Here is a 113,973-nt window from a genome sequence, read left to right as displayed (position 1 = left end):
TCTCTGGAGATATCAAATGAGTGACTGGGAAATTAGCAAATCAGAGATTTTTTGAATGTGACAAGTTCAGGTTTTTATAATTCTTTATTCATTTTTTCATCTTACATCAAGTGTATAAATAATAAAACATTTGAAATTGAATAAATCACTTGAATTTCTTTCTATTATAACATTCAATACATAAAGTTTACTCCCTTCCCTCCCACCCATCCCTTAACTAAATCAATCAAAAATATCATATAAATATAAATATTCTTTTCTATTGATCTAGAGACATTTAATAAAATATATAACCCCCCCCCTCCCTACATTTGCAATTGTACTTATAATGGAAAAATGGTATCTATTCATTGCAATAATTTGTCAATAGCCCCCAGATCTTTTTAAAATTTATTATATATCCCTTTTTGTATAGCAATTGCTCCTTCCATTTTATAAATGTGACACAACGGATTCCACCAGAAATTATAACTGAGTCTACTGCAAAACAAAACAAAACGCTTAGAAACCATTAGGTCCGAAGCAGACGGTGTAATGTAAAGTACAAACAAATCCCGCGTCTTTTCAGGCGCCAAAGAGCATGCGCGATAAAAGTGACCGCGAAAACGGAAAGCAGAGGCCACTGGTTGATAGTCTGTGACGTAGACATTCTGGTGCGCAAGCGTAGAAGAGAGTCCAGGGTTTTGTTTTTGGTTGTTTTTTTTTTTTCTTGCTTTTCCGGTAGTAGCCGTAGTAGAACTGAGGAGGTGTGTGTCTCGCTGTCAACTGCTGTCATATTAAAAAAAAAAGAAAAAAAAGAAAAGGGACGTTAGCTAGCTACGAAAGCCATTCACTTGGCAACGCTTCTGTGTCCTCGCCTATATTTGATAGTTTCTCGTCGCGGGTTGTAAGTTTAGCGCTGGAGCTCGTCAGTTCTTTGGTGGACCAGCGCTGTGGGGAGCCGCGGAAAAGTCGGTGGGGCTTGGACCCGGGCGGCTCCCCCACCTCCTTCCCCGACGCCTATGTCAGGACTTGGAGAAGAGTTGCCTCGGTGCTGTCATGGATAAACCGGTCAAGGAGGGGCAGCTGCATGTGCAGCACCAGAAGTTTGGCAAGGTAAGTGCAGGGTTGCAATTTCCGCTTTCTTAGGACCTCCATAAAGTAATCTGACGACTGGACCCGACCCTGGCTCCGACTCCGACTCTTTATCCCCGAAAAGTGTCTAGGCACGCTCACCTTATTTGGCAGTCTGATTCCTAAAAGCGAAGTGGGGATTTTTTAGGCAACTACTTCCTTTGGATGAGTTGGGGGGCAGGGCAGTGACTTTTTTTTTTTTTTTTTTTTACTATGGGAACCCTTAAAATATATATATATATTTTTCCAAATATCGAGGATACTCTCAGTTATATGAACATACATTCTACAATCTGATTTTTTGAGAAATATCTGAAGAGAGTTCGAGGAACACTAGGAATTAATGGCAGGAGCATGGGTGGGTTAGGGGTGTTCATTATTACAGAATACCGGGGATCACCTTAGTTATGTGCCGGAATTTGCACTTGGATTCTCTTGATGTACTGTAAATCCTTGTTCCCATAGTTGGGCTCTTTTTCCCATAGAGTGTTCTTTATAGAATGCCGTTCAATGCTGATTTTTCTTTCAGTGATGAATTTTAAGCGTCATTTACTGAATATAGCCCCATATGCAAAGCCAACAAATCAACCTGCTCATAACAAGACAGTATAATAAATATGTAAATAAATAATACATTTTTAAAAAATTCAGTCGTCTTGGTGTTTCTATGACTCTAGGCCAGGACAAAACTGGAGGTTGTATCAAAGAGTGTAATAATGAGCATGTTGATAGAATAAAAAGAACTTAAGCAAGAACATGTTTGCAGAAGTAGCACTGCTGTATTATAAACGCTGAATTTCCTGCAGTTACGTTTTAGCTCTTCAGTTTGTTTTTTTGGGGGGGTTAAATATTTTTAAGTCTTTATTGAATAAATTGTAGTAACAAGCACTAAATGAAATGCAAAAAAAAGACAGTGATCAGTGACAAAAGAGCTTGATATACAGCAACATAAATACAAATATAGACTCAAAGCACCACTAAGAGCAAACATAAACAATACCAACTTTAAATTGAATGTTACTATTGCAAATTGTACTGTAGCAAATAACTTCACAAAAGTGCATGTCATGTGAAAAATAGTGCATATGTCTTTTGCAAGTTTCCAGGTATTGGGTGCTATATTTCACATGACATGCAATTTTGTGAAGTCATTATGCTCTTCAGAACAGGTCCATAGAAGTTTTTGTACAGAAGTCTAATGTCTGTGCATTAGTTATCAGTTTGTGTAAGTTCATTGAGAATGAACAGTACTTGGTATCAGAGGGAAAGAATGTAGTGAGAATAACATCGGCATTGAGCAATCTGGTTATTATACTATAGGTATATGTGTATGTGGTTTACCTAAAGTCAGATTTAATAAAACATTTCCCTATAAATACAAAATGGGGCAAACCCTTTCATTATATCTGGCCCTAGTGCAGGGCTCCCCAAAAAACAACTGGGAAAATGTTACTTAGGTGCTTGCCAGAAAAGATTAAATCCAGAAAAAAACAAAACATATAGCGCACTTCAGTGTAAATAACAATTAGAGGCTTCTTATAAAAACAGCGCTCAGAAATTTGTCCACTAGATCAAAGCCGGGCAAACCTGGAATTATGCGTCTATATGATCTTCTTCAATCATCACTCTTCAATGCCCCAATAAAGGGCACTGCACTTGATTAAATTATCCATATTAGTCAAACTGAAAAGTTATATCTAAATAGCTTCAGGGTTCTTCTTGGGTTCTAACGCGTTTTGCCTAGGGCTACCTCAGAGAATTTAATCAAGTTCAGTAACTCCTTTATTGGGGCATTGAAGTGTGATGATTGAAGAAGATCATATAGATGGTCAAATTTCTGAGCGTTGTTTTCATAAGAAGCCTCTAATTGTTATTTACATTGAAGTGCGCTAGATGTTTTGTTTTTTTCCTAGTGTAGGGCTTCCAGAATCTGTTATAAGGACACTACAGGTATCATATTGTATAATCACAAAATCAGTAGGTTATTTTTCTCCTATATATTCATTATGGCTACCATGAAAAGCCAGCTGGATGTAAAAACCCCAGAATAGGTTTGATTACCCCTGCTGTAGTACCGGTATTGTAGGTATCTTTTTAATAAACTGTGGTATAAAGAGGTCTTAGTGGGTGTTTCCTGTGTACTAAAGCTATTTTTATCACAGCCATAAAATGGTCAGTATTGCTTTTTTTTTCATTAATGGCTATATGCTAATGTCAAAAAACAAAACAAAAACTGCAGACTATGTACAGGATGCAGGCATTGTTTATTATACCGTCAATGAAATACAGTAAATATACAATCTTATTACCAACCAAGGGACCCGACACGGTCTGTGTTTTGGATAACACGCCTTCATCAGAGGTCCATGGTGGATAAGGTATTGAAACAAACCGCAATAAAAAGGTATCAAACAAGTGCCTGCGTGAATCCGATGCTAGAACTGAATGTGCCTCGCCCCTGATGAAGGCGTGTTATCCGAAACACAGACCGTGTCGGGTCCCTTGGTTGGTAATAAGGTTGTATATTTACTGTATTTCATTGACGGTATAATAAATAATGTCTGTACATAGTCTGCAGTTTTTGTTTTGTTTTTTGCTTTGCTGCTTGGTTCACTGCAGATTTGGTTGGATTTTTTCTTTTTTATATGCTAATGTTACCATTAGTGTGCAGCCATTAAAAAAACCCAACACTTATTTTGTAGGCGCTAAGGGCTCAGATGGCAATCCTGTGCTAATTAGTTAAGCCAGTGGTTCCCAACCCTCTCTTGGAGGACCACCAGGCTAGTCGGGTTTTCAGGATAGCCCTAATTAATATGCATGAGAGAGATCTGCATATAATGGAGGTGCCAGGCATGCAAATCTGCTCCATGCATATTCATTAGGGCTATCCTGAAAATCCGACTGGCCTGGTGGTCCTCCAGGACAGGGTTGAGAACCACTGAGTTAAGCTATATTACTTTGCAGTAACTAATTAGCACAGAAACACCTATTTCCCCCCTCATCCCATTCATGCAAAAATGAAAAAATATTTAGTGTGCTGCACACCAATTTGTAGCTTAGTAAAAGGACCCCTTAGAGCTGTGGTCCCCCAACTCTGTCTTGGAATACCACTAGGCCAATCGGGTTTTCAGGCTCGCCTTAATGAATATGCATGGAGCAGATTTGCATATAATGGAAGTGACAGACATGCAAATCTGCTCCATGCATATTCATTAGGATGAGCCTGAAAACCCAATTGGCCTGGTGGTCCTCCAGGACAGGGTTGGGGACCACTGCCTTAGAGAATATTTTTCTTAGGAACCTCAAAGTATCTTGTGCTTGCTCAGCCGTAGTTCTGTGCATTGCTATGCAGAGAAGCTGGGCTTTATCTCCCCTGAAGTAGTGAATCTTGATCACTTGTGCAGTTGCTACACCTGCTGACCCTCCAGAGCAGTGGTCTCAAACTCCAACCCTTTGCGGGCCACATTTTGGATTTGTAGGTACTTGGAGGGCCACAGAAAAAATAATTAATGTCTTATTAAAGAAATGACAACTTTGCATGAGGTAAAACTCTTTAGAGTTTATAAATCTTTCCTTTAACAGTTAAAGGAAAGATTTATAAACTCTTAAAAAGTTTTACCTTATGCAAAATTGTCATTAACTATTTTTTCTGCAGCCCTCGCATTTAAAGTTTAATATCTTTCCTTTCTCAAAACTGACACATTTCAATCACTATATTGAAAATAAAATCATTTTCCCTACCTTTGTTGGTTGGTGACTTTATTTTTCTGTGCTTTTAACTATGTTTCCAGGGCCTTCTTGTCTTTTGACTATTTTTCTCTCTGTCTTCACTTTCTGCCTTGCATCCATCTTTGGCATTAACTTAATATTAAATTTTTCTGCTTTCTTTTCAAAATCTATGTTTCCATGTCTTGCCTTCCCTTCTATCTCTCTCTTCTTCTGTCCCTATTTCCATGGTCTGACATCTTTCTTTCCTTTCTCTTCCTCCCTCCCTCCTTCCTTCCTTCCTTCCTTTCCTCTGGTCTGGCATCTGTCTCCTTCCCTCCCCAAACTTTTTATTTCTTTCACCCTGCCCCCTTCTTTCTTTCTCTCTCTCCATGCCCCCTTTCTTTCTATATGTCTGTCTTTCTCTCTCTCTCCGTGCCCCCTTTCTTTCTGTCTTCCTCTCTCCATGCCCCTTTCTGTTTCCCGTCTCCCTTCTTTCTTTCTGTCTCCCTATCCCCCCCTTTCTTTCTTTATTTCTCCTTGCCCTCCTCCAAGCCACCACCATTGGGGAACATGCCGCCATTGCCGCAATCGGGGAACAGGCCAGGTCTTAGCTCTCCCTGCTTATCTTCTCCAGCACGGGGTCGACCAATTCTCGCCACCCAATGTCAATTCTAACATCGGAGAGGAAGTTCCGGGCCAGCCAGGCAGCGATTGGCTGGCGTGGAACTTCCTCCCCGACGTTAGAATTGATGTTGGGTGGCGAGAATTGGTCGGCTCCGAGCTGGGGAAGATAAGCAGGGAGAGCTAAAACCTCGGCACTGGCCTGTTCCCCGATTGCGGTGGCTTAGGGGAGGGCAATGAGACAGGAAGGGAAGCAGATTGGGGACCCCTGCCTTAGGCGAGCCGCGAGCCATTGGCCAATTACAGCAGTCGTGGTCTGTATGTGATTGTCCTCTCCACAATTGGAAAACTTGTGAAGTGGAGAGGACAGATCGTGGGCCGCAAAATAGTCCCTGGGGGGCTGCTGCTCCAGAGGGAGCTGTAGTTTGTGGCCCATGGCTTAGGGCTGGTGCTTTGATGGGCTGTGTTGAGTTAGGCAGAGGGCTACATGCAATAACAGAAAAATCCATGATATGATAGGTAGCTTTTCCCCTGGGCGTGCTTGCTCAGTAGTAGTACTGTGCATTGCTATGCAGAGAAGCTGGGCTTTATCTCCCCTGAAGTAGTGAGTCTTGATCACTTGTGCAGATGCTACACTTTCTGACCTACAGTAGCCAGGTTCCAGAGGGAGTTGTAGTTTGTGGCCCATGGCTTAGGGCTGGCACTTTTATGGGCTGTGTTGAGTCAGGCAGAGGGCTACACGCAATAACAGAAAAATCCATGATATGATAGGTAACTTTTCCCCTGGGCAACTAATGGACTATCTCCCTGTTCCCACAAAAAGTCTGTTATTTTGTCATTTTCTTGCCATTTAATTGTCTTTTTGTCATGCTTTCTCCCTTAAGATGGAGGGCCATTTAGTGCCTTGTTGGAGGTTTCTTGAATCTATGGTTTTGGTTTATATGACTTTTTGCTCTCACAAGTTTTTAATTTTCACCATATGCTTGCTTCCTATGTACAAAACTTGAAACTAAATTTGAGTTTCTGATGTTGACAAAGCAGAGTAGAAAGGAAGGCTTCTAAAAAGAAAACTGATTCTTCATTGTTCTTGCTAACTGTTGCAGAGCAAGTTGGTTTATTAGCAGTGTAATTGTTCTGGGGACTAGGTGAAAAAAGATTAAAGAGGAGTCTGATTACATCTTAAGGTAGTTCTTGAGTCTAGAACAACTATTTAGTTACAAGTAAGAACTGTTACAGAATACCTGTTAATCCTACAGCAACAAGTTGTGAGTACTTGTTTTATGCATGTTCAGGAAATGTGCTCGGTTCACCTGGCGTCATATTTCCTTCTGAGTTCAATGAAGACAAATCTAAAGACTTCACTGGGAGAATTATTGTGCAGAAACATTTTCTTATGACTTACTCAGTAGAGCAGTGTAGTCTGAATTTGTCTGCATCAGAAAATTTCTCTTGATACACAGTGTGTCTACATTTAAGTTTTAAGATATATGGGTGTAAATATGTGAATTACGTTCTCTTTCTTATTAATGCAATCTTGTCCATGTTATTGCTTTTTTTGCCAGTTACATAATCTACTTCTATACTTGACATTTGATCTCTTCCTCTTTATAGGCATTATAATCTCTACACATGTGGAATTTACTATATTGTTTAATCACATGGTCTGTTTATTTCTTGAAAGCTGCCTTTGCAAAAAGATGAGTCGCTTTATGCTCAAAACAGAGGCCAGGCATCTGGAACATGTGGCTTTAATCTTGTGTGTCTCTTTATGATCATGTGGGGGGTTGAAATGACTTGCAGCGAAGCTCTAAGAGTGGGCAACACAGGCTTGAGTCAGGAACAGCAAAACTACTCCGAACTGAGCAAGCTTTCATTAAAACTACAATTAGGTCTCAATCAGACCCTACTTAAACCTCTGTTTACCTGCCCCATTTTCCCATACTACCCTCCTCTCAGATCAAAGGCCTGGGGGAAACTGCAAGGACTGATTTTTGCATGTGTTAGCAGCTGCATGTGAGTGTGCATTGATTTATTCCTTGTATTCGCTTGCAACTTGCTGCCATACTTAGGATCAGCTCTTATAGTTAGAGCAGTAGACTGGAAATCAGGGAAGCTTAGTTCAAATTCCACCGTAGCTCCTTGCAATTTTGGAAATTAATTTAACCCTCCACATCCTCAGGTATAAATTTGAATTGCAAGCTCTTCAGGGCAGAAAAATTATCTATTGTACTTGAAAGTTAGTTACAACTGAAAAAGCTCTTAGTTAAATCCTTTCTCTATTTAGGTTGTATTTTATTTTTATTTGATATATCTCTGTAAGGGAGTCTATAGCACAGTTCTTCAACCGCCGGTCCGCGGACCGGTACCGGTCCGCAGGAAATTTTTGCCGGTCCGCGCAGGACCGGCAAGATTGACTCATTTGAACTTCCTGCCGGTCCGCGCAGGACCGGCAAGATCAGCATCGGAAGCGTGCGCTGGGCCGGAGAGATCTTGGGGAGCCTCCGACAGTGGCTTTCTCCCCTCTCTGCAGCTCTCCTTTACTTCCCAGCGCAGCGATTCACGAAGGCAGCCTCGGGGCTTTTGCTGAGTCGCGGCTGCCTCTGATGATGCAACTTCCTCTTTCCTCAGAGGTGGCGCGACCCAACAAAGGACCCGAGGCTGCCTTCGTGAATCGCTGCGTTGGGAAGTAAGAAGAGCTGCTGGGAGGGGAGAAAACCACTATCAGTCTGGGAAGCTGCTGGGCAGGGGAAAAAAGGGACAGCTGCTACTGGAAAGGGAGAAGGAGAGATGCTTCTGGGAGGGGAGGAGGGAAAGGAATCTGGGAAGCTGCTGGGCTAGGAAAAAAAGGGACAGCTGCTACTGGAGAGGGAGAAGGAGAAGGAGAGATGCATCTGGGAGGGGAGGAGGGAAAGGAATCTGGGAAGCTGCTGGGCCAGGAAAAAAAAGGACAGCTGCTACTGGAGAGGGAGAAGAAGGAGAGATGCTTCTGGGAGGGGAGGAGGGAAAGGAATCTGGGAAGCTGCTGGGCAAGATAAAAAAAGGGACAGCTGCTACTGGACAGGGAGAAGAAGAAGGAGAGATGCTTCTGGGAGGGGAGGAGGGAAAGGAATCTGGGAAGCTGCTGGGCTAGGAAAAAAAGGGACAGCTGCTACTGGAGAGGGAGAAGGAGACTGAGAGATGCTTCTGGGAGGGGAGGAGGGAAAGGAATCTGGGAAGCTGCTGGGCAAGATTAAAAAATGGACAACTGCTACTGGAGAGGGAGAAGAAGGAGAGATGCTTCTGGGAGGGGAGGAGGGAAAGGAATCTGGGAAGCTGCTGGGCAAGGAAAAAAAAGGGACAGCTGTTACTGGAGAGGGAGACGGAGAGATGCTGCTGGGAGGGGAGGAAGGGAAGAGAGTTACTGCTGGACAGGAGGAGGAGGGAAGGGAGAATGAAAAAAGGAAGGAAACAGCTGGCAGAGAGATTAGAGGAGGGGAAGGGGAGACCCAGGCATGAGAAAGTAGAGAGATTGATGATAGGAAGGGGTCAGCAGAAAAATAAGCAGAGGGACAACGATGATAGATCTGGTGTAGGAGAGATAAAAATGAAGAGAGCAGTGAAGCTGGAATGAATCATGTAAATAGGAGAGAGGGGCACAATCTGGATGGAAAGGGGAGAGGGACATAGAAAGAAGACAGATACCATATGGAAGGGGGAGAGGACAGATAGTGGATGGAAGGGGCAGATGCTGGATTGAAGAGACAGAGAGGGCATACGCTGAGAGGAAGAGAGTGAAAAAAAGATTGAAAGCAGAAACCAGAGACGACAAAAGGTAGAAAAAAATAATTTTATTTCTATTTTGTGATTAGAATATATCAGATTTGAAATATATATCCTGCTAGAGCTGGTGTTAGACATAACTGGGGACTGCAAAACCCAGGCAGTGCTTCTTTAGCTTTCAGCTGGCTCAGGGCGCTCTCTGACCAGGGGGCAGTTGCCCTAGTTGCACTCCCCTAAAACTATTCCTGTCATGTGTTACTTCAGTATTCTGTTAGCATGATATTTCTGTGTAGCATTCTGTAATAATTTGGCTTGTTCAGTTTTCTTGATAGTAGAGGGGATATATGTGAAGGGGAGGGGAGACAGGGGTTTTGTTGATCCTTGCTCTGAATTATTTGTATTTATAAAATGACAATTCTACAGAATATTGTTTCTTTTTATACTTTAATAAAATACATTCAATATAAAATCATAACTGAGGCTTGTGTGGATGGGATCAGATGATTTGTGGGGACCGAGCTCGCGGAGATGGGGCGGAAACGGGATTTTTAAATTTTAGTCCTAGTAGTTTGCCGGTCCACAAAATAATTATTTTTTTTCTGCCGGTCCACGGGTGTAAAAAGGTTGAAGAACACTGGTCTATAGGACACTACCATTTCCCCCTGCTGAATACCACCTTACATTGTCAGAACTACCGTAACATACAGTAGGTAGCTCCTCCTTAGGGAGAAGTGACATGGCAAGGAGCCAGGGAAGCAGCTGCCAAGAAGTATATAAGGCAGGGTCAGAACCAGTGTTCCCTCTAAGCGGGCGGGTGTTGTGAGCAAACTTTTTTCACCGTGAGCCAAAAATATCGGGCGCCAGCAAGTTATGAGCCAACTCGCCCGATTCTCCTCTCGCCGCCCTGCCATCTGCCGTACGCCTCTTCCGATCGTGCGCTGTGACGAGAAACGTGTGCGCTGCGATGTAATATTTTGTGCGCCAGCGCACACCAGCGCAGCTTAGCGGGAACACTGGTTCAAATGGTTTTATTTATTTCCCCAAATTTATTTTTGTTATACGCATTGAAAATATTTGATATTGCGTTTAAATCAAAATCTCAATAAACTTGAAACGAGTGCCCGTGAGATTGTGGGAGGGTTAAATACTCAAAACTTAGAAGTTTTTGCTACGCCAGCTTTCTGGTATCTTTACATACAGTGGCGTACCTAGCATATGTAACATCCGGGGCCCATCATTTTTTGGCACCCCCCCCCATCTGTAAGAAAAACATGATTTTTAGTAACAAACCACACGTCACACATGAGTACCTAGGAAAAGGCAGCATCTTACATATTGCAGTGAGCAGTACATCAATACACCCATTGTAAAACTAAACAAGCCAGACCAGCACAGATCAATCCTACACCGTCAATCCTAACAGAAAACCATGTCTTTCGAACACACAGAACACAGAAAACACCTTCGCCTAGTAAGGAATATGTAATCACAAACTAACCCCTCCCTCTTTTACAAAACTGTAGTGTGGATTTTAGCTACGGAGGTAACAGCTCTGATGCTCATAAAATTCTGAGCATCAGAGCTGCTACCACCAAGGCTGGTGCTAAAAACGCTTCACAGTTTTGTAAAAGGGGGGATAAAATAAAAATACATAGACAAAGGTTAAATTGAACCAGCAAGAAGCTGGACTCTGCATACAATGCTTCACAGAAACAGTGACACATGTCTCCTAAAGCAATAAATAAATAGAAATTTTTTTCTACCTTTGTCTTCTGTGGTTTCTCCTTTCCTCATCTTCTTGTAACTCTCTTCCTTCCATCCACTGTCTGCCGTCTCTCTTCCCCTATATGGCATCTTCTCTCCTTCTATGCCCCTTCCAGAAACTGTATGCCTCCCCCTTCCATCTCTCCTTTCACCCCATTGGTCTGGCATCTCTCTCCTCGCCTTCCCTCTCCCACACCTCTCCTCATAGTCTGGTATCTCCCCTTCCCTGATTCTCTGGCATCTCTCTCCTTTCCTTTTCTTCCATCTTTCGCTCCCCCTCCATGCTCTCACATCTCCCCCTTCCTTTTCCCTTAGACTGGCATACCTTCCTCCTACGCTCCAAGCCCTGGCATCTCCTTTAATTCCCTCCCTCATCTTCCTTCTCCCTCCAGCTGGGTACCGCAACACTCTTCCCTGCAGCTCTGCACTTCCCCACAATTGCCATGCTTCGGTTCCTCTTCTTCCTTCCTTCCTCCCCCCCCCCCGCGGGACCCTGCGGCACCATCAACTCTTACTCCCTCTAATGTCGGCCCTGCAGCTCCAGACTTCCTCGCACCTTCTCCCCTACCCCTTTGGATCGCTATTATTTTAAATGTTATAGCCGCGGAGCTGTATCCATCAGTGGAGATGTCTAACCTCGGCCTGCCCCGGAACTCTTACTGCAGCAGACGCCCGTCTAGGCAGGAACAGGAAGTCACTGTTGCAGTAAGAGTTCCGGGGCAGGCCGAGGTTAGACATCTCCACTGATGGATACAGCTCCGCGGCTATAACATTTAAAATAATAGCGATCCAAAGGGGGAGGGGAGAAGGTGCGAGGAAGTCTGGAGCTGCAGGGCCGACATTAGAGGGAGTAAGAGTTGATGGTGCCGCAGGGTCCCGCGGGGGGGGGGGGGAGGAAGGAAGGAAGAAGAGGAACCGAAGCATGGCAATTGTGGGGAAGTGCAATCCCCCCAATGCGTCCCCTTACCTTACCGACGCGTGTGTGCGCTGTGAAGAGAAACTTTGCGCTGCGATGTAATATTTTGTGCGCGAGCGCAGGCCAACGCAGCTTAGCGGGAACACTGGTTCAGAACTAAGTGAAGAAGTCCCAGAGGAAAAAGTGGCCCCAGCATACTCCTTAACTACAACCACTAGACATTCTACTTGGCTGAGGTCAGCCAAAACCTTTCTTGCTGAATATTTGGGAACCTGACTCTTGGTCTAGTTAGGACTAGAACTTGTTACCTGGCTGAACAAAGATTGTGTTTGGGGTGTGGCTGTTACAAACCACAGTCCAGGTCTTTGGTCCTGTCAGCCACAGGCTTACCTATGGACTTTTGAAACAAATGACTGCTCATTAAATGCCTGGACCAATGTGTGGCAGCAGCCAAAAAAGCAAACAAGATGCTCGGAATTATTAGAAAAGAGACTAAAGAAAACAAGACTTAAGAATTTTACAGTGCCTCTGAATTGCTCCATGGTGTGACCTCGCCTTTAGTATTGTGTTCAATTCTGGTCACCTTATCTCAAAAAAGATATAGCGGAATTAAAAAAGATTCAAAGAACAACTAAGATGATAAATGGAATGGAACTCCTCTCATATGAGGAAAGACTAAAATGGTAGGGCTTTTCAACTTGGAAAAGAGAAGGCTATGATTGAAGTATACCAAATCCTGAGTAGTGTAGAACAGGTATAAGTGGATCATTAAAAAAATGTTTTGTTTTGTTTTTTCCTCCTTCAAAAATTACAAAGACTAGGGGCACTTGTTGAAGTTACATGGAGATTCTTTTAAAACCAATAAGAGGAAATATTTTTTTCACTCAGAGAATAGTTAAGCTCTGTAACACATTGCCAGAGGATGTTGTAAGAGTGGTTAACATAGCTGGTTTTAAAAAATGGTTGGACAAGTTTCTGGAGGAAAAGTCCATAATTGCTATTGAGACAGATGTGGGGGAAGCCACTGCTTGCCCTGGATTGGTAGCATGGAATGTTGCTGCTATTTGGGATTTTGCTAGGTACTTGCGACCTGGATTGGCCACCATGAAGACGGGATACTGGGCTAGACGGACCATTTGCCTGACTCTGTAAGGCTATTCTTATGTTCTTGTGACATAATGGGGTACAGGTTTTCCCTTTTTGAGTTAATAAAAAAATTTTCTTTTACCTTCTCTGTTTGTGGCTGGCTGTTTGTATACTGCCCAGATCCCACCCCGCTCATGCTGTTACAACTGACCATTAAATTTGAATTATCTAAGCCAGGGGCCCAAAAGGTCGATTGCGATTGACCAGTAGATTGCAAAGGCAATGCGAGTCGATCACAGAACCCATCCCAGGCTACGCTCGCGTTGCCTTTGCGTTCTGTTCTCCCTGCTTCCCCGACACCAGGCCAGGCATGCACAAGCACCGGGCCCACAGCCTCCCCACCCCCACCATCAATTCTGACATCGGAGAAGAAGTTCCGGGCCAGGTGCCTAGCTGGTCCAGAACTTCCTCTCCGATGTCATAATTGACATGGGGGTGGGCAGGCTTGTGGGCCCGGCGCTTGAATGCACCTGGCCTGGTGTCAGGGAAACAGGTAGAAATCAGCAATGGTAGTTTTTGTTGGGGGGAAGCAGGGAGAAATCATCAACGGTGGCTGGGGTGGGGAGAGACAGAAAGAAAGAGAGAAAGAGAGAAAGAAAGGAGGTAGGGAGCGAAAAAGACAGACAAAGAGAAAGAAGGGGGTAGGGAGAGAAAAAGACAGACAGAAAGAGAAAGGGGGAATAGGGAGAGAGAAAGACAGACAGAAAGAGACAGAAAGGGGGGTAGGGAGAGAGAAAGAGACAGAAAGAGAAAGAAGGGGGTAGGGAGAGAGAAAAAAAGGCAGACAGAAAGGGGAGGCAGGGAGAAAGAAAGGGGGGTGGGCAGGGAGAGAGGAATAAAGAGTTGGACTCATGGAGGAACAGAGAGAGATGTTGATTGGGGAATAGAATGAGGTCTGGAGGAGAGGAAGCATGCAGGAGGCAGAAAGAAAGAAATATTGGCTTTACAGTCAGAAGAAGGAAGTGCAACCAGAAACTCATGAAATTACCAGACAGCAAAGGTGGGAAAAATTTTATTTTAAATTTAGTGATCAAAATCGGTCCGTTTTGAGAATTTATATCTTCTGTCTATATTTTGCAGCATGGCCCCCTTTTACTAAACCGCAATAACGATTTTTAGCGCAGGGAGCCTATGAGCGTCAGGAGCAGTGCAAGGCATTCAGTGCAGCTCCCTGCGCTAAAAACCGCTATTACAGTTTAGTAAAACGGGGGTGGGGGGTATTTGTCTATTTTTGTAAAGTTGTTAATGAGGTGACATTGCATATTTTAAGGTCATCTGCCTTGAACTCTTTAAAAAAAAAACTCAAATATAAATGATAATTAACATTTTCTCTGTGTACAGTGTGCTTTGTGGGTTTTTTTTATTTTATTGTTAGTAGATCATTTTGACATTGTCATTGACAAGTAGCTCGCAAGCCGAAAAAGTGTGGCCACCTCTGGTCTAAGCGGTTTACAATGGAACTAAATGGAACAAGAACAAAGTAAGAGACACAAGGAGGCTATATAAGGAGGACCAGATTACCAAGTTAATGTAATCAATGTCTAAAAAGTAAAATGACATCTAAGACACTAAAAGATAGAAATGAGAAATCATAAATAAAAAAAGACATGTGATCTACAGCAAAAGCGGCCAACAAAGTTATATTAAAATAAAACAGAAGAAAATGTTAAGGTATAGTATATTTTTATTTAAAGCATGCTTAAATGCATTTAAGGACTTTCCATTATGAGTATTAATTGATAATTCTATATTATCCCAGGACAAGCATATGGGTGACGTCGTCCATGGAGCCCCGAAGCGAACAGCTTCACAAGCAATCTTGCTTGAAGAACTTCAGAAAGTTTGCCACTGCCGCACCGTGCATGCGTGAGTGCCTTCCCACCCGACGTAGGGTGCGGGTCTTCTCAGCATCTCCTCAATTCTAGTTTTCCACAGAGCTGAGAAATCCCTACTTCGAACTCTCTGCGTTTAAATTAGTGCCTTCCAGCCGCAACTTGTCTTTTTTTCGTCGAGTGTGTGCTTTGTGTCATTCTTTTTCTATAACACTAAAAAAAATAATCAATTATATTTTCTTTCTTTTCATCTCCGTTTTTGACGGTGGGGCCTACTCCATGGCCTCAGCCTTCAGGCTTCGATTTGGCTGAGGCCATTTTTCCCTCCATGTCCGGTCCGATAACTGGATTCAAAAAGTATTGCTGGTGTCAGCGTGCAATTTCGATAACTGACCCGCACAACTGGTGTATGCAGTGTCTGGGCCCAGACCGCTGTCTCGGGTCTTATGTGCACTGCACACGCTACAGAAACGATTTCTGAAGAACCGTCGAGTTCAGCAGGAAAAAATCTTCGACATCAATGAAGCCTGTCTTGATCAAGTCATCGTCCTCAGGGAAGGCTGCACCATCAAAGATATCGACATTGAAGTCATCCTTGTCACCCGATGTATCAATGTCTACATCAATGTCACCGACTCAGGTAAGCTAGCTAAGAAGCCACCAGCTTCCCAATTGGAGTCTCAGGCCATTCAGGCAGCGAGTCTAGTCATGCTGGCCGTTCAGAGACCACTTAGAATCTGATTCTAAATACACTAACAGCCTCTTTTACAAAGCCGCACTAGCGACCCCGAAGCCCATAGAGATTTAAAGGGCTTTGAGGCTGTTGCCTCGCGGCAGCCGCTAGCGCAGCTTTGTAAAAGAGGCTGTAAGGAGTTGGAGCTGTCTCATCCTCCTAAAGAGTCTCTTAAGCTGCCCATGAATGGTATACTTAAACATACTTTTCAGCAGAATCTAGATACTCCTTACTCAGTTCCAGCAATGCCAGCCAAACTGAATTCTCGTTACAAGGTGGTTCAGTGTAAAGGATTTGAAAAACCTCAACTTTCACACCAATCTTTGGTGATTGAATCTTCTTTGAAAAAATCCAACCCTTCTAAGGTGTATGCTGCAGTTTCCCCTGGATGTGAAGATAGAACAATGGACAAATTTGGTCGTAGAATTCCATGATGACCAATAGAATTCTGAATTATAATTTTGTTTTCACCTCATATTTGAAATTTTGTATTAAAACCATGCCTTCATGTTTCAAATATTTGCCTTCTCGTCGTATATCTGAATTTAAACATATGCATCATATTCTCACACAACTCCGAGTGCACATGGTACAGGCAGCATATGATGCCTTTGAGATTTCTTCAAGAGTCGCAGCATTCTCAGTGGTTATACGACGGTTGGCATGGTTAAGGCTGGTAGACATGGAACCTAATCTCCAGGACAGATTAGCAAACATCCCCTGTCTTGGAGAAGAACTTTTGGGGAATCCATTCAGGATGCTACTAAGCATTTGTCTAAGCATGAAAAATCCTTTGCCTCCTTACTCAGACCAAAACCTAAACTTCGGCTTCCACAGGATTTAAGCCTTCCTCCTCTTATCAGAGGCGCTATCCCCCTAAATCTGCACCGTATTCCAGGCCAAAGAATCAGACTCGACAACAGCAACAACGTCAGCGGAAGCCTCAGACACCGGCTGCAGCCAAGCCTGCACAGCCTTTTTGACCATCTCAGCCGGAGCATAATATCAATCTCTCTGCCTCTGTCTCCTCCTCTTCCCGTAAGAGGTCGTCTACACCATTTTTATTAATGATGGGAATTGATCACTTCTGACTTCTGGGTGCTTTCCATCATCAAGGAGGGTTATTCTCTTCATTTTCTTCAGATTCCATCAGACCACCCTCCAGGAGAGTTTCCTTCCAATTCGTCACAGACCCCCCTTTCTTCTCCAGGAAGTACAAGCTCTGCTAGCTCTCAATGCCATTGAGGGAATTCCTCTGGAACAGCAGAACATGAGGTTTTACTCCCGTTACTTCCTTATTCCGAAGAAGACAGGAGGTCTTCAACCAATATTGGATCTCAGAGCTCTCAACAACTTTTTTGTCAAAGAAAAGTTTTGTATGCTTTCTCTGGCATCCTTGTAACCCCTTCTGGATCACAACGATTGGTTATGCTCTCTGGATCTCAAGGAGGCTTATACTTACATCCCCATTCATCCAGCCTCTCACAAGTTCCTCAGATTTTGGGTGGGAAATCAGCATTATCAGTACAGAGTGATACCTTTCAGCCTGGCATCATCTCCCAGAGTTTTCACCAAGTGCCTGGTGGTGATAGCAGCAACCTTACGAAGTCATGGACTACAGGTTTTCCCATATCTGGACGGCTGGCTCATAAAAGACCCTACATCTCGGGGGGTTACTGTAGCGACACAACGGATATTTGGTTCCTGCAAAAATTAGGATTCGAGGTCGATTTTCCAAAATCCCAACTGCAGCCCACCCAGTCTCTGCAGTTCATTGGAGTTATACTGGACACTGCAACTCAGAGCATTCCTTCCCCAGCAATATCAGGATGCAATCATTCAACTTTGCCAACAAGTGTCTACCCTCACTTCACTCTCAGCGAGACACATGATGGTTCTCCTAGGCCACATGGCCTCTACTGTTCACGTGACTCCTTTTGCCAGACTTCACCTCAGAGTTCCTTAGTGGTCCCGGGCTTCTCAGTGGTTGCAGGCTTTCGACCCGCTCTCACAGAACATTACAGTGACTTCTGCTCTACGGCAATCTCTTCAACAGTGGATGCTCTTGTCCAATCTTTCCAGTGGTTTGCTATTCCAGATGCCCCCTTACCAGAAGGTCCTCATAACAGATTCCTCGACCTATGCTTGGAGGGCTAATCTCAATAGTCTCTATACTCAAGGACATTGGTCCGCCACAGACTGTCGAAATCACATAAATCTATTGGAACTCAGAGTGATCTTCAATGCTCTCAAAGCTTTTCAGCATCTTTTTCATGATCAAGTAGTCCTCATTTGTACAGACAGTCAAGTAGCCATGTACTATGTGAACAAGCAGGGAGGGACAGGATCTCTCCTCCTTTGCAAGGAAGCTCAGAAGGTTTGGAATTGGGGCAATTCTTCACAATGTTTTTCTGAGAGTGTCGACATTCAAGGAGAGAAAAACTCACTGGCAGACAAATTGAGCCGTCTCCTACAATCTCACGAATGGACATTCAATTCGCCATCTCTCCATCACATTTTTTTCTCAGTGGGGGACTCCTCAGATCTTTTTGCATCTCCCCACGACAACAAATTGCCTCAGTTTTGCTCTAGAATTTACTCTCCTCACCTTCTGGAGGCAGATGCTTTTCTTCTGGAATGGACGGACAGATTCTTGTATGCGTTTCCTCCATTCCCTCTCATTCTCAAGACACTTGCCAAACTCAAACACGACCATGCCACCATTCTTCTGATAGCTCCTCGGTGGCCCAGACAACCTTTGTTCTCCCTTCTACTTCAATTCAGCAGCAGGGAACCAATCCTTCTACCAGTTTTTCCATCTCTGCTTACTCAGAGTCAAGGTTCTCTTTTTCATCCCAACCTGCAGTCTCTACATCTGACAGCTTGGTACCTCTCAACATAACTTCAAACCTGTAGTTTTCTCAATCTGTCAGAGACATCTTAGATGCTTCCAGAAAACCTGCCACCAGACAATGTTACAACCAGAAGTGGCCTAATTTTACTGCTTGGTGTGATCTTCATCACAAGGAGCCTCAGTCTACCTCCTTGTCTTCAGTTCTGGATTATCTATTTAATTTATCTCAATCTGGCCTCAAACCAATCTACATTAGAGTCCATCTCAGTACAATTGCGACTTTTTATCAACCACTAGAGGGGAAACCTCTTTCTGTTCATCCTGTGGTTTCCAGATTTATGAAAAGACTTTTCAATGTCAAACCACCTTTCAAACCACCTCCAGTAGTTTGGGTTCTCAATGTTGTTCTTGCTAAATTGATAAAGCCTTCATTTGAACCAATGCCTACAGCTCATCTGAAATATCTCACTTGGAAAGTTGTTTTTCTCATCACTCTCACTTCTGCTCGCAGAGTTAGTGAGCTACAGGCTTTAGTAGCGGACCCACCATTCACAGTATTCCATCATGACAAGTTGGTACTCTGCACTCATCCTAAATTCTTATCCAAAGTTGTTACAGAATTTCATCTCAATCAATCAGTTGTACTTCCAGTATTTTTTCCCAAGCCTCATTCTCATCCTGGTGAAGCGGCTCTTCATACTCTGGTTTACAAGCGTGCTTTGGCCTTCTATTTGCAAAGGACTAAGCCACATAGATCTTCTCCTCAACTGTTTGTCTCCTTTGATCCAAACAAGTTGGGACATCCAGTTTCCGAGAGATCAATCTCCAATTGGTTGGCTGCTTGCATCTCATTTTGCTGTGCTCAGGCTGGTCTGCACCTAGAGGGTCAAGTCACAGCCCACAAAGTTAGAGCCATGGTGCCTTCTATAGCTTTCCTTAGATCTACTCCTATTGAGGAAATCTGCAAGGCTGCCACTTGGTCCTTGGTTCATACATTCACCTCACATTACTGTCTGGATCTTTTTCCAGATGGGTTGCCCATTTTGGCCAAACAGTATTACTAAATTTATTCTCCTAAATGCCAACACTCCTCCCATCCCATTCTGATTAGTTTGGAGGTCACCTATATGTGAGAATATGCTGCCTGCTTGTCCTGGGATAAAACACAGTTACTTACTGTAATAGGTGTTATTCAGGGACAGCAGGCAGATATTCTTAACAAACCACCTACCTCCCCTGGTTGGCTTCTTAGCTAGCTATCTGAACTGAGGAGACGCTAGCCCTACGTCGGGCAGGAAGACACTCGTGTATGCGCAGTGCAGCAGTTGCGAACTTTCTGAAGTTCTTCAAGCGAGATTGCTTGTGAAGCTGTCCGCTTCGAGGCTCCGTGGATGACATCACCCATATGTAAGAATATCTGCCTGCTGTCCCTGGATAACACCTGTTAGGGTAAGTAACTGTGCTAAACGGGGACCTAAACACTATAGAATGGCAGATGACGACTGTAATCTAAAAATACAACTTAAGGTGGTGGAAACATTTCAAGATTGTGCTGAGGGGATCTCGATGAATAGGTTTGTAAGGGAGTACAAAATTATAAAGGGTTTAGCCAGAGTAATAAACCTGGTGTATAATAGTCAGTTTTAAAAGGGATGCTGTAGGAGACTGGTAACCAGTAGTCAGTCAATAACAACAATGTAACTTTTAACAAGTTTCTTGGCATTGTGCAGTAATTTCACTGATGTATTTTGAATCATTTGCAGCCTCCAGAGTTTCCTTGACTGCTCTGGAGAGAGGACTTTGGAGAAGGGTGTGAGAATACCAATTATATCACAATTTCTTTTAATTTATTGTGTTGTTCATTTATTACATGCACAAAAGGGAGAAAGAAAATCCAACGTAGTCTGCAGTAAACAACAGCAACCAGAAAACAACAAACAGACTGCATTGTGTAAGACTTGCTTGACCCCATTTGATCGTGATTGGCGTGTGTTTGTTATCTTTTACGCAGTTTGCTTTATACCTTAACCACCATGGACCCCTGAGGAAGGCGTGTTATCGGAAACACGGACCGTGTCGGGTCCCTTGGTTGGCTATAAGGTTGTATATGTTACTGCATTCACTAATAAACAACGCCTGCATCTTGTACATTGTCTGCAGTCTGTTTGTTGTTTTCTGGTTCATTTATTACATAACATGTTAAATTATAGAAAAAAAATATAATACACACAAGAAAAACAATTATTCCAAGCAACATTTCAATAAATCTAGACCACTTTATCGGGACTGCCTCAAGAAAGAGAAAACCCCCCAAGAAACCAAAATCTAATAAGAAATTATTTCAAAGCTCTTCAGTATCTCCCATAGATAGGCAAAATAAAAACTTGTTTACTCACCCAATATCACAAATTTTAAATATATTTTTGCCAGCCATTCACTGTTTGGCAATACTGCACCAGTCCTCAGTAAAGTCAGTATCCCATAGTTGTGAGAAGCTTATTATCCTCAGGTGGGAGACCTGATAGGTTTTTAGATCCCCTCTTGATTTTTGGCTATAGGCACATTGTCTGGTTTGCCTCTGCATAGAGAATGACATGGGGACAAATTTTCTCCATCCCTTCAGGATCTCTCTATCCCCATCCCATCCCATTCTGTCACTGTCCCTGCCCCATTTCTGCAAGCTCTGTTCTCATCTACACAAGCCTTGAACACTTTTAAATCATAAGTGTTTGAGGCTTGTGCAGTTAAGGCAGAGCTTGCAGGAATGGGACAGGGACAGAAATCATGGGGACAGGTACATTGAGATCCTGCGGGGATGGGGGCAAATTTGTCCCCTGTCATGCTGCATTAATCCTATCCTACCAAGAAAACGGACAGTTGTTACCCACATGGACATCTACTTATAAATGTTAAGAGTAGAAGCTGTGTGCCATATTGGGAGCTACCATCTCTATTTTTGGAAGGAATTGTGGCCTACAGTTTTAAATAAAATCATCTGTAATCTATTCTAAACAACTTAGCCTAAAATCCCTCTGGCTTTGGTCATCCAAGCTAATTTTAAATAATCAGCTTTGATCACCCCCTGTTCCCTCTCCTGCTTAATGAAATTGATGCCTTGCCATCACCATGTGCATAATTGCTGACATTTTAAAATGACTGTATACAATACAAATTGCTCCTCCCTGGATGTGATGAAGGAGCTTGCTGAATATTGGGGCTGCCCAGCACCCACTGGCACTCACAGCCCTGGCTCCTATGACAATGTGCAGAACCTAAAATGTATAGCTGTGTAGTTATTTTGTAGTACATCTTTATAAATGTTTCTTTTTGTGATTTAAGGACATGGAATACAAGATTTCAAATTAATAACAGTAAATAGGATATAAAATTTTATATAAAATGTATAACACTTTCACTTCTTTACATAAAGGATTTTTACTTAGCCTTCCCATTATGATGGTTGTTTTATGTAGCCAAAAACAACCCTGATGTCTGAAAAACTTTTTACCACCCTGAATTGAGTTGTGATGATTGCTGGACTTAAAAAGCTTCAAATCATCTACAACAGAGATCCCCAAACATTATGAACAAAAGGCCACATTGGACATGCTAATTATTTTAAAAGCCAGGAACTTTACTGAGCTAGGGGAAGGGAATTTTAAAACCTGGAACAATAAATAACTTTAAAATGATATACAGTTCAGTGACAGGTCTTGGTGTTTTTTTCTGTTTATTTTTGTGTTCTTCAGGAGTCCTTTTATTAATTGTATTAAGTAGTTAGCATGAGTTTTTACCATGCGTTAAACATTTATGTATACCCAGGTTATTATTTAAATGCACTGTTAAAACAGCCAGCATATGGTAGGAGTGATGCTAGGTCATGACAGGGGTGGAACAGAGGAGTGGCTGGCAGTGACAGCTAGTGCACAGGTCATTATTGTATGTTAGCTAGTGTGATGGCTGATAATGCAGCTATACCTACCACCAAGTGCAGCTATGTTATCCGATAGTATAGTCACTGTAAAAGAACTGTCACTGTGGCACTCATCCTGCCCCTCCAGAGGGCTCCTCCCCCCCCCCCCCCCCCCGATCTCTCTGGGAGGTCTCTGTTGTGGTGTAGTGGTATATGGCAGGAGTGGTCCCACTCTGCTCCTGCCTAGGCCTGCACCAAGATCCAAAATGATATTGATAACCTGTAGCAGTAGTCTCATGGCACTGCTGCAAGGGTCATTCTTCCATGTTGTGGATAACTCCTTCCTGTAGCCTTAGTGTTATTATTAGGGGCATCCTTCTATGAAAAGATTCTCCCTAGCAGCAGTGCTATGAGACTGTTGTTAGGGGGTCATCAGTGCCATTTTGGATCTTGATACAGACCAAAAGGCAAAGCTGGAAATAGTAGCCCAGGATACAATACAATACAATCTTTATTTATATACCACAATACCTCATGAAAGTTCACAGCGGCTTATATAAAATAAATGATGTAATACAACTTTATGAATTGGTTAACGTAAAGTTATATCTTTTTAAGTACAAATTCATGAAACAGGTCTCTTTTGAAACTTTTAAAGTTATTTTGTTGATTAATCTTTTTTTTTCTCTTTAATTCTTTATTTGATTATTCATTACAATAACAAATATTCACGAATATCCACTAAATTCTGTATATAAAATACAATTTAACATATAAAGGAAATTAATCACCCACATTATAATGGTCACCAGTATCAATTAGAAATTCAAATCCATCTATCTTTTAACATCACAGGCAGTGATTGGCCAATCTATATAAATCATACACCCTCCTCCAATATATAAAAAGTTATTAATAATAGAAATTAAGCTTTCAGCAAAGGTTTTCCTTTAATAAAGTCTTCTAACTGGACTGGTTTAAAAAAAATATACTTATCACTTCCATACGAGACTAAGCACTTGCATGAGAATTTCAGAAAGAAGGTCGCTCCAGTTGCCACCACCTTAGGGGCTGGAGGAATTGCTTCCTTTTAAGCTTAGAGACATCTGGAAACATTGTCACACGTTGGCCACAAAACAGGTCTTGTTTTTTCAAGAAATATAATTTCAGAATAGCCTGTTTTTCCAACTCTGTTTTGAAGACCACTATTAAAGTTGCTTGTTTATCAATTATGTCCTTAGAGGATTCAAGGAACTGTGATACATTCAAACTATCAGGTGAAACAAGTTTATCCGTTTCACCATCTTCAAGTATTTCTTTAGACACTCTTGGAATGTAATAGAGGTTATCTAATTCAAGAGTATCCACTTTAGTATATTGTAATATATCCCTCAAGTACATTTTCAAGAGTTCTAAGGAAGACAAATAATGTGTTACAGGAAAAATTAATAAACGGAGGTTTTTAGCCCTTATAGAATTCTCTAGTTTTTCTAATTTAGCATGAGTCAACATACCATCTTTAATATTGGAAACAGCAGTAACTTGTAAAGTATTAACAACTTGATCTATTTTTTTCTAACTTTTTTGCTGTTTCACCCTGTTTAACATCATAGTCATTAATTTTCACTGTTACATTTGAAGAAAACTGACATAATTTCAAAAGTTTTTTGTAATGATGACTCTATTCTGTTAATACTTAGCCATACATTGTTTAGAATGATATCTTTATCTTTAGGGAGAACTTCAGAGCCTTGCCCTATGGCCATCTGCACTGGGGTCAGCACTTTAGGTCGCTCCAAGGATTGTACTATAAGTTCTCTAGTCCAGAAGGTAAAGATGTTTGTGGGGAAGAAGATGTTCCCTCCAACGCTGGGTGGGACTCTTCCAACCCTGGAGAATATGGTGGTTGAGGAGATGGTGTAGGTTCCCCAGAGGACAGAAAAGCAGTTAAAGTTAAGTTTACTTGCTCTTTCACTTGCTAAGTTTACTTGCTCTTTCACTTGTGACAACACAGGAGATTCTCGGCGAGAGGGAGAATGCTCAAGGCCCGGCAGAGGCAGGAAGATCTTCAAGCGGCACCGGCACGTCCTGTGGGCTGCGTTCCGGTGCCAGACGGGGGTGGGGGGGAGGAGGGAAGTTCAAGTTCGGGTGCGGAGGGGCCTTTGCGAGCAGGGAGGGGGAGCAGCGCCGCTGGCCTCGGGAGGGGGATGGGAACGTATCAAAGCGAGTTTCCATTATTTCCTATGGGGAAACTTGCTTTGATATATGAGTATTTTGGTTTACGAGCATGCTTCTGAAACGAATTATGCTCGTAAACCAAGGTTCCACTGTACTGATTTCTAAATAGAAATAGAACATATTAATGCAGTCTTTATTAAAATTCTTTCCATATTTTTTTTTTAAATATCCTATTGTATTTCTGATTCTCTTTATGTGCCATTTGAGATTGTCTGTAGCAATTTTAATAAGAAAAATATTTGGATGTACATTTCTTTCTGTATTACAATGCTGATAATAAAACAGTAGAAATAGAGGCAGGAACAGACCTCCAAAAGGCTTTGTAGACCACTTTGAAACATTTTTGACTAACCTACTGTTAGTTACTTATGTTGTTGTTTAAATCTCACTGGAGAACTTATTTTCCTGCACTAGTTGACTGGCCTTACAATTAAAATGGTTTTCTTTGTCTAACTCAGATCTTCCCTGCTGAAGTTTAAGCCTGTCGCTTCTTGTCCTGTCCCCCATTTTGTTTAGGTAGAGAATCAGGTAATGGAGTCTTGCCCACTCTAGGCATAGTTAGTTATTGTCAGGCAGAAATTTGGCAACCCTCCCATCTCATTCAGATTCTGCACCATAGCTGCCTTTATTTCATACTCCTCCTTTTTTAAGCATTCTGTTTTGTTTTCTCATATGACCTTCCCCCCCCCCTTGTCTTGTGCCCTCTGTTTTTGTCTGTCTTCCTCATACTTACTCCCTTCCCCCATGCAGCTTGTCATAGTCTTGTCTTTGTCACTGTTTCCATTACTCTTGCTCAGTCTTGCATGCAGCAACAGTGGGGAAGCATCTTGTGTCGCCTCTTTCTTGAAGTCCTTGTACTGCTCAAATCTCATTCAGAAAAAACAAGCCTTCCTTCAGTCCCCTCTATCACTTATAATTTAAAGTGTAGAGAGAAGGTGTGCACAACTGATGTGCTGTGATCCTTTTGGCAACTGCAGCTAGATTTTTCTTCTGTTTTAATTTTTTTGTAAAGTTCCTAGCAACCTAAATACTTTAGCCATTATATTAGCATTAAATGCTTGCTTCCCTTTCAGACCCTTCCACAAATACAGGCATTTTCTGCTTTCATCTGCATGGGGATGAAAAAAAGGACAGGAGGCTTAAAATATTGATATCAAATACAATGATTAAGAGCCTACTTCTTGTGATTTTTAGTTACTTGTTTCCAGAAGATAAGGGTATGAATGCTCCCATTAGAAAGGATCAAAGGTACTCATTAATTTTTTTTTAATTTAGGGGATAGGAAATATAAACATATAGGATACGATGGATATCTTCTCAGTCTTTCAAACTTAATGCTAGAGAATGATTAGAGCACTGTACACTTCTCCCTCTGTATTAACGGTTTCAGCATTCACAGTTTCGATTTTTCACGTTTTTTTATCTTGCTGGCTCCTCCCCCCAAATTACATCAGCTTGCATAGAGAAATTGCTGATTCCAAGCATTTACTGAGAAAAATTGCTGATTCCTAGCACTTTCTTCACCGTGTTTTGCCTCTCCTTCAGGAACAGGCCAGGTCTCCCACCATGTTATTCGCGGTTTTGCCACATTCACAATGGTTTTAAATAGAAAACTGCAAATAACATATGAAAAAGTTATTCGCGGTTTTTCTGTATTTGTGGTTCTGTTATTCCCTATCACAGCGAATACAGAGGGAGAAGTGTATTAGAACTTGCTGTCCTGTCATTTTTGCATTTCTTTAACAATTACTGTATTTTCTCGCATATAACGCTCGCGTTATACGTGGTTTTTACAAACCGCGCATACCCTTGCGCATTATACGCGTGAGCGCGTTGTACAAAATTTTTTTTACATAGTTCCCCCCGCCCCGATGCCCGATTCATCACCCGGAAGGAGCGTTCGTACCCCCACCTGAAGGACCGCTCGCACCCCCACCCGAAGGACCGCTCGCACCCCCACAGCCTCCCCCCCTCCCCCATGGAGAAGCTGTCTACCTTGTTTCCTGATGCCAGCCCAGCTGCTTCCTCTGCCGGCGGTCCTGCCCCTTCTCAGAGCCCTGTGCTGCGCTGCTTCCTCTTCAGGCGGTCCCGCTCTTTCTCTGACATCAGAGAAAGGGCGGGACCGCCAGAAGAAAAAGCAGCGCAGCAGGGCTCAGAGAAGGGGCGGGACCGCCGGCAGAGGAAACAGCTGGGCTCGCTGGCATCCGGAAACAAGGTAGACAGCTTCTCCATGGGGGAGGGGGGGGAGGCTGTGGGGGTGCGAGCGGTCCTTCGGGTGGGGGTGCGAGCGGTCCTTCGGGTGGGGGTGCGAGCGGTCCTTCGGGGTGGGAGTGTGAGCGCTCCTTCGGGGTGGGAGTGCGAGCGGTCCTTCAGGGTGGGGGTGCGGGTGCGTGCGAGCGGTCCTTCGGGGTGAGGGTGCGAGCGGTCCTGCGGGGGGGTGAATCGGACGTCGGGGGGGGGCATCAGGCTTTCAGGGTAGGGACAGGACTTCAAGGGGGAAAGGAGAGTCGGGGCGGGCAAAAAGAGAGTCGGGGTCTCCAGAGGAGAGTCGGGGCGGGCGAAAGGAGAGTCGGGCAGCATGCGCGGTATACGGGTGTGCGCGGTATATAAAAATTTCTGTACATAAATTTGTGTTTTTTGCGCGCTATACCCGTGTGCACGTTTTACACGGGTGCGCGTTATCTATGTGAAAATACGGTACATACACTGTTCACTGCAGAATTTCTGGTTGATGGTGATAGTTGGATTCCTAGAGGGTTACTGAATTTCCCTTGTGAAATACAGTACCTCATGGATGTGCTTTGTCTCAAATAGCCTGCATTTGGGAAACATAACCGTGCAAGACCACATATCTTGCCAAGCTCTGCAAAGCTCTTTCTTTGCTGTGATACATTGAGCTGTGGCCCATTATGCTTAGAGGCTTAAATGTTCCTCCATCATAAATGGAGAGAGAGTTCAAGTATGTACTCATGCCAATAAAAAAGTACTTCAAGACTATCAAAGGTGCCATTTTTGTAGAAGTGTGTTGGGAGAGAATGAAGAGAGAGCAATAAGAAGCTGGTATGAACACAAAACAATTTATTTATTTTTAAAAATTTCTATACCGTTTTAAACCAAAATGGTTTTGTTACGTACATAAAATTTTACAGCAAATAAAACAAATGAACACAGATGGTCAAAACCTTCGGAAAATCAGCAAACAGGGAAAATCACTATTTAAAGAAACTTGTGTTTTAAGTAGTTTTCTGAACGTGCCCCTATCACCATATTTCCATATTTGCCCAAAAAGAGAGTTCCACAATCTTACTCCCGTACAACAAAAGGTCATTATGCTGGTTTCTACATATTTTGGATTAACATTCACCTTCAGCAGTGCAGAATTTTCTTGTTCTTAAAGAATTCAGGGATTGTACCGTATAACAATTGATGACAAATCATTACTGCTTTATACTGAATTCTAAATGCAACTGGCAGCCAGTGTAACTGTCAAAGATAAAGTGTAATATGTTCATATCTCAACGTTCCCGTTATCAATCTGACCACTGCATTTTGTACCACTTGCAATGCCCTTGGTTATTCCAAGGTATGGGACATTGCAGTAGTCAAGCTCGACAAGACCATCGCCTGCACAACAGTACAAAAGTCAAAAGATGACAGCATTGGTTTCACTCGATACAATAAATGCATCTGTGCAAAGCATGCTTGTACTGTCGTAGCCACTTGACAGATTTTCCCCGGCCCTGCATTTTTCCGGCCCGGCAAGTTCTTTCCCTGCCCCATTCCTGCAAGCTCTGTCCTCATCTGCACAAGCCTCAAACACTTTAAAATCATAAGTGTTCGAGGCTTGTGCGGTTAAGGCAGAGCTTATAGGAATGTGGCAGGGATAGGGACAGTGACAAAACTCGCGGGGATGGGATGGGGAAATTGAGTTTCTGCGGGAATGAGAACAAATGTGTTCCTGTATCATTCTCTACACAAAACACTGTGCTTACTAGTGCTGCCCAATTCACAATTTGAATCGATTCACCAATTCACTTCGGGTGAATCGATTTGAATCGATTTAAAAACAACAAAAATTGGCCTCCCAATTCAGTGACTGACCCTCCCCCCTCGCCTCCTAAAGCAGGAGTGGCAGCACTGCCTCTTGCTGGCCTGCTACTGCCGCTACTGCTTTAGAAGGCAAGGGGGGGAAGGGTCAGTTGGAAAGTGCTATGGTGTCCAGCTTCCCCTCTGGCCTCCCGCACATCCATTTACCTAATTCCAGCAGCTGAGCAGCCTGCAGAGAGGATCGCCAGTGCTTTAGCGATCCTTGCAGGCTGCCATCGGCCTCCGGAGCTGTTGTTTCCTCTGCTGCGATCCTGCCTCTCATTGGCATAAAAAACTCACACCCACAAAATGAATAGATCTGACAGGGATATTAACCCATGCACGGTGAGATGAGGGAAGTAATAATGTTCTGAGAATCCCTGAAACAGGCGGACACCGGTGGAACAAGGCCTTGTCTGAGGGAGAAACCTATAATCGCGTTTGGTTTTGCTTCAGCTCTGCGCGCCAATGAAGAGATGAAAGCAGACAGCATTAATGGTGCAACTGCAGCGTTTTGTACCATGCATATCAGCTATGTGAAGATTTTCCTTCTAAGCTCCTAATTATACTTTAGTGCACAGTAGTGGGATAATACCACTAGCAACTTCCACTTCCCAATACCTTCCCAATTCCCCAAAGCAATCCCATCTACTCTTTATCTCCTCTAGAAATTACCGTATATTTTCTTCTTGTAATACGTTTTTTGTAATCCACCTTAAACCTCAAGGCAATGGCAGAATTGAAATCTCTAATGTAATGTAATATCCCTGTAAGATCTATTAATTTTGTGGGTGTGAGTTTTTTGTGCCAATGAGAAGAATGATGCCAGCTTAAAATCATTTTTGATTGCTGCATGAAAAGTTTAACTTGAGGCTTTTTCTCCACCCTATTTGTTAAATGTGGATCTTAAGGGCATAAAACCTATTTCTGATAACATTTTTTGAAATTACTGATTTAAACATGTCTATCGTATCTCCTCTCTCCCTCCTTTCCTTCAAAGTATACATATTGAGATCTTTAAGTCTATCCCCATGTGCCTTATGACGAAGACCATTGACCACTCCATCCTGTTTATATCTTTTTGAAGGTGCAGTCTCCAGAATCATGCACAATTTTCTAAATAAGGTCTCGCTAGAGTCATTTACAGGAGCATCAATACCTCCTTTTTCCTACTGGCCATACATGTCTCTATGCACCCTAGCCTCCTCCTAGCTTTTGCCGTCATCTTTTTGACCTGTTTGGTCACCTTAAGATCATCACATAACTAACACTCCCAAGTCCCACTCCTCTTTCGTGCATAAAAATTTTTCACCCCTAAATCTTACTGTTTCTTCGGGGTTTTGCAGCCAAGATGTATAACCTTTCATTTCTTAGCATTAAATAGTTGCCAAATTTCAGATCATTCTTCAAGCTTCGCTAGGTCCTTCCTCATGTTATTCACACCATCAGGTATGTCTACTCGATTGCAGATTTGGTATCATCCGCAAAGAGGCAAATCTTACCTGACAGCCCTTCAGCAATATCGCTTACAAAAATGGTAAAAAGAAAGTAAAGAACCTTGAGGTATATCTCTGGTAATATCCCTTTCCTCAGAGAGATTTCCATTGACCAATACCCTTTGTTGCCTTCTACTCAACTACTTCCTAAGTCTGTCACTTTGAGGCACATCCCGAGGACATCCAGTTTATTTATTAGATGCCTGGGTGGAACACTGTCAAAGGCTTTGCTAAAATCTAAATACACCACAACTAGTGCTCTCCCTCTATCCAATTCTCTGGTCACCCAGTCAAAGAAATTGATCAGATTTGTCTGACAAGACCTGCCTCTAGTTACTCCATGTTGCCTTGGGTCTTGTAAACCATTGGATTCCAGAAACATTGCTATTCTCTGTTTTACAAGTGTTTCCATTAATTTACATACCATAGAAGTCAGACTTAACCAGCCTGTAGTTCCCTACTTCTTATTTACTTCCACTTTTGTGAAGAGGGAGCACATACACCCTTCTTCAGTCCTTCGGTACCACTCCCGATTCTAGAGAATCATTGAAAAGGTCAGCCAGTGGAGCCGCCAGAACTTCTTTAAGTTCCTTCAGTACCCTTGGATGTACACCATCCAGACCCATTGCTTAGTCCACCTTCAGTTTAGCTAGCTCCTCACAAACACAATCCTCTAAAAATCGATCAGGGTCTAACGCACCTCTATCACTATTTGTGTTTTGTCTCCTGAGGTCCTACTCCCGGCGCTTCAGCTGTGAACAAACAGAAATATTTGTTAAGCAATTCAGCCTTATCGTTATCAGCTTCTACATATTTCTCCCCTTCACCTTTTAGTCTCACAATGCCACTTTTGCTTTTCTTCCTATCACTAATATGCCTAAAAAAGTCTTATCCCCCTGCGTTACCGTGTTGGCTATTTTTTTTCTTCCATTTGTATCTTTGCTTTCCTGACAACCCGACCAGCTTCTCTTAATTATTTCAAGATATTTTTAGCCCAGGGGTGCCCAAAAGGTCGATCGCGATTGACCAGTAGATTGCAAAGGCAAAGCGAGTCGATCGTGGAGCCCATCCTGGGGCGCTTGTACACACCAGGCCTGGCATTGGGGGAAGCAGGTAGAAAATGGCGACGGTGGCTTGGCTGGGGGGGGGGGCAAGGATAGAGAAGGAAAGGGGGGCAGGGAGAGAGAAAGAAAGAAAGAAAGAAAGAAAGAAAGAAAGGGGAGGGGGCAGGGAGAGAGGAAGAAAAAGTTGGATTCGTGGAAGGACAGAGAGAGATGTTGGTTGGGGGATAGAATGAGGTCTGGAGGAGAGGAAGCATGCAGGAGGCAGAAAGAAAGAAAGAAATATTGGATTTACAGTCAGAAGAAGGAAGTGCAACCAGAAACTCATGAAATCACCAGACAGCAAAGGTAGGAAAAATGATTTTATTTTAAATTTAGTGATCAAAATGTGTTCGAATTTATAAAGGGAGCTCTAGTACGCTCTCTCTTGGGCCAGAAAGATCATTGGTGTTCCACTGAGCAGAAGCATATTTTCTGTCTTTCTCGGCAGACTTACTCAGCCAAAAGTTCCTGGACCCAGGAGCATAGTTCCTCTCGCAGGAGGCATATTCCATATGATCATACAGAGTTGGGGTTAGCCCCAGAGGGAGTTGGCTTAGGCAGAAAACTCAAAGGCCGGGTGCTTTTCGGTCAATAAACCGTGAGGAAGCTAGGACCGGATGCTTTGGTTTGGCCCTGTCTGGTTCACGAGTTCTTGTATGATGTTTCCTCTGTGGCCTCTGGTTGGTCGGGTCATCCACTGGAGAGCGACGCATCCTGGCCTGGTGTTTCTATTGGCTCCAGATTGGCCTCGCCGCCCGTGGTGTGCAGATCTCGTACAAGAAGCTCCGGCTCCCTCTTCATCAATATCTTCAGTCAGGGACCGGTACCCATGGAGAACCTGGAGCGTTTTGGTCTTACAGCATGGCTCTTGAGCGCTTAGCCTTGATGAAGCATGGTTATTCGGAGATAGTTATCTCAACTCTTTTGCGCTTGAAGAAACCCTCTACTATGGCTTTTTATGCCAAAGTCTGGATGGCTTTCCAACAATGGTGTGCTAGAAATCAGGTGGAGCCTGAGAAAGCTACCATTTTGGTAGTCCTGGCTTTCCTTCAGGAGGGTTTAGACAAAGGTCTGGCAGTGGCCTCTCTGAAAGTTCAGGTTGTAGGCCTTTCATGTTTTCAAGTGTGCAAGGTGCTAGTTCGCTTACTGTTCATCCAGATGTGACCAGGTTTATAATGGGGGTAGGGGGGTGCTTTGTGTGTTTTAAGAGTTTGTCTCCTTTCATATTTATGGTTGCTTTCATAGTCCAATTGCTATTCACTGCTATGCATATTGAGAGCTGGTTATATGTGTATACCTGCTATGTTATAAGCATATATTAATAGTAAGAAGAAGAGTAAAAAATAAGAAATACATGAAAGTAAAAATTTTGGTTAAAAAAAGCAATCTATAATAATAAAATGCTAAGCACGCATGCGCACTCATAAGCCGTGTTCCCTGATCCCTGATCTGTCGGGATTTGGCCGGCAGAGCGCATGCGCGCCAGACAAGCATCAGGCTTACCACCATCTCTCTCTTCCAGCGAGCTACCAGGCATCTCTCTCTCCCAGCGGGCTACCAGGCCCGGGCTGCTCGGTCCATGTGTCCGGCTGACTCTCCCACCAAAGCCCCCCATGGTGGCGGCTCCTCCCGCATCCGGCTACCCTTCCGTTCAAAGCCGCGGTGGCAGCCCCCCCCCCCAAGAGCCGCACCAGCGTCGGAAACCCCTCCGACGTCACAACGTCAGAGACAAGGCTTCCAACGCCGGTGCGCCTCTGGAGAGAAGCCGCCGCCGCGGCGCCAAACAGCAAGGCAACATTTTTATGGGAGCCAGCCCTCAGAGAAGCCCAAGAGGAGCCGCCATCGCGAAAAGCTCCAGTAAGTGGGGATTGGGTGAGGAGCCGCCGCTGCCTGCCACTTTGAAATTTGGCAAGGGAGCTGGCCAGAAAATAAAATAAATGCTGCTGCCCTGGGGACTTCAAAGATAAGGGAAGGGTTCAGCTGGCACCCTCAACTGCATTGAGTGGGACCAGAGTTAAAAAATAAATAAAGTCAAGGTGAATAGGGCAAAGGCTGGGGTTGGGTTTAATCCTGGTAGGCTGGGGAGGTATTCCACTATGACCATTCAGTCTCTCAATCAATTCAGCTCCAAGAATTTCTTTCCCACATCAGGCTTTATAAAACCAGCCCAACTTTACTAATAAAGCAGCACCATCTATTCACACAGGATCACACAGTAGGGAAGTTCATTATTCTGATGTCTACTGGGTCCACCCCCTCCTGCACCCTGGAATTCCTTCCTTCTCTTCCGGTCTGTCTTCTGCAGCTAAACCCATGGAGAAACTATTGATAAGAGGAAGTGATGAGAGAGTTTCCCTCGTTGATTAAGGGAATAATGGAGCAGGCCAGAACGCGGGAAGAGAAGGGGGTGGGTGGGGGGAAATGCTGCTGCTGCTGCACAGGGGGCAGGGAAAGAGACAGAAACACAGACAAAGAAAGGGGGCCAGGGAGAGAGAAAGACAGAGAGAGAGAGACAGAAAGAAAGAAAGACAGACAGACATATATTCTAGCACCCGTTAATGTAACGGGCTAAAAGACTAGTATTAACATAAATGCATAAAAGCAATATTAGTGATAAGAAACACATGACACACAATTAGATAATTTATTTAAGTATTGCACTTTTACACATTAGGTTGGTGTTTCTGTATTTATGAGAGGGTTTTTCAGGGTCCATGATTGAAATCTGAAACTAAGGGCTGGCTTCTTCTGATTTCAGAGTTGATGGCTTATAGGACGGATGCCAGCCTGTTGGGTTGCGGCCTCACTGCAATCTGGAGTGCAGTGTATAGGCCTCTATAACTTGTGAATTTTTGGAAGGAAGCAAATGAAATAACTAGCAGGAGAGTGACTAAGTGGCTGGCTATCTAGCTGGGGGTGAATGAGGATGACATCAAGAGTGTGGCTTGCACTGTGGATAGGGGATGTAGGAGGTAGAGAAAATTTGTATTGTGATTTTTTGTTGTTGTTGTTGTTGTTGTTGTTGTTTGAAAGTTCTTTCTTTTTTTTTTTTTTTTAAATAAATCTTTATTGATTTTCATACCTTCAACAATGCAATACAACAAAAGCAACGTACAATGATACAATAAAAGCACATTGTAACATGCTCATAATCAACCTTTTTCCCCACCCACCCTTCCGTCCACCCACTCAATAATCATTCAATAGAACATAAATACATATATTACCACAAAAACTTTACCCTATTTTAGATAATGATATCTTCCCACCCACCTCAAATATAAAAACTCAAAAATCAGATTATGATAAAAATATCCCTCCCCCACCCTAACCTAGATATGTACCAAAATAAACAAAAACCTGAATCAGAGTATTCACTTACTTATTATCAACTAAAATGAGGTAACATAAGATGTCATTGGGCCCCATATCAATTTTTGTATATTACCATCACCAGACAAAAAGGTAGGAAAAATGATTTTATTTTCAATTTAGTGATCAAAATGTGTCTGTTTTGAGAATTTATATCTGCTGTCTATATTTTGCACTATGGCCCCCTTTTACTAAACCGCGATACTGTTTTTTAGCGCAGGGAGCCTATGAGCGTCGGGAGCTGCGAGGGGCATTCAGCGCACCTCCCTGCGCTAAAAACCGCTACGGCGGTTTAGTAAAAGGGGAGGGGGTATATTTGTCTATTTTTGTATAGTTGTTACTGAGGTGGCATTGCATATATTAAAGTCATCTGCCTTGACCTCTGAAAAAAACCCCGAATACAAATGATAATTAACATTTTCTCTGCGTACAGTGTGCTTTGTGCTTTTTTAAATTTTAGTGTTGGTAGATCATTTTGATTTGGTCATTTTAAAAGTAGCTTGCATGCCAAAAAAGTGTGGGCATCCCTGGTCTACTTCCTTCTTCCTACTAGCCCTTCCTCTCTCTCCCTGTGCACCCAAGCATAAGCAAATGATGAAGTTTTAAGGCTTAGAAACTACTTCGCTTTTTGCCTTCTATTTCTCAATCAAGTGCTTTCCAATTTGGACTTCTCTTTAAAAGAATGAATGTTTACAAAATGTTTTATGTAGGTTTCATCAGTTAGTTTTCCAGAGGCAACTATTATACACCCAAAAGAGATTTGTGCTCAGCTGGAGAGTTTAATGAGTGCCAACCAAATGAGTTAGTGTGATAATGAAAAAGGAGTAGAAGGGAACTAGTGGGGTTTAAAGCTACCAACATGCTCTCCATCTTGCCTCCACAGACATGCCGGGATGCTCTTGTGCAGATTAGGTCAACAGTTCTTCAAAGCACTTTTGGCTATGTTTAAAATAAGTAGTGAATAGATGGAAAAAGAGGTAAAGGGTTATGTTAGCTTTTAGAAGTTCTGACTTAGCAAGAAGCTCTGGAACAAGGTGGCCTGAATGGATAAAAGGAAAAAATCCTGCACAATAAATGAAAAAAAAAATTACACCTTGCATGATTTGGAGGGAGACTTTTTTTTCAGCTGGTGGGCTATATGCCTCCCATAAGCCCAATCAACCAATTTGGGAACGTGCAGTGTGCTGAGCCAGCTGATTATTGTATGAGAGTGCTGCTGCAAGGTGAGAAGTTCTGTGGTTGAGGCTTTTTGATCTTTATGATGAAGCCTGCCGTGGCTTCTTTTGGGCTGCTAAAGTAGTGAGACAAATCGCTCAAGATTTTGACTTCTGACCTATGATTGTCATAGTTTATGAGATTCAGAATGATAGGGGAAGTACTTTTTTAATCATTTGCTATTTATAGCCCTGGAGTGAGAGCGGAATTGGGAAGCTATTTTTTTGGTTTTGCTCTTCATTTTACATCACAGAATATAAATTCCTCTGTGGCCTTAGAGAGCACAGTGCTTTAATTTACTACTGGTTTCTTTTGGTCAACTAGTAACCAGGGCTGTGGAGTCGGAGTCGAGGAGTCGGAGTTGGAGGAAATTTCAGGTACCTGGAGTTGGAGTCAGAAGTACAAAAAACTGAGGAGTCGGAGTTGGAACATTTATCTACCGACTCCACAGCCCTGCTAGTAACCAAGAAAGAGGTTGCATAGCGTATGGAGAATGCAAGAGCTCCTTCTTTATACCCATTAGTTTCGGGAAACTTCCCTTATAGATGTAATATTGCTATAAATTTACAAATACTAATTGGTACAAGAGAAACCATGTATGATGATTTTCCTATAAGAGAGAAGAGAGGCAGAATGAAGTAGCGCTGGCAATGAAGGATCCTGAAAACATCTAAATAGGAAAAGAGCAAGGCTTCCATGATGATTTCTGGTAAAATCTGAAAGGCAAAGGAGAGGTTCAGAGAAGGATAAGCGGTATATGATTCTCCTGTATGGAGCATTATAATCATTCTTCTGTGTATTCACAATGAATGAGTTACTCATATTGTGTGCATTTTGGAGACCGCACCTTCAAAAAGATATAAATAGGGTGAAGTCGGTCCAGAGGGCTGCTACAAAATTGATAGTGGTCTTTGTCATAAATCATATGGGGAATAAACTTAGAGACCTTATTAATATGCATACTCTGGAGGAAAGACAGAAGAGAGGGGATATGATAGAAACGTTTAAATATCTCTGTGGTGTTAATGTACAAGAGGTGAGTCTTTTACAAATGAAGGAAAACGCTAGAAGGAGAAGGCATAGAATGAAGTTAAGGGATGATAGGCTCAGGAGTAATGTAAGAAAATACTTTAGAGAAAGGATTGTAGGTGCATGGAATAGTCTCCCGATGGAGGTGGTGAAGATGAAGACTGTACCTGAATTCAAGATAGCATGGGAGCAACATGTGGGATCTCTTAGGGAGAGGAGGAGATAGTGGATGTTGTAGATGGGCAGACTGGATGGGCCATTCAGCCTTTATCTGTCATCATGTTTGTTTCTTACTGCTCAGTACAGAAGAGAGAACCTGGCATGCATTTTCTTATGGCTGAAGAGGTTATCAATTTTTAGAGTTTAAGGTGGACCACTATTTGATGGAAACACTTCAAATATGGGTGTAGTGTTTCAGAATAATCTTTACCGAATAAATACCTTTTGAGCAAAGCACCAATTGCCCAGTTTTGCCCAGCAAAACAAAATAGAGGTTACATTCTTTCCTATCTCAATAGATAATGGAAAGTAATGTGTATTGTATATATAAGGGGTCAGTAATGTCTGTCTGGGATCAAAATAACTCTCTGAAATGTTAACAAAATGGGATCAAATTTGGCTTGGAGAAAACAGTTAAGACACATCAAGTTCAAAGATAAGTCAGATTGGATGGGTGTAAAAACGGGGAGGAAGAGAGAGAGAGGAAATGTGAACATAGAGAAATAAGCGATTCACGTGAATTTGTGGGAGCCAGTCAAGAAGCCACTCCTGCTCGGTGCTGCTCCGCAGCTGAAGAAAGCAGAACTCGCGGCAGCCACCGACCGACTGGGTTAGCAGCGGGGCAGGAGCACGGAAAGCTTGCTCCTGCCCGCTACACCTCTGGACCACCAGGGATTGGCAGAGGAGGTATGACGGATGGACAGGACAAGGCAGGGAGCAGAGCCACTGCCAATTTTGGGAGAGGCTACGGCCCCTGTGCCACCCCCCCCCCCTTTCCAACGCCTATGTGTTAATGTACTTCACTGATAATGTTCAGTTTATACTTTATGTACACCGCATTGCACTGCAAGGTAATTGTGATTATAGAAATACATTTTTATGTTGTGTCCTTTATCCTTCCTACTGTACTGCTATAATAGTATCAACTTGCTGAGATTTGCTATAGATAAGCAATGGGGCCACCATGTAAAGGTTGAGGGAGTTACATATTCTCTTCCCCCCCCCCCTCCCCTCTCTCATAGATACATAGCAACTAGCCAGCTTTGCTTCTGAACTTCATTCTTTGTGCTCTGTTTACCCTTCTATATATCTTTGAAGGAAACTTTGTTGTAGCCTTTCAACAAAAATATCTGTGGAATAAGAACAAGTGATATTTCACTAATGTCTCGCATAGGAAGCTCAGTGTTGCTTCACTTCCTTTCAAAACCTAAGGCAGAAATAATATGCACTGCCTGCAGATCTGATTTGATATTGAGACACACAGGCAACCATAATTTGGAACTTCTTAATGTTGAGCAGCTAAAAACACATATGCAAAGATCATAGATTGTGATCTATGTTTATATGAGCATTTAGAAAAATGCTAGACTTTAATAATACCTCTATTTGCTAAATGATAATGAAAAATGAACTTAGAAAGCTCATTAGTATAGTAATATATAATTTATATATCTTTAAAACTGAGCATGGTACCAGAAGCCTAGATGGTGGTCAATGTAATGCCAGTTTTTAAAAAGGAGTCCAGAGGTGATCGGGAAATTATAGATCAGTGAGCCTGACGTCAGTACTGAGCAAAAAGGTAGAGATTATTATAAAGAAGAAAATTACAGAGCATATAGGATGGCATGGATTAATGAGACAAAGCCAACATGGATTTACTCAAGGGAAATCTTGCCTCAATCTACTATATTTCTCTGAAGGGGTGGATAAACGTGGATAAAGGTGAGATGGTCAATATTGTTTATCCAGATTTTCAAAAGGTATTTGGCAAACTACCTGAACAACTCCTGAGGAAATAGAAAGTCATGTGATAGGAGGCAGTATCCGATTGTGGATGAAAAACTGGTTAAAAGATAGAAACATACTGAAACATGTGCACTCCCCTATACACCCCCAAAACCCTTTTGTAGTGGCATATAAGTGGCTCCTGCAGCCATAAGGGCTATTAAGGTGGTAGATAAGTGGGTCTAGGGGATTCTGGAGGTGGTTTGGGGGGCTCACCGTGACCTATATGGGAGCTATAGTGAGATGACATGGCACCCTTTTTGTGAAGTTCACAGCAGTGCCCTGTAAGGTACCCCACTATTTAGGTGCCATGTCTGGATGTTCAGTCCATCACTTTGCAGACCCCTCCCACTTCCAACAAGGCTTGTTCTAGGCATTTTTGACTTGGATGAAAAGTTGGACAAAAATGTGGTATAAAGATGGACAATTTAGCGACTTGGATGATCAGATCATCAGGATGTATACTTAGACGATTTTCGAAAGGGAAAAATTTTGAACGTATTTTTCGAAAATGTTTCCTAAGCTGTTTTTTACTTTGGACGACTTGCGACTTAGACTAAAACGGACTTAGACGTTCCTTTCGATTATGCCCCTCCAAGGGTTTTTGTAGCCAAACTGAAAATGCCTAAATTATCAAGAGGTATACATTTTCCTGATCTATTTCTGTATCACAAGTCCTTTTTATTAAGGCAAGGTTTGGAATGGCTACCCTCAACTATCTACCCAAATCCTAGATGGATGCACATTGAACAACTTTATATGAGTCCAGTTCCTCTATCTCACTTAGTTGGAATGACTTTGAACAACCAAGGTAAAAACTAACCCCATCATAAACCATACTCACAAATTACTTCAGTTATTAGACTCCTCCTTGGACATCCCTATATCAAATTAATTTGATATCCCATTTGGAATAATCCATTAATATTAATCAATAAAAAACAAGTGTCCTGGACTTCCTGGCAAAAGAATAATATTTGGAATATCAGTTTCTTTGTTGACCCAATAACTATAAATTGGAGAACCTTTTCAAAAGCTCAAAAGTTATATAATTTGAAGGATACCCAATTTTTTAATGGCTCCAATTACGTTCAGCATTCTGAAATAGTAAAATATCTGTAAATAACGAGCATGTTATAGAAACATAGAAACATAAAAGATGACGGCAGAAAAGGGCTACAGCCTATCAAGTCTGCCCACTCTGCTTACCCACCCCCTGTCTATGCCCTAATGACCCAATTTTCTTATCTTGACCCTCGTAGGGATCCCACATGGGTATCCCATTTATTCTTGAAGTTACTCCCAGATTTTTTAAATTTGGCTATTAAAATTTCATCCTAGAATCATACTGCATTGCAGCTATATAATTTTTTAAAAATATATACTTTCCCCTAATACTACTTCTCTTCGTAAAGTATGGGAGGAAGATATACAGCAATTAATTTCCAAAGCGGATTGGGAAAAATTATGCTATTTTACATTTAAATGATCTAAATCAGGGTTGTCAAATGTCAGTCCTCGAGGGCCGCAATCCAGTCAGGTTTTCAGGATTTCCCTAATGAAAATTCATGAGATCTATTAGCATAAAATAAAAGCAGTGCATGCAAATAGATCTCATTCATATTCATTGGGGAAATCCTGAAAACCCGACTGGATTATGGCCCTCGATGACCGACATTTGACACCCCTGATCTAAATCTACATTACTCTACAGTCAATGTATTTTCTTACCATAGATCGCTTTGGACCCCTCTGATATCTCATATGATTAACTCCTCATTTTCCAAACAGTGTTGGTCCAGTAGTCTGACTATAAATATAATAAAACATTTTTTGTTTGATTGTTCATATGTTCAAACTTTTGGGGTTAAAGTATGGTCTACCATTAGTGACATATTCCATGTATCTACTCCATTTCATTATAAAAATAGTCTTGTTTAAAGGATTATATTTCAAGACATCTTTGTTTTACCATTGTTTACTGATAGATGTATTATTAATGATATAATTGAAAATCATTTATACTTCTTAGAAAGATCTTTCCAAAATATATTATGATAAATAGTTTTTTAGCCCGTTACATTAACGGGTGCTAGAAGCCCTTCTCTCTTACTTTTACCTCCTCCCTGTCCAGCAGCACCCCCCCCCCCCAATTCCCTGCTCCCCCTGTCCAGCAGTAGCCCTTCTCCCTTACTTGTACCTTCCCCACTGTCCATTAGGAATCCTTCTCCCTTACCTGCAAACCATCCAGCTTTGGGGCTTTTGGTAGGCCGGGCCACCTTACATTTTAGAAGTCCCCCACCCCATTCCCTGTGCAGCAGGGCAGCAGCATTTATTTTCTTTTCTGGCCGGCTCCCTTGCCAAATTTCAAAGCCACGGGCAGCAGCGGCTCCTCGACCGATCCGCGCTTACAACAGCCCCACACTCGCGGTCTGGCTGGCTCCCTTACTAAAGCTTTTCACGGTGGCAGCTCCTCTTGCATCCGGCCCTGTGTCCAAAGCTTCTCCGAAGGCTGGCTCCCATGAAAATGTTATTTTTCTGTTTAAAGCAGCGGCGGCAAGATCTTTCAAGAGGCGCACCAGCGTCGGAAGCCTTGTCTCTGACGTCAGAGAGGTTTCCGACGCTGGTGCGACTCTTGAGAGAAGCTGCCGCCATGGCTTTAAATAGAAAAATAACATTTTCATGGGAGCCCGCCTTCGGAGAAGCTTTGGACACAGGGCCAGATGCAAGAGGAGCCGCCACCGCGAAAAACTTTAGTAAGGGAGCCAGCCAGACCATGAATGCGGGGCCGTTGTAAGCTCGCATATGCACTCTTGCCAGCCACGGACCTACTTATCACAGATCAGAGATCACGGAACGCGCAGGTAAGAGTGCTCATGCACGGCTGGGGTTTTATTATAGTAGATGGTGAGAAATTTGATTTGTCTTACTTATAGATACGAACGATACCTTGCTAAGAAAAACAATGTTGGAGTTTTCAACAAATGTGGCCTGTTCTTAAGGATTATTTAGCATCTCATTCTTAATATCTGATTGCAATATTTCTTTGTTTATTGTTATATGTTTCTGAAACTGTTCTTTAAATAAACACTAAAAAAAAACAAATAAAAGAAGCAATATGAAATCGGAGATCCATTATTTATTTCAGAAGATTTTAGTATTGTAGAGATTTGAATTATTTGTATTCAAATGTAAATCACTATTTGGCCAAATATGAATAATGTATTTGGGGCACTATTCGGAGCTAAATTTAATACAAATATTCAGTATAGCCCTATAGATAGTGGATCAGCATTAATGAAGAGATCTAATAGAACCGAATTGTGAAGTTTAACTAATTTTTGGTCTTTGATACATTCTTAGAAGTGTGCAGTCCATACATATTGTACATACATTCTTAGAAGTGTGCAGTCCATACATATTGTACTTCCATGTAAAGTGTAACATTGAATGCCTGTGATGCAAGGGGAATCAAAATTAGGGTTTTAAGGTTATGGTTTTTGTAGTAATCCTTCTAATTAATGCAGAATGTGTCATTGAACAAGGCCTAGATTGCAGCTTTTGAAGATAGAATGTTAATGCTCTGACTCCGTAAAATAAGGGAGGATCGAGGTGGTAAAAATATGGCATTTTAGAATGCATGATTCATTGTTTTGTGATAATATACTAATTAATGTTGATAGAGAACCATGGAACTTCAGTGTGTTTGGGACTGGCAAATAATAAAACAGTAAATTTAGGGGAGAATCCTTGGGTAACTGCGAATAAGAGCTCAAGGCACAAGATTCTAGTTTCTTAAAACTAGGATCTCAGTTGCAAAGAGAATTTTACATGCATAGTATATACGTCTATTTTGGGGTCCACTAGTTTGCGTTTAACTTGTGCCTTTTCAGTAGTACTGTCACTCGAGGTAAACTGAATCAAGGTATAATACAGGGGTGCCCATATTTTTTGGGCTTGCAAGCTTCTTTTAAAATGACCAAGTCAAAATGATCTACCAACAATAAAATAAAAAAAAACCACAAAGCACATTGCGCATAGAAAATGTTAATTATCGTTCCTATTCCGGGATTTTTTTCAAAGAGGTCAAAGCAGATGACTCTATGCACTGTCACCTCAGTAACAACCATATAAAAATAGACAAATAACCCCCGTCCCTTTTTACTAAACCACAATAGCAGTTTTTAGCGCAGGGAGTTGCGCTGAATGCCCAGCGCTGTTCTCGAAGCTCATAGGCTCCCTGCGCTAAAAAACGCTATTGCGGTTTAGTAAAAGGGGACCATAGTGTAAAATATAGACAGCAGATATAAATTCAGACACATTTTAATCACTAAATTTAAAACAAAATCATTTTTTCTACCTTTGTTGTCTGGTGATTTCATGAGTCTCTGGTTGCACTTTCTTCTTCTGACTGTGCATCCAGACCTCATTCCCTCCCCCAACTTTTTCTTCCTCTCTCCCTGCCTCCCTTTCTCTTTTTTTTCTTCATGCCCCCTTCCTTTTTTTTCTGTTTCTGCCCTCTTTATTTCTTTCTCCCTGCCCTCCCCCAAGCCACTGCCATCGGGGAACAGGCCCCTAAGCTGCCTCCATCCAATAACAGGCCCCAAAGCTGCCGCTGCCCCAAGCTCTCCCTGCTTCCCTGCGTCGGGCTGACCAGCATTCCTCTCCCCGACGTCAATTCTGCCGTCGGAGAGGAAGTTCCGGCCCAGCCAGGCAGTGATTGGCTGGCCAGAACTTCCTCTTCAATGGCAGAATTGACGTCGGGAAGAGGAAGGCTAATCGGCCTGGTAGATTGCCAAGACAAAGTGAGTCTATCACGGAGCCCGGGATGGGCTCCGCGATCGACTCACTTTGCCTTGGCGATCTACCAGTCAATCGCAATCGACCTATTGGGCATCCCTGGTATAATATGTATTTTCTTGACTTCAGAGGGCTTACAGTGTACATTTTATTTATCACAAGCCTTATAGTATATGTGTATCAGTAACTTAGTGAGCTGGCCACAGAATTCTGATTTCAGCAGGAATACTAAACAGAATTGACAGAGGCCACAAAATATCAACTAACTTCTTTATTCTCCCCTATTATTTCCCTGACTTTTTCATTCGTTTCTCTATCTCTCTCCCACTCTCTCACTTACTTACTTGGATTCCAGTAGTTTTCTCTCTCTTTCTCTCTCCTGTTATTGACAGCTCCCTCAACAACACACAGATTATTAGCTGTCTCATTTCCGCCGGTAATTTTTTTATTTTATTTTTCCCTAGTGTCTGATGATTTAGAGAAGTTTGGTGCTGTACAAACAGGAAATCAGCAAGGACAGATGTGTTTCTGTCCACTTCCTGTTTGTCAGAGCTATCGACATGTTTTGTGTAGACACAACTTTTCTCTTGCTCTGCCTCATTCCTAAAACAGCCCTCCATTGGCCATCTGCACTTGATGCAGACTAAAATGTTATTTATTGTCACTTACCAGTGCTCTACTATCCTCTCTTGTTCTGCTGGTTTCCCCTGGTCATTTACTGTCTTCTGACATTTCATACTGCAACCTATCATTTGCAAAACTGGAATATGCCTGGAATACGTACAAAAGAACTTGAACAATAACAAGAAGGAGCAAGAGCAGGCAGAGAAGGGATGACAGATTTAGAGAAAAGAATAAGGGGACAGGGAGAGAGTGCAGGTGCAGCATTTGAGGTTTGCCAGCATTTTTCTATGATAGCCCTCATGATTAGTGCTGCCCGATTCACGATTCGAATCGGTTCACCGATTCACTTCGGGTGAATCAATTCAAATCAATTTAAAACAAACAAAAAAACCGGCCTCCCGAGTCGGTAACTGACCCTCCCCCCTCATCCCCTAAAGCAGGAGCGGCAGCATTGCCTCTTGCTGGCCGGCCGCTGCCGCACCTGCTTTAGAGGGCAAGGGGGGAGGGTCAATCGGGAAGTGCTAGTGTCTGACTTCCCCCTGGCCTCCTGAGTACCATTTACCTAATATCAGCAGCCTGCAGAGAAGATCGCCGGTGCTAGCGATCTTTGCAAGCTGCCCTAGGTCTTCGGAGCTGTTTCCTCTGCTGCAGTCCCATCCTCCTCTGACGTCAGAGGCAGGATTGCAGCAGAGGAAATGGCTCCGAAGACCTATGGTAGCTTGCAAAGATTGCTAGCACCGACGATCTTCTCTGCAGGCTGCTGATATTAGGTAAATGGTGCACGGGAGGCCAGGGGGAACACGCAGGCCTTCCAGGGGGGGTGCACAGTCCTTTGGTGGGGGTGGTACAGGCCTTCAGAGGGGACAGGCAGGTCTTAAGGGGTGGAGGCACAGGCCTTCAGGGGTGGTGGCACAGGCCTTCATGGTGGACAGGCCTTCGGGGGGGGGGGGGAACAGGCCTTCAGGAATGGTGGCACAGGCCTTCAGGGGGGACAGGCCTTCTGGGGGGGTGCAGGCCTTCAAAGGGGGGGACAGGTCTTTAAGGGGGGAGACAGGCCTTCAGGGGTGGTATCACAGGCCTTCTGGGGGGACAGGCAGGCCTTCAGGGATGGGATGCAGGCCTTCGGGGGGGAATAGGCCTTCAGGGGTGGTGGCACAGGCCTTCAGGAATGGTGGCACAGGCCTTCAGGGGGGACAAGCCTTTGGGGGTGACAGGCATTTAAGGGGGCAGGCCTTCAGGGATGGTGGCACAGGCCTTCAGGGGGGACAGGCAGGCCTTCAGGAGTGGGGTGCAGGTCTTCAGGGGGGGGACAGACCTTCAGGGGAGGAGGGTCCTGGTGTAGAAGTACATGGAGGGAGGGAAAGGGGGGTTCAAAGAGACATGCATATGCCAGACTTTGTGGCGGAATAAATAATGGGTCTAAAAACAGAGGAGATAGAGAGAGAGATGGTGGACAATGGGATTTAGGGAGGGAAGGAGCAGAAAGAGAGAGAAGTTGGACACAAGGGATGGTATGGAGGGGGGATATAGATACTGGATGGGAGGGTAGTTGGGAAAAGAAAGGGAGATATGGTGGACCTTGGGGTGGTGGGGAAGGAGGGAAAGATGCGGAATGAAAGGGTAGTTAAGAAAAGGTGGATCTGTGGAGAGAGATGAAAAAAGGAAAGATGCCAGACCTCCGGGGGAGGGAAGCGAAATGGAAGGGGAGGACAGAGATGGCAGATGGATGGTTAGAATGGGAAATAAGAAAGAAGGAGACCCTGGCAAGCAAGTTATCAGAAGACAATCAGAGCCTGGGACCAACAAGATTTGAATAATGACCAGACAACAAAAGGTAGAAAAACAATCATTTTATTTTCTGTTTTATGATTACAATATGTCAGATTTGAAATGTATCCTGCCAGAGCTTTTGTTAGACCACAAACGTGAGCTAGGATTTAACAGAGAGAGGAAAAGTCTTTTTTTGTTTGTTTGTTTATTTTATTTACACCACAGCGCCAGTGTGAGTAGGAGAAGGCAAAGGGGGTGAAGAGGCTATAAAATAAACCCACCAGGATATTTGAAAAAAAACACCCAATTGGGCAAGAAAATCGAATCGAAAAATCGATTCAATAGGCTGAATCGAATCAAAATTATTTTTCCTGAATCGGGCAGCACTACTCATGATTAAGCTGTTATAAAGCATGCTAGTAGCACCATGCAGTGCTTCTTCACATGATGCCAATTGGGCTGCAGAGCCATGTACAGCCTTTCAGCCCACAGTCTCCTCAGCCATGACCTTCTCATTCATAGACAAAGCAGTCTTTACTGTTGTGTACTTTGATATTCGATTGTGGATCCTAACAATCCTATTGGCTGAAAGGAGATGCATTTCCTAGAATTACTATTTTTATTCTCAGAACTACAAAATTAAAATAAACTAACCTCCCTTTGCTGTTCCCCCCCACCCCCCCCAAAAAAAAAATGACTTGCTTAAGACATCTATCTCCTCGTTCGGAGGATCGTTTCTTCAATCATTTTTGTTCCCATATTACTTACTCTCTTACCTGATGCCTAAACGGAGGGGTCGAAGTGCCACTTGTGCCTTGGAACCCCCACAGCCGGCAACATTGAAGAGCTCCTGAGACGGATGCAAGGAGCAGTTTTGGCGTCGGAGAGAAGTCCGCAGAGGACCCACGGAATGAGCGATACTGCGGTAGTGCCTCAGGGACTGGAAACAACATTAAGTCCTGATGTCAGGGCACCGCCCCCGCGGCCTCAAACCAGCAGCTCTCCAAGGGGTATGGAAACCCCGGAAGTCGGGGCTTTACCTTCCCCGGAGGCAAGCAGTCCTTCGGAGAGCCTGCTACTAGGAACTCATATTAACATGAGCCCTGTTGAAGAATCTGGAAGGAATTCAACTATGGAGAGACGAGTTAGTCTACAGGGTTAGCGACTAGAAATACAACAGAATGGTGAGCACTATGACATTACTGTTTCATTAATTTCTTTGGAAAAACATTCAGAGGTAACCCTGGACTTGCTATGGGATCTTATAGCCGGCCTAGTGAAGACCATAAGCCCAAAACTCCAGTTAATTGATGGAAAATTGCTTCAACATACTACTGAACTTAAAGAATTGAAAAATGAAATGACTGCCTCTAATTCTTCTGTTCAGAAGCTTGAACAGGAAATAAAATCATCTAGACAACTACAGGAAACTTTAATGAAAGATAACATCAGTTTTAGGAGAAAGATGGAAAACAACTCCAGATACAATAATTTAAGGTTAATTAATTTCCCTATGTTAACATTGGTAACACCTAGGTAGGGAAATGTTTAAGAGATATCTCCTTGAAGTATTGGGGGTCTCGAAAGATTCAATACCCCTTTATCACGAGTCTATTATTTACCTAATAAGAATCAATCTCTAAAAAGGTCTTCAGACCAAGGATTATTGAATGTATTGGAGTTATTGGAGAAATCTGATAAAGAGGCAGCAGAACCAAGTACTTTGATTATATCAGTAGCTTTCTCTATTGATAAAGTTTGATTGTTAAAACTATTCTTTAAAAATAGGCAGAAAGAATTTATGGGCTTCAGAATACAGATATTCCCTGATTTATCACGGGAGATCCAAAAGCGCCGCCGTGAATTTCTTATGTTGAAGCCAGGTGTTATATCTTTAGGTGCTACTTTTTACTTGCGACATCCTTGTAAGTTCATCACCGTACAGTTAAATATGTTTTCTTTGAGCCTATTCAATTAACTTCTTTCTTGGCGCTTTCCCGTTTGCAGGCAGAAAAAACTTAGGCCCTGAGATTATAGATTAATCCCTGCAACCAGCCCTATAGCCTTTTTATGTATAAGAATGTATCCAATTCTTTTCTTTTTGTTCTCGCTAAGAAGTACCTTGGATTGCACAATTTGAGGACTTGAGCATATTAGATATAAATTATTTCAATGTTATTGTATTAAGTTCTTGTTGTATCGTTTATTCTTGTTAGTTTGATTTGAAAATCAATAAATATATTAAATATTAAAAAAAGACATTATCTCCTGTAGTAAATGCTCCACGCTGTTCCTTTCCAGCATTTCTGTACTAATGTGCTTTTTCCTCTTAAATTCCAGAAATGGAAGAAAAATTGGATTGTTTTGTACCCAGCAAGTCAGTTTGGGGTTGCCCGACTGGAATTCTTTGACAACAAGGACTCCAGCACCCTGGCTGAGAAGCTGAATTCCAAGCGGCTGGATAAAAAGATTGTACGTTTGGCAGATTGCATCAGTATCCTGCCGGCACTGACTGAAAGCTGCCCAAAAGAAAATATGCTGGCTTTTTGCATTGAGACGAGTGAGAAAAACTATTTGTTTGCCACAGAGAAGCAGGCCAGTTTCGAATGGATTGATAAACTCTGTGAAATTGCCTTCCCGGTAAGGGAATTTATCTTGTATTTAAAATATTTTAAGAATCCAGCTTTTTATACCGTTACGTTTAACTAGAAATGAGATTACTGTCTTGGCAAATGATCAGCCCTTTGATTGCATGCTGGCTAAATTTGAAGTCTCTTTAATTTTTATATTGAAAGAAATTTGAATGGTAAAGGTCTTCTAATTTGTAGATATGCAGAGGTAGTATGTTTTTGCTATGAGCAGTGTCCGAATCCAAATAATTTAAAAGCCACCTTTTAACAACAGTACACACTTACATAGGCACATTTCATGCAGTTCCCTTGTCAGCATTATAGGCGACACATCGCGAAGGGGGCAGAGGCTTGTCTGTCCCGGGACACTGGTTGAGAACCACCAATCTAAGACATGTGGCTGCATTCTTGCATGCTATTGTAACGTTCCAAATATTTTATATCCTTAATAAGGAACTGGTATCTGAAGTCACACTTTTAGAATTAACAAGTTTCAAGTTTTATTAGTGCTTGATAAATCGCTTATTGAATATCTAAGCGATGTACAATTCAAATAAAATAGAAAGACAAATACAATGACTTTGAATAACAACATACTGGGTTAACATACATGAATCGTGAGGAGTGGGGGGGAAAGTTACAATATGTTTGTAGAAGAAAAAATACATTAAAGGGAAAATAACTCAAAGAAGGGGGGGGAAAAAAAAATTGTAGGATGTCGAGTCTAGGGACCAAAAATTCTAAGTCTGGGGATCATATATTAAAAGCATCCTTAAAAAGATGAACTTCTTAATGAAAAGTTTTGTTTATTTTTTAAACTGGCACACTAACCTATAGTAATAGTTAAGTAAATGCCAGGTTGGTTTTTTTTGGAAAAAATCATGTCTGAATTAATTCTGCTTTTCACAGTGCACCACCTTATTCAATGAAGTCTCAGATTAGAGAGCTGCACGGGAACGGGGACGACGGGAATCCCGCTGGTTCCCCCTTTGGGTCACGGGGATCCCATGGGGACACCCCCTAGGGTCACGGGGATCCCGTGGGGACGCCCCTCGTGCTCTCGGGGATCCCACGGGGTTCAATGCCGTTCCTACCTGCCCTGCTGCGAGGCCTCGTCTTCCATTTTTTTCCTGCCCTGCTGCAGCACACATAGCCAATCGGAAGTCTTCCCCAATGTTAGCGCTGACGTTGGAGGGAGGGCTTAAGCAAAGCCCTCCCTTCCTCCAACGTCAGCACTGACATCGTGAAGACTTCCGGTCGGCTGTGTGCGGCAGGGCAGGTAGGGAGAAGGCAGTGGCTTCCAAAGTGGGGGGCAGTCCACCCCGGGTGCAGCCATGGGGTGGGAGGGGTGGGGGGGAGTGAGTGTGCACAGCCGGTCAGGTCCCCCGATCGACCGACAACAGGCCCGGCCAACAAACCTCCCTGCCCTGTAGCCGCGAATCTAAATTACCTTCTTACAGCAGCTTCAATACTCCAGCTGCTGTAAGAAGGTAATTTAGATCCGCGGCTACAGGGCAGGGAGGTTTGTCCGACCAGGCCTGTTCTGTTGTCGGTCAGGTGGGGAAGCACCACAAAGGTAAGGGGCAGAGAGGAAGAAAGGAAGGAAAGGTGGAGTGGAGAAGAAAAGACGCTTAAGGGAAATGGGTAAAACTGAGGGGGGAGAAGGACGCTGAAAGCACTGGGGAAGACAAAGGGGTGGAGAAGGACGCTGAAAGGACATGGGGAGGACGGGAGGGGGGGGAGAAGGACTCTGAAAGGACATGGGGGGAAAGACAGGGTTGGAGAAGGATGCTGAAAGGACATGGGGAGGACGGGAGGGGGGGAGAAGGACGCTGAAAGCACATGGGAAAGGCAGAGGGAGGAGAAGGACGCCGAAAGGACATGGGGAAGACAGAGGGGGGAGAAGGACGCTGAAAGGACATGGGGAATACAAAGGGGTGGAGAAGGATGCTGAAAGGACATGGGGAGGACAGGAGGGGGGTAGAAGGACACTGAAAGCACATGTGGAAGACAGAGGGGGGAGAAGGATGCTGACAGAAAATGGGGAAGAGAGAGTGGGGAGAAGACGCTGGCAGGGAAGAAGACAGAGATGCCAGACTATGGGGAGAGCGGAGGGAAGAAGATGGGTGCCAAACCAATTTGGAAGGGGGGAGAAAGGGAGAGGCACAGTAACAGAGCAAATGGAAGACGCAAGAGAAGAGAGACAGTGGATGGAAGGAATTGAATGAGAACATGAGGAAAGCAGAAACCAGGCAACAAAGGTAGGAAAAAAAATTCTTTTTTGTTTTTGCTTCAGGATAAAGTAGTATATTAGTTGTGTTGATAAAAATTTATAAACATTAGAGGCTCTGGTAGAAACCCGTTTACAAAGTATGTATTCTTCCCAATTAATATTTCCAAATTAATAAAGTCTTTTTGCTTATTTTTAAATGGGTTTCTACCAGAGCCTTTAATTCAGTAGCATAATTAACTGAAATAACTATTTCTGAAGTTTATAGGGACGGGCGGACACGTAGGGGATTCCTCGCGGGGACGGGTGGGATGGAGGGATTTCTCGTGGGGACGGGTGGGAGTCCTCACGGGGACGGGTGGGACTTTGGCGGGGACGGGTGGGATTTCTGTCCCCACGCAACTCTCTATCTCAGACCCTGGCTTGTTTTCTTTTATCTTGGATAAAATGTGTAGATGTGACAAGCATGAAGTTAAGACTTGGGATGCAGAGTGGTACTTGTTCTACTTCCATAAAGATATAGTTTATTAAATTTGATTTCTGTTACATAAACATAGGAGTCTGCACTCTACAGTAAGTGAATATCCTCTGGTCACAAACTGTTGCAGAAGGATATTAATCACATCTTTCAGCTCCTCCTCCATCACCCAGTTTTTCCTTCTACAAGAGAACTGAGGTGTGTTCTGATCTGCTTTGTTCGGTTTTATTATTTGGGGGGGAGGGGGTTATCCATTTCAACGTGTCTAAAGGTCCCCAATTTAAGAGCTACTCTGCTTGGGAAAAGACACAGATTCTACACAGGCGGTGTGCAGCTTGCAGGGTAACCCCCAGGTGTACCTGCTTGAGCCAGCCTGCTCTGTGCATTTTGGAAGCTCAGGGGTCTGTTTTCCTGGGAGCTAGCTCACCTTCTGATTTATCAGAGGCTTGAGCTCAGGCTGTGGGGCCCCTGTGTTCAGTCCCTTTGGGTTTTAGGGAGCCTGCTGCATTTCTTACTCCCCCCTCATTGCGGTGCAAGGATCCATGGGGGTTGAACAATTGATACTGGTTGACTGGCAGTTTTGGATGTGGATCTGGATCTGTTTGATCTCCAGTTTAGTATCACTTTTGACTGTAATCAAGGCAGAAAATCTTTTCCATACAGTCAGGCTGCAGAAAAAAAATGGCACAGGCAGGCACTAGCAAAACACAATGAGTACAGTCCATTATTCCATATGGGAAAAATGGGGAGGTCTGAATATTTAATCTTTAAAGGTTTATAGGGCCAGAGATAGGGTCCCCTACCTCCAAAACTCCTTTTCCTAACTTTTTGAACTTCAGGAGAGTCCCCCCCCCCCCCCAGGGTAGCCATCTTGAATATATTTTTTTTTCTAAAGCCTCCATCTGTGTCAAACCCCATGATTTGATTCAAAATCAATTGGGATGGATTCCTCAGCCTGTTCTGCCCCCATATCATGTCAGTTTTGTGCTGGATGGCTGACCAAAGAGCATCCGTGTACCATGTGCTACTGAGCACGCGAGAGAGGGATTAGAGCCTTAGACTTAGCCTCCTCTGAGTCCTCTAAGGCTGGGGAACTGCAGGAGATCTAGATGGCTGGGAAGAAATCCCTCCTGGAGACCCCAAAAAGTGATTTACGGGAAACGTGGAAGTGGTGGAGCCCAAGAGAAACTAGTCTGAGGTCCTACAGGGATCTATGGGGCTTCCTGTTCAGGAATTCATGAATCTTCTGTGGAAGGCTTATTTGAAGGGTCTGGAATGCCCTGCGCTGCCTGCAGTCATTGGATCAAGGAGAGATTCCTCCACAGGAGACCTCCATGCCACTAAGGAATCCGACCCCCACCCTGAGTGACCATGCGGATTAGGACTGGGAGGATTGGAGATTGAACTTCATGCCTTTACTTTCCCAGAGTGCAATTTCTTGCCTAGAGGACTCTGGTTCTCTTTCAGGGACTGGAAATCAGGAGATGATAATCCCACTTGACCATGGAGAGGATCCTTCCATGCAGCAGCTTTTCAGGTCAGTTACAGTAGCTCATGTTATTACGGATGCACTGAGGGAATTGAAGCTGAAACCTCAACAGCTATCAACCTCACAGTGTATGGTCATGAGCGGCACTATTGTTCAGACTACATTTTTTCCTGTATACCTGGACATCACCTTGCTGATCACTGAACAGTGGTAATCTCTGGAAAGTTCCTTAAGGTAGCCAAGACTGTGTCCAAGCTGTACCGTATGGCTCCAGGATTTCACCAGCTGTTTACTCAGATGAAAGTGGATTCCAGGTGGTTCCCCCCCCCCCCCCCAACATCATTCCCTCCAGATGCAGCTTCCCTGATCCATGCAAATGAGAAATAGCTCACTTTGGCTCAGAGTAGACACGCTTCAGCTTCTCACCCAGGGCTCCAATGTCCCTAGGTATGTTCTCCAAGAACACCTCGAAGAACATACCTAGGGACTTTGGAGCCCTGGGTGAGAAGCTGAAGCGTGCCGGAGCTCAGGTGGTCTTCTCCTCGATCCTCCCAGTCAGAGGCAAGGGAAGAACCAGGGATGAGCGTATCCAGAGGACAACGAGTGGCTACGCAGCTGGTGCAGGGAGATGAATTTTGGATTCCTAAACCACGGAGAGTCACTTCAGGGGCCAGACGGACTCCATCTAACCAGCAGAGGTAAGAACGTCTTCGGACACCGATTGGCTCGACTGCTACACAGGGCTTTAAACTAGGTAAGTTGGGGGAGGGTACCAGTATAGTAAGTAACTATCCAGAGGAGGGGAGACACTACATACCTTGGGTGTGGAATTGGAGTAGTCACCTTGCAAACAATTCTTTAGGTACCACATCAGTTCAGTTGGGAAACTCCCCTTGGGAGCCTAGCAATCACAGGGTATGGAAGGCTTTGTATGTTAATGCACACAGTCTAGGCAACAAAATTCTGGAATTAGAGACTGAAATAATGTCTGCTGACCTGGATGTGGTAGCAATTTCTGAGACTTGGTTCACGGACTCTCATGGGTGGGATATGGCTATACCGGGTTAACCGGGTTACAACTTGCTTTGTCAAGACAGAGAGGGTAAGGTAGGGGGAAGGGTGGCACTATACACCAGAGAAGGCATCAAACCTACGAGAATCACGGATGTCAAGTACACCGGGGAATCCCTCTGGGTTAACCTAGCCAGAGGCAACGAAAAATCCCTATACCTTGGTGTAATATACAGACCTCCAAGACAGCTGGAAGACAAAGACACAGAACTAATCAAGGACATTGAGAATATCACTTTACGGGGGGATACGATACTACTAGGGGACTTCAATATGCCCGATGCAGACTGGAACACACTTTCAGCATCTACCAGCGGAAGTAAAAGGCTATTGTCCTCCATAAGGGGAGCACAACTCAAACAATTGGTGTTGGAGCCTACTATGGCCCAGGCGATACTGGATCTGGTACTCACCAATGGAGGAAGTGTCTCGGAGGTATCAGTGGGCGACAAGCTAGCGTCCAGCGACCAGAACATGATATGGTTCAACCTCAAAAAAGGTTTCACTAGATCTAACACGACAACAAAAGTTCTCAGCTTTCGAGGCACTGACTTTAACCCTTTCAGGACCATAAGGATCGTAGGCCAATTTTTGTGGTTTTAACGACATTTTTATGGTAAAAAGGGCTTGCAGATGCCAAAAAATTGATTTTTTTTGTGAAATATCATTATTTTTATTTAAAAAAATCACACTTCTGGCTTATGGACAGTGTGGCAAGTGAATCTTCTCGTCAATCTGGCAACGACGCTAATGAATGAATGTCGGAACCAGTTTGTTTACATAAAGGCAGTATCATATGGAATCCGTACATATCAAATTTAGAACTGTAGACTATCCCAATCAAAATGTATAGGATTTTAAAGTTATGGGACAAATATGTCCCTTGGTCCTGAAAGGGTTAAAGGCATGGGAGATTTTGTCCATCAGGCACTGCGACACAAAGCGGTGACTAACGATGTGGAGGCTATGTGGTCAACCTTGAAATCAACCCTACACGCAGCAACAAACCGTTACATAAAATCCGTGAGTAAACGGCGAAGAAAAAACAGACCTCAATGGTTCACCACAGAGATATCAGACCTCGTTAAAGACAAGAAAAGAGCATTCATTCACTACAAACGCTCGAAGGGTAAAGAGGCTAAAATAAAATATATGACTAAGTCTTCAGCTGTCAAACTGGCAGTCAAAGAAGCCAAGCTCCGAGTAGAAGAAAACTTAGCGAAAAACATTAAAAAGGGGGACAAATCTTTCTTCAGGTATATTAGTGATAGAAAAAGAAACACAGATGGAATAGTATGCCTCAGAAAACCTGACGGAAATTATGCAGAATCGAACACAGATAAAGCCGAACTACTAAATGAGTACTTCTGCTCAGTCTTCACCTGCGAAGCGCCAGGGTCAGGTCCAAAGTTAAAGGTGAAGCATAACTCGGGAGACCCGTTTCAGAACCACGAGTTTACACCCAGTGACGTATACGACGAACTATCGAAACTCAAGGTGAACAAAGCCATGGGACCGGACAATCTGCACCCAAGGGTGCTCAGAGAGCTGTGTGACGTCTTAGCGGAACCGTTAGCCGTACTCTTCAATCTCTCTCTAAGTACGGGAAAAGTCCCTTTGGACTGGAAAACAGCTAACGTCGTTCCTCTGCACAAAAAGGGTTGCAAGGCAGAAGCTGCAAATTACAGACCGGTGAGTCTCACTTTGATTGTGAGTAAGCTCATGGAAACACTAATCAAACGCAAACTAGACACGATCCTTGACGAGGAGAACCTACGCAACCCCCACCAACACGGTTTCACCAAGAGTAGGTCATGCCAATCCAGTCTTATCAGCTTCTTTGACTGGGTAACTAGGAGGCTGGACCTGGGAGAGTCCCTAGACGTCGTGTACTTGGACTTCAGTAAAGCTTTTGATAGCGTCCCCCACCGTAGATTACTGAGCAAGATGAAATCAATGGGATTAGGTGAAACACTAACTGCATGGGTCAGCGACTGGCTAAGTGGGAGACTTCAGAGGGTGTTGGTTAACGGTACCCTCTCTAAAACATCGAGGGTGACCAGTGGAGTGCCGCAGGGATCAGTCTTGGGCCCGATCCTTTTCAACATATTTATAGGAGACATGACTCAGGGGCTTCAAGGTAAAATAGCATTATTCGCCGACGATGCCAAATTATGTAACACTGTGAGTGACACTGCAAGTAAAAATGATTTGTCTGACAGCATGAAGCAAGACCTGCTTTTACTGGAACATTGGTCCACAACCTGGCAGCTGGGCTTTAATGCGAAAAAATGCAAGGTCATGCACCTTTGTAACAATAATCCGTGTAGGACATACACAGTGAATGGTGAAACCTTGTCCAGGACTACAGCAGAGCGGGATTTGGGGGTGATCATTAGTGGAGACATGAAATCAGCCAATCAAGTGGAGAAGGCTTCATCCAAGGCTAGACAAATGCTGGGATGTATCCGTAGAAGCTTTGTTAGCCGGAAGCCAGAGGTCATTATGCCATTGTACAGAAGCATGGTGAGACCTCATCTGGAGTACTGTGTGCAATTCTGGAGGCCGCACTACCGTACGGATGTGCTGAGAGTTGAGTCGGTTGAGCGAATGGCCACCAGGATGATCCTGGGGCTCAAGGATTTCTCGTATGAAGACAGGCTGCACAAGTTGCGGCTATACTCTCTCGAAGAACGTAGGGAGAGGGGAGATATGATAGAGACATTTAAGTACATCACTGGTTGCATAGAGGTGGAAGACGATGTTTTCCTTCTAAAAGGACCTTCGTCCACAAGGGGACATCCGCTGAAAATCAGGGGGGGGGAAAATTTCATGGGGATACCAGGAAGTACTTCTTCACTGAAAGAGTGGTGGACCATTGGAACGAGCTCCCGGAGCAGGTGATCGTAGCCAGCAGCATACAAGATTTTAAGAATAAATGGGATGCCCACGTCGAATCCCTATGAGGGTAGCATAGAGAAGGGCAGCTTGGGGACAATTGATTGGGGGAGGGTTGTTGGAGTGGGCAGACTTGATGGGTTATGGCCCTTTTCTGCCGTCATTTTCTATGTTTCTTATCAAGGTGCGTCCCACTCCGATTCCCCTCATGGATGATCCTAACAACCGATTCCTGCCTGTCAGGCTGGGGGGCCCATTGCGGTAGGGGTCCAGTATAGGGCCAATGGTTTCTTCATCAGAGAAAATGGTCGATAAATCATCTGGAACTGTAAGTCATTCAGCTAGCCTTAAGGTCATTGGAGAAAGATCTGGAAGGCAAAGTAGTCAGAGTGTTCTTGGTCAGTGCCACGCTAATAGCATGTGAACAGGCAAGGAGGCACCAAGAGTGCTTTGTTACATCTGGAGGCTTAGATGTTATTCAGATGGCTGGAAGCTCATCTTCAGGCGCTCTCCGCAGTCCATGTAGCAGGAGTGGAAAACATGCAGACTGACTTTCTCAGCAAGCACACATTAGACCCAGGAGAATGGTCACTGTCTTGAAGAGCGTTCAATCTTATTGTTCAACACCAGGGAAGTCCAGCAATGAACTGGATGGCTTCAGCCAAAAACACAAAGGCAATTTGCTTCTACAACCGAAGAGACGAACCAGGAAGTGCAGGGTTGGATGTTGTTTCAGCCCTGACTGGAAGACAGGCTGCTTTGTGTTTCCACCGTGGCCCAGATTAGCTTTGCTGGCCATGAAATACAGATCTAGTATGGCTCCAGCGGGACAGATGCATCAAGCTACCAGTTCATATGGAGCTAATCAGGGTCCAATTCACATGGAGAACCCAGATCGCTTTGATCAGACAGCATGGCTATTGAGCGCTCTACCTTAATACGCAGAGGATATTAGGAGGTAGCCATATCTACTCTCCTCCAAGCTAAAAAGCCTTTGACTTCGCCGTACATGAAGAAGGACATGGTACTACTCGAGAGGGTCCAGAGAAGATCAACCAAGATGGTTAAGGTGTTGGAGGAGCTGCCGTACAACGAAAGATTGGAGAAACTGGGCCTCTTCTCCCTCGAACAGAGGAGATTGAGAGGGGACATGATCGAAACATTCAAGGTACTGAAGGGGATAGACTTAGTAGATAAGAACAGGCTGTTCACCCTCTCCAAGGTAGGGAGAACAAGAGGGCACTCTCTAAAGTTGAAAGGGGATAGATTCCGGATGAACGTAAGGAAGTTCTTCACCCAGAGAGTGGTGGAAAACTGGAATGCTCTTCCAGAGTCTGTCGTAGGGGAGAGCACCCTCCAGGGATTCAAGATAGGGTTGAACAGGTTCCTGCTGAACAAGAAGTGCACTGGTAGGGCTAGTCTCAGTTAGGGTACTGGTCTTTGACCTGGGGCTGCCGCGTGAGTGGACTGCTGGGCACGATAGACCACTGGTCTGACCCAGCAGCGGCAATTCTTATGTTCTTATGACTGTTGCAGCCTGCATTAAGATCTGGAAGGCTTTTCAGCTCTGGTGCACCAAAGAAGATGTGGTGTCTTTCAAGGCTCCAATTCTGGTGATTCTTCACTTTCTGCAGGCTGGACTAGAGATAGGCCTGGCAATGGTACATTTGATAAGCCTCTCGTGCTTTCAAGCCTGAATGGGAAAAGTTTCATTGGCATCTCATTCAGATGTGACCATATTTTTGAAGGGGGCACTCAGATTGTGGCCTCTGTTACTCCAGCATTTTCTGCTGTGGAATCTTAACATCGTCCTGAAGGGACTTTATAAGCCTTTGTTCAAGCCCATTCAAGAGGCGTGTCTGCTAGATCTCATAGTGAAGACAGTGCTTCTAGAGGCAATTGTCTCATTGAGAAGGTTCTCGGAATTATAGGCACACTTGTGCAGAGAAACATACCTCTGTCACAGAGGCAGGAATTGTCCTATGCACGGTACCTTCCTTTCTACAAAAGTTGTTTTGGCCTTTCACATCAACCAAGAAGTACATCTACTCACATTTCAGTTTATGGGTTTGACCAATCAGGATAAAATATTGCAAAGACTGGATATATACGGAGAATTTTGTGCCACTGTTTGGAACGAACCATGACTTTCCTCTGTCCGACCGACTTTTTACTCTAACCAGTCAGTGAAGATGAGTCAGTTCAGCTTCCAAGGCATCTTTTGCCAGATGGATTCATATGGCAATCTTGTTGACATATGTTGCCTGTAGCAAACAACTGCCTATTTCTCTCAGAGACCAGGGCAATGCCGCCCAAAGAGATCTGTAGAGCAGCTACTTGGTCTATGTTCCATACCTTTTTACCAGATTCTACAAAGTGAACATGACGGATCAGGAGGATGCCATTTTTGTGTCCTCGGTCTTGTTGGCAAGCTCATCTGTCCCATCCTCTGCCACTGCTTTGGTATGTCACCTAGAGTAAAGACTCCTCTGTTTTTGTAACAGAATGAAAGATTAGGTTCTTAATCTGGTAATTTTCTTTCTGTTAATACACATAGGAGTCTGTACAGCCTGCCTTGTCAGTTTTCAAAGATTCTTTCTGCCTCAGATAAATTTATAGTCCAGAACTGGAGTTTTTCTCCTATAAGTTGGAAGTACAGTAAAACCTTGGATTGCAAGTAACTTGGTTTGCAAGTGTTTTGCAAGCCAAGCAAAACATTTTATTAAATTTTAACTTGCTATACAAGCAATGTATTACAATACAAGTACATACAGTATGCACACATCACAACTGAGTCGATGGTTCTTCTCTCTCTGACGCTGCAAGAGTGTAGTGGCTGTTCTAAATAAGCAAAGTCTTGCAATATGAGTACATACAGTATATACGCATCGCATCAGAACTGAGCCGATAGTTCTTTTCTCTCTGACGCTGCAGGAGTGTAGTCACTGTTCTAAATGAGCGAGGTCTTGCAATACAAGTACATATAGTATTTTGAATTAAAGTTTTTGGGTTGTGGAATGAATCATCTGAGTTTCCATTATTTCTATGGGGAAATTCGCTTTGATATGAGTGCTTTGGATTACAAGCATGCTTCTAGAATGAATTATGCTCGCAAACCAAGGTTTTACTGTACATGTAATCGTATATGACTTATAAAGCAATAAGTTTGTTGAGTTCCTGAACTCCATATGTGTTTGTTGCACACAGTAGGGTAGTCCATTGATACACCTATGTTGTTCTTTTTCATGAGTTACAGAGCAGAACAGAAATGTACTATTATTTCAGGGTAGTTTCCCATGCCCCTCTCCTGCTTTCATCGTTATAGTGGATATTGTTTGCTTTGGTACAAACTGAAGAGGACACTGTTCTCCACTGGTGAAGGAGGAGGGGCTGAAAGATGTGATTGACGTCCTTCTGCAACAGTTTGCAACCAGACTCCTATGTGTATTAACAGAAAAGATTATACAAGTAAGAACCTAATCTTCCAATGTCGCCTTTTCCTGAAGGTATTGGAAGGTGGTGCACATATCAATGAGAGAATGGAATGGAATGCCAAGCAGCACAAATCACAGAAATAATCCAAAACACAATGCATATGTTAATATACTCTTGTCATACAACCAGAATCAAAGCACTCATTCCTACCCTTTCACTTGCTTTGAAAATAAAAAAGCAGTTATATATTGCTATATTCCTTATTTTTCCACACAACTTTTGGTTTGTTTTTAGTTTGTTGTTGGGTTTTTGTGTTTTTTGTTGGGTTTTTTTTTGTGTTTTTTTGGGGGGGGGTCTTTTTTTTTTTTTTTTTTTTTTCCAGCGGATTGATGAAGATGACTTCTAGAAGCCACAGTTAAATTATTGTATGAAAACAGAGTGCCTTGCCCACTGGCAGGATCTACATCCCTTCTCTCGGTCTTCTCAGCACTATGTTGCATTGAGAGAGATGTAGTCTAGTTAACAGCCATGACTTTAGGTCTTTGTTTCTAGAGGCCATGCTCAGGTTCAGTGACATAAATGTGATGGCATCAACTGGTACTACTAATTACTTGCCTGTATTGCAACTTCCTGAGAAAAGCAGATGATCGGAATTTGATTAGCTTGGAATTAGGATGGAGTAAGGAGGTCTAGGTTAGAATAAATATTTCTCTTGCTTTTGGTGTAAATCCAGCTGTGTTTTTGAAAAACAAGAATGAAATGAGCTCAAAAGGAACACAATAGAGAGAGAGACTCTGAACTTGTGCAGAAAATGCAGAAACAACAAAGTAATACCGGTATATAGTAAATACAAAGCTAGCAGGCAATAAATAAATGAATAAAAATGTAAGGTGCTACTGCCACAAGCACATATTGAAAAGTTCTTGACAAACATGTCCTGAGCCCATTTCATGCAGACACAAAGAAAATGCAATCTACAAAAGTACCAATAAACAATAAGTATGTGTGTAATACATGCAAAATATCTGTGCCATTTAAAAAAAAAAATTTTAATGGCAGACTTGTTGGTAACTGTGTTACCAACAGGTCTACAACAGTCGGGTTTTTAGGATCATAAAACCCGATGGAAAATAGCCAAGCAATGTAAGTGAATCAGTTGCTTGGCTATTTTGTATGGGGTTTTACTAATTTGCATGGCCGGGTCAGAAAATGGGCAATTGAGGGGGAAAACACGGTCAGTTAGCAGCAATCATCGCTAAACCTGTGAAAACAGGTTTAACAACAATCGCTGACTTTAGTGAATCGGGGCCTAAGGAGCATATGGTGGGAGGAGATTCTACTGCTACTGTTATAAGTCTTTGATATGCATATTTGGAGAAATTGCCACTTTGTTTGCTTTTGTATTCTATGGAATATTGTTTGGTTTACAGTAAGACAATTTTCAAAAAATTTTTCTAAATAGTACCTCTGATTCAGCTACTGACTAATAAAAAATTTTAGCTTTCTCTGTGGCGAGTAGCTTTTTTGGAATGTTTTCAGGAGTCATCTTTAGATATGAAGTTACAGGCTACATCCAGCCTGTCCCATGGGGTACTTTTGTCAAGTTCATGGAGTTTCCCTATTTTGCTAAGCAAAACAATGTTATAAGAAAATGCAGAGGATGGCAGAGAGAGGGAACTTTCTGAAAAGGAAATAGAACAAGAGGGCAATGGACATGATCTTTTTATTTTTTTTTTTTAAAAAAGGAGGCTTTTTCATGGATTTTACCTACCACTGGTATCAGCAAGATTAATATGCATATAGCTTTGCATACAGAGTATGGAACAAAATACCTCTTAGAACCATGTGTGGAAACTTGTTTCTCTCTGAAAGGAAATCCCCCAAAGATGGTTATGGCAGGCCTACCCAAAGGTTCTTTGCAAAATATGGAGTTTGTTTCCTTCTTTTATTTTATGACTGTAAACTTCCTAGATCTGAAGACGTATGGTGGTATATCAAGTTCTTTGAATAAACATAAACATTTCTTCTCTCCCTACCCTTTCTACCCCCAATGGTAGCCAGGACTTCCTTTCTAAAGGCTTGCTGTTAATTTAGGTTGTTGTGTCATTCTTGCACCCAGTGTACTCCTATATCATTTATATGCAGTCATTCTACCTAGTGTTTTGCTTTTCAGTGACAGTGGTAGCAAGATAAAATAAGGCACACACATTGATGCTATTTTTCTATATTCAGTGGTGCAGCCCACATATCTATTTGAGTTAAGCTTGCTGTTTGTTTGCTTGTCTAGCTTTAATGGATCATTTACATGTTTAGTGGCTGAATTTTGCCACTAACCCACTATGCTATGTTCTGTGCATAGAGTTAGGTACGATTGTCGGGAGTGCCATTGGGGAGGTCGGCAGGAGGGGTTGGGTACCCTCCTGCTGTGATTGTCGGGCGGGCTGTTGGGGGGGTCGGCAGGAGGGGTTGGGCACCCTCCTGCCGCGATCGCTGGGGGAAGGGGGAGACTTGCGGCTGTAGCCACAACCACCATACTAATCACGGCAGGGAGATCCTTGCCGCGATTAGGTACAGCGGCCGCATCTACTTACCATGTAGGCCAGCATTTTGCTAGCTTACATTGTAAGCATCTCCCATTCTGCTAGGGAGATGCATAGGGCCACCTAGGTTCGCTTAAGGCTACCACCTAGCCTTATGCGAGCTTAGGCGGGCTTGCGGGCCTCTCTAGGCTCCCTGGAGGCGCCTTCAATATAGGCGGCCTGCCTGGGGAGCATTTTTTTTTTTTTTTAAAGTGCCTCCCGATTGGTTGATTAGACAGCTGTAGGATGCCTACAGATGCCTACAATCGGGATTACTTTGCAGAATCAGGGCCATCGTATCTACTGGGGAAAATCAAAGCTGAAAGTCATAAAATGAGATTAAAACTGAACTGAAGATCATGAACACAGAAAATGATGAAGACTTTGAACTTGAAGGTGATAAAATAGAAGTTGTAAAGAGTTTTAATCTCTTGTGTTCATTCAGAAACAAGGAAGCAACTAGTAGTGAAGAAATATGCCATAGAATGACACCTAGTCGCTCTATAATGAAGGCTCTTGACTAAGTATTTAAAGGCAAGGCAATAACACTCAAAACGAAGATCAGACTTGTCCGTGGACTTATTATCTCAGTGGTTAATTATGGATGCGAAAGTTGGGCATTACAGAATAAAGACAGACAGAAGATTGATTCATTTGAACTTTGGTGCTGGAGAAGGATTTTATGTGTGCTGTGGACCACAAAAAGAACTAATCAGTAATCAAACTGACTGTCACTAGAATCACAACTATGGGCTCCTTTTACAAATTCGCTTTAGCGGTTTTAGCGCTTGCTAAAATGCCACACGCACTAGCTGCTACCGCCTCCTTTTAAACAGGCGGTATAATCCGGTGCGTGCACTAAAAACGCTAGCGCACTATTTTAAAAGGAGCCCTATAGGGATGACACCGAGGACCTTGTTGGACTAGCACAAAACAGACTTCTTTTTGGATCTGTAATTCATCAAGTCGCTAGAATTTGAACCTGAGTCGATGGCACCTAACACACACATCTCTATTATTTGAATTTTAGTGCTGTTAATAAGTATATTTTTGAAACTGTTTCATAGTAGTCCTCTTATAAAGTTTTAATACACTGATTTTAACTCTGCCTTATTCATCGCATTTATGTTTATATTTTGTCTTTTTACTACTGTTATTCCGTTAACAAAATTGTAAATTTGATGTTGAATTATACACTTCCTTGGGTGAATCTCTTCATAAAGGTGGTTAATAAACCTCAATAAATGATTCAGACAAGTTCTAGTGCTGAATCGTATGTAATGATACGCCTCTCTTTTTACCATATTTATAAATCAAGTTCTTAATATAGTCCAACGTGTAACAAACAAAAAAGCACTACTTTTTTTTTCTTACACAAAACAGGTCATGCCCGTTGTCCTTTATAGTTATGTTTCCTTTTTTTGGTTTAGTTTCCCTAGTTGGCAGTTGGCACAGGACCAGAAGGATGCTTCATGGTCAGTAGTTTAGATTAGTGTTTCATGCAAAGTGCGGAAGGAAGTGACTTGATTGCTCCAAACGTTATCTTGCTTAAGAGATACAAGTTACTCTGCATTACAATTTATTTCCTCTATTTTGTCCATACTAGCTGGGATAAACAATGCTTGACTCTGAATATAAGGAGGGGGTCAATATTCTCAATGGAGAAGGGTAAATAGTGGGGTTCAATCAAAGCAAAAATGTATGCACATATAATGATGAGAGAACTGATTATAAATTAAAAAAAAAATTTCATATTAAATACGTCCCTTTATCTGCTGTCAGAAGACCAGTTTTACTGACCAGTGTGTTTATGTAATATTTTTACAATTATTCCAAACAGTCATTCAAGGAGGAGAAAAGCCTCAGATCCCCTTAAGCCACAGTATATTTACTTGCAGGCTATACTGGCAAAAAAATCTCCTTAACTATCTCGTTCATGCACAACAAAAAAAATCTTCAAAGCTGTTCATCAAATGTTTTACAGACGTTCAATTAGTGTCCCACTGATCAATGCAATTGGGGGTCCTTTTACTAAGGTGCGCTAGTCGATTTAGTGCGCACTAAATATTAGCGTGCACTAAATGCTAATGTATCCATTATATTCTAAGGACGCATTAGCGTTTAGCGTGCCTCAGTAAAAGAGGGGCTTAGTGAACTGTTGAACAGGGCTGTGGAGTCGGTAGATAAATGTTCCGACTCCGACTCCTCAGTTTTTTGTACTTCAGACTCCGACTCCAGGTACCCGAAATTTCCTCAGACTCCGACTTCACAGCACTGGTTAATTTTCAGATCGTTAAAATGGAATGTCAAGTTGAGAGAAATGAGCATTTTCGACACCATCTTCTTTTTGCTTTTAATCAAGGTTCTAAGGCCGCATAAGCTGCTCGCAACATTTGTGCTGTGTATATAGTGGGTGCTATAGCTGAAAGAATCACTCGTGATTGGTATGCCAAGTTCAAAAATGGAGTCGGTAGATAAATGTTCCGACTCCGACTACTCAGTTTTTTGTACTTCTGACTCCGACTCCAGGTACCCAAAATTTCCTCCGACTCCGACTCCACAGCCCTGCTATTGAAACTGATAAGCATGAAAACTTTAAATAAAGGACTTATCTTGTCCAATGATTTACTGAAAATGGTGGACCAGGAGCAGAGAATGAGTCAATAAGCAGCATTTTGAGTAAATTGTTGGACAAGATAAGTCGGGAGTGGGACCAAAGGACAGCAGAAGGCCAGAAGTGCTCCCTCTCCACAAAAGTGAAAGTAAGGAAGAGGTAGGGAACTATAGGCTGGTAAGTCCGATTTCTGTGGTAAGTAAATTAATGGAAACACCTTCAAAACAGAATAGTGAAGTTCCTGGAATCCAATGGATTACAGAACCTGTGGTAACATGGAGTCACTAGAGGCAGGTCTTGTCGGACAAATCCGATCAATATCTTTGACTGGGTGACCAGATAGTTGGATAGAGGGAGGACACTAGATGTGCTGTATTTAGATTTTAGCAAAGGCTTTGACGCTGTTCCACACAGGCATCTAATAAATAAGCAGAGTGGCTTTGGTATGGAGGAGACACACAAGTGCAAGGAGGAGAAGCACTGGCAGGGGGAGGGGGAGAAGAAGAGGTTCATTGCCGCTGTCATGGAGAGGACAATTCATCGCAGCTAATAATTTTTTAATGGATATTTCCTCTAGGAATTTGTCCAATCCTCTTTGAATCCTGCTGTGTCGATTGCTTTGACTGCATCCTCTGGCAACAGATTCTACAGTTTCTCTGCCGTGCGAACAAAGAAGTCATTGTTATTCTGCTGGACCAGTCTAGATGAGTGAGTTATGCTCCCCAGCTAGTCAACAGAGGAAGAGAATGATGACATTTCAGTGACAATACACAAATAGGCTCTAAGAGTACCAAAAATAGAGTAGAATATGTAGATATACATACAAATAGCTAGATGAACTCTATTTAAATCATTGTAAGAGCTAATTTAAGAACCTCAGCAGTACCACTCCAGCAGCTCAAAAAGTCAGTATTTCTTAAGCCTTATGTACCAAATCCTCCTCAGTTCAATAATCATAAGGTTATCTAATTTTTCATTTCAAAGTTTTAATTTCCTTAATTCAAATACTATATCTAAAATATTAAAACTTAACATGCAAAGATAGAGCAAAAAAAAAAAAGCACATAGCTTTATCATCATAAGTCATTGTCTCTCAAACTTTCTCGAGCCAGGACACACTAAAGGTAGTGGCCATGGCTTAAGGCACCCAGAAGTGCGTGGACGTCGCCATGATGACATCACGCATATGCGTGGCATCACGTCGACATCCGCGCATGTACATAGGCCCTCCAGGTGGGCCCTGGGATGCAAGTAAGGGGTTTTACCTTATTTCCTTGGTTTTATTTCTTTATACTACCTTGGAAAATGGACTAACGCAGCCAACACACCATTTCACTCAAAATAAAGAAAAAATGCAATTGGGATGGTTTATGGAATAGAGGTGTTGCATGTGATAATGTAAGTAAACATTTACATGGAAACCAGACTATAAAAGAGGCTCCCAAAAGGAAAACCTCTGCCATCTTGACCAGAAATTTCTACCTACAATTCCAAGTGTTTCTGCAGATGTTCATAAAAACCTACATTATGCATTAAAGGGAAAGGATAGCATTTTTATCTGGTGGATACTATAAGTCACTAGGTGAGTTGCTTTATTTCTCTACCCCTCTATATTTCTAAAAAGACAGTGAAATCCAAGTTGTCTCATGTAAGATTTTCCTACTTTTTCCTCCACTATAGTCTCCAAACTCTTTGGTAGTTTTGAAAATGCTCCCAAGCAAGGTGGTTTAATACTACCTTCATCAAATTGTTAATAATTCAAAATGAGAAGATAGGGAAATATTGTGACTTTCAGAGTTCACATATTTACATTTGAGCATTCTCGAGATGCTTCATTTATTGCAATACTGAAATAATGGAGCCAGAATTGATGTTACCTGAACTAAGGACTGTTCCAACACTTGTATCCTCAAATCCTGAGAATTTAGTCTTTTCTCTTGAGCCTTCATTCATTCACATGTATGTCCACAGTAACCTGAGTCACAGGAGCAAAAGCATTCCAGATTTAGTCCAAAGTAACTTGTAGTTTAAACCAGTCTCAAAACCAGACCAGATGTCATCAATTTTGTTGATGCTGGATCTTCAGCTTCAGGTTTTTGGTTTTTTTTTTGCAACAAATGAAAACTTCCTGATCTCTGAAGAGAATAAATAGTCCAGGCCATCAATTCCACCATAACCAGACTGTTGCTGTTGCTTCCCGATAAATATGCTGAAGGTGACTATGCAACCACATCTCTTATGAGAGTAATCTCCATGACAAGCCCAGAAACTACCACATTCTCCAAATGCATAGTAATATGTAGCAGATTATCCAGGTGGACTGGGAAATGGTCTGAGTCATGACCATTCCGCTGGGTTATGCTTTGTAACCTCCTCTAGCCAAGCATCTGCTCTGTTTAAGACCCAGCAACAGACACATCCAAAGCCTTTCGTGAGGGTAAGCATAAAAAGGCTCCTGGGATAGAAGTCAGCTGCAATATAGGGATAGCATACCTCCCACATCTCATCTTTCAGTTACCCTTTCAGACAGGTTCCCATGGCAAATGGTAGAAATGTAACCACAGAAACTGACTTCAAGTATGTCTCTGACAGAATTGCCGCCTTGATCTCCTTTCCTTCCTTGTTGCTCTCTGCCAACTTTCACTAAAGTATTAAACTTTAAATGAGACAACACAGTTTGCATATCCACCTGGCCTTATTTCCATTGTCCTAGCCAATTGGTCTAGTCGGGCCACAAACCTCTCTTGAATCTTACACAGTAAAGTAGTTTTAATTTTGTTTGCTGAGGCCCTTTAATCCATACTTTTTGCAGGGCCTCTTGTTTCTCTCCTCATCCTAAAATGTTTCCTCTGAGTTCACGGCTCCTTTCCCAGGTTCTCGTTTGTTTAGGCAAAAGCACAAGAACAACAGAAACTGTAAATTACTAATCTTTTTCCCATTCCCTTTCTGTCTTTATCCTGGGCATGTTAGTGTCCTGCAACTATGAAGAGCCAATTCTTCAGGGCTTTAGCTAGCTATGTGCATGTGGTGTGGTCGCAAAGGGTGAAAGGGATGCTGGGATACTAAAATTGTGTGATATCAACAATGGAAGCAAATGGACATGATGCGAGTTGAGGAGTAGGAGCACATCGGGAACACATGGGGGCATGTTGCACAGGGCGCTTTTGCAGTCTCCAGCACTTCTGCTTAAGAATAGCTATACATACTAGGTCAGATCCATCTAGCCCAGGATCCTGGTTCCAACAGTGGCCAGTCCAAGTCACAGATATCTGGAAGAAACCCAAAGAGTAGCAACATTCCATGCTACTGATCCAAGGACTTCCTAGGAGATGTATGAGATAGAAGGCAAGAGATTGATAAGCACAGTTGAGGAGAAGCACTTTGAAGTGAAGGCATCTGAGGATCTCAAGATGATGAAACAGGGTGACAAGGTAGTGGCCATGGTCAGAAGGATGCTGGGCTGCATAGAAAGGGGTATAACCTGCATAAGAAAGGAGATGTTGATATCCCTGTATAAGTCATTGGTGAGGCCCCACTTAGAGTTTTGGAGGCTGTATCTTGCTAAGGACATAAAAGTACTTGAAGCCGTTCAGAGAAAAGCAACAAAAATGGTATGGGGGTCTGTGCCACAAGATGTATGTGCCACGTGATGACTGGAGGAAAGGAGAGATAGGGGTTATATGATTTAGACATGCAAATATTTGAAAGGTATTGATCTACAAACAATTTTTTCCAGAGATGGAAAGGTGGTAGAATTAGAATACATGAATTTAGGTTGCAGGGGGCCTGACTCCGGAATAATGTCAGGAAGTACTTTTTCACGGAAAGGGTGGTAGATATATGAAATGTCCTCCTGTGGTAGAGATGAAAATGGTAACAGAATTCAAAAATGTGTGAGATAAACACAAAGACATCCTGTAAGGAAGGAATGAACCAAACAGACTTAGTGGTGCTTAGATGGCAATTCCTGCCATTAGAAAGCAATGGCAGAGCTGGGCAGATTTGAATGGGCTGGAGTAGGGCTTCGATGACAGCTTCAGTACAAGGGAGAACAAGGCCAGTGCAAGGCAGATTTCTATAGTCTGTGCCCTGAAAATGGCAAGGACAAATCAAGATCAAGTATGCGTATATAGTATCACATCATACTTTATGCTAAGAGTTTTTCTTGGTGGGTAGACCGGGTGGACCGTATAAGTCTTTATCTGCTATCAACTATTATGTTGTTGTGTTATGGGAAGGCCCCCTCAAGGGCTAGGGTAGTTGCGCTGTCACAATATTTACATCTGCTTATGGCACACCTGAGTTTTGCAGGTTAACGCATATATATGGATAGTTTTATAAGTACACATGTAACCACTAGTCCTAGGATAGGGGGGACATTGATGGGAGTGTTCCGGGAGAGGCTTGATTGGTGTGGGTTGGGTAGAAAAGGCATTGAGGGACTAATTTTCCTTTTTTTTGTTTGCTTCTATATGAAGGTCCATTGGGGATGAGGGGGGTGGGCATGGGGGTCTTCACATTTCCAGTAGTTATACCCTAGCCCCCACTTTTTCGGGTGCCTTTTAATACTTAGTGATTCACACTGACATTGTTTCTTCTTTCCTTTGGGGGAGGAAAGGGGGGGTGGGTTTAGACAAGGATGTATTAGGATGACTAAGATATGACTTCACTGCTAGATATTAATACTGTCTGTTGTTGTAATTCTGGGATATTAAGGGTTGTGGATTTTGAACAACCTGAGGGTTGGAAGACGGATTGGTACTGTTATAACTCATAATGTCTGAAAGAGGGGAGAGATAATTTGGAGGGGGAGGTTGGAGCATAATAGAGAAATTTGTGAGTACTGGATGTTATACACTTAGGGCTCCTTTTATCAAGCCGTACTAGCGGGGTTAGCGCGTTGGACATTTCATCACACGCTAACCTCCGCGGCCGGCTAAAAAACTAACGCTGCTCAACGTTAGCAGCTAGCGCGGCAGGCGGTTTAACGTGCGGTATTACGTGCGTTAAATCCCTACCACAGCTTGATAAAAGGACCCCTCAATGTTACTGGTTGGTTGTATTTCATACTTGATGGGCATATATGTTGTTGATTTGTGCCTTTGTCATCGATAAAACTGTTTGAAAGTAACCACTAATCACTTCTTAACTGTGAGAATATGTCCACATAGTTCAGATATTTCAAATACAGGTTGTATACCTATAAGCTCACTAACATATAATAAGAGCAACTTTTTAAAAGTCTGTTTCTGTGTGCTAAAATTATTTTTTTTTTTTAACCAGTGAAAATGTAAAATTTTTCCTTAAGCTGAAGTGACAGAAATTATTTAAAAAAAAAATCCTGGCGATGAATGTTTTTTTTTTTCAACCTCTAATGAGCTCATCCTCAACCCAAATAAATCCAGAACCCTTTTCTTTACCACTGATGATGCACCATCTCTTTTCTCTCTGGTGATTCTTTGTAGCACCTTTGTTTCCTTAAGTGATAACACTAGGGGTAATCCTCGAAAGTGCACATCAAATTTTGCAAGTCGTTCCATGATCTTTCTATAAGTCTAACCCCTTTCTGTAAGTATAACCCCTTCTTCCGCTGGCCTTTAACAAGTGAGTGAATGAGTATGTTATCAGTCAGCTTGATTACTATAACTCACTATATATAAGAGTGAAGGATTTATGTCGCCTGCAGCTTGTCCAAAATACAGCTATTAAGATTATTCATAAGGCTCAAAAATATGATTTACCCTTTACTATTCTCACTGGTTACCCCTTCATCACCAAATCACTTATAACTCTTACTCCTAGTATTCAAAATTACTATGTCAGGGGAACCATATTTTCTCACTTGACAGTTGACATCCTACATACCCTAAGTCACTCAGATCCTCTATGCAACACCATCTTAGAATCTCCACATTTAGAGAAATTGTAAACGATAGTCAGGTGTTCTTTTTCTCAGTACAGGGCCCAATCTCTGGAACAAGTTCCCAGAGCATCTGAGATTGCAGACATCTTTTGATCAATTTAAAGCTGACTTAAAAACCTTTCTCTTTAAGGGTGCCTTCAAACGAACATCAGAATAGCCTTACTGGGTCAGACCAATGGTCCATCAAGCCCAGTAGCCCATCCTCATCGTGGCCAATCCAGGTCACTAGTACCTAGCAAAACCCAAAGAGTAGCAACAGTCCATGCTACAGATCCAGGGCAAGCAGTGACTTCTCCCATGTCTTTCTCAATAACAGCCTATGGACTTTCATCCAGGAAACTGTCCAAACCTTTCTTAAAACCAGCTACGCTATCCGCTCTTACCACAACCTCTGGCAATACGTTCCAGAGCTTAACTATTCTCTGAGTGAAAAAATATTTCTTCGTATTGATTTTAAAAGTATTTTCCTGTAACTTCATTCAGTGTCCCCTAGTCCTTATAATTTTTGATGGAATGAAAAATATATCTATTTGTACCCATTCCACTCCACTCAGGATTTTGTAGACTTAAATCATATCTCCCTTCTGCCATCTCTTTTCCAAGATAAAGAGCCTTAACCCTTTTAGTCTTAACTCATATGAGAAGGACCTACTTCTATTGGAACACTGGTCCTCAACTTGGCAGCTAAACTTTAATGCTAGAAAATGTAAGGTCATGCACCTCGGCAGCAGGAATCCATGCAAAACTTATAAACTTAATGATGAAACCTTAGCTAGGACCAAGGTGGAACGTGATTTGGGGGTGATCATTAGCGAAGACATGAAGACTGCCAATCAAGTGGAGAAGGCTTCATCAAAGGCAAGACAAATGATGGGTTGTATCCGAAGAAGCTTTATCATCCGGAAGCCCGAAGTTATTATGCCGTTGTACAGATCCATGGTGAGGCCTCATCTGGAATATTGTGTACAATTCTGGAGGCCACATTACCAAAAAGATGTACTGAGAGTTGAGTCGGTTCAGAGAATGGCCACCAGGATGGTCTCGGGACTCAAAGACCTCCCGTATGAGGAAAGGCTGAATAAATTGCAGCTATACTCACTCGAAGAACGTAGAGAGAGAGGAGACATGATAGAGACGTTTAAATATATCACCGGCCGTATTGAGGTGGAGGATGATATCTTCTTTTTTAAAGGTCCCTCGGCCACAAGAGGACATCCGCTGAAAATCAGGGGTGGGAAATTTCATGGCGACACCAGGAAGTTCTTCTTCACTGAAAGAGTGGTCGATCGTTGGAATGAACTTCCGCTTCAGGTGATTCAGGCCAGCAGCGTGCCGGATTTTAAAAGGAAATGGGATACACATGTGGGATCTCTAGGGAGGTAAAAAATGTAGAGGGGATACACATGTGGTATCTCTAGGGGGGTAAATTCAAGGGGGTGGGGTTGTTAGAGTGGGCAGACTAGATGGGCTTTTCTGCCGTCATCTTCTATGTTTCTATGAGTTCCATCCCCTTTATCATCTTGGTTGCTCTTCTTTGAATCTTTTTAGTGCCGTTATATCTTACTTGAGATAAGGAGACCAGAATTGAATGTAATACTCCAGGTGAGGCCGCACCATGGAGTGATATAGAGACATTATAGCATTCTTAGTCTTGTCAACCATCCCTTTTTAAATAATTCCTAGAATCTTGTTTGCTTTTTTGGCCGCAGGCATTAGGAGTAGAGCAATGAACAATGCACCTAACCCTCCCTCGTGTACACTCCCCTTATCTCTCTCTCAAAAATATTCTAGTTCTCCCTTCTTCCCACTCTTGTCTTGTTTGTCATTTCAGACTTACCATATTTTTCACTCCATAAGACACATTTTTTGCACCCCCAAAAAGGGGGTGCATCTTATGGAGTGAATACACCTCGGTCCCCCTGGCGTTCTTCTGCTGCCTGTGCCCCCCCCCCCCCCCGGCATTCTGCTGCTACTCGTCGCTCCCGCTGGTTCTGCTCGCCGTTCTCTTACTCACTCGCTGCCGCAGGAAAGGAAGAGAAGGGCCGGCAGTGTGCAATGAGGTCCACAAGTCTTGCCCCGACATCAATTCTGACATCGAAGAGAAGGTCCGGGCACACCAATCGCTGGCCCAGACCTTATCTCCGATGTCATAATTGACGTCGGGGGAAGGATTGTGGGCCTGATTGCATGCCACCGGCCCTTCCCTTCATGGAGTTGCGGCAGCAGTGGACAAGCGGCGGGCCAGGAAGGAGGAATCGATGTGGCAGGGAGGAAGGCAGGCAGACTTAAGTGCGGGAGGGAGGCAGACTTCGGTGTGGCAGGGAGAGAGGAAGGCAGGCAGGCTTCGGTGTGAGAGGGAGGCAGAAAGGCAGGCTTCAGTGCGGGAAGGAGGAAGGACAAAGGCTGGAAGGCAGTGAGGGAGAGGGGGCAAGAACTCAGGACATAGGAAGGAGGGAGGGAGGGAATAGAAAAAGACAATTGTTGGGCCTGAGGAAGGAAGGAAAGAAAGAAAGAACTATCTAGTGCAACCAGAAATCACCAGACAACAAAGGTAGATTTCAATTTAGTGACCAAAATCTGTTTGCTGCAGTATATTTGTCTATTTTTCTAGGGAGCTGGGTTCGAAGGCACCATAGAAACATAGAAAAATGACGGCAGAAAAGGGCCAAAGCCCATCAAGTCTGCCCACTCTAGTGACCCTTCTCCTTGATTTTGCTCACCATCCCCTGCCCTTACATCATTAGAGATCCCACATGAATATCCCATTTATTTTTGAAATCTGCCACGCTGTTGGCCTCAATCACCTGCTGTGGGAGTTCATTCCAATGATCGACCACCCTCTCAGTGAAGAAATACTTTCTGGAGTCACCATGAAATTTCCCTCCCCTGATTTTCAGCGGATGCCCTCTGGTGGACGAATATGGTTTAGAATATTTTTTTCTTGGTTTTTCCTCCTCTAAATCTAGGGTGAGTCTTCTTTCTGTCTAGTCTGTAAGCTGGCGAGATAACATGTCAAAAATAAACTTGAAACTTGTTGCCAGAAGGACTTATTAAGACCATCCAAAGACTGTCATACCAACATGCAGTTTTGCTATGAACAGTTTTGTTTTTGTTATTTTTTTAATGATGTCATGTTTTGGGTTTCATTAGATTTCAGATGTTGTATTCTCTTACAGAATAGCTCAAATGCCTCAAAACGAAGCAAAATATTGGTGACTGAGGATGATGGTGATGTTGCTTCTTCTATGGAAATGGCTGTAAATAGCATTTACTACTCAAGAGAAGAAGGTAGGAGCTGTGCAAATGATATTTACTCTTATAATGTATAAATCTGAACCAGCTACCTAGGACTCAGACATTACAATTTGAAAAGGAAGAATGTGTACATATTTTTGTAGTTTATAACTGACAAGGATTTTGTTCTGTTACTTGAGACTAAAGAATGACATGGAGACAGTTTGTCCTCGACACCGCAAGCTTTGTCCCTGTCCCCAAACCCGCACACTCTATCCCTGTCCCCACCCTATCTCCACAAACTCTGTCCCCATGAATCCTGTCTGATCCCATCTGCACAAGCCTTATTTTGAAATCATATTATTAAAGTATAAAAAGAAACAATATTCTGTCCAACTGTCATTTTATAAATCACGAATAATACAGAACAAGATTTTAAAAAATCCTATCTCCTCTTCCCTCTAACAAATATCCCCTCCACTATCTACTACTACTAATTATTTCTATAGCGCTACCAGATGTACATAGTGCTGTACAGAGTCACAAAGAAGACAGTCGAGAAAACTGATTAAGCCTAATTATTATAGAATTCTACATAGAAAAATCATCCTAACAGAATGCCTTGGTCACACACACACACAACACAAATTTGACAAATCCATAATAGCAGACCAAAAATGATAAACATACATGCCCACCTAAGTCCATCATCTCCCTTGTACCAAATTTCATCACAGCAGAGTAGTGCTGCATACATGTCCTAAGTTCCTATGTAAGACAGTGTTGAAGTTCCATCTTAATCAGACAGTTATTCTATGAACATTCTTCCCAAAACCCCAGGCCCATCATGGTGAAAGTACATTGCACACTTTGACCCACCAGGATGAGGACTGCCATTGGTAAATGCACTTTTTCAAATTGGCTAATAAACTGCATTTTCTTTACTTATGCACATGTTGGGTTGACTCTGGAGGTTCACATCCAGCTCATAATATCAGAGATATTGGTATATTAGTTGCCCACTTGAGCTCAGCCTCCATAGAGGAGATTTACAGGGCTGCAACCTTCAGTCTCAATACTGTATAGAATAAGATTCCCAACATGATTTGGTTTGATTAGATTGTCCTTCAGAACTTATTTGGTTTCTAGAATCCAACTTCCCTCCCCCCCATCCCCACCAGCCTATTTGTTTGTTCCAGGCTATCCAAAAAAAACCAAACAAGATTTGTTGCTCTCGTTATAATAATTTGTTGATTGGGCCTTGTCTGTTGCAGGCCTCTTCCTTTTCCCCTATTTTTGTTTTGGACAGCCTGATAGGAACTCATTAGTGAGAATATGATCATCCTGCTTGTCTTCAGAAAAAGCAAAGTTACTCTTCTATAGAGGGTGTTCTCAGAGGACAGCAGGTTGAATTTTCCTACTACCCATCTACCTCCCCTTGGAGTTGCATTTTATCAGATTTTAAATTTGACTGACTTGATTCTACATGACAGAGGAGTGTCTTCATGCTAGGGCTCCATTGGTGACATCACCCATTAGTGAGAATATTCATTCTGCTGTCCTCCATGAATACTTTCTACAAGTGAGTAACTTTGCTACATGTGGTTTTCAAGGCCAGAAAACCCTCTTATCTTATATCCCTACTATCGACAGCTGTACATTGACTGAGAAAAGATCAGTGACGAACTTTGGTATTTAGGTAAATAGCAGATTGGATTTTGGGGAGCAAATTTCTACGATGGTGAAGAAGATTTTTACATCTTATATAATATCTCAGACATTTGTTAGAGAGGACAAACATTGTTTGAAATGTCTGTATGCAAATGCCAGAAGTCCGAGAAACAAGATGGGAGCATTAGAATATATAGAACACATAGGAGTTGTTATCCAGAGAGATAACACACTGACAAGGATATCTGAATTGGAATCTGGCTCTCATATTCAAAATTTGTGGATGATAAGCAAGAAATTTTTCCTCTTAACTTGTCTCCAGCTAGACCAGGGGTCTGCAACCTTTAAGACATAAAGAGCCACTTGGACCCGTTTTCGAAAAGAAAAAAAAAACTTGGAGCCGCAAAACCATTATAAAACAAATCTAACACTGCATATATTGTTTCTTATCTTAATGCTATATACAGGATCACTAAATTGAAAATAAAATCATTTTTCCTACCTTTGCTATTTGGTGATTTCATGAGTCTCTGGTTGCACTTTCTTCTTCTGACTGTGCATCCAATCTTTCTTCCTTTCTTTCAGCCTCCTGTATGTTTCCTCTCCTCCAGACCTCATTCTCTCCCCCAACTTTTTCTTTCTGTCTCCCTGTTCCCCCTTCTTTCTGTCTCCGTGCCGTCCCCCAAGCCACTCGGTTTGCTGCCACCGCAATCGGGGAACAGCCCCCAAGCCACCACCGTCCCAAGCTTTCCCTGCAGAAGTGTTGCGCTGACCAGCATTCCGCTCCCTGACGTCAATTCTGACATAGGAGAGGAAGTTCCGGGCCAACAAGGCATTTCTCCTCATTCCATCCAGCCTGAGCCCCATCTCTCCTTGATCCAGCATTTCCCTTCTGTGTCTGTCAGAATTACCATTCCACCTATTTTCCAGCATCACCCTTCTTTGTGTCCATCTCACCTATATCCCTATCTCACCACTTTTTCAGAATCTTCATTTGTCTCTGTCCTTGTCTTTACCCCATGTTCACCATTTGCCCTTTCAATGTCTTTATCTCCCCCCCCCCCACACACTTTTTCAGCATTACTTCTATGTCTCTATTTCACCTCCTCTTCATGTCCCCTCTGTATCTCTATCCTTATTCAGTAGGTCCTGCTTACTCTTTCTCTTCTTTGTGTCACTATCTCCATTTTCAGCTTTCCTCCCTTTTCCTTTGTTAATGCACCCTATAGCCAGAATCTTTCCACCCTCCCTCCACTCCGGCCCAGCCCAGTATGAAATATTTCCTTTTGTTTCCCTCCCCTCTCTCTTTCTCTCTCTTCTGCTCCCCCACCCACGAGTCCTGCATCTGGCCCTCTCCCTTCTACCTGCACCTGGCAAAACCCCCCTGTTCCGCGGCTCTCTTAAGCAACTCGTCAGCAGCGGTGATCAAGACAAGCTGCCGACATCGAGGCCTTCCCTCTACGAGTCCCGCCTTTGTGGAAAAAGGAAGTTGAAACAAGCGGGACTCGCAGAGGGTAGGCCCCGACGTCAGAAGCTTGTGTCGATTGCTGCTGCTGAGTTGCCGAAGAGAGAGGCGGAGCAGGGGATGTGGCCGGAAGCAGGTAGAAGGGAGAGGGAGATAGGAAGGCTGTAGGTCTCCGGAGCATGACACCGACCCCGGCCAGGATGATTTCTTTTTCAGACGTGCACCTTACAAGTCCGGCGTCGCGGCGGGAAATAGCCAAGCCATGCTGAGCAGTGAGCTCAGCACTACACAGATGAAAGCCTTGCTTGCTGATTGGTCCGGCGGCACGGCGGGGCGGGGCCGCCGGACCAATCAACAAGCAAGGCTTTCATCTGTGTATGTGCTGAGCTCACTGCTCAGCATGGCTATTTCCCGCCGCGACGCCGGACGTGTAACTGCATGCCTGCGTGACACACTACCGGAGCCGCAGCAAAGGTGGAAAAGAGCCGCATGCGGCTCTGGAGCCGCAGGTTGCCGACCCCCGAGCTAGACAAATCCAGAAAAAGAAATTTTCCCACCAAGAAAAATACAATTAGTCGAATGAAAGAATAATCTAAGCAAAGCTTGTTTTTCCTAGAGGAAAATGAATGTTACCAACAAAAGTATTCCTGGACTTCACCTCATCTATTATACTTTTAGGAATCAATGTTAAGTATAAGCTATCTGATGAGACCTCTGTCATAGAACTTTCCACAGAGTTGGTTGTTTCTTAGTAATTGGCATATAATAAATCTATGCAAAGTAGGCAAGGCTGACTCTGTATAATGAAAGGTCTCTTTCAAGAATCTTAAAAAAAAAGAAAAGGATCCTTGGATGAATTTGTTAACATTTAGGGAAAATATAAGATTCTAAGGTTTAAATGTCGCAAGTAGTTATTAAAATTTTTCACATTATGACATGTTGCTGCGGTGTGTGTCTTACTCTATCTAGTTGTGTTTGGGTCCTACTTAAAACCCACCTTTTTGAGGTTATATTTTAAATCCAGAACCCCTTTACCCTTCCCAATTCGGACTCACTACGTTAAACATGACTTTACTGCCATATGTAAATGAGTACTAGACATTTATTTGTCTTTTCTGTATGTCTAAAATAGATTATCAGCTCCAAGGAACAGGTAATGTCCCTATTTTGTGTGTTGTACAGCAGTGCTAAAGAACGTGTGTTCAGATACATGCACTAATACCCTATGGTAACATATATTGACCCTCTAAATGAATCAATTTATTTAACCCATTCAGTATTGATTCCTAATATTGAATGGAGTGATTTTGGTGTTAGTATTTACTATGCACAATATTAAGCCTTTGGCCAATCGTTTTCAAACCAATTCTAAAATGTAGTTGTATTAATATTCCTTGTTGCATAATTAATGTTTAAAGGTAAGATTTGTTCCATTATACCTTAGATTTAGTGGTACAGTAAAATGCAGTAAACCTTCCAGTCTGCTTGCAGAATTTTGAAATAATGCATTTTTTAAATTTCTGGTTCTCATTCCCCAAAATATGTGGAATGGAAGAAAAATTCCAAAATTTGCTGAGGCAAAGCCCGACTCTGTTCATATGTTTACTTTGCTTTCTCATTTAATTTAAATGGACTGAATTATCTCTGTTGGGATTTTAGTTAATTATACAGCATAGGCTAATACTCTGTGGATATAATTTATATGCAGGAACCTTAGTGTGGTATTGCTGTTTATGTGTTTTTGGGCTATGTTCCCTGCAGTGAATGAGTTCTGGGTGACCGTTCAGAAGACAGAGGCTGCAGAGAGGTGTGAGCTTTATGGTAGTTACGTACTCAAAGCTGACAAGGACTGTTTGATTCTGAAGGACCCCAAGACCACAAAAGTCCTTTTCACCTGGCCATACAAATTGCTTCGTCGCTATGGCCGGGACAAGGTAAGAGTGAAGTAGTCTCTATGACTGGTTTCTGGCTTGCCTAAGATTCCATTCCATCCATTCTTTATATTCTGCCTTCCCAATCCAGAAATTGCCTACAGAAAAGCATGGGATGAAATTAAACAAATCAGGGATAGAAGAATTTGGTCTGGAGTCTAGATGATTTCAGTTCTAAAGGGAATAACTAGTACTCAAGCTATTAAAGGAGATTCTCAGCAGCTGCCTGCATTACTGATTCTAGTGCAATGTGTCCAGTGGTCCTAAGGTCTTGTATCTGATCCCACAAGTTGCTTGCAGAAAACTGTCAACCATGTTTTCAACCCCCCTCTTTCCCAGGGAGCTGCTCCTGTCCCCTCAGTTTGTTTTCTGTAAGCAAGTTGCTCAGAAGTGCTTCTAATCTGCTTTGCTTTGCGGTTTTATTATTTGCAGGTTGGGGTTTTTCAGTATTTGTTTGCAGGCTTGATGCCCAGAGGTTTCCAATTGTTGGGACCTCTGCCTGGGGAAGACACAGACTCGTGCTGTGGAAGTCTGTTGCTAGCAGAATCAGCCCCTCAGGGATACCTAGCTATCCAGCCTGCTGGTATTTTTATAGCTCAGGGGCCAGCCCCTGCATAGCTGCTCATATCCATGATTTAGTCAGCAGCTTGAGCATAGGCTGTTTGGTCTCCTTGGCTCGGCTGAGATTAATAGTGGGCCGGTTGCTTAGTCCTCCCCATGCGCAATGAGATTTTCTGGGGATTGAGGCTGTCTGACCTCGATCCAACTGGTAGCCTGAAGACCAGGTTCATCCAGCAAATCTGTAAGGCATAGTATCTTTAGGAAAGAACTAAAAACCACATTGTTTAAGAAATTTATAACCTAACCAGACTTCTCCCCTAAAATCGGAGCCTCCTCCCATCCCAAGGAGTCCGTCTACCCTCTTCTACCAAAATTTCTATCTTTAATTGTTACCAGTTTTTCCCACTGGTGCCCGTCCTTCGTTCAAATGTACCAAGTTAACAACTTACTTCTCATCAACATCTTATGTTATCTTTTTCACCTTCGCAGCCTTGCACCTTTGTAACTCAAAGCGCAATCTCCTTTCTCTTCTCCTACTTATGCTCTGAATATCATCGACTGTATAATGCTACTCATTGTGAAACCATGTAATACACAGCCCTGTAACTCTCCTGTTACTATCACTGGATGTTCAATGCTATACTCTGTAATTCGCTGTCTGTACAGTTTCTCTTCATTGTAAACCGCCTAGAAGTCGCAAGATTGTTGGCGGTATATAAGAATAAAGTTATTATTATTATTATATCAATTGAGTTCCTATGCTGAAGCAGGCAGGCACCACATGGCATAATGAGTAAGGCTATTATAGCCTACTAGCTGATGCCCCGGCATTGGACGGGTATTTAATTATAGCAATAACACTGTAAATGGATTCAAATAAAGATACTTTATAGTGGTGAATGAAATTATTTTTTTACAGCTTTATAAAAAGTACAATATTCAAATTATAATGTGAAATATTTGACAAAATGAATACAATACAACTAACACAAAACTTGATTATAAACAATATTTTTAGTTTCACCTCCAGGAGCAAGAACATATAAATTCTTGGGTGAAGAGACCCCCAGAACATATCACCCCAGTTAGTGAGGGATCTGCATACCAAGTTTCGTTCAAATCGGTCAAGCCGTTTTAGATTTACTGTGAGAATGGCAGCTGTTTACATTTTTTCCATTGACATGAATGGGTGAAATCTGATGTTCTGTTTGTAGCTCCGCCCACATGTGCAGGTGGGCCGCGAGACCCCCAGAACATATCACCCCAGGTAGTTGGAATTACTGTGAGAATGGCAGCTTTTTACATTTTTTCCATTGACATGAATGGGTGAAATCTGATTTTCTGTTTGTAGCTCCGCCCACGTGTGCAGGTGGCCAGCGAGACCCCCAGAACATATCACCCCAGGTAGTGAGGGATCTGCATATCAAGTTTCGTTCAAATCGGTCCCACAGCTTTTTACATTTTTCCCATTGACTTGAATGGGTGAAATCAGATTTTCTGTTTGTAGCTCCGCCCATGTGTGCAGGTGTGCCGCGAGACCCCCAGAACATATCACCCCAGGTAGTGAGGGATCTGCATACCAAGTTTCGTTCAAATCGGTCCCACAGCTTTTTACATTTTTTCCATTGACTTGAATGGGTGAAATATGATTTTCTGTTTGTAGCTCCGCCCACGTGTGCAGGTGGGCCGCGAGACCCCCAGAACATATCACCCCAGGTAGTGAGGGATCTGCATATCAAGTTTCGTTCAAATCGGTCCCACAGCTTTTTACATTTTTACCATTGACTTGAATGGGTGAAATCAGATTTTCTGTTTGTAGCTCCGCCCACATGTGCAGGTGGGCCGCGAGACCCCCAGAACATATCACCCCAGGTAGTGAGGGATCTGCATACCAAGTTTCGTTTAAATCGGTCCCACAGCTTTTTACATTTTTTCCATTGACTTGAATGGGTGAAATCTGATTTTCTGTTTGTAGCTCCGCCCACGTGTGCAGGTGGGCAGCGAGACCCCCAGAACATATCACCCCAGGTAGTGAGGGATCTGCATACTAAGTTTTGTTCAAATCGGTCCCACAGCTTTTTACATTTTTTCCATTGACGTGAATGGGTGAAATCTGATTTTCTGTTTGTAGCTCCGCCCATGTGTGCAGGTGGGCCGCGAGACCCCCAGAACATATCACCCCAGGTAGTGAGGGATCTGCATACCAATTTGCGTTTAAATCGGTCCCACAGCTTTTTACATTTTTTCCATTGACTTGAATGGTGAAATATGATTTTCTGTTTGTAGCTCCGCCCACGTGTGCAGGTGGGCCGCGAGACCCCCAGAACATATCACCCCAGGTAGTGAGGGATCTGCATACCAAGTTTCATTCAAATTGGTCCCACAGCTTTTTACATTTTTTCCATTGACTTGAATGGGTGAAATCAGATTTTCTGTTTGTAGCTCCGCCCACGTGTGCAGGTGGGCCGCGAGACCCACAGAACATATCACCCCAGGTAGTGAGGGATCAGCATAGCATGTTTCGTTCAAATCGGGCAAGCCGTTTTTGCGTTGGCAGCTTTTTACATTTTTTCCATTGACATGAATGGGTGAAATCTGATTTTCTATTTGTAGCTCCGCCCACGTGTGCAGGTGGGCCGCGAGACCCCCAGAACATATCATCCCAGGTAGTGAGGGATCTGCATACCAAGTTTCGTTCAAATCGGTCAAGCCGTTTTTGCGTGATCGCGGCATATACACACACACATACACACATACATACCTCCGATTTTATATATATATAGATGAAGAAATTTTTTTTTTTTTTTTTAGGGGGGTGGAGGTGTTGATTTTGAAGGTTTCTGCAACCAAAGCCTAGGTCCCCCTCCTCTAAAACCCCTATCCCTGTGTTTTTTGTCCATCAGGGAGGTCTCCACGGACCATTATTTGCACAAGTTTTCTGGTGTTGGCCATCTTAGATTTTAAACAATTTTTTTTTCTAAAGTCTATCTGCCTCAAAACCCCTCAGTTTTGCTTAAATTTGACAGGGATGGACTCCTCAGGCCTTTCTACCCATATTTCATGCCTGGTTTGTGATGGATGACGGGCCAAGGAGCATCTATGTCCCGAGTACAGTGGAGCATGCTTTGGCTGAGACTTCTCTTGAGTCCTCCAGGGCTGGAGATCCGCAGGAGGTGTGTTTCCAGCAGAAGAGACCATTTCCAGAGCCCTCTGAAGGTGCATTGGCCAAGTAAAGACACATGGGGTCCGCGGAGCCCAGGAGAACTGGCAGCAGGTCCCTGCCAGGGTCCTTTAGACTCCCTCCCAAAACAAGGCTTCACCCCAGATTTTGTGAGCCTCATGTAGAACACCTATGTGAACTGCCAAGGGTCCTCGGTGTCTGATTGCAGCACTCCAGGGGCAGTGGCGCAAGGGACCTCCCCTCAGCAGGTGCCCTAGCCAGTTGAGGACCCAGGCTTGGGTCAGCAGGTATTTGACATAGAGTGGGAGGATGGAATGTCTGATTTTATGCCACCATTGTCCCAGGACGAAGTTTCGTTGGCAGAGACTGGCTTGATGCAGTAGAACAGCTGTCCAGAAGCGGCAGTAGCCCTGGACCAGGGGGTTGACCTCACGGTGTGCCAACTTTTCAAAGCCTCTGTGCTTTCCAGCCTCTCTGAAAGAACTGAAGCTAGAAGCTCCTCCAGGTCCTTCATCTCAGTGCTCAGTTATGAGCAGCTCTGTCACTCAATCAGCATGCTTTCCCTCTCATCCAGACATCTCTAAGTTGGTCACAGACCACTGGGAGTCTCCCCTGCAGATGGCTAAGGCTATGACCAAGCTTTACCCAATGGCTTCGGATTTCCAGCAGCTATTTGTTCAGCCTAAGGTGGATTCACTGGTGGCGCAGGTCACCAAACGCACCTACTTGCCTAGTGAAGGTGGTGTGATGTTAAAGGATTCACGGGACTGTAAAGTGGATTTGCTCCTGAAGCGGCAATTTGAAGCTTTAGCCTTAGGGATTAAGGTGGCAGCTGCCACACACGTCTGTCTCAAGCATCAGTCCCAGAGGACGACGAGGATCCCCAAATGCTCCTAGCTGGGGTGAATTATATAGCAGATGCATTGGGTGATCTCATCAGAGTCATGTGCAAGGTGTCAATCTATGTGATCTCCTCTCGACGGATGCTCTGGATCAGACAGTAGGCAGGAGATTCTGCCTCTAAAGCCACACTGAGCAGGCTCCCCTTTAAGGGGTATATGCTATTTGGCATTAGTCCAACTGAGGCCGGAGAAAGCGCTCTTATACGTGTTCCCCCCATGCCCAAACCCGGGTGAGTCATTCATAGGAGTACAAGGCATCAGGAGTTGGCAATCTTAGTGGTGTCCGATTTGCTCCGCAGGCTGTGGTATGTGGCCCTAGACCGTCTCCAGAGGGCTGACAGCCTCAGGCTGCTGATTCAAGCAGAGCTCCTCACTCAGGATCCAGTTTCTAGCAAGAATCCAGAACACTTTGGGCTTACAGCATGACTCTTGAACAGGAGGCCTTGACGAGCAAGGCATATTCAGATATGGTGGTCACCACTTTGTTCAGAGCTAAGCGGCCATCCATGGTAGCAGCCTCTGCTAAGATCTGGAAGTCTTTTTAGTGCTGGTCTGCTGTGAAGGAGGTAGAGCTTTTTCAAGATCCAGTTTTGGTAGTCTTGGACTTTTTACAGGAGGGACTTCAGAAGAGCCTGTTGGTCAGTTCACTGAAAGTGTAGATAGCAGGCCTTTCCTCTTTCCAAGCATGGAGAGCAGTGGCTCCCTGGCTTCTCACCCAGATGTCACCTGGTTCATTAAAGTTATGCCCTCCAATTCATTCCCTTTCCCTTCCTGAATATTAACACATTGTTGCATGATCTCAGCGGATCTCCATATGAGCCCTTGCGGAATGCTTCCTTCTGAATCTTACCATCAAGATGGTATTCTTGGTAGCGATTACATCGGCAAGATGAATTTCTGAGTTGCAAGCTCTTTCCTGCAGGGTTTGGGTGGGTCGTCGCAATTGCCAATGGGAGGGGAGGCGTGAGCAATTGTCAGCAGGTTGTCGGGGAGGGCCGTTGACGACAGTGGGGAATTATTTTTTTGGGGGGAGGACATATTGTGCATGTGTAATACACGCAAAATATCAGTGCCATTAAAAAAAAAAAACAACAGTAGACCTGTTGGTAGCACAATTACCGAGAGGTCTACAGCAGTCGGGTTTTAGGATCGTAAAACCGGTACAAAATAGCCAAGCAAATGTTAGTGAATCAATCGCTTGGCTATTTTGCATGGGGTTTTACAAATTTGCATGGCTGGATTGGAAAATGGGCGATCGAGGGGGAAAGCACGCGGTGGGCCGTTTTGTGAATCGGGTCAGTTAGACGATTGCAGACTTTAGTGAATTGGGGCCAAAGTGGCTACAACTCAGTTTTTAAGCAACATCAATAGTGGGCAGATTTCTGTCAGCCAATAAAACTAGGTTAAATTTCTTTTTAACCTGCAAAAATTACTGTGAAAATCATACGTAAGAGGTAATTTATTTCCCTCTGAGGAAAGCAGGATAGCAAATCCTCACAGCAGGGATCGCATCAACAATAGAGAACCCATATGGGACAGCTTCACCATACAGGCCCTCCACTTCCTTCATGCTTGCCACTGTTGCACTGGGAGCTGCTTTAACGTGGCAGTATTTTACCGCCCAATTATCAGAACAGCTCACTCACCGTGGTCTTTTCCGAGCTTTCTACCAGCCTCCAACTCTACCATACAGATATATTACAATGAGGTCATTAATATTAAAATGGTAGTAAAATGGGCTCATTAATATTTAAATGAGCACCCCGGGTGATTTTCTATCACTGCTGGGTGATTCTACAATTGCGGTGCTAGCTTTTGCCAATGAAAAATTATCAACTAAGTCAAAACTACACAGGAGGAAAATAACTTCAAAAATCAAAAAATTATCGGCTGGTCCGGAGTTTCCGGTACTGTGAAAAGCACATCTCAGGCATGTGTTTCAAGTTGGGGCTCATGATAAAATTTAGAAAAAAATACACCATTCACATAAATGATAGTAGGATAATAGGTTTTTGGAGAAAAAAATCTCAAAAGCACGCGTCTTGGGCATGTGTATTAAAGGTGTGTCTTATGCTCACTTATTGAAAGTCGACACACATCCCCTCTGGCATTATGAATGGTGGTTCTTATCCTCGTGTTTTCCATGTTGTCTTGATAAGAAGACATACAATGAGACTCAGAGATGATAATGATGATGACGTATGCATATATTGTGCTCCAATAAGGCATGCCCATGGATGATATGTGTGCTTATGGTGTAGCTTTTCCACATTTATGCCTCTTTTCCGTAAACTATTCTGCGCATGTGCTGATTGCTATCACTCATCTCATGTAAATTTTACGACCCTCCTCGAACCTCATTTGCATGTGCATTTCTTCAAGAATGACTCTTATTTTTAAAATTGTTACATTTATGGCAACGGCCCATCATATTTTTCCAGCGATATTAGAAAATCTGGCCCTCAGTCTATTTATTAAGCCTGAGTAGAGTACAGCCCCTTGGGGAGTGGGTAGGTTTTTGAGAACTTTAACCTAGAGAGGTTCACGGAGCCTTAACAGTTAGTTGTCTCTGCTGCGTCTGTATTAAAGGATAATTTTGTCTTGGTTAATTTCAACATTCTTACTTGTGAAAAAAGGCTGAGCAGATCAAATCACACTTCCCTTTTAGGAAACGACGTTGCTCTTCCTCTGGTAGTGTTAAAGCTTTTGCTAATCTCATCTTGACAGTAAGGTTCAGGCGGTATCATTCTTCACAACTGCTCTGCAGTGCTCAGTTGAGAAGCTTGGCTTAGAGTAGGAAGTGGTTCACCAAAGGAAAAAAAAAAACCTGACTGGAAAACTTTATGTAATTTGGTTTGGCCTTTTCTATTAGTGGGGCGAAGGTTCTTTATTTTCTCTCTTTTATTGTAGATAAAAGAAGGAAGGGATAGCAAATGAGGCTGGATTAAGCCAGGTCAGAGTGCACTGGCCAATACAGCACCAGAACGCTCTTCTGTGGGCCTCATGGTCATTTCCACTGGCATAATTTAGAACTTTAGCTCTTTGATTTGTTGCTGTTGTTTTTGAGGCGTTTAGTATTCTTCTTCTCTTTTTTTCTTGCCAGAGCAAATGATAAAAGCAGTTAGTGTATCTGGCTTAAAATAAAAGGGTTGGACAGATTTCTAGAGGAAAAGTTCAAAAGTCATTATGAAAATGGACTTGGAAAAATCCACTGCTTATTCCTGGAATAAACATCTTAAAATCTGTTTTACTTGGGATCTTGCCACATACTTGTGACCTGAACTGGCTACTGTTGGAAATGGCATAGAGGGCTAGATAGACCGTTGATTTGACCTAGTAGGGCATCTTTTATGTTCTTATGTACCTTTCTGTGCAACTTTATACAAAAGAAATATATTCCAACACTTCTGCTGTACTCCATCCTATATAATGGCAACTTGCTGAAAAAAATGTAAAGATTTAATAAAAACAATCTTTATTATCTGCAAGTATATACCAGACCCGTTTCTTCATCCACAAAGCTGTATGGACTTCTTGGAGAACATGGAGAGTGAAATTACTACAGCATCTTATATGTTGGTGCTGCTTAACAGATATTGGTACATTGTCTCGTGTGATCTTTCAGTGCCCTCCAGTTCACTCTTTATGGAATGACATTTGGTCAATGATTGAGCGATTTTCTTTTGTGGCCCGGATATTTATTTATGCCAATCTTCCGTTATCGATAGACTTGTATTCAGTGATTACGCCTGGTAAAACGGGAAGTATTGTTTATTTCGTGGACATCTTCATTTTTAGCAGCAAGAATGGCCCTCTGTATGAAGTTGAACTTGGACTTAAATGCCATTGGGAGTGTCAGTATTAATCTCAGGGAGCCCGAAAACTATGGATTATACACTAATATCTGTTGTTTTCGATTATTTTTATGTCACCCCCTTCCCATAAGAATGTCCCTGTCTTTGGGGCTGAACTTGGACTTAACGGCATCGGTAGTGTCAGTATTCATCTAATATCTGTCATTTTCAATAATTTTTATGTCACGCCCTTCCCACCCCCACAGTATTTTTTCCCAGATAATTTTTACATCGCTCCTTTTCACCCCCACAGTATTTTTTCCCAGGTAGTAAGTCATATGTATACCAAGTTTGGTTGAAATCTATCTATGCGTTTGAGTTATGCTGGAACATACATACACTCAATTAAATTTCACCCTGATAGTTAAAATAAGAATGATATCTGCGAAACGCTGGCCGCATCAGCTTTGATGTGAATGGCACAATTAACCCGTTCCGACTGATACGACATAAGAAGCTTGGTCCAAGATAGAGTGAAGCTCTCTGGATATAAAGATGCAAGTTACAAGATAAGTGTTCTTTCTAAAACGATTTATTGAATAACAGTAAACACTGCTGTATTGGCCTCTTGGCTATAAATTAAGAGTGATTTTAAGAAATTAAAGAAAAAGATAAAAAGAAGAAAAAATAACTATTAACATAAAATCTTACAACTTGCATCTTTATATCCAGAGAGCTTCACTCTAACTTGGACCAAGCTTCTTGTGTCGTATCAGTCGGAACGGGTTAACTGTGCCGTTCACATCAAAGCCGACACGGCCAGCGTTTCGCAGATATCCTTCTTATTTTAACTCTGCTGCATCAGGGTGAAATTTAATTGGCCCCTACTTTTAAATCATTCAGTACTTCTGCCAATATCTCCAGACACTCGTGTCATTCTCTCTTTCCATCCCCTGGTGGGCAGGTCCTAGCTACAGGATTGTCTTCTACTTCATCAGGGTGATGCTCTCCTTTAAGAAGACCTCCCTCCTCTGAGGCAGCAGAGGCTGCCAGTCTGGAGATGGGCCTTCGCTACAACATCCCTGTAGGTCTCCTCTATGTACCTTTCTGTCTTCCTCAGCTCCTCCAGGACCTATTCCCTGAGTGCTAGGAGCTCATTGCACCAAGCACACACATAAGACCTCTCATCAACTGGGAAATAATCAAACATGTGACACTCAGTGCAAAGACTGGATAGTTCCCATCTTGCTGCAGAACTGCTGCCTGCATCTCATGTCTGCTTGAATTCTGATACCATTCATATTCTGCCGTCTGTTCTCAGAGTATTCCCTACCCTTTCTATAAAGACATGCTTATTTTGCTCCTCTGTTTCATAACATGACCCCTTGTGCATTATTTATACATAGGGTTTCTATTCATAAGTGGTAAATTTAGATATTTTATCCTTCTAATTAGTGGCTCTTTGAGGATACAAAAAAAAAAATCAATGTTAAAGCTGAGTTTTCATGGCACTGTTGCCAGGCACCTTTTCCAGTGGAATAAAACATATATATTTGTGTCACTGGTGGGAATGATGGCAGATCACACAATATGTTTTGCCACAGTATTTATTCACTACACCAAACAAAAAGCTAAAGGCAAGCCAAACACTGGCCGTGTTTCACATATGCAAGGGCTGCATCAGGGACTATAACAACAGCAGATAATGGGAGTGTGTGGCGCAGTGGTTAGAGCTACAGCCTTAGCACCCTGAGGTTGTGGGTTCAAATCTCTCGCTGCTCCTTGTGACCCTGGGCAAGTCGCTTAATCCCCTCATTGCCCCAGGTACACTAGATAGAGTTTGAGCCCATCGGGACAGATAGGGAAATATGATAAGTACCTGAATGTAAACCACTTAGGACAGTGGTTCCCAACCCTGTCCTGGAGGACCATCAGCCAGTCAGGTTTTCAGGATACTCCTAATGAATATGCATGGGCCTGCCTGTCACCTCCAAGATTCAAGTTAATTAATATTTTGATATACCAACCATCACAAGTATCTGGTCGGTTTACAATAATAAAGAGATAAAAATAAAAAAAGTTATATCTAGAAAAGGGAGAAAATAAAAAATCTAAATGAAAATAGGGGGGATGAGGTCAAAACAAAGACTTGATTACGAAGGTTATGAGACAAAAGGGAGGGGAAGTTTTTAAATTACATTGTATAAATGAAAATAAAATGAGGGGAGGGGGAGAATAAAACAAGAGGAAAAAAATGGGGTGTCGCTTCCTAGAAGTGTTTTTATTTTCCTGTTTTTGTTTGGGGGCTCAATTGGAGTTTTGATAAGCGTATTTAAAGAGGAATGTCTTAAGGAGTGGTTTTAAACTTGTTTAAGGAATTTTCAGAGCGAAGGTTCGATGGCATTGCATTCCAAAGGGAGGGCGCGACAACAGAGAAAATTGTATTTCCAGTGTAGTATATGTCCTTAATGGAAGGGACTGTTAGTAGTTTCTGGTTAGTGGACCTGAGGGCCCTGGATGGGGTATATGGAATAAGATATTTATCAAGAAAGGCAGGAAATGAGAAGTCTTGATCTTAAAAGCTAAGAGAAGAATTTTATAGGTTGTTCTATGAGAGAATGGTAACCATTATATGCAAATCTCTCTCATCCATATTCATTAGGGGTATCCCGAAAACCCAACTGGCTGGTGGTCCAGGACAGGGTTGAGAACCACTGTCCTAAATAGATAAAATAAAACAAACAATCTGTTAGTACAAATAATACATTAGCTAGAAAACTTATATAAAAAACAATTATAGAATCAAACATACTTTTACCAAAACATGTACAGTACAGAAATACAAATAATGAAAACCAATGACATATATAGAAACACAGAAACAGAAAAATGAAAGCAGATAAAGACCATATAACCTATCTAGTCTGCCTAACCATGCCATCTGCTATCCCCCCTCCTCTCCCTTAGAGATTCAATCTATTCAACATTCTCAACTTGAAAAATGAACTTTGAACAACCTTTCTTATGTATGGTTTAAAAGTCAACTGTGTGTCAAAAATCATACCTAAATTGCAAACTTGTTGAAGCAGATGGACTGCTTGATTACACAAATTAATTATATTCAGGACTTGTTACCCAAAAACTCTAATGAACTTAATTTCTGTTTTCTGACCATTCAGACCTAATTTGTTTTCTTTTAGCCATTCTTCAATAGCTAGAAAAATATAATTGACCAATTGTGCTAGCAATCTGAGTAGCAAAAAAGAAAAAAAAAATTACTTAGTAAGTTTAAAAGTCTCCTAAAAAGTTGGCTTTTTAAGGACACTTTTCACTGATTCATTTAAATTTTATTATTTTACAATGGACTAGGTGTACTGCTAAGTGAAAATTAAGTGGGAAACCTTCCCCAACCTCTTGTTTCATTACCTATCCCTTTTTATTTGTTTATGAATTGTAGTTAATCCTTTTTTTTCTCTCCTTCCTTTTCCAAATGTATTATTTTATTAAAATAGTACTAATTGTCTTGTTTTTTATTTTTTATTTTAACCTAATTTTTAACTAAATATAAATCGCATTGGATTTGGATTTTGCGATCAAATCAAATATTTTAAATAAACTTGAAACTATCTGTGTATACACGGTAATGCACATTTAACAAATGACACGAAGGTAAAAGATAGATATTAAATAAAACAGGTGAAAGTGAGGAACCTTGCAGAATCTTTCTTTTCTGATACATGATCACCAATTTGTACTTCCTGCTTTCTATGTTCCAAAAAAGAGGAAAACCAATTAAGAATAATTTTGGAAATTTCACATGCCTTAAGAAAACCAAATTATTTTTCTATCTTTTTTTTGTTTGGTCATTTGATAAATATTTTTTTCAATGATGTTGGTCCCAGACTCTGGTTTCTACTTTTCCTCTGTCTTCCCTTAGATATTTTGCTAGGGTCATCTGTCCAATTGACGTTGTTCTCTGTCCATATCCTTTATTCATCTTTCCTCTGTATCCTTATTCTTAACATTCCCCTATATTCAGCATCACTACAGTTTCTATGCTCCCCCTCCATATCCAGCATTGTTCCTCTGTGTCCCTATCCCTCCCTGCATCCTTCTCCCATCTCTCTGCCCTTCTCACATCTCTCTGCCCTTCTCACCCAACATGGATCAGCATCTTTCTTATCTTTCCCATGTAGTCCAACATCTCTTCGTCTCTCTCCTCTCAACAGCCCCATACAGCATCTTTTCTTTCCTCTGTACCAAGTATCTCTACCCCTCCCTCCATTCCCCCATGGAACAGCATCACTTTTTCTTTTCCATGCCCTCATCTCCCCCCCCCCTTCCTCCCCATGGGTAGCATTGGTCCCTATCTCTATGTGTTGAGCATCTCTTCCTCTCTCTGCCCTCCATCTCCTACAGACCCATATCTCTCTTACTTTTTCCTCACCATTGTCTGGCATCACTTCTGTCCTCCTTCCCCCTGTGGTTCCAGCATCTCTCCTGCCTCCCCAATTCCAGGAATCTGTATCAGAGGAGACAGGATCCAACAGAAGAAAGGCAGCATAGGAGCTAACTTTAAAGAAAGATTGGGGGTGCTAAACCTTTTACAAATTACCCTTTCATGAACACAAAGCATTTTGCTCAATTTTGGGGGTGCTCAAGCACCCACAGAGATAGTACCTATGGCAGGCAGTGTGGCCTGGATTCTGTAAACGGTGCCGTTATCTGCAGCCGCATTAATAATGGTCATCAATCACTATTGATCCTATCAATAGTGGTACCATTTACAGAATCGTGGCTACGTGAAAGGTAGGCACTGGAATTGTAGGCCAGTGTTTTAAAGGCCTACATTTCCACTGCCTACCTTTCACGAAAATCACATCCACAGAGGCGCCTTATGGCCCTGAACCCACTTCTGGCATTAACCACACCTACAGTGGTGTTAGGTGTCATAAGGTGCTTCCATAACGGTGGCCTTTTTGGATGTGCCCTAAGGTGCCTTCATTTTTTTTAGTAGCGTTTTAATTGGTTTTAAATCAGCACAGCCAATTAGTGTGCCGATTAAACCAATTAAACCCAATTAAGTTAAGCGGCGGTAGGGCACCTAACACCATCTAACTTAGGGTGCTGTTTTAAGAATCGGGTTTATTATTGCTGCAGCCAGCGAAGGAGGAAGGTTTGAAGGGGTGCAGGGAAGGGAGAGGGAGAGGTTGGGAGCAAGAGAAATGCTGCACCTCAAGGGGAGGGAAAAAAGTGCCAGAGAAACACCACTGCAAACTTTAATAAAATAAAAAAATGCAACAGACCCTTCCTAGCAGGGCTTGGAGATTCACTGGGATGGGCAGAATCGTGTACAGCATACTAGGAAGCTCTCGGAACCACACCAGTTGAGAAACATTGAATTAGACACTAGCAGTTTTGCACTCCATGCATGTATAAATGCTGAGAAAATTGGAACTTGCACTCATAAATGCTCTAAGTGCTATTTTATAAGATCATTCAAAAGTGCTATAACATATAAATGTAAGGGGGTGTACATGTAGCAGAGCATTGGAAGCACATAGGCAAAATACTGTAAGTTACATGTGCCCTTTCCTCATTTAGGCGCCTGTAATTACTCTAGGTCTATGACTGGTATAACTTTGGGTGCCTAAATGTAAGTCTAGCATTCTATCATGGAATCTGAATGCCCAGATGCTGTTATAGAATAGGCACTTTATGCATGGCATCAAGGGATCTAACAGGAGGCACATACTTTAAAGGACTGTCAAAACTTTGCCTCTGTTTTTTGGCCTGTTATGTACTCACACCTAAATAAACACCACTAAATATGAGCTACTTACTAATACCTAGGCAATAAACTCCTAGTACATAAATGCTCCATGCAAGACTAACAGTGCTTGGACAGAGCACAAGTAAGATGCATTTGAATTTTTAGTAGGTGGGAAGTTGGCTGCTATGTTGCAGTGATCCCTACTGACACAGCAGCAATCTTGAGGTCTGTCTGTCTTGGAGACTTCTCCGGTGTAGTAGTCTTTATGTTTTGAAGAAGAGAGAATCCATTTACAATGTGGTAATTGGTAAGAATCTCACTTTTTATGTTGTTAATCTGACATTTTTCTTCTATTCATTTACAGGTGATGTTTTCCTTTGAAGCTGGTAGACGCTGTGATTCTGGAGCAGGGAATTTTACATTTGAGACTAAGCAGGGAAATGAAATCTTCCTGATTGTGGAGGCCTCCATCCAGGAACAGAAAGCCCAAGTGGAAGAGAATCGTCAGAGCTACAATTCCATTGACTCTGATTGCCCTGCCATGCTGCAGATAAAGAATGCTATTGCTGAATCATTGTCCTATAGCTCTGTCAATTCACAGGCTTTTGATCCTATCAGTGACACACCCAACATAGAGCCCACCACTCTTGAGGATCTTACAAGTAAAAGTGGACTCACAACCAAGCTAGGTTCTACTGAGAATTTTTTGGTTAAGAAAGATAGCAAATCTAAGGTCCCCGAAGACAAAGAGGTCATGAAGTTGCTAAAAGTGCGGAGTCTTCCAGAACCACCAGTGTCTTCAGCTAAATCTGCAATTTCCAACACTTCTTCCCCACTCCTAAAGATGCCCAAGGGTACATCTGGAACTCTGGAGGATCCAGCCAGTCTTTACTCTGAACCCAAGGATTCTGTAAAGACATTCAGGCCTGGTGTAGACACCTTATACTCTGACCCTGTTGATAGTGTGACAGGCAGTAGCATCACAGGTCCTATAGCTTCAAGACCCTGTGGTATTTCTGAGGAGGAAAAGTTAAGTCCACTCTATTCTGATCTTTATGAGCAGGTCAATTATGAGATGTTGAGAATGGTGGTTGCCCCTAAGCCATCATGCAGGATACAGTCTGATGACCATATTTACGATGAGCCTGAAGGAAGAGCCCAGATGCCACCACCTGCTGTTTCCTATATCTATGATGAAGCCTGTCTGTCCACAGAGGCCTGGAAAACACAAGGGATTGATGACAAGCTGGGATACGAGTACCCATATAATCCCAACACAGATGATTATTCAGTGCCTGTCTTCCAAAAGATAAAAAAACTACAAAAATTCAAACAAAAGGGGCCAAAACCCATCCCTGCTCCAAAACCCCAGGGGGTAATGCTCCCCCGACTACCAGACAGGAGTACAGATCTGGACAGGGTAAAGAAAGATGGTGTCATCTCAACTGGCAAAGCAAGCTTTAACAGCACCAATAACAATAATAATGAAGCCATTTACAGCCAGGTAATAAAGCCTGGCAGAGCAATTCCAACACCAGCACCCTTGATAAACCCACCACTAGAGAAATTGTATGAACTCTCTGTGGATGAGAAGAGAATAATAACATCAGTATATGAAGATCTGGGGGACATCTAAACATCAAACACTGTATACTTTTGGCATTCTGATGTCATCTGGGAGAAACACTGATGATGATTTGTGGGTTGTGATGTCAAAGGTTACAAGATGGACACACGCCAGTAATAACAAATATAAACAGTGTGAAGCTTGTAATCTTGATCTTCTTTTAAGTTCTAAACCATTGGTCATTTTCACACGGGCTTCTCAGTGTGTGGAGCACACTTGAATTTTGATGTTTGTGTTCCTTTAGCCAATATGTCTTTATTGCATATCCCTGGATAATAGGGTCCTTGGTACTCTTCTAATCAACTCAAGTGACACCGAAGGGTCTCCTTTTAAGTCAATGTAAAATCATAGTGATTTGATTCTGTTAGGAATTGACAGCTATGGAGATATGCAATGTTTCCAATGATTGTATGATAACCTTTGAGATGTAATAATTACTATTGCCCTGTATTTGATAGGATAGAGAATAAGGGGCCACATTGTTGGAGGCTACGCTATAGTTTTACTTAAAAGAAATTTCACGTTTCCATTAGACCTGCACTGTTGGGAATTAGCTGGAAGTTGAGGGCTGCAGGGATGACTGAATCCCATATGGGAACTTCGCTAAATATTAACCTCATGTTATATGAGACACAGAATCAGCAATTATGTGCTGTGACCTCCTTCCCTTGGTGTCAATAGCACTAGATTCTCATGTTCTAAGGTGTACATTTGGTTGGATGCTCTATATCTAATTCACTAGTGGCTCAGTACAACTGCAGGTTTTGCTGCTTCTGTGATTACTGAGGAATGATCATGTAGCAGTTTGGGGTTTTTTTTAGATGAGATATGTATAGCCAAAACTTGTGAGAAAGAAAGGAGAAAGTGCCAAATAGAGTATATGATTAATCCATCAGAGATCCATTTGACTATGAATAAAAATGTCATTATGAGGACTACGATATCACATGTTCTAATTCACTGCCAGGTGATGTATTTTTGTCAATGAAAGTGTATTTCTTTTTTAAAAAAAATATATTTTAAAAAAATTAACAAATTAAATATATTTTAGTACCCAGGATGTAAATATGTTTTTGTTGTTCCATATGTGTATGTTTTGTTATGAACAGTGGACTCTGAGTTAAATGACAATGTGATATTGGCACTTTTATGGTGGTTGAAAGAACACATCCTATGGTCTCATAACATCCAAGGTGTGCAATTGTTCAGTCCGCACCCATCCCCACCAAAAGGACCTATTGGTCTATTCAGTTATATGAGACCACAGAAGAAAAAGCTAGCGGAAAACTGTATTTTAGAAGTCCCTCAAAGTTTCTGTCATAGGTAAACAAATTGATTAAAAATATAAATGATGATAATGCTAACAAAATCTATTTTTTTTTTAAACCCACCTGTATACATTATAGCTAGTGATACTAATTCTTTAATTAGGGGTAGGAAAGCCTCAGAAATGGAGCTAGCACCCAACTGGGAATCAAGTATGGTAAAACCACAGAATAGTCCTACTCAAATCATCAGTAAAAGCCTCCCTGCAAGACTGTGATTTGCATGTAAAAAAGAACTACTTTAGTGAAAATCCCCTTTTTGGAAACCAGAACTGAGTGAAGGTCCACACTCGCTTTCAGAGCTGAGTCTCCTCTCAGACTTCCACTACTTGCACAGTCTCTATTGTGAATTTCATGTTTGGGTGGGTGGGAGGGTAGTTCAGGGCCTAAGCACTCAAGGATGTTGGGATCTGATTGGCTGTTTACATAAAATCATAAACAGGCTGACGTAGGACCAGATTCTATAAACGGCACCATGATCTGCAACTGCCCACAAAAGCGGCGCTGATCGCATATCAATCACGTGACGGCACCATTTATAGAATCGTGGCCACATCACAGATAATCGCCATAAATGTAGACCTTGAAAACCCTGGTCTACATTTCTGGCACCTATCTTGTGATGGAGCCACGATTCAGTAAACGGTACCACCACGTGATTAACATGCAATCAGCGCCGCTTTTGTGGGCAGTTGCTGATCAGGGGGCTGTTTATAGAAACCAGGCCTAAGTCAGCCTGTCTATGATTTTATATAAAGAATCACATGACAGCATAGCATCGCGACCACATCACAGATAGGTCCCGGAAACGTAGGCCTTGAAAACCTTGGCCTACATTTCCAGCACCTATCTGTGATGAGAATCATGACTACAGAGGTGCCTACCAACATCTAAGGGTACTTCTGGCATTACTAAAAATGTCCAAAATAGAAGACGGAGAGTGAGGAAATAGGATAACTCCAAACAAAGCAAAGGCCTTCACTCATAGGGTTCAATTTTCGGTCTGTATAATTCTAATCAATCTGTTAAAGAATCTCCAGAAAATAAAACAGACTGATATTGATGCATTTTCATCACTTGTCTTTTATTGCAATCAAAATTGCTTGCCCCAAAATTTTTATGCCCGACGGGACCCGTTTCGCCACACTAGGCTTTTTCAAGGGTTCCTTCAGGGAGCACTTACTTTGGTGTCCTCATGGTTCCGGGGCTTGGGCTATCTTTTTTTTAATGATATTTTAATTGTTTTTAAATGATGTGATCAATTATTGCATTGCTTAAAGGCAATTAAACCAATTAAGTTACTTGGTGGTAGGATAGCTACTGCCACCTAACTTTCGGCGGCTGTAGTAGAATCAAGGCCTTAGTATATAACTTTACTAATATTGATAGAGTGAAGGTAAACAGGCAACAGGGCTTTCTACTCAATTACAACCTTCTTAGAAGCATAAATTGGAGAAAATGAAACTAGACCTTTCCCTTTGAAATTTTGAACATATGTCAGTTCTTGGAGTCTCCTTAGGATCAATAATTTACTCCCTTAAAATTCCTCCTCATATTTGGAATTGTGTGCTTACTTCACCAGACAATTATTTATTACTCTTTTTCAACTTGAATTTGGTACCTTGCTACTACCGTGTTTCTCCGAAAATAAGCCCTACCCCAAAAATAAGCCCTAGTCCCAGGATTTGCCGGCAGTTTTCCTTCCCTCCCTCCCTCCCTCCCACCCCTTGTGCAGCAGAATCCTTGACCGAGCACTCGCCCCCACCACGCAGCCGAACACGGACCACAAGCGAGCCCTACATAACGGTGCCTCCCTAAGCAGCACTGGGCCGGCAGCATTCTAAACAGGCTGCTTCAGCCTTTTCCGCCCGTAAATTCACTCTTCCGCGTTACTGAATTCATGGGCGGACAAGGCTGAAGCAGCCTGTTTAGAGTGCTGCCAGCCCAATGCTTCTTAGGGAGGCACCATATGTAGGGCTCTCTCGCAGTCAGTGGTGTTCAGATGGGAGGGAGGGAAGGATTGGGGTTCGGCTGCTGGTGGGGGCAGGGGTTGCTCGCTTAAGGGTTCTGCACAAGGGATGGGAAGGAAGAGAAGCTGGGCAAGGTTCCTGCTGTACTAGGGATGGGAGGGAGGGAAGGATAGAAGCTGGGCAAGGTCCTGCTGCATGAGGGATGGGGGAGGGAGGGAAGGACAGAAGCTGGGCAAGAGTCCTGCTGCACAAGGGATGGGAGGGAAGGGAAGCTGGGCAAGGATCTTGCTGCACGAGGGATGGGGGAAGGAGAAAAGGATAGAAGCTAGGCAAGGGTCCTGCTGCACGAGGGATGGGGGAGGGAGGGAAGGATAGAAGCTGTGCAAGGGTCCTGCTGCACGAGGGAGGGGAGGAAAGATACACATGTGGGGGAGAAATGAAAAAGGAAGAATTGGGATGAAGGAGAGGAAGGGAGAGATTATCATGTACATACCCCAAAAATAAGACCTAGTGCATTTTTGGGGCCTAAAATTAATATAATAATGTATATTCAAATCTATTTTATTAAGCAGTGACAACAGCAGGTACAACAGTAGTAGAAAACATGGTACACAATTTCAACCAACAACCGCGGAGGACTGGACTATGATGTCCTCCACGATCAAAAGCAACACCCCCACCTCACAGAGAGAAACCCCCACCCACCCAGAGAAAACGTACAACTCTCAAACATGGAAAATCAATGGTAAACAGAGGCACGGAATTAGAGGTGGAGTCTGTTCAGGACAGTCCCTGTTTAACAGAGTTTACAATCTATTTGAAACAGTCAAACAAGACAAATAAGGGATTAGAAAATTACTTCCAGTTCTGGTTGAACTCTTAAGACAAATTGGTATAGTGATTAAAGCAATAGGTGGAAAACCATGGAAGCTAGAATTTAAATCCCGCTTCCTCCTCCCTTTTACCAGCGATTCTTCACAATAGTGTGCATATAATTTGCATGCTATTGCGCTGAGCATTGCTAGTAAAAAAAAAAATCGCTCCCACCATGGTATTTTTTACCTGTGGTGTAGGAGCTTTGAGCATTAAGACCCATGTTACTCTCATTAAAATCTTTTTACAGTGCTATCTCATTAATCATGTTATTCCCACGTTAAATGTTCAGGGTTCATAGACAAAATCGCGTGAGACAACGGCGCGCCGATAACTGAGCGCAAGGTTGATGGTGCACCGAAGAAAAGCACTATTTTAAAGGGTTCCGATGGGGGGTGTTGGTGGGGAACCCCCCTATTTTACTTAACAGACATTGCGCTGGCGTTGTGGGGAGTTTGGGGGGTTGTAACCCCCCTCATTATACTTGAAACCGAACATTTTGCCTGTTTTTTAGGGAAAAAGTTCAGTTTTAAGTATAATGTGGGGGGTTACAACCCCCCAAAACCCCCCACAACGGCAGCGCAATGTCTGTTAAGTAAAGTGGGGGGGGGTTCCCCCCCACACCCCCGTCGGAGCCCTTTAAAATAGTGCTTTTCTTCGGCGCGCTGTCAACCTTGCGCTCAGTTGTCTGCGCTCAGTTGTCGGCGCGCCGTTGTCTCGTGCGATTTAGTCCCGTCACCAATGTTCAGCCCTAATAAAAACAAGAAACAACAGATTGAAACATTACAAAAAATGTCTTTAAACAAGGGGCAAGATAGTATCTGCATAGTACATGCAGGAGTGAGGAATGCAAAATCGCTAACCTTAGCCTCAGCTATGGGGAGAGGGAAAACCAGACTGGTGTGTTTGTGGCACTTAAGCAGATCATTCTGAATATCTTTAGAGCCGCCTGCATAACGGCTTAGATTCCTAACTCAGCTGAGACATAATGCAGAAAGCAGCATCAACAGTGTCTCCTTGAGCCCCAACTAGAGAACTGCAACCTGGAAGTGATCATTATGGTCAAAATTCCAGTTAACCCTTGGAGAAGACACTGAGCAGGCAAGAAGAAGGGCCTCTGATAGCGGCATCTTCTTCATTAAATTAAAGTGGCGAGAGATCTGTGATAAGCTAATACTTATGGGGAATTTAGGAGACATCTAAAAACATATCTGTTCCTGAAGTACTTAGGTAGCTGATTTGTACAATCTTTCCCACAATAACATCTCAAGAGCTGTTAGTCACTAGTTTTTAACTTTGTTAGTTCTCAATTTGTAGTATTTTTAATCATTATAAACCGCATAGAACTTCACCGTCCTGCAGTATATAAACTGTTATTATTATTATTATAACCCATCAGATAGCGAGGGAGAAAGTAGAATTGCCTCCATTGGTTCTGCGGGGTTTGGTCAATCTTGCAGCGGTTACACTAGAAGCGATTTGGGACGCCATGCAAAAAGGGAATGCTTCCTATTTAACTGCAGTTAATATCGTGGAGAAACTTAATTCATGTTGCTAAGAACTCTCGGGCAGTAGAGGGCCAGAATATCAGAATTCAGGAGTTGGACACGGAAGTTTGTAATTGTGTCCTTAAAGATAAGAAGGTTATCCATCGGAAATTAGAACATACAAAAAAATCAATTAAGGAAGAATAACCTACAATTTTTTCATTTTCCCCAAATCACCTCTGATGTTACCATTAGATTGGGACAGGATATATTTTAGAGGTACGGGGTAAATCTGAAGAAGCACTACCAGCTATAGCAGGGGTAGGGAACTCCGGTCCTCGAGAGCCGTATTCCAGTCGGGTTTTCAGGATTTCCCCAATGAATATGCATTGAAAGCAGTGTGTGCAAATAGATCGCATGCATATTCATTGGGGAAATCCTGAAAACCCAACTGGAATACTGCTCTCAAGGACCGGAGTTCCCTACCTCTGAGCTATAGTGAGAGTACAGTACCTTTTCCATATCACAAGCACAATATGAAGTGAACAGGAAAGAGGAAATGTAAGCACTTTGGATTTAACTAACTGTGTCCTCAAGAAGTGGTCACCCAGAGACTGGCTTTGGTGGCCACTTGTGCCCTGGAAATAGACCACAATATGGTGCTTTGTTTATACTTCAGATGTATGCAGGAACAGTCCATGGGTATTTTTTTACTTTTCTAAGACTACACAAAAGAAGAGACAGGAATTATTGGCTGTTAAGCCAAGAGTCCTGGCCCTAGGTGCAAACTTTCTGTTAAAATTTCCTTGTTATTGTGCGATTGAGGGTAAAAAAATATACCGTATGTTGGATCCTAAACAACTCCTAGAATTTTGAGGGCTTGTGAAGCATGTGTGGCCTCTCAAAGTTAATGCTGATTGAAGCTGGCTTTAGGAATTGTTAGTTTGTTGCCCTTTGCCATGTTGATCTTTTTCCTTTTTTTATTTAGTAATTTTCCTTTCTTGCCTCATCTTTACATTGGTGGACAAATTGGGATATGTATGATATAAAATTAATTTCCTTTCTGTTTCTTTTCTTTTTTCCCTAAACCATATCCTTATCCCCCATCCCTTTTACTAAGCTGCGATGGAGGTTTGTACTCTCGGAGAGAGTGTGAACTCGCAGGCCTTGAGCATGCGCAGATGCTCGAGGCCCAGCACGAAGAGGAGGCCGATCTTTGGACACCGGCACCAAGCACAGGACATGCCGGTGCCCAGGCCCAGATGACAGTAAGAAGCAGCGGGGGGCTGCCCAATCGCGGCGGGGGGGGGGGGGTGCCCAATTGTGGCAGGGGAGGTGCCCAATCGCGGGGGGAGGGTGCCGGATCACGGGGTGCGCCGCTCGCAAATCGAGGCACGCTCGGTTTCTGAGATGCCGATTTTGCAAATGTTTTGCTCATTTGCAAAACACTCGCAAACCGGTGCACTCGTAAACCGAGGTATCACTGTACTTGCATGGTGTAATTGTCCAGAATGCCCTAAACATATACATTAATTATTAACTATATTGATGAAGGATCTGATTGGGGACCCAAAACATTGGCATTTGAATTTAATAGCTAAACTTTGGGCCTCTTTTACAAAGCCACGATAGCATGTACCAGAGCAGCAAATGTGATTCAGCCCATAGTAATCAAATGGGCTGCATCACATTTGCCATGCTGGACTTGCTACCACGGCTTTGTAAAATGGGCATTATGGGGCTCATTTTCAAAAAATAAAGCATCCCCAAAAATGGCATAAACTGGCACTTGTAAGTCTTAATTACCAAAATGCCCAAATGGTGATTTTTAAAACTGATTTTCTGGATGTCTTGCTAGGCTTCTAAGCTGCTATGTGCCCAAAATTCAAGGCTAGATATCCTGACGGCCAAGACATCTAAGTAGACAATTTTTAAAAAATTGATGTCTAGCAGTTTTTAAAATGGGTGTTTCTCCACCCCACATCAAAAATGGTCCTCCACATGTTTAAATAATTAATGCCTGCATTTTATTCTAGGGTAGAAAATTATTTCCTGAGCAAGGTTTTGCTGTAATTTTATCTTGTTATGAAAAAAAGCAGGGACTGACCTTTGAATAAAATGTGGAAGCACCATACTGAAAATGTTAAACATACTTTCAGTTCCTTCTTTTTCAAGTTTGTTCATGCCAGTTCTAAAAATAAGACCAAAAATTGTCACTTCCTCTGTCAATGTGATTGTCTTCTGTTTTTTTTGTCGTCATCCCCCACCACCACACCTCCCTCATTAATGAACCAATTTTTTTTTATAACAAGGTAGAGCTTAGGTTGTGTACAAAAAGTATCAATGTAAGAGTTGGGTTTGTGAGCATGCTTTTCTGGTGCAGGACTCCTATTTGCAAACTGAGCAATCCATTTGGCACACAGTCAACAGGAAGGGGAGGCCCCTAGGAGCAGCTGGAGCTCACAAAGGCTTTTCTGTAATAGAGAAAGCTATAAGGGCAGTGGTGGGCACGATGGACCACTGGTCTGACCCAGCAGCAGCAATTCTTATGTTCTTATGTTGGCATGGTCCGCAGAGGCCTGTAGGCGGCCAGATCAGCATTAGTAGGAGAGGAGCACATTCCAAGTTTGAAAACATATGTGGGAACACCATCCTCACTTGTCATTTGAGACAAGCCTATGTCACTATTAATATAAGCACCTGAATGAAAATTAATTTGGGCATTTATACAACACAAGTTAAGAACATAAGAAATGCCTCTGCTGAGTCAGACCTGAGGTCCTTCGTGCCCAGCAGTCCGCTCACGCGGCGGTCCAACAGGTCCAGGACCTGTGCAGTAATCCTCTATCTATACCCCTCTATCCCCTTTTCCAGCAGGAAATTGTCCAATCCTTTCTTGAACCACAGCACCGTACTCTGCCCAATTACGCTCTCTGGAAGCGCATTCCAGGTGTCCACCACACGTTGGGTAAAGAAGAACTTCCTAGCATTTGTTTTGAATCTGTCCCCTTTCAACTTTTCTGAATGCCCTCTTGTTCTTTTATTTTTTGAAAGTTTGAAGAATCTGTCCCTCTACTCTCTCTATGCCCTTCATGATCTTGTAAGTCTCTATCATATCCCCTCTAAGTCTTCTCTTCTCCAGGGAAAAGAGACCCAGTTTCTCCAATCTCTCAGCGTATGAAAGGTTTTCCATCCCTTTTATTAGATGTGTCGCTCTCCTCTCAACCCTCTCAAGTAACGCCATATCCTTCTTAAGATACGGCGATCAATATTGGATGCAGTACTCCAGATGCGGACGCACCATCACCTGATACAACGGCAGGATAACTTCATAGCATTTGTGAAAAACAGCTCTGATGCTGTGTGGCAGAGTCTGATGAGTAAAAGAGTTCTAGCAGATAAGACTTTGGCGCCATCTGCGGATTACTGACCCAAGAAGAAGAAAAGAGTTTGTTTTAGTGCTGTCTTGACCCTGATTTAATAGCCTAAAAATCAGACTGGCCAGAAAGCCCTAGAAGACTGGGCTGAGAACCAGCTTTAAGGAACCTTTAGCTTTGTCCCGGGGCAGTGGCATCTCTAGAAAGAAACAATTGGGGGTAGCAATAAGAGGACAAGCCAGAACATTATTTCCACATATCAGGCTTCTACCCCATCCCCACCTTTAGATAAACTAAAGTCTTTATAAGAGAATGTCCCAAGGGTCTAATATGCATAAAGAATCCCCAAACCCAGTTAGTTTCAGCCACCTAGTAAAGCTACTATTGTAACTGATTGCCACGTGCCAGTGTTGTGCCAAAGCCAATTACTCATCAAAAGTAATTAACTACAAATACTTTTACTTATTACTAATTAGTTGCAGTAATTAAATTACCCATCTAGAAAAGTAGTTAATTACTGATTGCTACAGGTTTAGAATAATTCATTTTCTTTTACTTTTGAACATGACATGGATGCAAATAGAAATATGAAGACATTTTGAACTGGGAAGCCCAAGAAGTCAAATTTAGCATGTATAGCAATAGTGAAGAAATAAAAAGAGAAATGCATGTTTCCTCTATACTGAACATAATACAAAGCCATTTGTAATCCATCGCTATTTGTATTGCCACAAACAGCGCCACCAGTCACCCCTTCTATGGGACTGCTTGCACTATTCCAAAATAACACATCTCAAAATTGTAAAGTCGTGGTGGGCATTTTCGATAGGACATCTGGCTCTCCAGCTTCACCCAACTATCTCCTCCCCGGCTGCTATAATTCAATCTTCGGGCAGCTGGCAGTAGCAATGAGGTGAGCCTGCTGCCGCCAATCTGCCCTGGGAGCTATCGCTCTGCAGCATCCTGCCTACACAAGAACATACAGTCATTGCAGAGAGGCAGCTTCTTAGGCAGGCTAGCGGCAGCAGACTTACCTCATTGCAGTTGCTGGCTGCCCAAAGATTGAATTACAGTGGCAGTAAAGAGGTAGATGGTGAAGTCATGAGCTAGAGAGGGCGGGAGGGGGCTAAAGAAACAGCATGGAGGGTGGGGGAGCTGAACAAACAACATGAAGAGAGGGAGGGCTGGATAAAAAGTGTGGAGGGGGTTGGAGAAATAGCATGGAGGAAGGGGAAGCTGAATAAAACAACATTAAGGGAGGAAGGGCTGGATAAAAAGCATGGAGGAGGCTGGAGAAAGCATGGAGGGAGTTCTGCCAGATCCACCCAAAAACTGAAACTTTCCTTTCCCTCTCTAAAAAGCGTTTCACTTGTAGGAAAACTAGGTTCTTCCCTCCCTTTCAGAATCACTCAGCTCTGGAACAACCTTACCTCTCCTCTTAGGAATCTGAGCTCCCTCCAACTCTTCCATAAACATCTGAAAACCTGGTTATTCTAAAAAATGTAACTCCTCCTCCCTCTCTGGTTATTCTAGTCCTCTAAATTTTCTCTTCATTTTGCCTCTTCCCTCCACTGGAGTTCCTTTCTACCCTAACTCTTGTTAACCATGTCGAGCTTTACGAATGTAGAGATGATGCAGTATACAAACCTAAGGTTTAGATTAGATTAGATTAGATTCTGGAGAAGCATTATGGAGAGAGTGCTGGAGAAAAGAGCATGGAATAGGGGAATGCTGGATGGGATGAGAGGGACAGAAACAGCAGGAGAGGAGGTTGGAAGGAGAGAGAGGGGCATCTGCAAGGGGAGGGGGGTTAGGAGGAGAAAGAAATCACCCATAGGAAAGAAAGGTTAGAAGGAGAGAGAAGCACCCATGGAGGAGCATTTGAGGGAGGGAGAAAGACAGAGAAGCATTAAAAGGGTACAGAAGATGTGAAGGGGAGTCAAGAAAATGGTGAAATGTGGGGAGCATTGGGCAGGGTCATGTGTCCTCTTTTTTTTGTCTTCACAAATATGGTAGCCCTAGGACCAGGGGTCCTGGGAGATGCCACTCCAGGGTACAGAGGTGGAGGACACCTGGGTAGACATTTCACCCCTGAAGGTGGAGAAGGAGTTAGAGGTGGAGGGCCTCGGGACTACCTGCTGTGGCAGCACCTCCTACAGAGCCCACTCTCCCTGACCCCCATATGCAGCTCCTGCAGCAAGTGTCATTCATGCATAGAGACTTGCTGCAAGAGTTTGAGACATAGGCTAGTCCTCAACCAGATGGTGGGGCACCTGCAGCAGCTGCTGGAATAGAGTTTCCAGATTTCTTCTTTATAAAAAAGTGGACATCTGGCCTTGCACTGTTCCACCCTACGCTGTTCCACCTCCCAGCCCTGCCTCCACACAAACCTCACTTCTTCCCTGAGCTGGATGGCCTCTGTGCATGCGCAGACATCAACACAATGACATGTGCATGCATGCATGTATGTGATGTCATCACATCAACATCCACGCATATGCAGATACCCTCTAGACATGGCCCCAAGCTCAGGGACTGGACAAATTGCTGTGTTTTGGAAATCCCTCTGGGCACCATAACAGTCCTCTAGAAAGAAGACATGTCTGGGTTTTTCCAGACACCTGGTACCCTATGCTGGAGGTATTCCAGCAGCCTCATTAAGAGACTGGCCAGAGGTACGCAACAATGGTCAGATTGGACAAGCCAACTGTGGCCAATCCAGCTCACAAGTAGCTAGCAACATCCCAGTGACTGAAAAGATTAAGAGGCCTATCCTTCCCATATCCTGTGGCCTTTCCTAACTGCATTTCATCAGGACATATGGATATATATGGTGGGACATTATCAGCCTACTTGATGTTACTGACTGCTATGCTAAATGCTGTTACCACATTCTTTGCCAATAATTGCAAGAGCTGATATATTATATTCAAAAGCTAATTACAAAATGATGTTTAAGGTAACCCACAGTTTGCAGTTGTGTTTTGAAAATGTGTGTGTCCCACTCCTGATTACAGTAGGGAGATATAGATTTTCTGGGCCTCTGCTTCCCACAAAGGAAGGGTACCCTCACCTGAGTTATGAAGTAGTGCTAAATTCTGAGAGGGCGGGAGCCAGCAAGCCTTGAGCTTGCATACAAGGCCCAGCACATAACATTGGCCTCAGCTTCGGGAAGGAAAAAACAACTCCGGTAAAAGCAGTGCCGATTGGCCAGGGGGAGAGGGACAGATGTGCTGGTCATTGGGTGGAGAGGTGGTAGGACTGAAGTGCCTTGGGCAGGAACAGGAACAGAAGTGCAGATTACTACTACTACTAATTTCTAGAGCGCTATCATTAGCGGGTAGGGAGGAAGTAGGACTGAAGTGATGGTCAGGCAAGGTCAGGAACAGAAGTGCTGGTTAGCACTGGAGAGCGGGGAAATATCATGGCTTTGGCGGTATATAAGAATAACATTATTATTATTAATCTTCAGAGAGAGGAAATAAAAAAAACTGAGACTCAAATATAAACCGCAATCCCAAAAATCTTGGTTTCTATTTGAGAATATATGGTATATGGCAGTATAATACTGTTTTGGTGGGATCACACTTTCCACCATAAATGGAGTGGATAGAGTGGGATATGGACATGACTCCCCCTGGTTCACAACACCACCTGTCAGGTAATTCCACATAGATACTGCCATTCTAGTTATGTACTGTTTTATTCAGAGCTGTGGGAGTGGGGGATGCGGGGTCATCATGCATCCAGTGATCGTCTGGTCAGTTTTGGGTACCTTTCTGGCACTTAGATGCTTCTAGCTCCGGGTGTCTAAGTTCCATCTACGATGCATCCTTGAATATTAGACACACAGCGGCTGGTACACAATGCAAGATGTCCAGTTTTAAAAATCAGCACTTGGACATCCCAGCGATTAGGGATTCTTTGTGCTGGTATTTGCTATTTTTTGGATATCTTTTTATAAATTCCCCTAATAGGCACCTTTTATCTTTACAAAAGACGCCAATTTCCAATTTTGACAAAGGCATCCTGTAATATTGTTTGAATTTTAATTGGGGTGGGGGAGAGGGTACAAGCTTAATGGTTTATCTAATTACCTTGCATGTGCCCTGCTTGAACCTGCCCTGCCAGCAGTTCCTTATATTGTGGTGCTAGTCATTACATCTCCTCACCCTGCATGGATCCATGTTAGCAGTGGCTCTTATGCTGAAGCTCTGTACCTTGAAATAGCTGTAACCTGAAGCAGACATGCTGATAGTTGGTGAACAAATACTTTCCTTGGGTGCCTTTTCTCATGCACATTGGAAAAATTATATCTCTGTTTCTCCCTTAAGGACATAGGAGTATACCTTTAGGTTCTAACTCAGACATGGGCAACTCCGGTCCTCGAGGGCCGGAATCCAATCAGAATTTCCCCAATGAATATGCATTGAAAGCAGTGCATGCCAATAGATCTCATGCATATTCATTGCAGAAATCCTGAAAACCCGATTGGATTATGGCCCTTGAGGACTGGAGTTGCCCCATGTCTGTTCTAATCCCACCCCTGAGGCAGCCCCATTGGTGAAACATGACCAAGGCAAGCACTTTATGTGATTTTCTACAATAAATAATTTTATTTAACCGTTGATGTGTCTACTTCTTCATCTTCCATTCTTTTGGACTAATGGTCCACTTGCTCATCTGTTTCTTAGGATAGTTGGAACCTGCCAGAGACCCTTGGAGCAGGATCCATAAATGTAGAAATTTCAAGTCCAGTCCCATGTGCTCTTAGGTCTGCATCTCATGCACTAACCCCAGGTGCATGAGAAATATCCTGTGAAAACAACTGAAGAAAATCTGTACATAAACATTATTTTATCTTTTTGTGACAGTTTTAGTTCTTTGAGGATGTAGATGCCCTTTGGTATAAACAGCTAAGAAGTCTGAACATTGAACAAGATAAAACAGTTGAAAAAGAAAAGTATTGTGATTTCCATACTAGTCCACATTGAGATGTGGAAATAAGGGTCAACCTATCGGATTAACTTCATACATTTGTGACTACTTGGTACTATCACCTACAACATGTTTGTTGAAAAAGAAAACCCACCTTAATTGTTATTAAAACCCTAACAAGGCAAAGATAAATGAATTGGAGAGATTGGGAAATAGAAAAACACAGAAAAATTCAAAGTGGAGATGGAAGTCTAGAGCAGTGATCAGCATCTTCTAGAAAAAGATGCTGGGATAGGTTGGATTCCAATGGCTTTGGTGCCACCTACTGGCAATAAATTTCAGGCAATGTATCACTTCCCCATTCATTGCTGGGGGTTTCATTATGGGGAAAAAATTACATAATTCTTAACTTCCTGGTAAATAAGATTAGATTAGACTTCCTCTCTTCTATCTTCCTATGGTTGTCTGGATGTCTAAATGTGTTTTTACTAGAGTTACCATATGGCTTCAGAAAAAAGAGAATGGATTGAGATATCTGGGTTTTACTTCCATTGAAAGCAATGGAAGTAAGGAGGATGGTTAGAGACATCTTAGAATGGTTAGGCTCAGAATGGTTTACTGTTTTACTTACTAAAGTAAATGGGCTTAGCACATGCCAATGAAAGACTTTCCTCTGTACTAGGCCCATTTCTATCATGCCTAGGAAATAAGACTCCCTTCCAATATTTTTCTAAAAAAAATTTGACAAAGGAGCACTTATTGGCTCCTATTTAGGAAGAACTAACCAGTTAGCATGTAGTAATTGGAATGCCCTTTCTCCATCCCTGTGCACTCACACTAAAGATGGCACTATTTAAATCTGTTTCATTCTCCACCCCTGACATGTCCCCTCCAGAAAATAGGTGCAATGAAATAAATGCCACTTGCTTAGCTTAGAATAAGCCTAAAATTACCACCATTGTGTGAAGATTGTGGTTTTAATATGAGCACATACATTTGTTAATGTTTGCTATTTTGTTTACTTTGTCCTTTCTGGAATTACAATCGCTGCCGTACTGCTCTTGCTTTTAGATTTTGCCTATGCACTAATGTGATCTTTAAGGAACAGCAGCAATGCAAATTTAGGGACAGATTCTATAAACGGCACCTAAATCGGCCAGTGCCTACAAAATAGGCACTGGCTGCGTGTCAATCGCACTTAGGCGCCATTTACAAAATAGCGACTAGTAGTGCCTATATAAAAATGTAGACGACGGTTTTAAAGGCCTACATTTCAGTCATCTAAGTTTTTGCAGAATCACACGTAGCAGCACCTAAGTCATGCTCCGCCCATAAAAATGCTCACTTAGTCATTAGGCACTGCTAAGTGCCATGCGATAGGCAGCTAGCGCACAACTAAATGCTCCGATGCTCATATAATTCCTTTGAGCGTCAGAGCATTTAGTACCCCAGACCACAGTAGAAACCTCTACCACGGCTTAGTAAAAAGGGAGGGGGAGGTAAGTTAGTCATCTAAGAGGCGCCTACTTTAGCTGCCCTTTATAGAAATTCCATTAGTACATGAATGTTAAAGCACATTAGTACAAACGTCTAGATGTACTTCTGACATTATGATGCAGCTTTCTTACAGTATAGAAGCATGAGCGCAGATAAAAGCCAAATGGCCCATCCAGTCTGCCCATCTGCAGTAACCTATCTCTTCCTCTCTCTAAAAGATCCCACATGACTATCCCAGGCTTTCTTGAATTCAAACACAGTCTCTGTCTCTACCAATTCTTCCAGGAGACTGTTCCATGCATCTACCACCCTTTCTGCAAAAAAGTATTTCCTTAGATTACTCCGGAGCCTATCACCTCTTAACTTCATCCTATACCCTCTCATTTCAGAGCTTCCTTTCAAATGAAAGAGGCTCGACTCATGCGCATTTACACCATGTAGGTATTTAAACGTCTCTATCATATCTTTGAAGTCCTAAGATTACATAAAGACAGAAGACTTCACTAGAGAACTAAACCATCACATAGATCTCTATAAAGATGGTCATGGGGTCTTAAGATCTGACATAAATCCCTCTTACTTACTCGGAATCGGTGAAGCAAATAGAATCTGTCCCCCCCCCTGCCCACCCCAAAGGCAATGTGTAGCTCGAAGGCATTGCTCAAGGATTGAGAAGGGCACACAAAAGTAAAAATGAATACCCATGATGGCGTTTCAAGAAAACACAATTTGATATCTCATTTGGCAGAAAATAACTTGTGGTTATTGGTGCAACTATGTATTATAGCATAATATAATGCAGATATAATGTCATTGTTCCTCCAAGTTAGTTTATTTCAACAAACAGAAAACTAAAACAAGTCAGTAAATGCACAGAATGATGCCACACAGCAAATGTAGAAAGTTTGATAATAAATACAAACGTCATACACTTTTTTATAAAACTAGCACTGAAAAACAGCCAGAAAAATGAAATAGTTATCAAAGGAACTTTATGTGAAGGAAGCTAAACCGTGCTCTCCCATCAGAACTGTGGTGTATGAAGAGACAGAATACGATGCAAGGTAACTTTATAAAGCCTTTTTTTACGTGTGAAGCAAGTTTTAGAAAATAGCTATTATAAAACTGCATGAACGTATACACTCGCACAAATGTGTGCTGATGAGAACACGTACAGTTTTATCTGATCTGTGTGCCGATGGCGTTTGGACAGACCTGGGGCAGAATGGTGACATTCTTTATAAAACACAGTACGAGCCCATAACTGCACCTACCTTGGAGCAGATGTTAACTTTGTGTAGTAACGAAGCAATTTGATAACAGAGCGCTACCATTTAGGCATGCTAATAATGGAGATAGTGAGCTTGTGCTTGAAGGACATTTATAGAATACTAGAACTGCCTAAATGTAGGCACACACATATTTTTAACAGCTTTATGTCTTGCATAAATGTTAGTATTGGTCCTGCCCATGCTTCTCCCTTGTGACTACCCCTCTAACAATTATGCTCTATGGTGGCAATTCTATAAACTTGCACCTAGATGTAGGTGCCTTAATGCCTTGTGCTTACTGCCAATTCTATAATGGCTTCTTGGTGCCAGCATTGGCTTACCTAAAGTTAAATCCAAGAGTTACACCAAGTCAATAGCTGTTGTAACTGTTGGCAGCTAACTGTGCCCTGAAGTGAATAGAATACTTTGTCTCAGAGACAGGCCTTGCACCCTCTCATAACCTTCCCAAGTTTATGGCCCCTCATACTTACGAACTAAGGCCCTGATTCTGTAAACGGTACCTAAATTGGATGGCACCTAACAAAATGACCCCAGCCAAGTGTCAATGCCGTCTACAGAATCGCACATAGCGGCGTCTATGTGAAAACTTAAGCACTGGAAATGTAGGCGAGGGTTTTGAAGGCCTATATTTCAGGCACCTAAGTTTTTGGACAATCACGCTTAGCAGCGCCTAAGTCACACTCCGCCCATAAAATCACCCACTTAGGCAATGGGGGCTTATCACCCAATTTTTTAAAAATTATTATTGACCCTATTAAGGGAATTTTGTCAATTAAGGCCCCATTTTATCAAGCTGCGTTAGGATTTTTTTTTATCGACGGCCACCTCAGTAAAAGCTCCGATGCTCATATGAATTCTACAAGCGTCGGAGCATTTACCGCAGCGGCCAGCGATTTTTTTAAAAAAACCTAACACGACTTAATAAAAGGGTGCCTAAGTTAGGTGCCTAAAAGGTATCTAACTTTAGGCACCCTTTAGAGCAGGGGTGTCAAAGTCCCTCCTCGAGGGCCGCAATCCAGTCGGGTTTTCAGGATTTCCTCAATGAATATGCATGAGATATATTAGCATACAATGAAAGCAGTGCATGCAAACAGATCTCATGCATATTCATTGGGGAAATCCTTAAAACCTGACTGGATTGCGGCCCTTGAGGAGGGACTTTGACACCCCTGCTTTAGAAAATCTAACCCTAAGTGATTTTAGTGCATATGTTTACAGTTGTACAATAGCATCTCACACTTACAGGTTTATTTGCCAATTGATGGCACTGATCACCCATGTTTTGTTATTCTTTAACTTGTGTGCATAGTTGGCCATTACATCTTTTCAGTGATTACATAATAGTGTTTAAGCACACCCTACTGCCATTGTACACACACAAGTGAACACTTACATGGATGGCAATATTATATAATTTTAAGCACTTAAATATAAGCATGAGGGAGTAAATATGCATACACGCATATGTTACATTTACAAAATAGACACACTTTCGTCCATTTTTATTTGGTGTCTTTGTATAAAATTACCCACTCCCTCCTGCCATGCCAACCCCGCCCCCGCGAGAAAAATTGATAGGAGGGATGCCCACTTCATCCTGCCACCGGATCCTCCCCCAATACCTTTGTCAGA

At 42.7% G+C, this 113,973-nt stretch overlaps 1 protein-coding gene across 1 annotated transcript; it reads left to right on the top strand.

Annotated features, from left to right (window-relative positions):
• Positions 1 to 712: 712 nt before the first annotated feature.
• Positions 713 to 96,642, top strand: DOK1 (docking protein 1). The gene is made up of 5 exons (XM_033955341.1): positions 713 to 1,095; positions 48,437 to 48,736; positions 74,620 to 74,731; positions 79,575 to 79,747; positions 94,320 to 96,642. The coding sequence occupies exons 1-5, from the start codon at positions 1,039 to 1,041 to the stop codon at positions 95,589 to 95,591; spliced, it is 1,914 nt and encodes a 637-aa protein (XP_033811232.1). The 5' UTR covers positions 713 to 1,038; the 3' UTR covers positions 95,592 to 96,642.
• The last annotated feature ends 17,331 nt before the right edge of the window (positions 96,643 to 113,973 follow it).

The sequence above is a fragment of the Geotrypetes seraphini genome, chromosome 1 (assembly GCF_902459505.1).
Source record: "Geotrypetes seraphini chromosome 1, aGeoSer1.1, whole genome shotgun sequence".
Taxonomy (NCBI): domain Eukaryota; kingdom Metazoa; phylum Chordata; class Amphibia; order Gymnophiona; family Dermophiidae; genus Geotrypetes; species Geotrypetes seraphini.
Note: the sequence above shows the minus strand (reverse complement) of the source record. Positions and strands in the feature narration are given on the sequence as shown.

What these genes read in the sequence shown, in the direction of transcription:
- DOK1 (XM_033955341.1), top strand. Translation starts at nt 1,039, where the DNA reads ATGGATAAACCGGTCAAGGAGGGGCAGCTGCATGTGCAGCACCAGAAG. An exon ending in TCTGTGAAATTGCCTTCCCG is followed by an intron (nt 48,737 to 74,619) that starts GTAAGGGAATTT and finishes ATTCTCTTACAG; the next exon opens with AATAGCTCAAATGCCTCAAA. An exon ending in TTACTACTCAAGAGAAGAAG is followed by an intron (nt 74,732 to 79,574) that starts GTAGGAGCTGTG and finishes TGTTCCCTGCAG; the next exon opens with TGAATGAGTTCTGGGTGACC.